The sequence below is a fragment of the Pipra filicauda genome, unplaced genomic scaffold (genome assembly GCF_003945595.2).
Source record: "Pipra filicauda isolate LSUMZ 115617 unplaced genomic scaffold, ASM394559v2 scaffold18_size4552066_pilon, whole genome shotgun sequence".
Lineage (NCBI taxonomy): Eukaryota > Metazoa > Chordata > Aves > Passeriformes > Pipridae > Pipra > Pipra filicauda.
In genome coordinates, this window is record NW_024104298.1 from 3885244 (window position 1) to 4029422 (window position 144179).

The 144179-nt window shown below is 42.4% G+C and overlaps 3 protein-coding genes and 1 long non-coding RNA gene across 11 annotated transcripts; 2 read left to right on the top strand and 2 right to left on the bottom strand.

Annotated features, from left to right (window-relative positions):
• Positions 1-14921: 14921 nt before the first annotated feature.
• Positions 14922-54119, bottom strand: PDXK (pyridoxal kinase). Of its 2 annotated transcripts, none has more exons than XM_027741961.2 (11): positions 53803-54119; positions 33115-33169; positions 26616-26720; positions 23603-23686; positions 21711-21757; positions 21017-21102; positions 20153-20198; positions 17608-17719; positions 16469-16605; positions 15821-15887; positions 14922-15063 (listed from the first exon to the last, which is right to left on the bottom strand). In XM_027741961.2, exons 1-11 carry the CDS (start codon positions 53887-53889, stop codon positions 14951-14953), a joined length of 939 nt encoding a protein of 312 aa, XP_027597762.1. In that variant the 5' UTR covers positions 53890-54119; the 3' UTR covers positions 14922-14950. The 2 variants fall into 2 exon arrangements, with proteins under 2 accessions (XP_027597762.1, XP_039236143.1); XM_039380209.1 differs by lacking the exon at positions 53803-54119 and adding an exon at positions 53623-53697.
• An 8481-nt stretch (positions 54120-62600) lies between these two features.
• On the top strand, positions 62601-76633 carry LOC113998853. 2 transcript variants are annotated; one of them, XR_003544628.2, is made up of 3 exons: positions 62601-62824; positions 70982-71052; positions 74297-76633. It is a non-coding gene; the product is annotated as an uncharacterized LOC113998853 (long non-coding RNA). The 2 variants fall into 2 exon arrangements; XR_005563132.1 differs by lacking the exon at positions 62601-62824 and adding an exon at positions 65861-70290.
• Positions 64019-88517, bottom strand: RRP1B (ribosomal RNA processing 1B). 2 transcript variants are annotated; one of them, XM_027741892.2, is made up of 16 exons: positions 88315-88517; positions 83387-83469; positions 82855-82912; positions 81723-81808; positions 80604-80665; positions 77969-78098; positions 76509-76573; positions 75837-76000; positions 75533-75624; positions 74665-74762; positions 74168-74187; positions 73641-73769; positions 72131-72873; positions 69281-69427; positions 68487-68553; positions 64019-67396 (listed from the first exon to the last, which is right to left on the bottom strand). In XM_027741892.2, exons 1-16 carry the CDS (start codon positions 88445-88447, stop codon positions 67206-67208), a joined length of 2268 nt encoding a protein of 755 aa, XP_027597693.1. In that variant the 5' UTR covers positions 88448-88517; the 3' UTR covers positions 64019-67205. The 2 variants fall into 2 exon arrangements, with proteins under 2 accessions (XP_027597693.1, XP_039236127.1); XM_039380193.1 differs by lacking the exon at positions 88315-88517 and having other exon boundaries at positions 82855-82978; positions 83387-83467.
• A 1238-nt stretch (positions 88518-89755) lies between these two features.
• On the top strand, positions 89756-119940 carry LOC113998852 (heat shock transcription factor 2 binding protein). Of its 5 annotated transcripts, none has more exons than XM_027741897.2 (9): positions 89769-89855; positions 90214-90309; positions 91878-92028; positions 96423-96526; positions 100530-100679; positions 104518-104656; positions 106272-106389; positions 110462-110565; positions 119211-119940. In XM_027741897.2, exons 3-9 carry the CDS (start codon positions 91947-91949, stop codon positions 119417-119419), a joined length of 906 nt encoding a protein of 301 aa, XP_027597698.1. In that variant the 5' UTR covers positions 89769-89855; positions 90214-90309; positions 91878-91946; the 3' UTR covers positions 119420-119940. The 5 variants fall into 5 exon arrangements, with proteins under 5 accessions (XP_027597695.1, XP_027597697.1, XP_027597698.1 ...); XM_027741898.2 differs by having other exon boundaries at positions 91881-92028; XM_039380222.1 differs by having other exon boundaries at positions 90214-90303.
• The last annotated feature ends 24239 nt before the right edge of the window (positions 119941-144179 follow it).

Consider the following 144179-nt stretch of genomic DNA (forward strand, 5'->3'; position numbering starts at 1 on the left):
ATGCCCAGTCACCAGGAGGAAGGGACAAGCAGCCCCAGCCCGAGGGCTTGTGGTGGATCTGCATGGCCCTGCCACCAAACCCAAAGAGCTGGGACCTGCTTGGCACCTCCTGTCCTACAGCAGACAGGGAGCACGTACCCATCCTGCCTACTGAGGAGCAATCACTGACTCTTCCAAGTCCCCTGAAGCAATGCTGCTGTGACTAACCCTCCAAATTACTCTGGATGTAATATAAAGGGATGGAGTAAACTCTGACCCACAGGTGCTGGATTTAAGTGTCACAAGAGCATTGAGGGATTAGAGGGGCTTTTTTCCTTCATGGACTGAAGGTAGGAGGATAATGTCCAAACAACTGTACTACGAAATCACAAACAATGAGCAAAGCCAGGATTTCCTTAAGAAAATGGATATCAGACTTGCTCTTGGGCTTCAAAATTAAGAGGGTGAAGGATGGTACCCCGAGCATGCCCCGACACCACGAATCCATCCCACTTCATGTTTGCTCACCTGCTTGGAAATCCCTCATCTCTGTGAAGTTCAAAATGTGTTGCAGAGAAGTACATTTACCCCATAGCTCTCTTTTAGGACATAGAAATATTAATCCCTGTCTAGTGGCACAAAACCAAGGACACATAGAGGTGACATTGGCTGTGTAAGATCACACAAATGTTACCCTCACGAAACCACCGGATCAGGACAGGGTGTCTCTTTTTGCTGGAGGAGCAAGAGAGGCAGGGGCTGCTGTTGCTGCAAAGCAAAACTGCAAGTCACTGAATTAGTTGTTACTGGTAAACGTCAAATAAATATCTGCCACTTATAAATAAATAAACAAACAAAATCTTTAAAAATTACATTTCCTTTATGTGGAAGCTTTCAAATCCTTGCTTCTCTCCCCAGGCTCTCCCTGGGGCACTGGGACAAAAACAGGGAATCCATTCACCTGCCAGGTGCCTTGCAGGGGCCGGTTAGCCCGGATTTTGACCCCCACCAGAGCACTTCACCATGGCAAAGGTGAAGTCAAACATTTCCTACTTAGCTAATAAATCAGCAGCTGCACTATTTCCCAGCTATTGCATAATTATTATTTCATGCCTTACTCTGTTCTGCAGGAAGCCATTTAACAGGCAATAAGAAGGTCCCTGGGGGGTAAGTCAGCTCCACCTAGGCTCTCTCACAATATTGCCCAAAGGCAGCACTGGCAGAACAAGTCACCTCCCTCCTCCAGAATCATTCCAAAATCACCATGTCCCTGGTCCCAAGGGAAAGGCAGGAACAACCCACTTCTCAACCTCATTTATCTGCCTTTATGAAGCAAGGGTCACTATCTGTCTTTACAGAAAATGCCAGAATTACTGCAGAAAGAGCCTTTATGCTGAAAGTTGACCACCAAGGCCTCCCAGCAAGCTAATGAGTTGTTAGGGGCTCAGCCAGGTGTTGAGAATAGTCTTTATCCACCTGAGTCTCAGGTGCTTTGAGGATTAGGTCCCAAGCAATTTCTTAAATATCTGTGATGGGTTTGTTTAAAGACCTCTGTAGCCATGCTGACTGTTTTGACTGCAACAAACAAACAAACCTCTCTGCACCTGGTGGGAGGGTGATTTCTGATAAATTTTTCCAACTTCAAAGCACATCCCTAGTCTGGATTCTCACATGTGCTGCTCATCTGTGGGTTGATTTCAGCCACGGTGGTGAAGGGAGCAAGGAGATGAAGGGTCTTTGCTGAGTGGAAGCCAGGAAGGGGCTCTGGCATGAGGTCAGGTAGAAGCTGCACAGCTCAGCAGCACCGCTCTGGCTGTGATATCTGGGGCACCTGGTGTGATGTGTTGGTCCCCACTAGCACCAGGATGCTGGGCAGTCCCTCCTTCTACCCCCTTACCCCTGCTCTTTAAGGACTGTGCTGCTCTTAGCATCATGGTGGGTCAGGGAACTAATCCAGCTGAAAAGCAATCCCTTTTTTTGCTAGCTGTGGTTTCCAGCAGGATCAGCTCCCTGAAACAGCTCACCATGGGCTTCTTTGCCAGCTGAAGGCAGGGCTCTGGGCTGAGGTGCAGGGGTCAGTGGGGTGTCCTGCACTGGATCCACCTCCACTGCTGCACAGTTGCACCCTCAGCTGCTTTGAACCATGTGGATTTAACTGGCAGAGGACTTGGAAAATTCACCCCACACCTGAAAACCTCATCTCTCCCTGCCCATGTCACCCATCCGAGGAATCTCTGTGGCAGCCAGTGCTGCTTAACTATCTGCTTGCTCTGAAGCTGCAAAACCTGAATTGTGCCAAGGGGATAAAAAAGCCTCAATAACTCTCAGGAATTATTCATTTCCAGGGAATAACATTGGTGACCTCTAAAAGTGGGCCTCAGGTTATTTTGGTGTGTTTGCTCTCACTGACAAGGGCACCCGTTCTTTTGTAGTGCTAATTTAGCAAACCTTCGTTTAAATATTAAACACAAAGCTCAACCTTTAGTAGCTTTAGTAAAGTTGTTTCCTTGCACTCAGGCAGATTTGCTGGATCAACAGCCCAGCCTAAAAATCCAAGCTGTAGAAGCCCAGGCTGAAGGTACCTGAATGAGTTGGTGCCATACCATTACCTGCAGCACTGGGACCCAGCTGTGAAATGCTGGGTACCAGTGGAAGGGGGATGTTATATTTCTCTCTGCCTTCCCTGCAGTTAATGTATTACTGAAAGCAGGGGATTTAATTGCCTCTGTCCTACCAGGCAGTTAATGAGTGTTATGAATAATGCCATGTCTTTCCAGCCCTCCTGAAGCCGTTCACCAGGCCTGACTCATAATTCAGCTCAAATGAAAAGGCTGCCAGTTGCTGTGTGTTACCCTTCTGTTCATTTTTCAGACTTCTTTGCTTATTATTCAGTCTAGTCTTTGGAATAAAAGGGGGGTGAGGGGAGGTAGAGGGGGTAGTAGCTTTTATTATTTCCTTAAAATTCCTCTTGGTCATGTGGCCTGCAACAATCTTCTGTTGTGTCTGCAAATAACCCTACTTAGGGAAAAAAATCCCCCATGTTTGTATGACAGGGATAACCAGCCTGCTCCGAGGAGAGGGCTCGGCTTTGGGCAGTCACGGTCCATGGCTGGAACACGAATATGAGGACTCCAGCTCCTTTGATCCAGCGCTCCCGGGGCATGAATAGGACACACAGAGCTCAAAGGCAGAACATGGCCTTTCTGTAGCAGTTAAACTCCCCGTTCAGAAGCGGGGTTACATCCAAAAATAGTCCCCGGAGTCACATCTACCTCCCCCGAATCTTTTCCTCCTTTCCCTTTGTTCCCTCTCGCTGCCTGTCACAGCTGCACCGCCTGCCCCCCCTGCAGTCCACTCAGACGGTGAGTGATGCTCTGTCTCTATTCCATGACAGCAGCATTCAAACCCACAAGGGAGGCAGCAAGAGCAGCGTTTGTCACCTGATCCTCAGCTCTCTGGGCTGCCAGCTGACTCAGGGGAAGGCTTGCCTGCCCCAGTGACCTCCTGTGCATGCACGAAATGCTCCTTTTTGCAGGGAACACTCTTTTTTTTTGGGACACGGGAGAGCCACGTGTCTCTCATCAGCCACACAGATCCCCTGGAGGATGGCATGTCCCCCCAGGACCCCCCAGATTGTATTGCTGGAGAGGGTGGCAGGTGGGACTGGAAGAGGAGAGAGATGTAGCAGAGAGACCTGCTGGAGGCTCTGCTAGATTTCCCCAGGGGGAGGTGCCACTCTTTCAAAGCCTCTCCTTATTTTGTATGTGTTCCATTCTTCCCCAAAGCAAATTGCAGAGAAGGACAAGAAAAATGTGAAAGGGCTGCTGCTCACAACAGGAGAGAGCCCCAGCTGGGACAGCACCCACCTTTGAGGACAACAAGGCTTATGGTGGTGCATCCCTCTGGGCCCTTGGGCCTCCTCTAATATCAGGAGCTCCTGACAAGCCCTGACTGTACCTGTTGGGCTTCCAACCCAAACCATTCTATGATTCTGTGAAGTGTCCCTGACCATACCAGGCGCTCTTGCATGACACATGTGGGAACAACACTGACAGTAACAGGAACATCAGCTGCTTGACTAAGGTGGGGAACAATCTCAGACAGCCTTGGAACATCCCCTATCTGAATCATAGCCCAAGTGGAACAGCACCATTGGTACTGGGGTTTTGGAAACAATTTCTGAATGTTTTGGAAACTCCGGTAATTACCGATCTGAGGATGGAAACTTGCTGGTGACTGAAATCAAATCACTTTGTGACCCCACAAACAGTGTGACACCCTTTGGTGTCACACCTCCTGGACCACAACAGCTGTGCCAGCATCTCCCACTAAGTGGGATGTCTCTTGGAGCTTGACGACACCCAAATGTGGGTACTCCAAAGACCATCACTGACGAGGCCTGGGCTGATATCCACCTCCCCCCACACTCCTCCAGGGGCAATCCAGGCCTCTTGAGAAATATTAAAGGATCCAGCCTGTGTCCCTGAACTCCAGGGGAATTTTTGAGAGGTACCTTTACACACATATAGATGTAGATAAATAGATATATAGATAGATACATAAATATAGATTATGGTATGAATGTTATTATCGTGAATCTATAATTAAGTCACTGCTATAATTGTAGCTAATCCTATTGAACCACTTCATAAATGTTATATTAGTCAATGATTAAGTGCTGCTCAACCCTTCTTTACCCTTATATTTTTGTATCCATATCCTTTGCCCTTTTGCATCTCTGATCTCTGTGTAAATCATCCTAAATTGATTCTAATCTGATTTTCTTATGTGTGCTTCATGCACGTAGTAAGTAATAGTCAACCTTGCCATTGAACTTTAATAAAGTTGCACTTTCACATATTCATATTAAAACCTGCAGTAAAATTGGCAATTAGGAGAATTTCTGGACTAATAGACCTCATCCTTGTGGAATATTTCAACTTCCCAGACATCAGCTGGGAACACCATACTGCTGAGATGAGCAGCTCTTGGAAATTCCTAAAGTTTGTAGGACATAACTTCTTAACACAGACAGTTGAGACAACTCCAAAAGCTGTCCTCCTAGACTTGCTGTTTGTGGAAAGAGGAGGACTTTGTGTGGGATGTGATGCCTTGGCCACATCAATCTGACTATAAAATTTTCAGTGTAATGAGAAAAAAGGACAGCAGAGTTGCTACCCTGGACTTCAGGAGAGAAAACTTTAAGCTATGCAGGGAGCTGTTTATAATACAGTACCCTCAGAATCTGCTTTTGAGCACTTAGGGAGTCCACAAGTGCTGGTCAGGCTTTAAGAATCACCTTTTAGAAGCACAGGAGCAGGTGATTCCACTGTGTTTTGAGTCAAGCACGTGGAGCAAGCCAGCTTGGCTAAAGAGGGAAGTCCTTGTGGAGCTCAAGAGGAAAAAGAAATTGTATGATCTCTGGAAATGAGGTCAGGCTTCTCAGGAAGAGTACAGAGCTGTGGTTTATATATGTAAGGAGGAGACACAAAAGGCCAAAGCTCAATTAGAGTTGAAACACCACCAAGGGGGAAAAACCAAACAGACCCACATTTAGGAAAGGAAATGTATTTTATTGAAAAAAAAAATTACATTTCACTTGTACACCATGAAAATACTGAGTTGTGTGTTATTTTCATAAGAAGAGGTTAAGACTTGCACAAGAAAACCACATTCTTTATTACAGCATTACTCCACGAGATGAGGCTCTGGTGGCATCTGCACTGGGCGTTTTCACTAAACAGTAGAGCAGGGCTAAATGTGCTTTGGGCAAAAACCCTAAATATTGGCCTCTTCCAGGTGCTACTGCCCATTGAAGACATGGCACTCCTTTGGTCAATACTGAGTTATTTCTGAATTAGAGACAAATCTCAAAGTTTCTCTACTCACTTAGGTCCTAGGCAAGTTCACAGCTATCCCTCCCCTCCACTTTTAAAAATCTTGATTTGTGTTTCACACTCAGCCAGCTAAAAGCACATTAAAACAGCACACAGGCTGTCATCCTCCCATCTTCCAGAAAGAAAACAACACTGAAAGGGACACATTGCACCAACAAACACTAACAGCAAATGGCAAAATCACTGGATGGTGATGAATTCTCCAGTGTTTCCTTCCATCACTGCAGCTCCAGCAACAAGCCCTACAGTTTCCTTCCCTAGCAAAGCAGGTATCCACATACAGCACCTCTTAGGCATGTGAATACCTGTGCTGTACCAAATGCAGGGACAGGATTGCCTGTCTGCAGGTGGCACCCCAATGCCATCTGTCACAGGTGTGTCACAAGAAGCCCACTGTGCTCCCAGGCAGCTGTGACAGGCTCTGTCACCCCACTTGGCAAGGCATCTTCTGAAAACCCCTTATGAACCAGAGACCTTTGGTGTGGAAAGATTTAAACATCTGCAGACAAAAATAAATGCTAATGCCATGTAAATTCACAGGTGAGTTTCCTTATTTATCTGTTGACTTACTAAAGTGATTTCTTCTTTATTTAAAGAAATTTAAAGAGCCGGACCTGGACAACTCTGACACCATGCAAGTGCTGTGACAGCAGACTTGAAACTTTCTCTACCTGGATCTTCCTATTATATTCCCTAGTTGGAGCACTGCTTTTTTCAGTGCCATTTTCTACTCTGCTAAGCACAAGCATCAGGTCATTAAGAACAGCCACGCCAAATCTTTTAGTGCTATAATGTTTTTGCCCTACAGGGATTGGGGCTGGATTGAGAACACCAACTAAATCTGCAGCTCTTCTTTCAAGTACTTAGCTCACAAAGATTTCTTTTCTTTCCCACTAGCAGTGCAGCTCTGCAATTAGGCCCTGCTTACCCAGCATCTCACTGCCAGGGAAAGAGGCAACCCCATTCTCCCCCATTTTGAGCAGCAGCATCATCCCAGTGCCTCCCCAGCAGCAGCAGAAGCACTTATCTGTTCCCAGGATGAGAAAGTTAAGGGAACTAAAGGAGATTAAAGCCTCAGGGGTTTTGACTGGATAAATTCCCCATTGGTTTTAGCTCTTTCACTTCGCTTGTTATGGGGACAGGCAAATACCAAGGCCAGGACAGGTGATGGCAGAGGAATGTTAGGGCACAGTTTCAGGGTGCAGCTGAGCTGGGTAAGTTAGATATATCACAGCAGCTGATAATTCTCTACCTTTCTCTTCTTAAAAACAAGAGCCTAGCCTGAGTAATCTGAATAATGCACTTTCAGAGTCTCTTGGTTCTCCATGGCCTATAGAAGAAGTATAAGGAGAATACACAGTGGTCAGGAAAGCAGCACACTGTACATCATAAGCTTTAGAGTGCACACAGAGTTGTGCTAAAGCACAGCTTTGGTACAGCCCTGTGAAACAACCAGCACAACAACTTCACACCGACCTCATCTCGGAATAAACTCCTCCGCATTTCCCCGGAGGGAGGATGCAGGCAAATAGTCACTCTGCCACCACCACCATGGGGATACTGCACCCCCAGACTCCCAGGGGATGAAAAGCCAGGCACAGTGAAGCACACACAACAGAGCTGTTCCCTGCCACAACCTCTCTCTACAATACATTATTCATCCCGGTGACATTTTTCCTGCTGACTCGGCAAAGCAGAAGTACCTCTCTTTTAACGCATCCAGAACTCGGGAATGCTTGAGAGAAAAACTTGTGATAAATTCTCCTCTACTTTTTGCAGTAGTGATTTATTCAGAAGGGTGGTGAGGATGCTGCCATGTTTCTTAAAAGGGACACAAGTAAGTGATGCTCAGTTTTCCCAGATCACCAACTGTTTTGGCAGGAGCGCAACGTTTAGCAGAGGGCCCTGCTCAGAAAACTCCTTTATGTTGCAGACCTTGCACTTTCTAGGGAGATCAAAAAAATAAATATATCTGGACAGTTGTGCTTTAGTGCTGGTCTGCCAGCCATGAGAAACAAAGACTCAGTTAAGTCTAGCAAGATATAAAAATCACGTTCTGGTTTTCAACCACGCGAACAGCTTTGCCTTTTGACTGAACGGGATTTTATCGGTAACTCAACTCTTCTGAAAGGTATTTATGAATTTGAATTCAGAACACCCAACTAAAATTCTTCACATTATTACAACCGGCAAACTACAAGGAAAAAATCTTTACTTTCTCCCCTTTAAGGCTACTCATCTGTCTGTGCACACGTCCAGCACGAGCTATGAGTTAGCTTAGTCAGGTCCATACAATTAGAACAATCCCGTTTTGTTCCAGACTCCTGGCTTGTACATTTATTAAATACTTTTAAGACCTCCCAGTCTTATTTAATTAACTACACGAATCCATCACCAATTGTTTAACCTATCATAGATGTATTTGAGACTTTATTCCAATGCAAAAATCTAAATTTCAGGCTTACGCCACAAAGCTCACCTGATTTTTAAAATGGATAAGGTAGCAATATTTAGGGTTTTCTTTATAAACAATGGTATCTACCATCCTATTGCCTCTCTCTACAATCAAGCGTAGAAGCCTCACTGCAAGAGGGATACAACTCACAACTGCCAACCAGAAAAGTACACAAACACTAAAAAGCCTACAATTTCAGTAGAAATTAAATCATTTGCTATATTACACAGAACTTCATTGTTTTTCTGGCATAAAAGTCACTGAATTACTACATACGCCTCGAGGACAATCATTAAGATGTGTAAACATATAACAGGTCCACCTAGTCAGTACAAAGCACCACACAAACTTTAGGTACATAGAAAGTTTGCTCATAAATATTTCTTTGTTTAACAATTCAGCACTAAAAAAATATTACTTAAAAAGGCATCTTTTATTAAGTTATTCAGTTTGTCCAGGGCTGGTGGGGTTGTACTATCCCTACTGTATTACAGCCACCTGACTTTCTTTCCAAACCATTTTACTTCTCTGGAAGAAAAGGCTATGTGTGGCTGGGACCCAAAGCTTCAGCACAGTCTATAAAAATATATCTCTTTAAGACCTTCTGCTCACATCCTGAAGGCCTACTCAGCCAGCCCCCCAAAATTCTGTTTCCCACGCCTAACCACATTGCAAATAAAGCTTCAACATACACACACACACACACACACACAGAGTACATATATTACACTCTTCTACACACAGAGTTTTTCTAAACAGCAATGCAACCACGAGGGCAATAGGTAAGTGTGATTTCAGTGGTAACATATGGCACAGCCTTCTCATATTGCTGGTTTTCTCTCTCTGAATAATGTGCTGCCTTATTCACTGCTCTGCAGATTGGGGGTTTATTACCTTTATTTGCACTGTGGAGGCACTAAGTCAGGAATGCATGCATATTTAGGAGCATCCCATTTGCCTCCAGGCCCACTGCTGCTGGAGCAGTAAAAGCACCAAACTGGTGGCACTGGTTTCCTGGTGAGGCAGACAGGAGCCTTCTTTGGCTGTTGGAATGCCACATCACGTTCCTCCCTCCTGGAAAACGGTGAGAACCAGCTTGGTCTCTCCTGAAACTGTGCAGACAAAATAGCAGCTCCCTTGCACTCTGCATTCAATGCCCTTCCTCCAGTGTCTGATTGAACCTCATGGATTCACCTGAAATCTGCTCCTGCATGCAGGTATAAACTCGCTGGTTTACTCACTTATTTAAAAGAGAAGAGTTGGGGCTGTGATTGAACATCTCAAAGCTTAGTTTCCATGGCTGATATATGTCTTTAATGGACGAGCTTTAGAAAGCTACAGAACTGTTCAGCAGGCTCTCACTTACCAGAAGTAAATGTCTTTCATGAAGAACAGCTCTCTGAATATCTTATCCTGGGATTCTAACAGGAGTGGTCATTAAGCCAGTAAGGCTGCAATGGGATATAAAAGAAGGGGTTGTGTTTCCAATTTTTTAGTACCAGAGCGACCAAAATTTGTAACATGCCTCAGCCTTTAAAAGTACTCTTTAAGTGGGCAAAGACCTTTACTCAGGAGGCGTGGTTCTTTAGTATAAGTATAAACCAAAATTCTCCAGTGGAGCTAAATGTAATGACACAGCACCCTCTCCAATGACCAGTGCTCTCACTAACCTGGATCCCTGCTCTCTCCCTCTTGCAGGGACACTGCTGGGTGCTGACAGAAGCACTTTTTCCCACATGAGGAACAACTGTTTCCCACTGTATAGTCCTGTATGCTCCAATCCACATAATGAGGTAAAAATTCAGTGAAGGGGAGTGCAGCTACATTCTGTACAAGAAACAGATCTCAAAATGAGTTATGGTTCTTACTCCAAGCCCCTCTTTTCACCTTGTTTGCAGGAATAAAGAGCACAACACAATAAGTTCCTACATATACAAGTAAGAGGAATGCAAGAGAGTCGTGCAGAATGCCAGTAGTTGTCTTCCCATGAAACTTTAAAAAAAAATAAAAAATAAGACAACAAGGATGTTACTCACTTCCATATCCATATCTTACAGTAAGATGATTACAGGGCACAAATGTGTGCTCTTCCATTAACTACCCTTCCTCTATACTAGGACATAACTAAGGAAATATTTAATTACATCCACTTTATTCAGCAAGACTATAAAACCATTCTTGTGCTGTTTGATTCTGAAATGATTAACGGATTTAAAAACAGGATCTAACAATTTGTGTGTGCACAGTATATTAAACGTAGATGCTTTTATTACAATCTTCCTTGCCACATATTTTAAAATAAAATCAATCAATACAATCACCATAACAGTCTCAGACAACAAATTAACACCATCCAATCAAGACACAGTTAAGATACTCAAAAGGCAGTATGAGTAGCTGGAAAACCTTGGTCCTCTGATTCTTTTGCTTAACACCTTAATTATAGAATTCTCCCCTCTTATGATAAAAATCAGCAAACAAACATCAACAATTCATACTGCAGATTTCTTAGATGTTTGTATCGAGTGGGAACAACACTGATTTTAGCACAATGTCTTTATGCACATCTCCCAAAGACATGGGAATTTTCCTGTAGAGACTAATCCGAGCCCAAAATAAGAGTAGATGGTTTGTAAACAACTTTTGGTCTCTCCTGCACCATGGCTCTGCAAATGAGTGAGTGCGCTTGGAGTAATCAAAACGGTTGAGCACATGCCCTGTGAACCATTCCAGAAAAAAAGGGGGACCCATCACACAATTAGTTCCAGTAAGCAGAACGAAAGGAGTTGACTGGACACAAACACAAAGCATTCACCTCTCCCATGCTCACAGGTACTGCAGCATGAGGGATGTCCTGTGCCACTGACCTCACACGGACACGTGAAGTCACCAGTCCCGAACTGCTGAGTGCTGCGCTCTGGGTTACAGACACCTTTCATGCTCTTAGGACAGTCATGGAAGATTATCCATTGGTTATAGACTTCACTCTCTGGGCTAAAGTGCTTGTTCTGTAATCAGTTAGGAGCTAGGCTAGTTTAGATTAACCATTTATCTTTAACTAAAGGTTTGCAAGTGGATCACACAACCCTGAAAAATCTCCTCCGAGCCCTCAAATAAATAGTAGGCAGCTGTCTGATACTGAGACACTTTCCAGCTGCACCAGACAGACAGCAGGAACTCAGAAAAAGATACAGGTATTATGCAGGAGGAGGGAATAAAACACAGGACTGAGCTGAGTCTGAAATTCTGTTCTGCACACAGGCTCTGTGCCACTCTGAACAAATAAAAATGCATCCAAGTATTAAGTATGTATACCTTGGCATTTAAAAATAACTGTTAGCCTGCTGTGGCTACAAAATGTTAGCTACAGATTATATTTACAGATAATTTCTGATGTTTGTTCCTGGCAAGAGATGTTAAGCCCAATTCTTCAGCGAAGACATAAACCTGACCTAATTTAGACCAGGTCAGCAGGAGTTTAAAACAGATATCACATGAGCAACCCCCAGGGACTCTTAAGCAGATGAAGCCAGCAGCCCACTGCTACAGGATCCAGCTACTGTGAAATAGGAATTTTGCAAATTGAGCATATTAGTATTAATATTCTTTTGTTGTTAACATGGATATGTCACAGATTCTAAGGAAGGTGTGAATTACTGAACTGATCCATTCTTTGAAGCAGTGGGAAAAGATCACACCTGACAGACATAACCTGCTCCAACAAACATATCACCTTCTCTTTTATGGCAAGATCACTGTTCATTATGGTTTACAATTAAAACCCTGTTTGAAAGGTAGCTTTAGGTTTTCTAAATTCCAGGCTTCTTTATTTCAGGAAAACAGCCCTTGTTTTTCTCTCAATCCTCTTGTGAAGGTCTATTTATTCTAGTGGCAAAAAAAAATCCTGCTGTCCCACACTTACTAAAAGGGCATCGACCATGGTATGTACAGGTAGGGGAAGTTCAGTATGTTGATCCCTTCCTCCCAAGAGGATAGTGGGGATTATACACTTCCACATGAAATAGTATGATTTTAAAAGATAAATAAGCTCATAGTTATGTCTGGAATATGGCACACAATACTTGGTTAATCAATGTTAGAAACAGTTAAAATCCTTTTAGTGTTCAACTGCTGAAATGCACCACTAGCTACAGTATTTAAATATCTTTGCTGAAAGCAATTATCTCAAAAAAGTTAACTGTCTTCCTGGCACAACTGCCCAAGCAAGCAGCAGCTTATCTGAGAAGGGGGCAAAATATTAATACGAGCTATTTTCTGGCCCATCTGGAAGTTTGTGTGTGGCAGAGAGAAAAAAATATTTGCATCAATTTAAAAACACAGCACTGCAAAGAAAGGCAGCTTGTTGTGCTTCACAGAATCACAGGATGGCTGAGGTTGGAAGGGACCTCTGGAGACCATCTGGTCCAAGTGCAGCAGGTTGCTCAGGGCCATGTTCAGTCAGCATTTGAGTATCTCCAAGGATGGAGACTCCACCACTTCTCTGGGCAACCTGTGCCAGTGTTTGATCACCCTCACAGTCAATTATGGTTTTTTTAACGTTTTAAGTGGATTTTCCTGAATTTCAGTTTGTGCCCGTTGCCTGTTATCCCTTTGTTGGGCACCACTGAGAAGAGTCTGGCTCCTTCTTCACTGCTTCTCATCAATATTTATACACACTCTTAAGGTAGTTCACATATTTTTACATGTTGCACATACTTTTACATGTTGCACATCAGCCAGGAGTTCACATCCCTGTTAATGACTGCTAATTTCAGCAACTGTTCACATCACCAAAATTATTATTGCTAGAAAATTATTTCATTACAGTGATTACTAAAAATGGTGGCAGTAGAGTCATATTTTGTAGATAATTTCTGATGTTTTTTTTTTCCTTAAAATTCTCAAGTCATATGATTTTTTTTCCATTTTTATGTCAAACGCATGAGAGGAAATAAAATTAATATTGGTTGTTGAGAGTGAAAGCCTGAAGTTTGGCTCTTATATTTACTGCAAAACACATTCCTCTTAAATTTCATTTGCTTCAAAGATATTAAAAATTGGAGGTTTCAGAAACTTATTATGATAACTATTCTATTAAAGAAAACCTATTCAGCTAAAAATTTACATCAAGAATAAAATAGTCTTCTACTAGGTGAAAAAAATTAACTTTTACAATGGCAGAAATTCATGACAATGATGGGATAAATGAAGACTATCAGTTAGGCAGATGTGAGGAGGAAGATGAAGGAAAGGTATCTGGGAGATACCCAAGAGTGAGTTTCCTCAGCCTACTCAGGTAATCAAGAAAAATTTTCCTCTAATGCAAGTTTTCTTCATGTTCCTGCAATCAGAAATGCAATTTTAATCCCTTTATGCAGTCTGAGACAAACAAAGCTCATCAACTGAACGTGAACAGCAGACCAGACCTCCCTCATCTTGGGACATCAAGAACATGGGTCCCATACAGATCTTGTCTGCATGTCTGTCCCAGTGGTTCGGGATGTGGCTGTGATGTACTGGACACTGATATTATTAAAAATCCCATTTTGAAGCTATATGAAGAAGAATTTTGAAATTAAGATGCATTACTAATAACAATGCATTTCTGTCATCTCTAATTGGCTGCAGAGACTTACATTATGAACAAGGTAATTTTCTATGTTTTGCTGCATTTGGTAAACACATGTAACTCACTAAAAACAAAAATAATACTTTTCTCACATTGCTTCATTGATAAGCCTGTCTACAGTGCTTACTACTGTGGAAGTGCTCTGTGTAGTTTTTAAGTACAAACCAGGGCAGCCACCTTTCAGAGTAAGAGCTGCTTTCTCTTTTGTCCTTAACAGAACGTTTGTCCTTAGTTAAAAAACAGAGAATCAAACCTGACCTTGGAGGTAGAACTACAAACTCCTAACCAGTGCTACTGAATAAAAAAGTATTATCTTATTAATGAAGGTGTTTCTGGAGCAGCTTTTGGAAGAAAATCATGTGGGCACCCACAGACCTAAGAAATAAGCAGCCAGTCCCAAACTGTGCAGCTGTTCACAGGCCAGAAGCAGGAGCAGAAATCAGCAACATGAATGACACCTCAAGGTCACTTCAGAGTACTGAACATGCCAAACATCTTCAAAGTACTCCTACACACAACCAGAACTTTGTGTGTAGCTTTAACCCTGCTTAGTCTCATAGCAGCTGAGATACTGAATACCTGAGTAGGTAACCAGGTACCTCCAGGAAAAGGGAGCATGGAGCCAGCTCCGTTGGCACTAGAGGCCATCCTGAAATACATTTTCCAGTCAGTCAAGCATTCCATTAGCAAATTCACATCTAAAGTCTTCGGCAAGGCAGGAACATTGTTCTCTCTTGCCCTGGGTTGTTACGCAGACTAAGTGAATCCGACAGCCATTTCGATACCTGGAATATGCTCAAATGCACACTAACTGTTTTGTTTTTTAAACTGAGCAAGGCCAGCACATATGTTTGAGAGTGGATATCTGCCTATGCTGGGCACTATTTCATGAAAGTCAGGTTTCTGTCACAGATCTAAGGCAAATATTACAATTTACAGGAAAGAAATGAGGACATCAATACATTGTGCGTTATTGGAGACGTACAGCCTTTATAACACGGTGGCTTTCACTATGATCTCTGGGTTTTCTATGTCCTTTTTGCTTTGGACCATTCTCAGTTCCAGCTGGGCTGAGTTTGGTTTGTTTCCTTCTCCAGCTTGTGCTAAAAAGATGACATCAGAACGTCATTAAAAACAGAAATATAAAAAGAAACAAGTTGCATTTTTCTCTTATCCCACGATTTTCTCTACCTTCCTCCCTTCCCTTCCCCAATTTCCCTTACAACCCCCTGCTAAAGGCTTCCAAGGTACAAGATCCAGGTCAGCACTGTGATTTTCTATAATCCTTGTTCAGCACCTCTCTCCAGGCAAATACGGCTCTGCTGTTAATTAGAAAGTGACACAGACACGCTCTGAGAACCCAGAGATCCCATCTGGATCTCCTTAGAATTGAAAGACATGGGAAGTCCAAGGGGACAGAAGCTGAAAAAAATCACTCCTCACATGGCCAACCAAGCAAAGAAATTATTATTTGCTGATAAATCCCTCTCAATACTAAACACACACTCAAGGGGAAAGTGAGTGAGCTACACTTAAAACAGAAGCCCTCTTGCACATCAAACTCGGCACTTCCTCATGTTCTTCTGCCTCTGTTTTGCAGAGCTGAGTCAAGCACAGTCAGCACGACTGTGGTTCCACTACAAGCTAAACAGTGACATCTTCAGTCAGCTGTTGTCAAAGATAGGCTTGGAGGACACAGTCAGGAACATGCAGACAAGACTAACAAGCTCTCATCCTGTAAATTCTCTGGCTGCCTCTGCACTGAGGGCTGCCTTTAGTCAGGAAACCCACAAAGCTCTTTGAATGTTTCTTCTGATGCAAATGCAGACAGAACACGGGAACAAGGTCTGAATGAATTACCTTTTGCACTCTTAATGGTCCTTTGCAGAACATGCTGCATGGCTGACACAGTCTTTTCACATGCCACCTGCATCAACATAACATATTCAGGTTTTAGTAAAACTTCGGCTGCCTAGTTTAATATTACTATTATTTCAAAAACACGGCTATTAAAAGGCAAACATGACTGATGACACAAGCAGGATGACAACTATGTAATGTAGAGTTTGGGGGAAAAAATTTTTGACTTAATTCTCTAACCAACTGAGCTAATTCTCCCAAAACAGGTATTAGAAACCATATACTCATATCGAGGACTTTATATCCTTAAGGGAAAGGAACAGAAAAATAGATCTGAGAAATTGTTTTCAGTGCTTATTATGACATGAGGATAAAAAAATGTAATTACAAACATGCATGCAGTCTCTCTCTCTAGAGAGAACAACATCTTATTTGGAAAAATTACAAAATCAATCCAACTGAAATGCAAATGCAACTGTTTGATGCTCCTTTTGGCAAAAGGGAAATTCTGGGTTTTTTTCCTCTGAGGTGAGGAAAAAAAGCCAAAACAGAAGACAGTCTTTAAATAATGTCATAGATTAAAAGTCATAAAAAACCCAGAAGAAACGTGGTCTAAACTTGCAGAGAGATGAGTAACTTCTCCCACACCTTCAAATTGTTTGGATGCTTGTGTGTCCATGCCAGAAGCATAGCAGCAAACAGGTCTCCTGTTCCAACAAAGACAGCATCCACTTTAGGAGACTCCATTCGAATTCTTTGTGTTATCCTGGTACCATCTGCTTTAGCTATAACACAAATAGAAAGTTAAGTAACAGACCCAGCAACTAACACAATAGCATTTACTAGAATTTAAAAAGAAATAATTTTAAAAGTGATCATCAGATTTGAATTCTTCTGTTGTTTGGAATGTAAAGCTGCTAAGGAGTATTGTAAACTTTGTACTTTAAAAGAGAGGGGTTTTAAAAGGCACAACCTTCAAAAACTTGGCCAACTTGGGGTAGCATTTACAACTTATATACTCTACATACTTCATTTGACAGGGAGGAGGTAGATAGCACCTTCATTTTTCATTCCTCAAAACTGTGCCCTTCTCAGGTGGAAACACTGTGTGACAGTCTGAAACACAGTGAATCTTGGTGATGGAATAAAGGGGGATATAAAGAAGGAACAGAAGCATATTTTATAACCTATGATGGGAGGAACAGTCTGCTAACAGTACACTGTAACTTTTCAGAAAAGTATTCAAAACATTCCAAGTTCCTGTTTTATATCACCACTACTCTCAGGGCCACTACTAGGGGCTGTAAGAGCCCTGATAAAACTCACCCAGGACATCCCCCACCCTGCACCCTCTGCCCAGGAGCTGCAGAGAAGCTCAGGTCTGGGCACAAGCACCCTTGCCTGAGCTCTGTTGTAGGTATTCCTGTGTTCAGCCCTGCTGTCCTGACTCAATGTTTGGATTTTCCAGATTAATTTCAGACCTGGCTTGTCTCACCTTCCTCTGATGACCACTGGCCTCTCAATGGGACCTGTCCTGCTCACCTTATTCAGATACAGTGGGTCTGAGTCTTGTGGATGTTCTGCCTGTGCTGTGATCACACACAGCTCCCAGCTTGTGTTCCCTCAGGGAGCAGCCCCAGTCTTACCACTCCTTGATATTACTCTAGGAAAAGCTGTTCCCTTAGGGATCTACACTCCTTCCATGCACTACAGATGGGTGTGACGAATTACTTCATCAAGAGACAAGTTAAACGAAAGCACAGTCAAGGGAGGAGTTCATGACTTACTTTTTCTGTGGCTTCCCAGAGCAATTAAGTAGTCATTTCCCAGAGGTGCCTGTAGATCTGAGCTTGTGATCACCACAGTCTCTGGTCCCATGGCATGGAGCATATCCATTACCTTTCCATGTACAAAAAGGCAGGAATCAGTGACTGCAGTTACGTGTTGGATAAACTTTGCATCATACTTAGGATTTTTGACCAGCACCTTATTTTGGCATGTTTTGTAAAGAGAAAAGCAGTTTCTGCTCAAATAATTCACTTGAATTAGGGGCATTACTTTGATATAGGGGAATCAAAACATCCACACTTAAATGTACACACTTGTTAAAATATACAAGCGTCTCTGTTTGTGTTATCTTTGGATGTTCCTCTGAAAAGAACACACTGTTTCAGCTGTGATCAGATTTTTTGCCTGCATCACGTTTTCAGAACGTATCATCAAAAGAACAGGAGAACAAATTCACCTGAGCTGGCATCTTGAAACAGTTGTTAGAAAGCCAACAAATCCAGGTCCTGAAATCTTATTTAGCTACTATTTTAAGAGTTAGCAAAATTTTTAAAAGTTAAATCAGAGGTTCAGGTGTGTCTGTCTCAATATTCCTTTCTCATTCTGTTTCAACCTCCAAATTACACTTGCAAATTATATACCTTTGCATGTGTATTTTCACTCTGTGTTCCTCACTTAAACTCATAAATACTCTACTTCTGACATCACAATTGGTTACTACAGAAAGAAGTGATTTTGATTTCACAGAAGAAAGAATGACTTCAGTAATGAGTTTAGCATAAAACACAGATAAAATATTAATTCTCCCAGCAGAGTTTAACTAAAAATCCTCTCAGGCTAGCTATGACTCATGAGCAGACGGATTTATTTCTGCTATTTTTTAATTCTCTATTGCTTTTCTTTCTTGTATAAGCCTCCAGGTTTCTTCAACTGTCAGACCTCTTTGCACAGACATCAGTTGGGTTTTAAAGAAGCAATAAATCCACCAGCATACACTGACATAATCAACTGTGAAATAGTATTAAACTAAATTTCATTTCTCAGTCACAATTCACCAAGAACCTAATCTCCACTATTTCTAGTCGTAGGAACTACATTAATATTACATCATATTTAATTTTATGTTAGATGGCTATACTGTCATCACTAGTCTGGTTGAAGAAATGAAAGCATGTCACCATGGAAGTTGATGCCAGAATTCCTACCACCTCAAAAGGGGACAAATTCCAGCATGGATTATTACTCAGAAGGACAGACTATATATGATATGCAGCTGGGGAGACAGATAGATTAAAATATAATATCCTGCAAGCAACTATTTTAAAAATCCTTCCACTCCTAAATATAATTCCACCTCTTTGGAAGAGATTTTTTTAAACCCCATCACAAATAAATGCTATCACACCAAACAGTCAGAAAACTAACTTGCACAACTGGTCAGCACATGCAACTTGTGTTTGCAGCTGAAATATGCAAATCTAAAACCAATGGCTGCCCAGCTAATTGTGTTCTCCTCAAGGCCGTGGGTCCACTGGTGAGGATGAGAACGGAAGAACTGAGTTGCAGTTAGTGGCATAAAGCACAGCTCATCACCCTCACCCAGCACAGTGGGGTAATGTAAAACTGGGGGTTGTAAAAGTGGGGGGGGGGAAGGTGAGAACTAAAACAGCTGAGATCTTTTTAGATGCTTCCTGCAGTGAATCAATGGTAAGCAACCCATGTTGTCTGATGTCGCTACAGCAAAAAAACAACAAACATTTGGGCTGACAGACCCCCAGCGACTCTCCAGGGTGCCACTGCAGCTGCTGTTTGTTTAGATTTTGTGTTCTTTTGAAGTTCAAAACCAAACTGGAAGGAATAACATCAGTCCATTATGAAAGCACTTGACTAGTCAACAAAGAGCTCAGCCCTTCTCAAGACATCAATAAAACCACATTCCTATTTTGTCCTTCACCACCAAGCCCTGCAGCTTTTTATTTTCTTCAGTTTGTATGAAAGGGTAAATCTTTACACCTCGATGCAATATATTTGCAGGCTATCTATCATCTCTGTATGGCAATGACAGCAGCTGTCAATGCTGTGGATTTGTCTGGGAGAAGGAGGAAAAGCTGTCCTCACACTCAGCCTTGCTGCTGCACGACTCACACATGGACAGCAAACAGAGAGACCTGAGCAGGTTCCTGATGCCCAGGGTCACCCAAGGTTTTCACCCCAACCAAAGCATTTCCACAGCACTGACAAGTGTCTGGGTACTTGCCACATGTGCTGCTGCCTCTCTTCTTACACTGCAGGAAAGCAACCTCACGGAGATCTACTCATTACCAAGGTAATGGCTTTATCTGTAGCTCTTTCTGGAAGTTTCTGTCGAAGTCTGACACTAAAATAGGAAATGTTTTGTGCCTGGAGTGCATGAACTTTTTTGATATACAGAAAGAAAGGGTGGAGGCTAAAGTGACTTCAAGGTTAAAGACAAACTGCAAACTGCAGCACTGCAGGCAGGAATGCAGAAAGAGATCTTACACACCCTACCCTTTCCCTACTTACCTCTAAAGCATCTTTTTCGGTGTAAATCTTCCTGCCCGTGAGTAACCTGAGAATGAAACAGAAATCTTAAAAGAGCACAAGTACTCCAGGCAGTGACTGCTTTGTTTATGCTTTGAAAGGAGGAAAGCTTGGACTGCACCAAACAAGCCTAAACCTTCTGTAGCTTCACGGTCTGCTGGACCAGACCGCTGTCTTTAAAGGTTACGTGCACAGACACACAGTGCTTCTGCAGAGGACTCACACCAGCCCTAACCTGCCTCCTCTAGAGATCCCTGTACCACAAAAATTCCCTTACAAGTGTCTTCTCTCCATCTCCCATGTAGCTGCTCCCTCCCCTCAGGGGCATAGCCTGTGATGTATCACAACAGATTATTTCCTGACCAAAGAGTCACAGTCCTATGTAGACAGGACAAGCAGCAGGCATTTAAATTCTTAGCTCCCATGAGATGTTGACATGGTGGTATTTCTGAATCTAGTTTTGGGGGGTTCAACCCAACTATCTCAGTTTTGATATTCTAACATATAATAAAAGTTTCCATAGTAATGGGTAAGGATGGGTAAGGTATTTTTTCAACCTGTCCTAGATACAGGCCTCTGGGGATAACAAGAAGTAATCATGAAAATGAGAGACTGGAGAAAACAAGAAAAATCTTTTCCTCACATAACTTCCAGATTTTTTATTGATTTCAGTATGGAACATCTGAGGTTGTCTGAAAAGCACCACTTGAAAGTAACAGCTAAAAACCAAACCCCAAAACATACCTACATAAGGCACTATAGTGAGACAAATAAAATAATGGGGTATCAGCCTTCCCTGATTTTGTCCCCAAGTTTATTTGGCTAGAAAAGGAAATAAGCACTTACTCAGCTTCAAACTGGTTAGGAGTAATTATATCTGCAACAGGTACAACTTTGTCCCTGTAGACTGGGAGGAGATCCTTGGGCACATACTAGGGAAGAAGAAACAGTGTCAAATGCTGTCAGCAGGATCTGCGATGTGGGACTGCAACCCTCCCTCACTGCCTTTTTACTGAAATTATTTGCTAGTTTTGATCAAAAATGAATGTGTGTCAGTATGCAGCCTGGTATTGGCACATGGAGCTTTTCCATCACTGATCACAGCCCAATCCTAACAGCTGTTGGATCCCACACAAAATAACTCATCTTCATTTAGGTTCCAGTGCTGTGTCAATTCACACGACGGCTGACAATGCCAGCCAGGCTACCAGCCAAAAGAGAGCTCCTGACAGAAGATGAGAGAACTCCAGTGACACAGGGAGGTAGAGTATCGGGATATTTTCCTGCAGACATGGTCTGTATTCCCTCTGTTGTCTCAGCAGAGAGCCTGAAATAATCCCAGGGCTATGCAGCTGTCATTCCTCCCACATACTAAACTCATTCAAATACAAGAAATTAAAGCACAAACTTACTTACTGGGATTCAAAGCCACACTTAGGTAAAGTAGCTTAGTTTGTGTGTTTAAAAATTAATAAATCTTTACACATCTTTATAAAACAAACATTCACTGCACAGAGAATCCAAACAGATGAATACTAACCATAGAGCCTTCTCCATTCCATTTGTCACCCATCACTGGATCACACACTGTAAGAGAATAAATTTAGGTTTAGAAATGGGGTACAGTTATAGAGACCCTGGTTGAAGGGAAAAATTCTAGGTAACAGCCCTGAGCACCTTATAGCTTATATAATTTCACAGCTCTTGCAGTACACTCAGCCTGAAATTTGTAACTGGTGGCTGCCAATCCTGAAAGAGTAGGCCATGTCTTAAAGAGTTATCAAGCTGGGATTACCCTCTCTTGCCTGTTTCCATGTTGTTATGTCTGAAGATGATGAGGATGAGAGGATCTGAGTGCTGGGAGTAAAGGGCCTTTTGTTATGGAGAACACAAAGAGCCCTCCCCTTCACTCCCCAACCCTAAACTCTGGAATGGTAGTACGGTTGGGAAGAAATGTGGGAGAAGCTAATAGCTCTGAAAAGAGTCCCATTTCTACTTCAGTGTAAAAAAATACATGCCAAATGTACACACCAAAATGTTGAGTGTATATTAAATAAAAAGCGTATTATAATGAAACAGTAAGAAAATCCATGCCAAACTACAAGAATTCATATTTGGTGTAGTAATATTAACATGTGTTTGGGATGGGTTCTGTATCATCAGCAGCATTAACAATGTATTCCAAGTGTCCTCAGTTTCAGAGCATGGAAATAGCCACAGTGTACTTCAAAAAGGAACATTGTTCACTATATTAAAAGAGCCTTTAGCAAGATAAAAAAGAAATACAAATCCAATCAGTATTTAAGGAAGTTTTTCTATGAATAAAAAGAGGGTAATTTGTTTTACATTTTAAAAGTATTTTCCTTACATTATAATCTATTTATTAAATATAAAGGGTCTTAGAAGCCTAGCTGTGATCTCGACATCTGACCTCTTCCTTTTCTATACAGTGAGAGACTCCTTTCTACTCATATTCCAACAGTCCTTAGTTTTCATACAAGGCTCTGGAGAATCTGACAATGCAACAGTGTTAATAAAGACTAAAAAGCAACAAAACCCAGTGAAGATCTCTCTGCTCCATTTTGCTAAATGAGCACTGTGCTTTGTTAATTTTAAGTCATCAGCAGTAGACACCTGCAAATCCTGCCAATCTTTCTAAATGCTTCCTGACCACACAGTTTACTGAACCTGAAGATGACAGCTAAAAACCATAATTCACAGCTTTTTATCCCACTAAATCCTCCCTGAGCTTGCCCTGTCACTCTAAACGTTTTGCTCAATTCAAGCCTACACTGGTTATGTTCAAATGTCCCAAAAGAGATTCAGGAAGGAAAGAGGAGAATTTTTTTCCCACAGGTTTAAGCCTGACATGACATGTTAATGAGGACAGTTGCTAGAGCCTGTTGCTCCCACATTTTAGCAGAAGGCACCAGAGCTAAAAAAAGACTTGGAGTTTAAGGTGAATCATGAAGCTTACAAGGCAAAGTAAGACATTTATGGGATGTTACATGAAGCCATGGCAGGGCAACACGGGAGAGTCTGTCCTGCTTTTGACTGACTGGGAAGTCTGGGAGAGGCTTCAGCCATCAGCACATGCAGCCTCTGAACTACCACCAGCAGCAGCTGGCTGGGATTTTTATCCTTTCTTGGATACAGACAGTCAGTCCTCAAGGCACATTCTCCCTTGGACAGCATAAGGCAAGAAACATACTGAAAGGCATAAAATCAGAAAGATAAAAAGCCAAGTCCCTCAACACTTAAAGCTGAAATGAAACACCACTGGAGCCTCAGAGAGCCCCCAGGTCAGCGGAGAAGATGGTTGTGAAATGCTGTGTAACATCAGAGCAGTGTTGTCATCCTAAAACAGTAAAATGAATAAAATTAATAAAAACGCAGTGATGAAACAGAAAGGATTATAATGCACTTCCTTACCATATACAAGGTTGGAATTCTGTTGCTTCAACTCCTGGACAATATCCACCACCATTGCAAGAAATGATGTGTCTCTTGTATACCCTTTGGGGAAAAAAATAAAAAGAAAGACATTTCTGAAGTCTATTTTCATGAACACTTCTTCTGTTTTTAGTTTTGGATAGGAATGCTGCATACTTCTCATTCTTTGGATAAATGCATTTTTAAAACAAAGGCATTTTAGTAGTTCATTCAGGAAAAATCGGTGGAAAACAAATTCAGACAACTACAAATATAACCTTAAAAATCCATTTACTAAATATGTTATATATGAAGGGCTCATACAATTTCAAAATGCTTGAACATATATAAACAAAGGTCAGGCTAAAAGGAAAAAACCTTTCCTTTTCATCAAAACAGCAGTCTAATAAGTATTATTTATGATGTAGTAAATATTTTAATTTCCATATACTTTTCTCATACTCTGTCTTAAAGCAATTTTTTAATTATTATTATTAATGTTTGCTCTGATAAAGTCTAGCACACTAATGCAATGGAGTTTTAATTTTGAATATTTTAGAGCAATGGCCAAAGCACCAATAAAATTCCTGTTTTTTAGGCTTAGCAGTGAAAAAAAATGGAAATAAATTTTACTATATTTTAAGGACTTAATCGCACTGCTAGCACCACAATATTCTTATTTAAAAATTAATTTCTTTATTTTATAGATGTTTCTTAATTTATATACTTATAGATTAACTTCATTTGCAGCATTTATAAATTAACAATTTTATTTTAATTTATTTTAGTTCATTCAATACTATTATTTTGAGCCAGGTAGCACCTTCAAACCTTCAGCTTGGAAATGTCCACTCTACTAAAATATTTAAAAGTGCATTTTGGTGATTTTTTTTTTTTAAAACTTGCAAAACTGATCAATTCTTAGATGTTACAGAGAAATGGAAAAAGCTTCCACGATTTTTGGCCAGAATGCTTTGCCTTACATCTATGAAATGCTGATCATCAGGAAAAAGAGCCAAGCAAAGATTTTTGTTATAGACTGGCTGAAAAAAAAAAAATACACAGCTTGGTTAACATTATTGACAGAGGTGTTTAAAACAATTACACTGAATTGGAGTTTATCTCTTACCTTGAGTCTTTTACTGTAAATGAAACAAGTATATGAAGATCTACAAATAACAACAGTCACAAAAGTTAACAGTGTTACTTTGTCTAAGTGGCCTAAAGACAATAACTTCCATCTCAGCCAAGATATCTACAGTCACCAGACATACAATTAACAATAAAATCCTGTCCGTTGAGAAATCAATTTGTTTTCAGTGTGTAAATAATCATATCCAGGTTGCTGGAGGTACAAAGTAGTTGTCCACTATAGTGAATGGCTGTTCCTGTTTGAAGAGAAAAACCTGACTTTTGGCCCTGAATTTTAAGTTCAGTTGCAGTGCAGCTGCAGAATAAAACACTGGAAGTATTATTGGATATTAAGAAATTACTGACATTTCTACCCATGCCTTCTTTTTGTCCATGTGGAAAATGTCTACAGCAAATAAGATTTTTAAAACAAACTTGAACAACACACTGATCCATCTACCCACAAATCCTTTTTTAAAAGGCATGTTAATAAAGATTCCCTTTTTCTCCGAAATTCCTTTTCTTTTGCTGAAGATTTCTGTTTCTCATTCTTCCACTTTTAATCTCTTACATCCATTTTGCCAGTACAAGACTGTGATAGAAAGGGTGTAGAGGTCTCTTCCAAGAGTTAGAAGTAAAATAAAAAAGGAACATTTCAGCTAAAAGAATACTCAAACACTATTTAGAATTTTTGCATACTAGCATCTCCTGAAAATTCCTGCAATACAGTGTGTTCTTCCTGGAAATGCCCTCTGAGAGAGTTCTTTCAAGGAAAAAAAGGGTGTTCATCTATTTCTCAATCACAGAGAACTCCTTTATGCCAAAATTAATTTCTTAACCTTAGTTCAATCTACTTTCTATTTAGTCTCCTTTATTTTGGAGATATTCCTTGAAAAAGCCCTGACAATAACTCTTCAGACATGTCATACCCTTCCAGCCAGAATGACTGCTGTGGAGTTATAATCCATACACTTAAAAGTTTCCAATTTTCCCTGTATATAAAGAACTTCCTTACATGTGGAAGCCATGAAATCAATTAAATCTGGTTATATATTTCTGCTTACCTTTAAAAAGTGACTGTTCACTGCTATAAAAAAATGATACTGTAATCTAAACCAGATGCACAACTCTTACTGAGGTGAAACCTGATCGGTAACCTACTTTTGAGAAGCAGGAATTGGATGAGAAGCAATCTTTAATAAAAACTGCACGTAGAATCTCTCATTTCTAGAAAATGTTTTACAAGAAGTTCTCTTTGCCTGTATTTATAAACACTTTGTACTTAGTGCTAGAAAAGGAAGACACTGCAGGACTGTATTCACTCAGATGACCTACATAGTAACAAGAGCAAAAAATCAAGACATGACAGAGTCAAACCCAAAATCCAACCCTGCTTATACTTTGCTCCGTGTCCAAGCACTATGCCTGAAAGATCAAGCAAAAAAATCAAGGACATACAACTGTGTATAAAATCATGCTGCAGTAGCACAGAGTGCCAGTGCTGCAGATTTAGGAGAAAGGGTTAAACTCGTGTCTTCCTAACAAATTTTAAAATAATACTCTGACATTCCTCATCCTTTTTTTCCAGTAGAGGCACTCCCAAAACATTAAGTATGCCTGCACATGACTGGCCTGTACAAGTCTGTAAATTATACAAGGGGATCAATTTACCCACCCAGTTACAACCTGCAGGCTGGAGAGCTCTGGCTGTTCCAAATTAAACAGCATGAGCAGTTGAGACTATAATATACAGGTGAAATTGCAGGAGGAACCAAAGGAGGGAAATTTTAATTGCTTGGTTTGCAATAAGGAGGGATATGGTTTATATTTCTTTAGTTCTGTTTACATCTCATGAGAACTCCGGGGAACCAGCTCATCTTACCTGTGAGTACATAATCGTAGCGGTTGACCTTGTTCAGCTTCAGTCCTTCATACAGTTCATGAAGTTCATCTGAATTCAACACCTGACCCTTCCAATGGGCATAACCTGCAAAGCAAATGCCAGATAATTTTTTTCAAGAGCTGGATTTTCTATTTCAGATCACACATTATACACATGCAGGGACCACATCAATTATCAGCATCAAAAAGCATTTCCACCTCTTCTGTAAAATGCTGTTGCCGAATGAAAGCTGCTGTCAGCAGAACAGCTGATGTGCTCAGCTTCTTCTTAGCACTTCTGTCTCCCAAAGAATGACTACGCTGCAATTTGAGACTGTCCATTTACCAGCAAATCAAGCTGAGAACACACAAGCTCCTGCAAGATTTCCCATGGAGCCTTTGCAACTACCCCTTTCCTGTGCGGAGGGTGACAAACATATGTTTTAGGCTTCACTGGAGGAGGGTGTCAGCACAACATATCTTTGTTATTTTATACTATATTAAAAAAGAGAAAATTGACAGTTAGATGACAAGCTTAACAGGCTTGTGGATCTGTCCATACCCAGATATGCAGCACTGCTGCACCCCATCAGATGTGGTGCTTGCTGGGACTTGCATGTAACGAATAGACATATAATGTCATCTGACAGATTTTCTTCCCAAAATAGCACAGCTTTAGTACTGAGAATCCTGGAGGAGGAAATGAGTAGCAGAAAGACACTATAAACAGACAAATAATATCCATACACTCTTATCCTTGAATGATCTCTAAGAATTACAAGCCAATATTCTCAGCCGAGAAGCGGATGGAATGTGAAGTTACTTGGGAGAAGCTGAAACGATTCCAGCAAACAGTGGACCAAGCTTCATGGAAGCCAATTTCAAGGAAAAGAAAAATAATTTCCCTTAGCAGAATCTAAATATTTATTGAAAAATGTAAATGCACCTTGCACCTTGTTGTCAAAGCCTGCTGCCCATCTAGGTGGCACCAATCCCTTCCCTGTATGTAAGAATGGAGCTTCCTCCAGGATTTTAGATGAAGCACCCGCAGTTTAACTCTTCCAACTTCCATAAAATCAGAGGTTGTTAAAAAGCTTATCTTTTTATTAACTGGAATTAGGAAAAGTGAAATGTTAAAATCATGTGTCTTCTTCCATACCACCCTTGTGTGATAACTTCTGCTCTTGCAGTTAGGAAATTCTGTGATAAAAACTGTTGGTTTTGATTATCACTCTAAACTGTGTTATTAGAGTAACTGCCAAAAGGTGCCTGGAGCTTAGTCTAAGCACATTTTTCAGTTTTCCTTCTTATGAATGCAAATACACCCACAGTATGGTGAGCAGATGGATCATTTTGTTCTCCTCAGCTCACAAAGGCCAAGCCTCTAAAACACGACTCGCTGCCAGCTGGCTGGGGGCCTGACTCACATCAGCCACCACCACTCTCTCCCAGGCAAACGCCTCCCACAAAGTCCCTGTGAAGAAATGGACAAAGTGGGGGATTTCCGTATGTCAGGGCTGTGGTTTCATTGCAAAAGACAGTGCTATTCAAAACTGCAACAGCCAACACCCAGGCACACCTCTAGTTCTTCAGGCACCCCGAGCGTATGAGGAACCCTTGACTACACCTAACCCCAGTAGCTGGTTAATTAACACATATGCAGATGTTTGTTCTGTCACATCTGCAATGCCAGAGAGAAATCATCTGTCCTCTCCTCTTCCTTGAATCTCTGTAGCACTGCAAAGCCCGTACAGGGACACAACAGGGTCCTTCCACTGTGGCCATGAATGAAACTGGGTGCATTTTTCACCCAGAAGCAAGATCTGCTGGCAAAAGTGCAGATTTTTGCCTCACACGTGGCCATAAATATAAATATGACTGCCCAGACAATCCAGATACTCTCAGGAGGCATCCCTACAAATTCACCATTTAACTAAGAGTTCACCTGCCTGTGTCAAGCTGTCTGTACCAAGCTGCCTTAAATACTCAATGCACGGGGTTCATGTCACACTGATCCCTCCACTGAGGGGGAGAAATAAATATGGAAACACAATATTGGGCAGCAGCCCAGCTTAGCTCAGGAATTGGTAACTCACCCACACGGGGCAGGGACATTGAACTCTGTAGCAATGACTTCCAAAGGTTCTAAAGGAGCCTTTTTACTACATGGTAAAGTGTAATACAACCTAAAGTCTAATCACACAACAGCCAGAGGAAAAACAAAACCCTAGGGAAGCTCTCAGGGAAGCCCCAGCTATTCAGACAGAAAAAAAAGGTGAAATGCCTTCACTGGATCTGCAGAGAACTGTGATTTCACTAGGAACTGAATTATGCTGGAGCAAGAAGAAACAAACAAAATCAAAACTGGCAGCAAAATGGAAATCACCCTGAGCCCTTTCCCCAGGGTAATGTCATGTAACATGATGAACAAGGTGCAAACCCTGTGACCCTGCATTTATCCTGCTCTCCTCACGGAATATACAACCAAAAATCAGCTTCTGTAGAGGGACAGAAGAAAAAGCCAGTTACTCATGTTCAAAAAGTGTTTCACTAACTGCAGAATGGATAAGTTGGGGTCTCAGGAAGAGGGACTATCTTGAAAGGGGTCTTCCCTGAGTCTTCCTTGTTTTATGTGCAAAACCACCAAATAATTCCCCTCGGTGCTGGACTGAGAGAACAGAGAACACTGCAAATCATGATCCAGCTCTCCAAAAGACCACTTGGCTCAATCTAACTGTATTAGTCTCCCAGATTTGTAAATAATTTTAAACACACAGAAGAGCATAAGCATTCAAATGACTTTATACCCCTTCTGCTTATCTGTGATATGACCTTTTATTGCAATTATCTATTTGGTTTTAGCACATAAGGGAATGAAAAACAGGTAAGATATCATGACTTATGTCACTTATCCCTCTAAAAGGACATATGTATTCATCAGTCTCCAGGGAAATATCTTGGTTCATCTGTATGAAAAAGAAAAAAAATAACAAAACCACAACCCAGACAGGTAGCTAATACTACACCCAAGATGAATTTACACACTTTTTTGTCTTGCCTTCCTCCACTAGTACTTTTTTTCTCCTTTGGAATGTATTTATAATCCTCTTAATTACTTTCAAAAACAAGGAAGAAAGAAAATAAAAGTCCCAAGCATATCAGAAGGGACAAAAAACCCCAACCAAGCAACGCAGCAAAACAAAAAATAAGCTACCATTTCGGTACAGCAAGGCGTGTAAGATTTCTTTGTTTTCCAACCCAGAACACTCTGTTCTGAGGTTTGAGTTCCTCCTGTGGTGCTCCCTGCAAAACTATTCCAAGTGGCTTCACTACCCAAGTATTTCACATGGGAAAAAGGAAGAAAGATCTAGTGTTTAAGGCACATGATGGACAGGCAGTCTGGTTTGAATTACAAAATTCACATGTAAACTCCAGCAGACAACCTGGCCTAAACACATGACTAATCTTTAGCTACCAGGAGGCCTTCAACAAATACAGAAATACAGTACCAAATTCCCCACTGGATTTTTTACAGCTGGGCAGTGTGGGAGTAAAATACTAGCAGTGTTAGGCATGAGTGGAGATCTTTTCTTTTTGCCCCTGCACACACAGGTGTGAGTGACTGCATATGGGTGGCAGACTATGAGGAATCACATCAAGACATAATTATAATTTATCACGTATTAGACCTACCAGCCAACCCAACCACCCACTACACACCCACTAAGTGGAAGTCAAAAGTGCTTAGAAATAAAAAGGAACAGAAAAAAAACCCCTGGGCTCTTTGTTCCAGAGCAGTTTCAAAGGTAGGATTTGGACAGCAAAGTAAGCACATTATATGCTTGCTGGTAACCTACCAATGAAAAACAAAAATGAAAATCCCCGAGGAATTAAAAATGCACCCCAAAATATCAACAATAGAATAATAAAAAAAAAAATCTAGATTTTAATTTTTGCACATCAGACAATGAGATGCTTCTGCAAACAGTACAGTAAAATAGAATAAAAAGCACAGTCTTTGTAGGCTGCATGACAGCTTCTTTTATTTGTACATGAAGCACGATGCCATTCAAGTGTGAGTCACTCTAATCACAAAAGATCCTCACGAAGCAACATGACAAACTGTTCTCCCAGGGGGACTGATTTAAAGCACATTTTCCAAATTTCAGGATTATCAGAGACTAAAGAAAGCTGAATTTTCTGAGCAGGAGTCAGCAGAAAGTTGCCCGTGGTAGCTTACTAATTTAAAGACAGGGCAAAAAAAGAGCAATAATGATTCACCCAAGAAAGTCTGTTAGTCATAAATTCTCTCTGCATTTTATCTTTTGCTGCCAGGACCAAGTTTAAAAACAGGGAAAGAAGGAAAGAAAGAACATCATGTCCAGAACCTCACAGACTTTTCTACCTGTGCTCCTCTGGTATGTGGCACTCTTTCAGAAACTACAGTTCACACCCAGATTTTGAAGGAGGAATTTGTCCTTCAGCTTTAATGAGGATGCCAGAAAGGGTTCCCATAAGATTTTGTTTTTATAGGAAAATCAAGTTGCCTTCACCCATTCATCCAGCACACAATGTTTGTGTATTGCAGCACAGCTCCAGACCCAAGTTCTGCTTCCCAAAGCCATGAGATTGTGTGGCAACCTTTGGGATTTTTTTTTAAACGCATTTTCTAAGACAATCAAGATTACAAGGAAAAAAAAAAAAAGAAATAATGTCACTGCTAAACACCAGGAGTAGTTCCTGGTGTTTATATTTTACAGACTTGTGACCTTTGAGACATTTTTGGGTTTGGGATGTTCATTTAGGTCTTCTTTTGGGGGAAGACCCTTCTACTATCCACTACTATCTACTACCCTTCTACTATCTTCACTGTCTGCCAAACCTTGAATGAAACACTGGTAACCTTTCTCCAGCTATTTCTTTCTTTTCTGTTTTAAGAACCTGCTCATCCTATTGGTAATGTAATTTTCCTACCTTCAGACACATTCAGTTCATGGTCAGTAAAACTTCTTCTAAGCTCTTTTAATGCCCTGTAAAGCTGATTTAATCTTGAAACTGAAAGCCAACAGACAACATGTGCTCATGCACCTTAAGAGCCAAGTTATTTAACATGAAAAAATTGCTTAATTTCTGGAAGATCACAGGAGTTTTACCCAGCTACCAAAACCAAACAACAGAAAATCCCAAACTCCAAACCTAAACACATTAAAGAAATGGAAGTTACACCTAAGTACCTCTGAAAAACATGACAGAACCTTTGTACTGTGCCAAAGGGTACGAGCAAAATAAGCAGCTTTTTGACTGAGCCAGAAAAGGCACCCACCCCCTTGTTTAATTATTACCTCTTTTGTGCCTTTCCTTAACAAGCAGAGATGGCTTTCAAGCTACTTTTGAAACATTAATTTCTTCTTCCCAGGTTGACACTACATTCCTTCCATGATAGGCATCTTATAATCTCTTGAAAGCTGCATGGAGCTCAACACAGTGAGAGAAGACAGAGGCCTCCTTGTCTGCTCTCTGTTCCAAAAATGAGCAGTTTATTAACACAGCTGTTCCTGTGAGATACTAGGAAAGTACCTAAACATTTGTGGGGTTTTTTTTTGTTTGGTTAGTTTGGTTTTGTGGTTTTGTATTTTTTTGTTTGTTTGTTTTTGTTTGGTTGGTTTTGGTTGGGTTTTTTTTTGTGTGTGTGTGTGTGTCAGAAACAAATTTTTCTCTTTTTCAAGATGTTAAAGTCTGGATTTGCTTCTTAAGACACCCGTGGAATGTCTTTATCTAGAGTAGGTCTCCCCTCAAATAATCCATCACCACCAAGACAGTAAATGTGTCTCTTTTGATCCAGAAACAGCAAGTCACTTGGAGCTCGTTTGTGGGTGAAAGGTATTGCTAAAATAAACATAAATTTCAGCTGTCTTTAAGAAGACAAAAGTTCTCTAGCACTCTGAATATTAATAAGTCTGAAAGTATTATGTGAGTGCATCATATAAATAAAATAAAATAAAAATACACCCAAATGTATTAACACCCTTCCTCCCTCCAAATTTTAGGATACTTGCTAGCCATCTGGGTAGGCACACAAAGATAAGAAACATTGAGTCTACCTCAGTATTCTCTGATGTTTGGGTTGGTAATGTGATTATGACTGTCATAGGGCCATAATGCACAGAAAACCATTCTGAAGACTCCCCCATTCACAGGCCTGGCTGTGTAAATGGCCTTATTTGTGTTGTTTCACTGTCTGAGTTAATTAGATTACTGCCTAACAAAGAGAAACTCACACTCTGAAGGGCAGATCAGGACATTACCACCTCATATCATGCCCTACTCCCAAATCCAGACTTCAGAGAGACTTTCGAAACATGAAAATTACATTTTCGTGCTATATCCTGAAAATGTGAGTGAAAACAAAAGGCCAATCTCCTCTCCACTGCCATGGGATGAGGTGAGCCACGTGTTGAGCAGAGCTGAGTGACTGTGGAGTAGTATCTGTAAAATTTTACCTGTGTGGTTTGAAAACTGGACAGAGTTCACCGTATCAACTTCAAATCCCAAAACCTGTAATAGAACACAGGGATATTTCTTTTACTAACACAGCTTCATTAATACGTTACCAGTGTCACAAAACACAAGGAAGTACTCTCAGTTTCCAGTGCATATTTAAAAATCTTGAAAGCTGAGTCAACAAACATGCAACATAAACAAACAGCAAAGTGCTTTACTACAGCAACCAACATGGAACAAAAGTGCTGCTGGCAACAGCACCAGGAAAATAGAGCTCTGGATCCTCAGGCTGGAGTTCATCTGGGGATAAGGATGGATGGGCTGGTCCAGCAGCAATCACTGAAACCCTGAAGAGAACCTTTCTTGGCAAGAAAATATCTCTCAGGTACTAAATTAACGCAAAATATGGAGGGAGGATGCTGTTGGTATTCCAGAAAGCAAATTTTTATAAAAGGAGGACAGAAGAATCTTAAAGGGAATCAATGCTACAAGCCATACTTGGATGTCACAATCAGTTTCTTAACAGCTAAAAATGAATAGAAAGAAATGCCAGAGAACTTATTTGGGGCATGATTGGGCAGAAAAGGGAGAAAGCTCTTAAAAACACAGAGTAAAAAAGGCCTAAAGCATGTTCCAAAAGCCACCTGGTACCCTGCATTACCAGCAATCCAAATATTAAAATATCCAAGAATTTGCTAATGCAATCAACAAACATTCCTGTGGCCCGAAAATATATGAATATTATAAAAATAACAGCATTGAATCAGGAGAAAACTAATGAGGATTTTTAACCTCACAATACCTGCTTAATACAGGCATTGCTGGCCAAGCCATTTTTGTCTCTCATGGAAGGAATTCTAATGCAAAAGTGACATTAACAGTCTGACGCTGAATATTTGTTTCCACATCCAGCTTTCTCTGAGTAAGAAATCTCTTCAAAAGACAAGCTGCTATGTATGGCTCAGTGAGTCATACTGGGAGATAAAAGGAATGATGCACCACTGTGTATGATCCTCTTTCAGGCAATTTGCTGGGAGGGGTGAGTGAAGAAACAAAGCTTTTTCAGTCACGTTTTTTTCACCGAGACTCACGACTCTCCCTTTTCAGCATGAAGGCAACCCCTTCACACGCATTAAAAACCTCTGGGTGCATGTGCCAGACGTCAGGCTTTCCCTGTGCATGTACTTTCTCTGTGATAAGCCCCTTATTTCAGTCCTTGTGCTGCTACAAGAAGGATGTATGTGCTGCGACAGATCACTCCTTCTCCCTGTAGGTGCTACACTTCTGTCATTTCACAGCTCAGAGTCCACACAGGTCTTCACAGAATTCTTATTTCAGTATTTAATAAAGGTTTCTGTTCATTCCACACCAGAAAGCAAATTAATCCTTTGATAATGACAGACAGAATGGAGGGTTGCCTCAAACTGTTCTAGTTCAAATTAACCCCAGCTTCTACTCCTTGCCTAGGTTTCTTGTTTTACCTTGGTGGATTTTATTTTAAAGGCCCAGGAATTAAAAGGGGTGAGAACATGACCATACTGTAATGACCTTAACCTTGATGTCTGCACATGCTCTTCAAAGAAATAAATGATAATATGACCTCTAACCGGACTGTCACCCCATATTCAATTCCCCTCCCTGCAATGAACAGACCTAAGTAGTTCTTACTTCCTTCAAATGTCTTGGCAACAATTGTGAATTAATCCATTTCAGATCACGTCTCTTCAACTATTTAATACCTGACACCACAGAACACACTTACTGTGATTTACTAACTAATCAGGTTCACACAGGGCTTTAGGGAAGGAGAGCAGGCACAGCTGCTGAAGGGAGGGCAGTTCTACAACACAGGTAAGCACTGTCCCAGAGCAGTCCTCCTCTATTCTCTCCACCAGCACTAGCTATCATTTGATTTCTCAACAAGCTTTTCTGTAGGATTAGGGACTTTTGGTTTGTTTTGGCCAGCTAAATCTGCTTCAACCAGCAGAAGGGAAAATACAAGTGAGGCCACCTCTCCTGCAGACAGCCAGGTGCCAGGTTAGCTTAGCTGTGCACTTGGTACAAGAGTAAAGAAAATGCTTTGAATAGTTGATGAAAAGCCACAGACAAGTCAAATTCTGCAAGGGAGCTGGATATTCTCACTTTTTTTCACCGGTGCAAGACAGGCTAAAAAGCCTTTAAAGGTCTCCAGGACAATCACTGGTGTTAGTTTACTCTGTCACAGTTTCTAATTTGCTCTGAAGTTTTTTTCTTGAATAAACACATACGACTAAAATCTAACACACCTCATTCAAGCCTCAAAATAAGCCACAGTTACTCCAAAGCACTGCCTTTCATAAAGATTCTTATAAAAACAGAGGATTAAAATATACAAAATGTTATTTAAAAACTATGTACCATTAAACTCCCTATTTAGTACTACCTTTGAAAGAAGACCAACAGATGTTAAGGCCTAGGCCAGTATAAAGTAGTAGAATAATCAAAAAGAATGCTGAAGACCTGAAAACAGGGTATACTGACGTGTTGAAAGCAGCTTTTGACAGCAATCACCTCTTCTGGGGCTGCAGAGAAAACTCTTTATTTTGGTTTGTGTAGTTCATTTTAACAACCAGATCATTTATAGTGGATAAGGAAATGTTTTCTCCTTCAATCAATGTTTAAAAACCAGTATTAGTAACTGTCATCCTTGCACAGCTAAAGGACTGCACACATCAGAGAGAGTTTTTGATGTCCTGAATGATGAATACTTTCCCTGCTTACAAGGGAAGCTGTGTTCAAAAGATACCTTGTTAAACCTTTTTAATACACGTAATTTAATTCCTTTTAATTCTTTGGGCAGAGCTGACTAAAAGAAGTGATTTTGAGGTTTGTATTTTTTCCAATTAATTAAGAATTTCTACTCAAACCAGAGGTTAAATAAATCTTAGTTCTAAGTTAACTACCTAATGAGAAATACATGAGGTTTCTTATGTACAGACTTAGAAAACTGAGATAGAGTAAATGTGTTGAATCAGATAAACCATACTAGAAAACTAAGACAGAGTAAATGTATTGAATCAGATAAACAATATATAAAAAAAAGTCAGCCTCTCATATTTGCACACAAAAGAACATATGTCAAAAAATATATGCCTTTGGTTGAATATCAGCATTTTTTTCTAATGTCATAAGCCAGTAAAAATCCACCTTTTCTCTGGAAAATTACTAGAAAGTAAAAATTCAAAAGAGGACTAAAGTCAATATATATTAAGTTTCTTGCTTGTGTTCCTTGTACTTCTGTGTAAATAAACTGAGAAATTCACCTCACTTGGATTTTGATTATTTTGCTTATAGCAGAAGTGCCTTCAGAGCATATTTGATCAGTGTCAGGACTGAGCTTACTAAGAAATGCACAGTAATACTTAATTTATTGCTTCTCTATACCATCTTGAAATAGTCCACACCCATGCTACTTCCCCTGCTCCCTACAGCAAGTGTCCTGTGGGGATATTCCTGCCTCTGGTTTTAGAAATGTAGGTGACATCAGACACTCTGCAAGGGATGCACATCACCTACGCTACAACCATCCCCTGATCTGGATGATCTGGTCTCCTACAGGCCCTCCAGCACAGAACAGTTCCAGGTTTCCACGCTCTCCCCCTCTGCTGTCATTCTGTGTAAGCATCATTAGCCCACAGAACTGCAAATCTTGGGCAAATCTAAAGCCATCACCAGTTTGGGTAAGGATGATAAGAGCTCTTCAAAGGAAAAAGATGACTAAGTTCATCCCAAATCTCTCAGCCTCCAGTCTAAGTACGTGTCAAACACTGTTCTTCTTAAGACACAAATTAAAATTGCCTATATCACATCATACAGTGACATTTACTGCAATTGAAATCTCAGAGGAAAACGGGCAAATTTAATGTATTTTTTAAGTATCTTCAAGCAAGGAGGCAGAACCGTTAAACTTCTAAAATTAAATCACTAACCATCAAAACTGGAGGAGTCCTGTATTTGGAAGCCATGGCTGGCAGATGTGAATGACACATTTCAGAAAAATATTTGCAAGATTAAATCAAAATACACACACCAGAGCAAAATGCATTAGAAGAAACAGCCAGCATGAAGCACACGTGCCAACATTATGTTTGAGATGAAGTTGGGCTGAGCTCTTCATCACAAATAACTGAAGGAAAGGGACAAACATCATCCAGTTCTTCCCACAGTGCAGACAGTGCTATCCCAGCCTTGTAAAGAGAAGGTGCATCACCTGGGCAGGCACCTGGTCTAGAGAATTATCTGAATGCACCTCTCCAAACTAGCAAATGTTCAAGGGAAAAATCAACACAACAGAAAGGAAGAGACTTCAGAATACGTTGACAACCTCTAAGTGTCGGCTCTTTTTTGAAAACAGGACCAACCAGTTTTATCTAAAAGGACAGAAGAATTTAAACTTAAGCCACAAATAAAAAGCCAAGAAATGGGTCCCCTTCAGGATTCAAATTTTACATGTGATACCAGTTGTTTTACTAGAAGAACAACCTAATGACCCAGACAGACAGAAAATGTCTGAAGTTGGGCAAGTTACATAAATAGCATGATCTCAGTTAGGGTTCACCTCTAATAATGCAACTCTTTGGACTCTGCCACTGTGTTACCACACTAATTAGAGCTTTGTTTAAAATTTACAGCCTCTCTTCCTTCCAGAAAACATTTCAATATACAAACACTGAAACAAACCAGTACCTAAGCAATAGAGAAATGAACAGGGAGACTTTGAAGCAAGTGCAACATCTCAAATCCAGTTTTAATGATTGCTAAGCTTTATGTTTATATTTGTGTAATCTACATTATCTACCAATGGTCTTGAGATAAATAAAAGTACTCATTTGTACCTCCTAATACTATTTGGTATCTGATTGTTAACACCACTTGAGACAGAAAACTGTTCACTTCAAAGATTAGCTCTGCCTCAGGGTAAATATCAATATAAATTCTCATTTAATAATTTTATTTACTTTGAGAAATGTGAAAAGCTATTATTGAACTGCTCCTGTTTAACATTTGTATTGCAGCTTTACTATGCTCCTGCAGGGGAAAAAAGGTAAATTTTTAAAAGTATCACACACTTTATAGTACTCAAGAAATTCTTTTTCCTTGCTTGGATGCAGTTTAGGGAGGTGTCAAAGGGGGGAAAGGTGTTTGGGGTTTTTTTAGAAAAATAACCAAATAAGTATCTTATATCTTCTAAGTGGGTGAGAAAAACTGTCACTGTGATTACATGAATTTCTGAACTGAACTTTTATTGGTTTCCTGGGTACTAAACATTAGAAACAAACAAAAATCCCAGCTGCCATTGCATTATCTGTACATATGTAGAGAAAAGAGGTTTAGAGGGGGCTGAGAGAGATGCTATGGAATTACTGTCCTTGCAGGTTTTCAAGACCCGTGAGGACAAAGCCCTGAGCAGCCTGGGCTGAACTTAGTGCTGCCCAATCTTTGAGCCAAAAGCTGGACTGGGACTTCAGGAGGTCCCTTCCAGCCTGGGTCACCCCATCATCAGTGATACCATGACATACATAAAGCTCAACTTTACCCACTGTAGATTTCCACGTGTAAAATCACACAAAATATCACCACCTGTGCCACCCTAAAGTTGTGGTTCTAAGGTTAAATCCCGGTGGTAGGGTATGTTTACACTATTAACTATGCCAGCTTTGACAGTAAAGATAATAAGTCCTTTGCTGTTAAATGACTAGTGGACCGATCTAAACGGAATGTTTTAATTTGTATTTAATTTAGGCAACCTTAGAGAACAATGACCTAGTTCTGCAAGAATGAAATTCAATTAAAAACACCTCTCTATTCTACAACATGGCCAGTACATATTGCCCTCTTTGGGCACTGGCTTTGTGCCTCCAGCAGCATTTTCATTTTAAGGTTTGAAACTAAAACCACAAAGCAGTACTGCAGCTTAGGTTAGAGGAAAAATCTGGAATAAGTAAAAGGCAGAGTTGAAAAAAAAAGGCAATGTAAGGAAACAAAAAGGTTGTATAAAACCAGACTGTGTAAACTATATACACGTTTCTTCCATAGTATTTATGCTCCTGATACATGTTCACAGGTTGCTATCTATATTTCATGGAATAAAGCCAAGACCTCCATCCAAACCCTCCAGTTCCTTCAAAGTTCTTAATTTTAGAAAATGTTAGCTTCGCCATACCAGAACACATCAAAACCAATTTTCTCAGCTGAATCCACAAAGTAGATCACAAATCCATGGAAAGTATCAGAGGCTGAAGCTGGAAATCAAGCTCAGCCAGTCTTTCATATAAATTCTTTTATTGTGAACACAAGGTACCTTCTTTCTTGTATGCATAATTAGAACTTCACATTCAGATCTGAGCTACAAATGTCCCACAGGTGAAAATCTTGCTGTATCGTTTGTTTGTCTGCATGTCTAAAAGGTAGATTTATCTCCAAGGGAAAAGCAGTTTGACAAGAAAAGGGCACTGTCTAAGAAGGAACAAGATTCTGCTAACCAGGAGAAGAAAACTTTTGAGATTCCACTTCTGGAAGGAGGATTTGACCATCATGCATCTCACTCTTCCCGAAATAAATGCAGCCTTGTATTATAACATTTTTTCATGTTTCTTCTGCTTTGTAGCAAGATACTCGCTTTGTAAGTAAAACTTTCATGGAAAAAGGATGACTCTGTTTCTAATTAATATTCAGATATGAACCATCCAAGCCAGGATGAATGTGGAACCATGAATGAACCATGTCCTGTCCTTTGTGCCAACAGATGGTAACAGACTGACGAGTTAGAGCAAAGTAGCAGTAAATATTTAAAAAACCAAGAAGCTTAACACACACTAAACAAGTGAATCAAAACCACCCAGACAGACCTTAAAAAGTCAACACAGTGAATTCTGTGCGGAATCCAAAACAAGGATTCAGGTATGTAAACTCAACTGTGCTACTGATTTGTTTTCCTTTATTGGGCAACATCAACATGCAAATATATTTTCAGAAACAACCATTAATTTCAGCTGCTTTCCTTCTCCGTTACTAAACTGTTATGCATGGGAATGGTTCGTGAAGTCAGGAAAACCCAGGCAGATTAGAAGTGATAGTCAGGCTTATCTTTATTGCAACTTGCTCAGGTGCTGACGTACACTCCACTGAAATCTCCCTCTGAACTCTAGAGTGAATCCCTCCACAGACAAATACGTCCTTCAGGAGAACATGAGCAGCAAAGAACCATGACAGATATTAGGATGTTGTTTTAAACCAGTTCTAAAAGAGTATACTACCCTCAAACCTTTCAGTGTACGCATTTCATTCTCCTGGTAAAAACAAGCAGTTATGCTACGGAAAGATTTCTCACAGAGCTGCACTCATGATCAAGATATGGAAGTTCTAAAGCACAAGGATCACAGAGTGGGTCAGACTGAAAGGGACCACAGTGGGTCATCTGGTGCCACCTCCCTGCTCATGCAGGGTCATCCCAGAGCACATGGCACAGGATTGTGTCCAGACAGTTCTGGAATATCCCCAGTGAGGGAGACTCCACACCCTCTCTGGGCAATCTGTTCAGTGTTCGGTCATTGCACAGCAAAGAAGTTCTTCCTCATGTCCAGGTGGAACTTCCTGGGCATCAGTTCCTGCCTGTTCCTCTTGTCCCATTGCTGAGAAGAGCCTGGTCCATCCTCTGCCCCCTCCCTGCAGACCCTACAGAGATGGGGGAGGTCCCCTCTCAGTGTCTCCTCTGGAGGCTGAACAGCCCCAGCTCCCTCAGCCTTTCCTCATAAGAGAGGTGCTCCAGTCCCTTAATTATCTTGTGAAGTTGTGTTTAATTTTCAAATATGGCAGCACATGACAAGCCAACAAGGCTCTCCAGAAAGAAAAAAAAGTCCTCAGTTTCGAGAGTCAGTCAAATTTTCCAAGCAGTGAGGAAGTGCTTTGATTTGTGTCACTTAAAGCACACAGCAGCATTTTAAAAAATAAATGAGTACTTAAGAGCAAACCCTGCACCTCAAATATATACACATAAAATACAAATATATCCCCTCACACCATTTTTTTATTAAGACCATGTGAGGCTTATCCCAACAAATATCCTACGACTGTCAATTTTAATTAATGAATACTTCATAATTGCTTAATCAGAGTCTTTTTCCTCTGCCTCCACAAATACAGTTAACATAAGCAAATTCAGCAACAAGGTGCACTGGCATAAGGCACTTGAATAAACACATCTGGGGAAAAAAAAGAAGTTAATAGTAGACAGCAAACTAACAGAGAGGGATTGGTGCCCCACGCAAGGGGAAAGCATCTAAAAATATCAACCAGCAGCTCACCAGGACCACGATGTCTGTACTGAAAGCAAAACAGGCTGGCTCAGGGCTGCAAAGGCACATCTGGTTAACTCCAGAGGGCGTTATCTGAGAGGTTGTGATGGCAACACAAAACCAGTCGAAGGCTTGAAGAGCCCCACTACATGATCCTGTATTTTCTTCAGAGGACCTCCCTCCTCATCCACATTTAGATCACAGCTGGCTTTATTGCTATTAACAGGACACACATATGGTAGGCCCTACATCAACTAGAAAATTACTCTTATAGCAACGTAACACTGACAGATGCCTCAGTCAGAGTACAAATTTTTATAGCACAAAGACATATATAAACCAAAGGGCTTACAGATAATAAATCAGACACAATTTATGAGGCATTTTCAAGAAATCTTGTGGTAAGACCCAAAATTGCTGATTCTGAGAAGAGCATGTATACAATTCACAAACTGAATAAGCTGGAATTCCTGTATTTGTCTAAAAAAATAACTGTACCACCTAAATCAAATTCATTCTATTCCTTCCAATTTTATATATATATATATTAAACCCAAGCTTAATTGAAAGTCATTAACAGAATTAACTTTACTGCCACTGTTAAAATTACCCTGTCAAATGAGGTAATTGAGGTTTGGGGTTTTTTTTTGCTAGGTAATAGCAGCAATACTTTCCAATAAGGAAGTCTCCATGTCAGGCCATGAAACACTCTATGTATCCATTGTATTACAAGCTGTTTGCATTAATGTACTACAATTTGGAACTTTATCTCATCACTGTAGTTCCAGTGAACACCACTGCTCCACTGTATTCCTCTGGACACGACAAAGAAACATATTTCAAAAGGCTGAATTTCTGTAATCAAACTAATTTGGAACGGGAGAAAAATTTCCCAGTTGCAGTTTGCTCTTCTCACCGTGTGCCAGCTCTTTCACTTTAATTGCAACTCCTTCCATTTGCTGCTGAACTGAAAAACATACATTGTACTGGGTGCAGAAAATTAGAACACAAATTCAATTTGAGAAAAAGGAACTTGGGAAAAAGAAAAGGCATGTCCTGACAATTAGTGAAGCAGGCATAATTGCTGGCGTGGGTTGATAAACTGAACTGAAACTGCTATTGACTAACCCAATCTCTTTTTTCTCTTTCTGAGCTTTTAATAAACCATACCAAGTAGCTAAAGAGTACTCAGTATACATAATACAGCTGTATCTTGGTGCAGCATTTGACAAGGCACTGCAAAGAAAAATCATTAAGATATTGGGGATATTGTGCCAGGATAAAAATACTGCAGCAAATAAACTAGGAACGGGGATGCTGGACATACTGTTGGTGATTCATTAATCCAGAGTCAGGTACCAAACAGACCACTTCAAATTCTGAGGTTAGAAATAGACAATTACAAAGCATACAATAAAATCATACACCAGATGACCTTGAGAAAAGGGCATCACAGTGTAAGAAGGACATTAAGCTATTAGAGAGCGTCAAAAGGAGGGCTATGAGGATGGTGAAGGGTCTGGAGGGGAAGCCTGTGAGGAGCAGCTGAGGGAACTGGGGTTGTTCAGCCTTGAGGAGACTGAGGGGAGACCTTATTGCAGTTACACCTTCCTCGGGAGGGGAAGAGGAGGGGCAGGCACTGAGCTCTGCTCTGTGAGGACCAGGGACAGGACACAAGGGAATAGCCTGAAGTTGCCTCAGGGGGGTTTAGGTTGGATATTACAGAAAGGTTCTTCACCCAGAGAGTGACTGGGCACTGGAACAGGCTCCCCAGGGAACTGGTCCCAGCCCCAGGCCTGACAGAGCTCAAGAAGAGTTTGGACAATACTCTCAGGCACATGGTGGGATTCTTGGGATGTCCTGTGCAGGGCCAGGAGTTGGACTTTGACGATGCTTCCAACTCAGGATATTCTACGATTTTACATGAGAGGAAGCCAAGTGGGGAGGAGACTGGGGTGTTTCATACATGCTGCAGCCACATTGCTTTGATGCTTCTTTGTTCCTCCAGGGCCAGTTCTCAGGTCCCAAACCAACTAGTCCCAAATCAGCAAAACCAGGACAAGATGATCACCTCAGGTAGCGTAATGCCTGTTTCTTGAGTGACATTCCCTTTTCATCTTTGATCAACCCCATACCCATTTTCAGGATTTCCAAGCTGGCTTCAGCACTAGACACCACAGAGGACATATTAAAGACTGAAGCAGAAAACAAGTGCCTCTCTCTTCTGTCAGAGCAGACTGCAATTTTTGTCAAAGTGCTCTGGCAAAATTGGGACTCACGGAGAATTTGCAGATGGGCTGATCTAGCTGTAATGTCGTGACCATCTGAACAGAAAAAACCAGAACAGCCTGAGACTGCAGTGAATATGTTCTCAAATAGTTTATTTCTTGACTTTTCTGAAAAGGCTTGCAATTTAAGTACTTATCTGAAAAATAATCAGGTCAAATTCAAGATTATCCGATAGTGCCTTAAAGATGCTCTTCCAAATAAGCTTTGGAGACACAGGAATGTTTCAGAGCCCATACCACTAGGTCACTCAGTTTTACTTTGCACCTGGGCAGACTGATTGGTATGCACTGCTAACCATTTAATGCAAACTAAGAAGATGACATAAAATATATGTGTTTATCAAAATTCCCTCTAAGCCATTTTGTCCAGCACTAAGAAATTCCTTGTTTTTCCACAGGCTACTCAAACAAACCGCCTCTTGTGCCTGCAAGACACACATGCTCGTCCACCGTTATTCCCTGCACCACAACAGTTTTGTTCAGGATAGACCCGACTGTAGAGTCAAAAGATTTGTGGTATAGCTGCTCTATTGACCTTCCTATGGGCAGGAGGCCATTCCTGCCATCTGGGGTGGGATCAAGTGATGGATCTGCAAGACACCAATTTAGAAAGACTAAGGCAAGTGAAAGACAAGGAGTAACAGCTTCTGCTTCCCCCCCTTCATTCTTCCCCCTAAAGGACAAACATAAAACCAGGAGAATGAGGTGGTGCTGTGGGAGTCTGTCTGCCTTCCACCTAGGAAATACATTTCACCCCCATCCTGAGAGCGTTTGCTGTCAGGCAAAAGTGACTTCAGACACTGATTTCAGATGGAGAAGTTGCAGTTCACAAATTCTTCTGAAGAGTTATAAAATCTGCAGGTTCGCCGCGGATTTCAGATTCGTCATCTTCATGTTTCTTCCTTCTACACTTGGATGTAATTTGACAAAAACACCATACTGTCACTGCAAACTCTGCCAGCTGGAATCCTACAGTGCTACACGAGGAAGTTTACAAACACTGATTAGAAGAGGCAGACATAGCAGCGATAGGTCCAACAGGCATGGAATTAATCTACTTTTATTTTAGTGAATGAAATGGGGGGCAGGATCCCACAACACATTCTTTTCCTCTGATTTTTATTTTACTTTTAGTCCTGCTGTTCATATTGTGGCTAGATAGGTCCCTCTAACCACCAGTTCATTAGCAAGATGTGGCAGGAACGTTTTGTACATCTCAGGTGGGGTCATCCTACAGGAGAGAGGTTTGTTTTATGCAGCACATGTGCTTTGTTTGGACTTCTTAGGTAGACTATTGAATGGATTCTACTCTGCTACCAGTGTTAAACTGTACAATAACAGATACTCGTAAAAACAGAAACAGGTCCCTGAAAGAGGTGACACATTATGTAAAGATCACACCAAGGCCACCACAGGGAAAGAATGAAGCTTCTAGAGAACACATAGATGTCTCACCAATTCCTTCAGAATAAGCAGATGTCTTAGATAACAGCACACTTTGAGGAATGATTTCTTCAGCAGGTGCCAGGTGCAGGAGCCTGAGGCTTGCTCCTGCTCTGGCACCTCAGTCATGCCAAAAGAGCTGTGTGTGGGGCTGTATTAGGGAACTGGGTGAGGAAACTAGCTCCCAAAATAAACACACATTTTCTCCTTTTCTCTCTTTGTCAAGTCCTTAATAAACCTGGAATGCTTCTCAGAGCCATTTACCACATGGCCTCACAAAATGACTTTCCTTGGAGCATGGAAGTGGACACAAAACAGTGCAGGTGGAAGGACCAGCTGTCAGTGGTAAGGACAGAGCAAGTGTTTCTCAATCTGGCATCTCCACTGAAACCAGCAGATTGTTAAACTGCACCCCAGAGCACAGGTGACAATATAAAACTTCTCAAATTTAAAAACTAAGTTTAAACAAGCATTGTTTTGGTTGTTGCATGAATGAGTAGAGGCACAATGTTACTGCCATTAACTACAGTGAGAACAGAAACAACTGCCCCCAAAATAAAGCTACAAGCGGTATTTATCTACAAAAGGAATGACCTGTGACACAGGTTGTAGCTTGTGCTGGTCCACAAACAGAAACAACAAACAACTACTCTGCTGCAGGAAATACTGTCCCTGCTGGCCTCAGTTTTAATTGTTTTTTTAAACTGTTTTTAAACAATCTTTAGCTACTCAGAATGTCTGATGGTTTCCACACGTAATGTGGTGCCCAGTCCTGTGAGACAGGGGCTGTATCCTGCCAAAAAACTGAAAATAACCACAGTGAAGAGTTAGGTGGATGGAAAAATGAGTTTTCCATCAGCCTAACCTTGCTCAGTAGTACTCATCACCCAAAGCAAATACCACAAACAGATTTATAAAAAATATGTATATTTAAATTGATTAGATTTAGGCTCAACTTTACTAAATACATGACCAGAAGCTCTGGTGTATAATTCTTCAAAAACAGTATCAAATTTTGAGAATTTAGCCAACATTTTTTTTCTGTTATAACTTCTTTTTGCTTAGAGAAGATGGGGACAGAATTACCATGTATAGCAGATATGATGAAACATGGTAGAATTCAGGAAGATATCAAGTAATTCAGTGTTAACAATAAAGCAGAGAACTATTAAGGGGAGTATGAAAGATAACACACTTGGCTTTATGGGCTGTCAATCTGGCAAGAGAAAAAATGTTGCTGTATTCCAATATTGTGGGACAGACCAGAACTTCACTTCCTTGGCAGTTTCCAGTAAGATGACCCAATGAATGCTGTTCTTGAAGACTTGTCATGGATTGCTCCCTTCAACTCATTAATGTCATTGATAGCTGTGTCATCCTTGCTTGACATTTACACACACATCCTCTTCTGGGGGGTAAAACGTGACTGGACCCCTCAGTGGAGAGAACTGGAACAGTTGTGATCAGACTGGAAAGGTTCTTCAGGTCAGGAAAACCACTTACTGCTGTTTTTGGGAACCACTGCATCCACAGATCAGAAAGCAGCTCTCTCCAGCTTTTGCTTTGCCACAGGGGAGAGACTTTCCATTTTCCAGTGTGTGCTCCAGCACCCCCTCGATCCCACACATCCAGCTGGCAAGAGGTGCTCTGCATTCCTAAGACAGCCAAGTTAAATCACCATGGAAGGATTTCTACTCGGCCCAAACTAGTCCATATGCTCAAAATTTACAAAGGATGACAGAGGGTGAAGCGAGGTTTGTTTTGTTTTTAAATGAACCACCTAAGAGGTTTTGGTATCACAGTTCTCTCACCTGTTCTGTGGATAATTGTTCCAGATGTTAAGGGAACTGGAGCTCAGAGGTGTCATGGATGAATTAGTACCAAAAAATTTGAGTTCTCAACAAAGGCTTGAAAAAATTTCAGGGAGTTCAGCCCAGTAATATTTTTTTAGCTACAGCACAACATGATGAACTAGTCTGGCTTCTGCTGGGGCTCATATTATCTATCAACACAGACCTCCTTGGCATGTTTCAACCATTATGCTCATCATTTTTTCTCCTCTGTATATATTACTATGGAGCTGCACACTCTATCACATATAGTAATTTCAGAAGAATGGACATTTTATGTTCCAGGACTAATGTCCAGCTCCTCATATTAATTTGCTTCACCAACTCCAGCCTGTTTTCCACACAACACAAGCAACTGAAGTGGAACTTTCACTTGCATCTTTTCAGCCTAAAGAGGCTAAAAATACCTGCCTGGTATGTGTTCAGTCAGCCATGGATAATGCTGTATCCCTTATCTAAAATGACTAAATATGCTTTTCAAGGAAGGGTGACCATCATTTTTTGGATATAAATAGAAAAAGTGAAAAGTAAAAAACAACACTTGACTTAAAGGGAGATTTTAGAGAACTATCAGTAGCTTTGTCTGTCCCCTATTTTTCTCAGGTGTACCTTTGCACAATCCTCATATATGTAATTAAAGACACATTTTATTATTTCAAATTATGCTTTTATTTTTAATACATTTTAGTACATTTTAATATGAAATTCACTTGAAGCTTTTTTTCCCCTCAAAATCTGATCCCTATTGTCTCTTTTATCTCTCCTTGTTTGTTAATAGACAAAAAAAATATTCTCCCAACTGGAGAATATCTCATCTGGAGCAGAAATAAGACATAATTACTTCAAGAATTAAAAAAAAAAAATAAATCTAAGACTTAAAGATAGAAAATAAGGCCATTCCTAATATGAAAATGCCTTAAGCAAGTAAACACTTGCTACTGAGTCTCTGAGTACATTATATTCTCCACACAAACAGTGCAAATCCACCTTTAGGCAAGGTTTTCCAGTCTTTTAATAAGATTTGCAATTTCTTGACAACTCATTTTTTTCCCCCAAAGACAGTGGGTGAATCAGGGTAAAGCATTTTTGCTTGCTCTGAAATCAAATATTTGCACATACCTGTAGACACCAAATGGAATACTCCTTAATCTTTTCACTTTGCTGTGTTATGGTAGACAAAAAGACTACATTTATGTCAAAAAAAAGCACCATTCTGTGTTCACTACATGTCACTACACACTCTCCAGTGTAACTATCATGTCAAGTAGCACCATATGCATCGGTACAGCTCAAATTTTCACAATGTACTATGAAAAGTTAGCAAATGATCATAATCATCAATCACTGTAAACATTTATCATCACCTTTTTAAAAAGTCCAAAATGCCAACTGGTCAACTGGCCCCATACACACACACTGCAAAGTAACTTTTAATGCATCTTAAGATGCTTTTTGCAGCTCTTCAACTGTTCTATACAATCAGCATTTCTGTATTTTCGTGACTGCATTTTTTGTATTTTCATGACAAAGGCTTATTTAACAAGTTGCCACTACTAAGTGACTTGAAGGAACAGTTATGAATCCTACAGTCACACACTCAGACTTGACCTGGGATGAGGATGGTTCAGTCAGTCTGGCTCTCTGTTTATTAGAGACTCTGCTCAGTCATTCAGAGTCCACAGCACATCTGCAGTCCCAGCTGCACGTCTTTTAGGCAGGTTGAAATTACTCTAATTTTTCAAACTGATTATTTTGCATTAGTAGCTGAAAAGATTCCATTAAAAGTTCGAAGAGAAATTTGAGGCCTCTTTTAGTTTAGAGTTCTGCACAAACATAAACTCCAACTATTACATAAAAGTGAGACCTCAGAAGCCTCAGTCTCGTCTGTCTCCAAGCAATATTAAGGGTTGAAAGCGACACACCCCCCCTTTCTTTTTTTTTTAATTGTCTTTTGAGGAATAATCTACTTTCTTGTCCTCAGTCCTATCCCACTTGCCTTGGCTTCCAGCTTCCCATGCAGGTGGAAAGTCCATCTCCTCCAATCTTCTCAGAGAAGTTCAAAGTTCTCACCTGAGCTCGTAGACAGCCAGAGCCATCCTTCCTTCATAGGTGGGTTAATCTGGACAAACTCTTCTGGAAAGTTCTGGTAAAGCCTTTCCCTAGAAATCCAGACTACCAGGTGGAGAACCACCTTGTTAGGACCTTCTGGATTACAAGTCTTTTTTGGGACTTCACCTCGAGCAAGGTATTCACTGGTATTCATTTTGTAGCTATGTGTACTGACATCTACATAATAAGTAAATGCTGTTTATACAGCTATGAACAAACCTTCCCAGAGGGGTCCTGATTTTTTTTAATGTTTTTGTTTGGGTGGGGTTTTTTTGTTTTGGTTTTTTTTTTAATTCATCCACCACTTATTTACCTTTCCTAAAAGAACAAAAACAAAGGTAAGGAAAAAACCCGTGCTTCTGCAAGCCCCATTTGAAGTTCAATTTTAGAGCAATAATTCCTGTTTCAGATATGTAATTTAGGACAATCTTTGGCTATTACAAAGAGAAAATACATTCTTTTATCTTTGTATTTACTTTTTGTTTAAGGTTAGGCTTTTTCAGCCTTTGATCTGTAACAAAAATAAGGGCTACCCAGTAGGAGCATTTCTTATTGTTACTCTGAAAAGACTTTTGATTGATTCATCCTTCTTCTGACTCATGTTATTAACACAAGAGAAGCTGGGTTTGAAAAACAGAAAAAGCAATCATTTTGTTTAAGAGATACACTTTATCTTTCTGCAAAATACTTAATCCATTTTACTACTCTGTTCAACAAAATAAATTTTAAAAAATCTTAGAACTTTTTTGCGAAGGCAGCAGATAATTAGCAAAGATCTACTGATACTGGTTTTGCTCTCAGCATATGAAAGTAAATTATAATCTCTTGGCTGGATAGTGCAGTTCAAGACTATCCGTAAATATCAAAGAAATTATAGTCCAAGCTGACCTAAGTCGTTTTCCCATGTTTTATTTTACAATTAAGAAAGAGATAAAAATGTAGACTTAAGGTTTTCTTTGGAGAAGATAATTACTGAGAACTAGCCTAAGACTGAGAATCATCTGCCCTTATTAATACCCGGACAACTATTTCCATTTAGCAGGTAAAAAAATATTCAAAATAAAATAAAATAATTTAACAGATTTCAAAAGGTCATTTTATCCTGTATTGTAGAAACTGTTTATGGTGTTCTACAGTTCAGAACAGGCAATTTCACTCTCCAGACCCAAATAGTTGAGAGTATTTGTTCATGCTTTTAGCTTCATCTTCAAGGTAATCAGATATAAAAGGAAGTCAAGATTTAAATACTCAAAACAGAGACATGGTTTTTTTCAAATTCTGAGTGTTAGGGCAGACAAAAAAAAAAAGATCAACAAAACATATTCATGTTCCATTACCATTATCAGTAAGAACAGGAAGTACAGAACTCTCCAGATCTCACTGTTACCAAGACATAAGCAGAGATCAACATTCTCTGGCTTGCAGACAGGGGTATAAACTAGTCCAGTGGCAAACAAATGTCCAGTGCCCAAGTAAAACTGTCTCAGACTTTCTCCTGCCTCTTCCTTATATTTTCAAAACTCTTTCTTGGAAGCTCATGGAGGCCCCACAAACACACAGACTGACACACTCATTCTCAAGAGCTGATATTATGATGGGTGCGGTACATGAATCTTAAATTCATCCACCTACCAAAATTTTCCTGATGGTCAGAATGAAAAGTACCTCTGCAGAACACAAATCAGCCTGTCCTTGTGTATTCTCTGTGGTTTGAGAAGGACTGTAACTCTCTGTTTTCCAGTACCGCTCCATTTTTACTTACTGCCACATTCTATCTATCTAGAAGGTGAGGCAGGAAAGGTAACCTAAAATTATATTTAAAATTAACAAATAAGAGGTGACTCTAAGGAAGAAACCACATATTATAAAAGTAATGTTGAACGGCATGGTGAAAACATACATTTTTATTTTATATCATAAAAACTAGGACAACTCTTAGTCAAGTAGAAGAAACATTTTTTGGTGTTTTAAAAGAATTTATCTGACTAACAGTGGAAACCCCCCAAGTTAATGTACACCCTACTGCTCTTCCTCTCTTAAATGCTGGATAATCCTGAACCACTTCCTGATACCAGAAGCTGCTCAGGTTATATGACTGTGAAATAACTAATGACTGGCTTAAAAATTATTCTGAACCACCTTCAGAACTTTTTTAAGAGATAGTAAAGCCATGCAAGTAAAAACTATTTAAATTCTTGACAAGGCAGAATTCAAAGCAGAGGTGAGGACAGTTCATTTTCTGGCAAGCCCAGGTGTACATTTCCTCTATGACCTATTAGTTAATCTAGATTCTCCAATTACTTAAATGTACTTCAACCTGAAATGGTGTAAAGGGTTCTAACATTTCCCATTCAGACTATTACTTTCATTATTACAGCTGCTCTAATATATAACTCTTGTTTTGCTGTGTTTGCCATATATAGAAAGTGTTTACCATAAAATCCACAGAGGAAGTCTTTCCACATACCTCCTTTTAAAATACTTTAGCTTTTAGTGTAATGGAATTCTGACAAAACCAACTGGTTAAAAAAAAAAAGACATTAAGGAATTCTCTGCTGTGCAAATTGCTGGCTATTGCTAATAAATAATAATGTCACAGATTTCCACCAAAGAACGAGCCATTTACACACGACTGATGCTTTTGCAGAAGTCTGCAAACAGCAGATGAAACCATGTCTGGTTTTCTATTTGGATGCTGCTGTCCAAATACAGATTCCTGAACTGTTGTGTCAGGATTTCACCCCATCAGGCCTCACAAGCACATAGACACACATCCTGCCTTGCAAACTCAATACTGGTGAGCTCAGAAGGAAGCCTCACTTAACTTTTATTGGTTCAGAATACCAAAATAAAAAAAAGAGAATGGGAAATAAGCATGCCACACTTGCCCCCATCCTCAAGAACAGCATCAGGTACCATTTTATCTACATATAAAAAAAAGGGAAAGACTCAGGTTTGTAATTCCTTTCCCTGTTTCAAGAAAACATAAAAAAAGGGGGAAAGTTTCACTTGATGGCACCTTGCTACATCTGATCTTCTAGCAAAACAAGGGTTTACATAACTTTCCAGCATGCACAACTTCATTAAGGGTTGCCTGCATAGGATTTTCAAGTGCAGCCTTTAGTAGTAGCTTGGTTGTGCCTCAAGTGAATTTCTTTTCCACCCACCCCAGAAACTTCTTATGCTGTACTCTGAGGAATTTTACTGCCTCCTAAACACCACCCAGCTACAACATCAAAAGGATTTTTTAAACTCTGGTAGTATTTTATACTATCACAGTCAAGGAGCTAAAGACACTTTACCGGAACCCATTTGCCAAGTCACACGCAGAGGTTCATATGTCACAGAAAGGTTGAGTTACAGAAAAGTAGAGAGAACCTTGGACAGAGAATTAAAATGGAGACAACAGTTGGAGACCGGAGATTTCTGGAACAAGTATTACTGTGTGCTCTTCTGCTACACAGAAATAGAAGGGGGAAGTACAATTTCAGGATCATTCTGTTAGGAAAGAAGGGACACTTGTCCTGTAGATCATGACAACCTTTCAAGCCTGGGGCTCCACATACACAGATTTTTCCACAATACTCAGATTACAAATATACATCACCCTTCACCATGTACTAATTTTCAAGGGACTTGGTTACACTATAACTGGGTGGTGACACCGGGGTGTGACATTGGCTTGCTGCAGGCCTGGTCTCACGTGCATCGTTTATCAGAGTACACCATGTCTCCTGTCTCCTCAAGTGAGTTACACCATCCTTTGTTAAGCACGTACCAAAATAACCAATGTCACAACACACCGCGTTCTGGCAGTGAGGTTCTTAGACAGCTTCCTAGGGACACACGCCCTCAAGGAACAAAGACCTCCGGATGGTGAAGGCCCCAAATTAGCCCTTTAGGATAGAGACCCTTCACAGGAGCCAACAGTGCGATCTGCAAAGGTTCACCCAGTGTTTTCCCACCACCAGCCAGGTCCAAGCAAGCACCTCCGAAGCCAGCACATGACAGCCATGAAGGCCGAGATCCAATTACACCCTCCAGCCCTGGGCCAGTTCCTCTGCCACAGCCAAGTCCTTACACTCCACTACAGCCTCCCAAGACCCTCAGAAACCCAGGGGTGCCGTCCCAGCCCGCCTCCAAGGAGTAACGGGGCTGAGCTCTGTGCCAGCACAAGGACACCGGTGCCCCCAGACCCCGGCGCGGGACACCGTGACCACCGTCCCTGGAAGGGCAGGAGCCCGGGCTGGATGCGCCTGCGGTCCCGCCTCTGCCCCACCGTGAGCCGAGCAAAGCCACCGGCACCACCGCCTCCCCTGCTAATCCCGCTCGCCGTGCCACGGCACGGAGCAGCAGCTGCGTTAACGGGAGCGCGGCCGCAGCGGCCGCGGGGTGCGCGGAGCCCCGGGACGGTCCCCGCCGCCCGCTCCGCCCGGCACCGCGGCGGGCGGGGAGGGCACCGCTCCGCCGTGCCCTGACCTTACCCCGACTTGGCAGGGGCCGCCCGGGCGCCGGAGCGCGGCGGGCAGCGCTGCCATCACACCGCCCGCCCGGCTCCGCGCAGGGGAACAGCGGCAGCGCCGCAGGAGGAAGAGAAGGAGGAGGAGAAGGAGGAGGAGAAGGAGGAGGAGAAGGAGGAGGGGGGCAGGCCCGCGCCCGCTCACCTGCAGGGGGAAGGTGGCCGCCTTGTTGCCCACGTAGCCGCGCACGACGTGGCTCTGGATGGAGAGCACCCGGCACTCGGGCTCCATGGCTGCGCCGCCCGCCCTCCCGCCCGCGCCGGGCCGAGCTGGCGGCGGCGGCGCCGGCAGCAGGAGCAGGAGCGGGGGGCGGAGCGCGGGCGGCGTGACGCGCTCGCCCTCCCTGCCCGCCTGTCACACACACACGCGCTCCCCCCGCGGCAGGGAGGGAGGCAGGGAGGAGGCGGGGGCACCGCACGGCTCCCCCCGCGGTGGTCGCTGCCCGGCGCTGGGTGCGGGGCGGAGGGGGCGCCCGGCGCCCACCGCAGATCCGCCCCCCGCGCTCTCGCCGCGGGTCCCGCCGCCGCCTCCCCCGCGGCGTCACCGGTCACGCGCCCCAGCGGCCGCCCCGCCCGGCGGTGGCACCGGCGACACCGGGCACCGAGCGCGGACACGGCCCCGGACCCTGCCCGGGCACGGCGGGGGCAGCGGGAAGGGCGAGCGCCTCGCCCCGGCGCTTGGGGAGTCACCGGGATGGGTCGGGTTGGAAAGGGACCACGGCGGGTCGTCTGTCCCAACCTCCCTGCTCGTGGAGGGCCATCCCAGAGCACGCGGCAGCGGGTTGTGTCCAGACGGTTCTGGAATGTCTCCAGTGAGGGAGACTCTACACCCTCTCTGGGCAATCTGTTCCACTGCACAGGGAAGAAGTTCTTCGTGTTCGGGTGGAACTTCTTGGGCATCAGTTTCTGCCCGTTGCCTCACCGAGCAGGGCCTGGTCTGTCCTCTGACACTGACCCTTTGGATATATAGACACATTAATGAAGTCCCCTCTCAGTCATCTCTTCTCCAGGCTAAACAGGCCCGGCTCCCTCAGCCTTTATTCATAAGAAAGATGCTCCAGTCCCCCAGTCATCCTCATAGCCCTCTGCTAGACCCTCTCCAGGAGCTCCGTGTCTCTGTTGTCCTGAGGAGCCCAAACTGGACATGGTAAATGAGCTTTTTCCAGCTGGAAGGAGGTTGCAGTGAGGTGGGGGTCAGTCTCTTCTGCTCATGCCCACAGTGAGAGGACCAGAGGAAATGGCCTTAAGCTGAAATAGTGGAGATTCAGATTAGATAGAAAAAAATTTTTCACTGTCAGGGTGGTCAGACATTGGAATAGGCTGTCCAAGGAGGTGGTGGAGTCACCATTCATGGAGGTGCTTAAGCCCAAGCTGTGGGTGCCCTGACAGAGCACCACCCTCACAGTCGAGTTCTTAAGTGAGTGCAATTGTGTGTTATTGACTCAAAAAAAAAAAAAAACCCTTCGGAGGGCTGCCAAAGAGTAAAAGAAGATGTATGTGTTGGCTGGCAAGTGCTACAATATATCAAGACTCTGCTGAGACAGGACTTGATGGTGTGTTTGGGAGTTTCATCTTCCTCTGGCCATTTGTCATTATTGACCGTCACAGATCACAATAAGAAATGACGCCTGATGCCTCTTGTTCTTCTTTGTGGATAGCTTTGAATCGACTCTTGAAATAGCGTGATTATTTCTCAGCAAGGTGAAAGAGTATTTTCCTCATCATAAGTAATCTTTTGGAAAATGAGGGAACATGCTGTCCTCTTTTCAGTCATCACTCCAGTTAAAAAACTTCAGGCTTATTCTACTCTGGCCTAACTACTAACAGTTGCTTCACCACCTATAAATTTATGCATTTCTTGAATTGCAGAAATCAGTGCATCTCCATGGTGTATAGGGCCAGAACAATGAGGGATCTGCATCATGTTATACTCCTGCTCCTCTAGCTTGGAGGGCAATTGCTGGAATACAGATCTTGTCCTTTTTTCCTGTGTTTCTTCCCTTCCTCACTAATAGGGCTTCATGCTCCACTTTGACCTTGTAAGCCTATGATACACACATACTGGCTTAGGTTCCTTTTGGGAATAACTCAAGATCCATCTTGTGGGTTCCATGGTGTTGTCAGGTGAGACTGGGCCTCAGTTAAGGCAGTTGTATAGTGGCATTAATGGTTTGTCTCCATAGTGCCTATACCAATTGTATTTTCCCCAGACTGCTTGTACACCTGAGCAAGGAAACTGCAGCATGGGTATCAATTACAGGATTGTTTAGGTTGGAGAAGACCTTTAAGGTCATGAAGTCCAGCTATTAAACCAGCACTGCCAAATCCACCACTAAACTATGTCTGTAAGTGCTACATCTACATGTCTTTTAAATACTTCCAGGGGTGGTGACTCCACCACTTCCCTGGGCAGCCTGTTCCAGTGCTTGACAACCCTTTTGGTGAAGAAATTTTTCCTGATATCCAATCTAAACGTCCCTTGGCACAACTTGAGGCCATTTCCTGTTATCCTATCCCTGTTCTCCTGGGATAAAGTTCTCTTGCTTGCTCCCACACCACATGCTGTTTCTCCAAGCAAGTGGAAAAATCCACTCTATGCAAGATTGCTGTTTTCTTCCTAATGTTCTGAAAGGTCCAACAAAGGCAAGTACTCCTAGAAAACTTTATGCTTTTCCCAGAGGAACATCTGAAGCCTCCCTTTGTACTCTAAGCTGTAAGAATTGAAGTATTTTTAATGAATTGAGGAGTAGAACCTGCACACACGAAAGTAATCAAGGGGGTGACTTAGCAGTATGAAGTGCCAATGTTTTTCCAATTATGGGGGAATCTGTACATTCATATACTAAAAAAGTTGCCACAAGCAAAGCAAAGGCTAGAAAATAATTCACCTTCCCTTCCAGAAAGCAGCTCATCTGAAAGTGTGCACAGTTTCTGAGCAGTGGTTTTTTTAAAGGCTTTTCCTTATTTATTCTTTAAGAAATCAGTCCTCTTCCTCATAATAAAAGACTCTGTGTACCAGGAAAATTGAAGCTTTGATTCCATAGTGATCATGCATCCTGCTATTCTATTGTTCTCAAAAAAATAACTCCCAGGTACTCCTCCAAATCAGGGGATTACAAAGACTGTTTGAGGAGCAAATAACCATTCAATGGGTGACAGAAAGCTTCACTGGGAAAAAAGAAAAAGGCAGGGCAGGGTAGATCAAGTGCAGGCAATAGAGAAACTGTCCTGGGCTTCCTACTACAGCTGCTGCAGTAGCACTGTGATGATACCTTTTGAGCTCCTGCCCTGTCAGTGGACTGTGCGTGGAGTTTTATGGTGGGGTTTTTTCAAGGTGACCTGACCACTCAAATCAGATCTCCTTGGTAAGAGCGGACTATTTGCTGGAAATGGTGAATTTTGAGTAGAAAATCATCATCATTTGATCAAGAGAGAGGATAGTTAAAAAGACCACAATTTGTCAACAACTGGCAATGTTTCTTCCACAAATATTCCTTGTTCCTCCTGTGCCCTCCTTCTATAACTCGCCGAAATCCTGCTCACATCTCCCCCACTGCTCTGCTCAGCCTGTCAGTAACCACAGAGCAAATCACCCCACGGCAGACCTGAGGCAATAATGCACATGACAGGCATCCAGCCTGCAGTTCTGGGAGATACACATCTTTCCTTGCCTTCTTTGCTTCTGGGCAGACAGGACAAACATCCTTATGGGCCATTTGTTGCACAGGCTGCTGCCTTCCTGTGTCTGTGTTGTTACCCTTTGGAATTTGAGCTCATCACGCATGAAGAAATTGTGAGATGACGGCGAATAACAAGCTTAACGTGGATCAACAATGTCACAATATTGCAATAAAGATAATCACCTTTTGGACTGCATAAACAACACTATAGTCTGCCAGACATATGAACTCGTCCTTGCAGCATACTGAGCACTGGTTGGGTCTCTGGTGAAGTACTGCCAAGTTTTTGGAATGGCATTTCATTCAAAATGAAAAAATGGCACAATAGGAGAGGCCATAAGAAGGATCTAAGGCTCGGGACACACAACATAGGAGGAAATGTTTTCTTTATATTAATGAAAACTCAACTCTTTTAGCAGCCTACAAATACATATAACACAGGGCTATGAGGGAGCAGAAGGGAATAAACCAATGTCCATGATGGAGGGCTTGCTGCCATTTTGCAGAGGATTATGAAGCACACAGGAGGAGATTGCTTGGGAAGATTGATGAGGTTTTATCTTCAGTTTGTTTGTTTTTTCATAGCAACTGGAAGAAATATTTTATAAATATTGATAGGTGTATTTAAATTTGTCTTGGAATGGGGAACAGACTTGAACTACCAAGGTCTCCTGAAGCTCAGATTTTCTATTTCAGCACAATAGAAAAGATATGGAGCTGCCAAGAATATGACACACTGAGCTTGATAAAAGATGCACAGAGAGAAGGTCTTAAATCAGATTTTGTACGTTGCATATGGATTCTTTAAATCATTGTAGACATTGACAGAAAATAAAAGGTGACAGTTATGTAAAGTAGTATCAATACCTTCTCCTCAAAAAGTCTTGAAGGCAGCAGAATTGGACCAGCAGAGAGTAATAAATAGAATCATAGAATTGCTTAGGCTGGAAAAGACCTTTAAGATCACTGAGCCCAGCTATTAACCCATCACTGCCAAGTCCACCACTAAACCACGTCCCTAAGCACCACATCACGTTTCTTAGATACCTCCAGGGATGGTGACAGCCACAAGCAGCCTGTTCCAGTGCTTGACAACCTTTTCAGTGAAGAAATTTCTCCTATGTCCCACCTGAACCTCCCCTGTCACAAATTGAGGCCGTTTCCTCTTGTCCTGTTGCTTGTTACTTGGGAGAAGAGACTGACTCCCCACCTGGCCACAGCCTCCTTTCAGGTAGTTGCAGAGGTCAGTGAGGTCTCGCCCGAGACTCTTTTTCTCCAGGCTAAACACCCCCAGCTCCCTCAGCTGCTCCTCACCAGACTTGTGCTCCAGGCCCTCCACTGAAGAGTACACCTGTTCAAGCCATGACCAGCCAGTTTTTCCAGAAGAATTCTGTAGGAAACAGTGTCAAAGGCTTTGCTAACATCTAGACAACATCCAATTGTGCATTCCTCAATCAGAAGACCATCTGTATTTTAAGACACTGATTTTTGCTTGTCAGTTCAATGTTTGCTAAGACAGATTGTAAAGCACCAATTTATGATTGTGATAGTAACCATAAGCTGTTAGCAACATTTGATGTAGGAGGGGACCGTTGTCCTTGTTTTGTGCCAAATTTTCACTTGGCCTGTATTAAAATGATTAACTTTGTCAGGAATTGTCAAAATTAAGGGATGATCAGAAGATCAAGTGGGCTATCTGTTCACTTACACCTCTGACTCGAACCTGTTCTCTTTCACTTATTTGACAAATCTCCATATATTTTGAGCATTTTTACCTCCAAATATCAGGCCCAGTCTTGCAATCCTCACATCCATTGTTGGAAGTGCTTCTGGGGTGTCATCCAAGGGGCTGGGTGTCAAGCTGAGAGACAGGCCAGTGATAACAAAGTTCTGTTTAAAATGCCATGTTGCTGTCACAAGTTGCTGCAGCTGAACAGCACTGTATAGCATGACATTCTTGATCCTCATCGCATGAAATACATCCTCAACCTAAAACACGCCTTTTTATAAAAAACATGCAAGACCACTCTGCTGTGAAATTAATTCTAAGCTAAAGCACTCCTTACGCTGGTACAATTCCCACTAACTACACACAAATATTTTGGCTGGTGCTGATGTCTGGTGCATGTTTAGGTTCCAGTGTCCATTTAACAGAATTATTAAAGCTAAAGAAAGCCAGGAAGCCTCCTTTGCTTGGCTAAGGGAGCTGAAGTGTTTCAGATCAGCTTGCAGTTTTGTCCTGAATACTCGTGTTTGCACCCCCAGGATGCATTTCTATTGCACTTAGTATCCACTATGTAATATTGGAGAAAAGCAACTCATTAGTTTAGTAGTTTAATGCCATTTAACCCTGTTTGTCCTTGAATAACCATTCACCAGCATTAAAAAGGGTATCAGAGTAAGTGCAACTATCTGTTTGCCAACCAGTTTATTTCCAGCAGCAGACCAGAGGGGATAGGAGATGCAAACAAAGGCATAGGAGATGGAGTTACAGGGCAGTACAGTACAATATGTGTCATGATAACAGCTTTAGAAAAATTAATATAAATGTTTTTGTTTTGCTTTGTTTTTAAGGCATCTTTGGGGAAAGTGTGAAGAAATTGGTGATATTTCCCTATTTTTAATAATTCAGTTTCATGGACACTTCATACCTGGTTTTTGATATTTAACCTTGAAAATTGTTTGACTTAGATTTTGGGTCAGAAACGCCACACACTGCATATTTGCTTTATAAAACATGATAACAGCTGGAAAAGAGCAAGGCCCTTCCTGGCAGTGGGAATAAACCTCTCAGCCATGAACTGCATCTCTCAGCAGTTTGTCCTGTGTGTGTCTTGCATCACATGCTGTCGTCTTGCAGTCATGAGTCACTTGCTTCAGCTCCCACTGCTCAGGGATAACGGCTTGGCAAAACTACATAGCTTATTCCCTCATTCCTTAGGGAAATGTGCACACAAAGCAGTGGGAAGCCAGGCCACTGCTGTGCTGGAAACAGAACAGATTTGCATTTGAGTTCAAGCTGCAGGGTGTACATGCTAAGACTAATACCATGTCTTTTTCTAGTCCTGTTACCTGGGTAATGGTGATTTCATTTTATTCTTTTCCTTCAGTGGCTACAAAAAGATTTTCTACTTTAAATTAAGCTTTGAATTGAAAACCTGAATGAAATACACTAAGTTCAGAAATGAGCTACTTAATTTTTCCAGTTATTCTAACTTCCCTAATAAGCAAAATAGCAGTAATAATAGAGGACAGATTTCAGGAGTCTGAGAGGGGCTAGTTCTGTCCCAGGGGGGAAATTCCTTTCTAATTTGCTCTTGCTTTTCTTTGTTATTAGAGGACAATTCTTCTCCCTCCTGTAGTTTTGACCATTGTGACCAGTAGCGAAGTCTAACCTATGTAGTTCTGAAAGTCTCCTGGATATTCCTCCTTAGTACAAAAACATAACGGTAGGATGAAGTTAGCAGACATTAGTGGGACCAAGATTTCATACCAGACTTTCAAAATTTCATCAGGAGTTTCAAAGTGATCCTGAGTTTGCTAGATTTACCATTTACTGGTACAGCATTGGTTTAGCACCCAAAAGGTCTCTAAAAAAAAATAGAGAAAAGAGAAGAGAAGCCTAAAAGCGCACACACACACAGACAGACACACACACACACACATACAGAGAACTGCAATTCACACAAATAGCCAAAGTTGCAAAAATTTGGATGAACACCAATCATGAGGTTCCATTCTTGGAATGTGAGTAATGATCAGTTCCTTTCTGGAACCCAGGTTAAGATCCTCTCAGCAAACAGCAGGAATCCAAAGGAAGTCCCCCAAAACTCTAGGAAAAGCAAGAGGGATAAAATGAGAACCCAACTACAGACCATTACCATAACGTGAGCAAAACAGTTGCGTGCGTGAAATAGAATCTGAATTTACACTTCTGGAAAGGGAGGGCCAGAAACCAGAACATTTTTTTGGACTCAATCCCCCACCTAAATTAATGCAAGATGCTTCATACAAGATTATTTCTTATGAGGACTTTTCATCTTTGTAAATTTGGTATTCTGGGATTGAAGAAGAAAGAACTTTTTACAGAAAAATTACTGGCTCAACATAGTGAAAAACACTAGAGATTCTTCTTTAGGAACAAGATTTTTCTCCAGGATAACTAACAATCTCTATAATTAAATGAAGGAAACTGATAAAAAAGATGTGAAGATTGCGTGAGATAAATGGGCAAAAATTAAAAAGTAGCCATCTGGTCCTGGCAGATACTTGAGCTGTGCAATACTATCAGCAGCAGTTGTAAGTTCCTTGGGCAGTTGACATCATTGTCCGCAGCTGGTTAGAAATAATCAGCAAAAATTTCTGTATCATGTGCAAGCCCTGAACATGCCAGTGGCCAACTGCAAATTCCTGTGTCTGGCTTTACAGTGCAACACAATGTTTTCTACTCTTGGCAAGCAACTCCGTGGAGCTCAGGCCCTCAGTGGCCAGTTTTGCAGCTTGTGAACAACAAAGAGCAATTTCTTCCTCTCTTGCCATAAAGGGCTCCTGAGTGGATTTCTAAGGAAGAAACAGTGGGCACTCTCTGCTCTCTGACAGGCTATTGGAAGGCAGTGCAGACATCTTGAATGATTCCTGTCTTTTCTTTCAAAGGGAAAGGCTTGAGCACTTTCTTTTCAGAAATAAAATTATCCCATGACAATATTCTGCAGAGGCAAGTACACATTATTGGATTATACAAGTGTTTACAGTTTCAGCCTTCATTTTATAGCAGATGTCTCCAAGATGCTTACCACAGTGGCAAAGCCTGTGAAAAGATGGGTCAAGACTGGAATAAGATCTGCTCCCTAAACTGAGACTGGAATTCACCTCCCTGAAGAGCCTAACTGTTGGCACGCCCAGGTTTTTTCACAGATCTGTCTCAACAAGGTAGGATTTAATCAGGGATTCTCTCCACATCCCCATTACTTAGTAAAGAGCAACATTTCCTCACAGAGAGCTAATTTAGTATTTAAGCAAGATCACAGGGAAGGGTCCAGGCTGGAGCCTGATCAAGCCTTCATTGAACTTAAGCATTCAACAGCAGAAGGAAATTCTAAGAAATATTATTGGATTTAGAGAAGTCTGGCTTTTTGTCATTAAGAAGATCTTGAACTCTTTTCATCAGTTCAGTTTAATTCTTTATCTTTCTGACCCCACATGCATATTTTTTGCTGAGTATTACATTCACCAGCATGCTAGCCCCAATCTCTCATCTTCCCACTGGGAAAGCTCTTGGTCCATGTAGCATTTCCACACGTCTTCCTTGTCCTAGACCAAGGCTCCTCCTAAGTCTCTGGCACTGGCAGCACTGCCCTCCACCACTGCTCCCTCCCACTGAGCCCTGAGGGCTTCCAGGTGTCAAGGCCATGGGTTGAGGGGGCAGCAGGGGCTGTGTGGGGCAGGGCCCGGGGCTCTGCCCCTGCTGCCTTCACCCGCTCCCACAAGGTAGGAGAAGCTGCTGCCCGTGCTGACTCCTGTGCCTTGGGAGTGAGAGGTGCATGATGCTCCTCTTCCAGAGACTGCCCATGGTCCTCCAGACCAGCCCCCAGACCTGCAGGCCCTGGTGTGCCCAGACCCCTGGGAGGCTTTTGACACGGTCCCACACGACATCCTGATCTCCACACTGGAGAGCCGTGGGTTTGGAGGGTGGGCTACTCGGGGGATGAGCAATTGGATGCAGGGATGCAGCCAGAGAGTTGTGGCCAGTGGCTCCTTGTCCAGGGGGAGGCCGTGGATGAGGGGTGTCCCTCAGGGCTCGGCCTTGGGACCAGGGCTCTGGAATGTCTTTACCAGTAGCACAGACTTGGCCACAGCGACTGTGCAGCCATTGGGTTTCAAATTTCTGGTGCCTTCCTTCCAAAATGGATCAGGCAGAGATGACCATGATTAGAAAATCAGCATCTTTTATTAACATGTCCATGGATGAAGCCACACCCTGTTGCTCCCTCAGGACGCTGCACAGGCTCCGGGCCAGCCTCTTTTACAGGACTGAGTTCTGAAGGAAATCTGTTCCCATTTTATCTGGGGGTTTAAGTTTTAACTTCACTACTGCCACCGGTGTGGATAGATCAGTTTTCTTTGTCTGAATAATTATTTCTGCATTTCTGAAAATTCTGTGCCTGTCAGGAGAACCTGATTAATTTTTGTAATTGATCCTGAGCAGGTGCAGGACCTGTCAGCACCTGAGGTGGGGATGCAGCTCTCTGTGGGATTCCTCTCTATACATAACTCCATGGGGCATGCTGATGGTAACAAACAGGCCAACAGCTTTCAGAGTGTCCATCTCTTACCTGCTTTGGCCCTCTGCAGTACACATCTTGCCATGTTATCACTCCAATCACCAATTTTTATCGTCAAGCAATGACAGTGTGTGATCTACTTGCTTCTCCTGAGCAATCTTTTAGGTGCTGCTCTCTATGGGGAGCAGTTCAAGGTGTATGAACAGGTATATCCTACTGCAAACCTACTCCTAATGTGTCTGAGTCTTCATCAGTTTTGGCTTTTTACACCATAAAAATAAAATAAAAAGAGAGGGAGCAGTTGCACACTGGCAAGAACAACTTTTTTTGTACTTTCAAGTGGCCCCCCAGATGCTATCCTCCCATTTCCCAAATTTACAGATTTAGCCAACATACAATGTCCACAAAAAATATGGTTTATTGGTCTAGATTAAATGATGTCAATGCTTAGACACTGTATTTGTATTAACAATGCTCTTGCAGAGGTACACAAAATGATATTTTTCTGCCTATAATTAAATCTAAGCACAGGTAATAAATGACAAAAGGCGTTTGATGCTTTCCAAGTCTCATAGCTTTCATAGGCTATAAAAGACCTTGCCTATCCAATCATTTAAATACAACTTCAACTTTTTGCCTTGCTGAATTCATTTTGTGCTTTTGAGTTCTCTTGAAGCTATAAAGAATTATCAACTATTAAGAGTTTGAGAAAGTTGATCAGATTCGTAACAAAATGCAGAGACAATCATTACAAAATACTGTCCTTTAAAAGTTATGTCACATTAGTTGTGACTCAGAGCATAGCTGGCAGCTGGAAAGATGGAATAACACTATGAAAAAAAACTCTGTGAAGCAACATCAAACAGATCGGATGAGTTTTTCCTTTCTTTTTTCCCATCAATACATCTCTCCTTACAGTACCATTGTGTCTGTGCAGTGGATATCCCAGATGTTACATTTCTTTCACATTTGTTTTTGTCTTCAGTGTTTATTGGAATTGTCACTATCCAAATATTTTGGGTTATTTGTATTCAATTTAACCCAATCAAACGGCACTGACAGTGAGTTTTGTTGGTAAAGTTGTACTGAATGAAATTCCAGACACCACTGAAGACAATACACACTATATATGTAATATTTACAAAACATTCCACCAGTTTCATGGCACAGATGGATTAAAGATGAATCCCAACAAGCAATCACATCACTAAAATTATAGATCAAAATCTGACTGCCATTTCTGGCCTCTCCATTTAACACCGTGGGCAACGAAATATTTGTACAAGCAACAGGTTCAATGGATCAACAGAAAAGGATCCAGACAACCATTTAAATACATTTCCATAATAAGTTATATGTATTAAAACCAAACCAAACCAAAACCAGACAAACCTAAACCAAACCCCAGCGTGTCCTGATCCTGGATTGTTCTGTGCACACCAGACCCACCGACTGATTGTTTGCATCTGTATCCTTGGAGGAATGTGGCATCTTCAACCTAAGGCATTAACAACCATGCACATACAAATGCTTTTATGCATATTCCACAACAGACTTTTCACCCACAGTACAAAATAACAGTACAACATATTGAACAGGCTGTCACACCCTACTTACCATCACCTTGTTAAAAAAAAACCAAATCCATTATGCTAATATACAATGAGAATTTTTTAAAACATAAATGAGCAATACTTGCTCAAACAAGTATCATTAATTTTATCAGTGTATTCTCCAGAGTTCTTTATTGATCAGTCAAACAAATATAGCCTAAAACAAAACCAAAACCAAATGAAATTCAGTCCTTCGCTGTAAATGAGAAAAGACAAGAGCAAAGTGACTTTCTGGCAGTACCACAAACCATGGACTGTTGCAAACTTAGTGCAAGAACTGGGATGGATAAGAATTGAGCAGCTGAGACCAACCAGCAATCTGCAAGTACACCAGTATTTTGAAGCAATTCTAGATAAGCTACAAAAGAACAGTTTCAATCCACTTGCTTAAGAGGAATTGTCTGGCAGAGGACAGTCAACACCAAGAACTGGTAAAAACCAGTATTGAAGTATGCAAATATGACACAAAATGTAATTCTGCTGGCTGAAATAGCTAAACATTTATCAGTTTATTTAACTGATAATCCAGTTACTATACGACAAGGTAATGAAGCAGGTCCACCCTCTCTCTTACAGAATTCCAGAACTGGGGGGAAGCTTCAGGAACATCTTTGCTCTGGCACCAGGTTGTGCTTTCAAGCTGAGCTCTAATGTAGAGATCTGCTGCAAAGCCTTTGTCTCATTTGCATTAGCAAAACTTCCAAAAAAAATTTCAAGTCTTCCAATCATATCAAAAGAGTTTTTATTTTCATTTGCTCTCCCTTTCCTCACTGTTCCCCCAAAGAGAACATTAATGGTCTCTCATGGAAAGGCACCTCATTTTTTACCAAAGAAGCAAATTAAAAAACAAAACATGCAGGGTAGTGATAAAATACCCGAATAAAAACTTAACGCCAGGAAACGCTGCAGACAGAGTTCTTCTGGTTCTACATCAAAACCAAAACTAAGCTGCCTGGGCTTTAAAGTTTCACCTGTACTGAGAAGCACCAAAGATTTCAGAGAGACGTGTGTCCTACCCAAAGATGCACTGCACGGATCTAGCTCGCTTCAGTACAACCAGAGGCTCATTCACTGAATGAGATCTGAGTTCTGGCACCATGTGGTGACACAACAGCTGCTAAAGCAGAAAAACAGGAGTCCTGTCAGACCTTCGGGAAAGGCAACAGCGGGGGTGGGGGGAAAGACCCGGAAATATCAAAGATTTCTCCCGCGCAAGAGCACGATTTCAGTTACAGTGGAGGGAAGAAGCCAGCTTACAATGTGGCAGGCACAAGCCAGCTTTGGCACTTGTGTTACTGAAAATAATGTGGTGGCTGTCCCCAACTCAGCAGGCAACCAGCTGTGAAGGTTTACTTGCAGCAGTGACCACTTGAGCAGCGAGGCATTTCTTATCCCAGGGAAAGCTTGCTTGCTACCTGTAAAGCTACTCAAGTCCAGCTGTTATGAAACAGAGACATGAGGTAATCATTATTTCCAGAAGAATTAACAGGATGCCAAGGGTGACACACGAAAAATGACAGAGTAAAATTTTAAAATAATGAACACACATAGGCTTAAAATCTACATTGCCTTTTTCCTTTTTAAGCCCTATCCAATGAAAGACAGTTTAACAGCATGAAGTGCAAGTTGTCTTACACTGGCTCAAAAAAATAAAAAATCACTGGAACAATCAAACCCTGAACATTCCTTAATTAAATGGACAAGTCTCTTGGGAATGACATGGGCAGAGACCATACTTTTTGTAGACCAAACCTGAGCAGAGACTGGATTTTGTTTCTTTTCTGCAAATAGACAAAACAAGTATTTCAAGATACAGCTGAAGTGGTTTCAAAATAGCAATGACCCAGGTCACAATCAGAATTTTGTATATACAATTTGTATTTAACTTAAAAAAATAAAGAAGTTCAAAATACCTCCAGAGAACATTCTAGCTTAGCAAAATGTCCTGTACAAAAGTAGGCCACATCTGTTGGTTTAAAAGAAGTCCACAGCAGTTGGTCTCTTCTTAGCTGACATAGTAAATGGTTTCTTCATCTGGGGTTCTCTTGCTGGGGTAACTGTGGGTGACTTCAGCACCCCATGACGAGGTTTCTGTTCAGGATTGAAAGCCACACGGGAGGGTCCTTCTGGGCTCACTAATATACTTTTGTCAGTCTTTTTAAATTCTGTTGAAAAACAAGCCAACAAGTTAGAAGAAATGCAGCTGCTGGAACAACTGGACCCGTCAAACAACTGTGGAATTGCCCAGCCCTGCAAGTCTGCCCTAGAGCCTTAATTCCACTAAGGATCAGAAGCCTAAGGCTGCAGAGGAAACAAAGAGATGGTGGTGAAGTGCATCTCTTAGCAGAGTCCCTTGGAGAACAGGGTCTGCTGCAATCCACTGAGAGGCTGTGAACCATTCCCATGGTTCCACAGACCACCAGAGACCCTGGGCCTACTCCTGAGACACAAGCGTTCCAGCTATCCTGAAGAACACTACTCCTGAGTTTATGATGGCTAAGCAATGTCTGTGCTCTGACTGCTGAACAGCACTGCTCTAGTGTCTCAAGGTCATCCCTTCTGCCAGCAGAGAGGCACTTATCTTTCATTTTGTGCAGCTGTGTTGTATTAACATAAAGACATATACTTAAATATACTGTTCTCAATTTAAACTTGATTTACTGCACACCTCAGTGAGTTAAAAATTAGCTAAATGAATACATGAAATACAATTCTTTGCTATGGAGCAAGACATTTATTAAACAGGGAAAACACTGCTTACAGAAGGGAAGTGACATTTATCTACTCGTGACCATCAATAAACCACAGGCAGCCAAGATAAAAAGGAAACTTTGCCATGTTAAAGTCTGATCTTATCAGCATATCAGCACTCTTTGTCCTGGGAAACAAGTGAGCAATGAAAGCTGTGAAACCCACGTGTTTCCCTCAGAGGTGCCCTGCAAACAGGCAGCTCAGGAAGGCGACTCCATCACTCTGCTGCAGTTTTCCTTCTATGAGGCTCCTTCTGCAGGTCAGTAATGCAGCACCCTGGAATTGTTCAAGTCTAGCTGTTGGGCTGAATGTCCTAAACTTTCCCATCTCCTCTGAAAAGGAACTTGAGGAGGGTTTGTAAACTATATACAATTATTGTAACAAAAAAGGGACCAGAATCATCCTGTTCTAGAGGTGTTCTCTAGGTGTGTGTGAGTGCATGAAGCTTCCCCCTCCCTCAGCCACAAGAGAGACTGTGGACACACACAGATGTATCAGACTCACCAGCAGTCATGTTTTTATTCAAGCCAAATGTGACTTTTTTGCAGCTGGGTGACTGCAGCTTGTTCAGCTATAAAACAAAATGGAGACATGAAATAAAATAAGATTTCTGAGGCAATGCTAGGAGTTCTTTTACCTGCATCCCACCAGTGTAAAGCAGCCTACTTCCTTCATCTGGTTTGGAACTGCCCCAATCCTCTTGCACTGATCCTGCTGAGATAGCACTGTTTTTCTAGCCAAAAGCAAACATACTCCATTTGTGGAGAAATCACATACTCTCCTTAATGTCATTACATAATTCAACAACAAACAAGAACATATTTGTGTATTAAATAGAGTGGCCCCACTGCACTCAGGCCTCAAAGTGCTGAGAGGCTTTGAAAAGATATTACATGTTAAAAAGGTTCAGAAAAGAGGGCAGTCTTTTGAAGCCCTGTGCTGTTAAAATCTCCACAAATGGGAAGAAATGGAGGCTCAAAGTCACTCTGCAAGACTGAAAGTCAGTTTATGCTTTTGCTTTCTTGTGAAATGAGCAGACTCAGAATGGTGGGTGTTCAACAAGAAGGTACTTTTAAAAGCAGAGGGGAGGGAAGAAGAGGTTTTAGAGGTGCCTTCAACTCATTTTCTGAAACTCTGGAGCCATATGTGACTCTGTCTACAGGAAAATGCAACAGCATTTCCAGTTTTATCTGCTCATGGTAAGAGTGGAAAAGACAGCACAAGTGAGGTCACACCCTTTGGTGGGGCAGGTCTCTTGGGAAGAGACTTGTGCCTGTCCCTCTGTGAGATCACCTCACCTGCAAGGATGTCCTGGTGGAAGAGATGGCGCTTCTGGCCTTCCTGAAGAACACTCCCTTTGCTAAAGTTGTTTTCTCAAATTTTACAAAATCACTTCCTGGTTTTGCTTTCTTTTTCTTTAATGGTGACAGAGCATCACTGCTTTCCTGTGAAGGAAAGGGAAAAATGCTTCAGTACAACAGTACTGCAATAAACTACACCTAGCACATTGGCTCATCATCATGGTCAACTCTTAAGACAAAATTTTGCAATTAGCACGACTGAAAGCAGAAATTTAAGGCAAGCTCTGTACAGAAATAGGAAACTATCAGTGCAAAGCACAGACGGAAGAACTAGTAACAGATTTGCCAGGCCCATCAGAGTGCAAACAAACAAGGTTTTCTCCATGTGGATGAGGCTGCCTTATGATTGATCCAGCTCTCCTGCACACAAGTGATTTTTTTTCCCTTGAGCAGAAGCAAAAACTATTCTGTGGTACCTCTGGATGCATAAGATACACAACCAATGAACAAACCCAGCTTTGGGCTAAGATGGAGACTCTGGAGAAAAAAATAAAGTGGAGTATGAAGTCTTTACACTCTCAGAAATCCAGCTATTGTGTATTGCTTCTAGTTTGCTGCCTCAAATTCATACTCTTGTGGCATTTAAAGTAATTCTTCCCTTCAGCAGAAGGCAATTCTTAGGGCCTGTACTGGCAGAGCTTTCTAACCTGCTGTCTACAGACTGTGGACCAGTCAGATACCTGTGGACTACAGTCCACAGTTATGCTTTACATCAACCAACAGATGTGAAATTCCAAAAGCAGTTCACTGACAAGCTGTGGAAAATGTCCAGGGGATATGGCCTCTTTTGATTTGAAAATCACTTGTGCTTTCAATAAAGTGAAAAATCACAAGACTTTTAGCTTCCTGAAGTCTGGATACACCTGTGAAATAATGCTGATCTTGTCTGTTTTTTCCCCTTCTCCTCCTCCTCCTCTCTCTCAGGATTTGAAGCTAATTCTTTGGAGGTGTGTGTTGCCCTTGAAATCGAGAATCAAAACATGCCCCTCATTACTGGGCACAAGGCCAGGATTACGTAACTAAAACCAGGAAATAAAACAACATGTTATTTCTCAAGCAACGAAAGCAAAATTAGCAAAGCTTTATTTCCTCCACATTTGTGCATTTTAGCTTTACCCTGCCCTCCTGTTTCTTATCCCAATACTCTCACTCTCTTCCTGACTCCCAAACATCTCTCCTACTCTCCACCTCCCCCGTTCCCACTCAACACACACAACCACCTGGACTGGGGTTGTGCTGCTGCTTTTCCCTCAATGCCAACGTTAATTTGTGCCAACAACTCATTTCCTTGAAGTTTCCAGGAACTTTTTATCTTGAATCTATTTCAGGTCTTGGAGCCTGTTGGTCAGCTGCAGTTAAGTTTTATAGAAATAGATGGGGGTGGCATAATCATATTTTCTTAGAAATCACATTTTTATAGACAAAGACAAGGTATGCAACATAGAATATTTAGACTACAGGAGACAAAGCCAATGGTTTCTGCTTTGGAAGCCCTGCAGTGAAAGAAATGCAGTTTGCACAGTGGGGATGTTTTTGGTTCTTCCTGCTCTGTACTTTACTATCAAAACCCAGAAAATGCCAAAGCTATTTTATTACTATTTAAACAATGTTTCAAGATGCATTTTTTCTCCCTTGAAGGGTTGAGGAGTTACACCAACTTCATTTACCAAGCTGCATTACTTAACTAATCCTACAGTTTTAAGTCAGAGGTGAGCTGATGGGCTAGAAACATGCACTTTTAAGTCAGAGGGAGTTGTTTTGTATTCAGAATCTCATTTATGTTTTATTAATCTTCTTTCCACTAAAGTGAGACTGCCAGCAAGACTTCCAGGAATGTAACTGAACCCCTAAAAGTGTTGGGGTGAATATGCACATGGAAAGTGAGCAGTTAAAAAGAGCTTCAGTGGCAGGGGAGGGGACAACCCCTGCACTCTCTCTTTTAGCCACACTATCAAAAATATACAGTGAAAAGTGCTTTTTGACTCTCAAATCACTGAGAAAAATCAACCTTATTCTACTTATCGCCAAGAAGAAAACAGGGGTGGGAGGTAGAGGCGGGGGAGAAAAATAGGTTGTTTCCAAACTGCAATGAATACATTTTTGAACCAGACTACAATCAGACCTTCCTAATGAAAAAACATTGTCTTTATAAGAAACTGGACTGCTCATGAATATGATCATACAGGCAGTGATGACATTAAAGGTCACAGGATCACATCCTCTGTTCCATCTTTCCCCAAATGCTTTCCCCAGACAGCCCTATCAGTTTGTTTAAGATGGGGAAGTGAGTGAGCAAAAGAAGCCACTCCTGGAATTACTGTGGGCAATTTCACAAGGAGTTTATACTAATCTAAGTGTGTGCTGCTGCTGCAAAAAGGATGCTCCATCTTCCGATTTCTCATTGTTTTGCCAAAATATGCCCTTCGTGAACATGCTGTGAGACCAATTAGAGACACAATGCAAAAGAATAATTAACCCAGGGACCAAAAAAAAAACAAACAAAAGATAAAAAAAAAAAGAAAACAACTCCATCCTGTAACATCCCAAATTTCAGCTAGATGGGTTCTTCAGGCTGAGTATCTGGCACAGGTTTTAGTGTCATTGCACAGGAGGGCATGAGACTGTAGCAGCTGTGGATTTCTAGGGAATTGAGCTCTTTTTGGTGACAATGCACGATGACATCAGCATTCAGCCCATTGAGCCCCACACTCAGAAAGCTAAAGCCAAATTTGAAATTGAGCCTGGCAGCTCACAAAGAAGGCAGAGAAAAGAATGAGATGTACGTACCCCCTTCCTGCTTTTCTTGCACGCAGTCTCCAGAATCCCGTTGGTTTCGACAGAGTTTAGCACCTCTTTCACTTTTCTCTTCTTTTTCAAGGTTGCTGCATTCTGACTGGAGACTTTCATCCCTTCCAAGCCAACGAGCTTTGTCTTTGTCTTCAATGTGACCTTCCCGGAGGGCACAGATTCAGACCCTGCATTTCTTGGCAGGGTCCCCAGCAATCCCTCCTTGTTGGGTTTCCTGTCACTTTGCTGCAGGAGGGGATCCCCATTCACCAGGACAGCCCCTGCCTTCTGTTTCTTCTTCACAGCCTTAGGAGTTAAGGGTGTGACAGATGGGCTGACACCCTCTGCTGCACTGGCATTAGCTGGTCCATTCTGACACACTGGTTTCGCAGGAACGTTCTGTACTTTTGGATTCATTTTCTTCAGCTGACTCTTTTTACTCTGTTCTCCATCGGTCGGACTGTTCTGTGCAGAGATACTGTGATTTTCTCTGGTGTCAGTTGCTACATTTGTGGTCTCATTGGCCTCATTTAGTAGCAATTTCTTTTTCTTCCTCTCCTTGATATTTTCTGGCACCTTTTCCTGGCTAGAAACATTAGATCCAGATGTTTCAGCTATTCCCTTCTCACAATTTCCATCAGCTGTTCCAGGATCAGCATTTGGGCTGTCCCTCTTCTTCCTTTTTTTCCTCTTCTTCTGGGGAACTGATGGCATCTTCACACTTGACAGCTCTTCTTTATCCTCTAAATCCATCACAAAAAGAATACCATATAACACAGATCTGAAACACAAAGATACTTACAACAAGTTAATTCTATCCTGTTTTTGCTCTTTTTCTTTTCTTTTGAAACAGGTGTACCATTTTCCTGCTATCAATCCACATAACAGTTTTACTGTTACGCCTGGTCAGGACACTGCAGTCCACTGACATCTGTCCTAATTAATATTCTGCCAATCATTCCCTGTGGCAACCCTATTTTTTATAGCAGTATTTCTAGAAAGAGTTGTTATTACCCACCTGTCCAGCCCATCAGAAGGGCAACTCAGGGGTTCAATAGTTTGGTTGGATATTTTTGGGCATGGCTGGGCATGTGTAATATCAGTACAAGCCATGATGATACAGATACTTGCACCTTGTTCTCACTAACCCTCTTCACCTTTCAAGAAACACCCCCAAATTCTTATATTCTAAGTCATCCTGTTTTAAGACTGACATGTTTCTGTTTTCCTGCATTAAATGCAACTGCTCAAAGGAGCAATGCAAACAACTCCTTCCAGTTCTGCTTTTGATAGAAATTTCTGAGGTAATGCTTGCCTCAAAATTGGTCAGAGAATTCCCACCACTTTCAAAGAGAACTTAATTTCACATTTAACCTTCATCGCAACAGGATACAAATCAGCACATTCTGGACAAGTGTTGCCTTCTTCAGAACAGCTTGTATCTGACACTTGGCCAAACTGCTCAAGACACTGCAGATTCTCTCTCTTCCAAATGTTGATCTTGCCTTACCTTTTACTTTTTCCAACTCGCTTTTCTTCCAAGGCTTGACAGCTTTTTTCTTTCGCCTTCGCCTGCTGAATTCATCATCATCGTCTTCATCTGTAGAAACATCTTCAGGAATATCTTGGGGGAAGATTCCTGTTGAGGAAGAATAAGGTATCAGAAAACTAATACTTTTATTTCTATGAACAGTTATGCTGTTCATACACAGCAGAACTCCCACAGAAAGAAAAAACAACTCCTTTTTCACCACTCAACCTGAAGGAAAATCACTCGACGGATTCCTATTTGTTTAAGTAAAAATAATCATCTTTCATTTAAGGACAAAGTATGGGGTTGCTCAAATTGTGAGGGGGATTTGACCATCTCACCAAAAACATGTAATGTATCTTAAAGAGATTTAAAAAAACACACGACCCCCTAAAATGATATTCCTAAAATACATATTAAAAAAAAAGAAAAAATATTTCCAATACACATGGTATGGGAACATTATATATCCTTTAGTGGAAAGAAACTACTGTCTCTGTCCTTACCTTCTGCTAAGTCCTGGAACCTGAAGGTGGGGAGGGAGGGAGAAAAGAAAAAACAAATCAGTATTACTGGTTTAATAATAACAGTAGCAGAACAGTATCACTGTACTTACTATGATTTTGTCAAAACAGGAACAACATATTCTGCACAGGAAGAGCCCATTCAGAAGAGACCTGCCTCAGAAATCCCCAAACTCAAACCAAACCACCGAAAGCACTGAGAAAACAGCAATTTAACACTTCTATATCTGTGCCTTGCATCACACACAACCTGATGTCACATCCTGCAGCACAAACCCACCCTGTGCAGACAAAACCTCAGCTGGCTGCAGCTGCACCAGTGAGGAACAGCAGCACAGGCTTCAGGCAGCTCAAGCACATCATCCAGGACTGTGACCTGCTCTCGTGACATTGTCACTGGGACAACTGAGAGTGGACAGAAAGCAAAGTGACAGTTGTTTAGGACAGGGTGGCACATGGTGTATTTCCACAGAACTCACTTTTTGACCAGCTTGTACAGACGCTTTCTGTTCCGGGAAGGTGTGTTTTTCTTGCTCGCCAATTCAAAGAGTTTGTCAGCAACAGCCTTGTAATCAAACTGTCAGAAGGGAAGTACAACAACAAGTTTATTCATGCAAGATAACCCAATGCAACTCATGTTACCAACACCTCAAGTATTGAGTTCAGCCACTTCTTTTAAACCCAAAATATTTTTCTCTGTTGAAGTTTACGCCCCCTTCAAACATGTATACTGACTTTTCCAGATTGTTGCTTCATTAACAGAACAGCTGAACTCAGTATCACTGTCTCAGATGTTCTTAACCTTATTTCTTGCTCAACCTACTTCAAAACTCCCATAAATATTTAGTTAAATGTCAGATTTAAAGTGTGTCATGTCCTAATTCTTGCTCGAAAGCCACAGAAGCACAAAGTGTATCTACCTGCATGTGTGTTTGATGGGTGGATCTGTCAAAAACACTACACTGCACTGGATCTAGAAAACCCAAATTGTAGCATGCTACTCTCACTCCTATGTGTCCCATCATCCATTACTTTTGCCCTTATTGTCAATGAAACTTAGAGCTGATTGCTTCACCACCCACAGTGACTTGGCATTTAAGTCTTGAAACAGGGAGAGGCAGAAAACAGAAGGCATGGGAGAGAGGAAAAGAAGAATTTAGACTTGGGTTTATTTTACTACAACTCACAGTGTACACATTACATTAACATCACCTTACATTAAATCAGAAGGGAATTAAAATTTTGTAATATTTATCCATTAATGCCCTTTATTTTTGTACCTTTTGAAAGGGATGGGGAAAAAAGAAGAGAGAGGAGTATCAATAACAGAGCAAAGAAGCCACAAACCTGAAGAACGGTCCCAATCCCGTTATCAGCCTTTTTATCAATATGCTCTGTTTTTTCAGAGCTCTGCACTGATTTTCTTGAAAAACATCTGTCTGCAATTATAGAAAAAAGATTGAGTATTAATGCTCAGTTTGTTTGAGATAGTAAATCCAAAAGTGCAAGCTTTGTTAAGCGCATTTGGAGGGAAGACAGGAAAACACAATTATCCTTACAACACCCTGAACAGAGCAGAAATGTATTTTTCAGAAGCAGATTTTTCAATCCTATCAAGTCTTACCAGGGCAACTTAGAACCTCCTCCTCACCTTTGGTTTTAGGCACCTCCTCCTTTTCCTGTTTGTCTTCTTCAGAAACATCCTCCTCGTCACTGTTGCTGCCCAGTTCTTTCATCAGGTCCTCGATGGCAAAGGGGGACTGATCCACAATCAGCTCAAAGATTCCGGTGGCTACAGCGTGCAGCAAACACCGACTGCGTGAGGAGAGAGCAGGGACAGAGCTGAAAGGCAGGAGTGTAAACACCCTCCCCTCTCACATTAAAAGAGTGGAAATTTGAGGGACACAGAGAAAGAAGTGGAAGAACATCTAGCTCTTCAGATGAGGGAACTGAACTGGTCCTTCAGTCCAAACAGGATGCTAATGTCCCTCTCTTAATTTTCACTGCTTATATGGTGCTCTATAATACATTGCAACAACAAAGAAGACAACCAGCTCAGCTGCTCTATGCATGTTAAAAAAAATAAAATAACTAGATATATTAACCAACAGAGGTTGGTTATAGTCGTTATAAATCCATGATTACCTACACCTTTGATAAACACAAGTTATCTTCAAATGACTGTGCACATGGCTGCTAAAATAACCTTCTTTCTTTACATTCTGAGGTTAAGACTCTTCTTCAATCCATTTATTACCATGTGGAGTGGTAAATTCAGATTTTCTAAATTCTTAAAAAATATTTGTCTTTTCATTAAACTTACTCCTTTGATTTGGCAGCAAGTCTGCAGAAAGGTTCAATGAACTTGAGATTCTGGTCTGCTGTGAGCTGCATGATGAGAAAGAAAAAAGTAGTGAGTACAATAAATGTTGTATGTGTACACCCAAATTCCCTGAATATTTGGTGTTTGGGGGATCTTCTTTAACAAAGTCTTTCAGTATACTAAGTCCAACTGACAGGAGTATTTAGGGACTTTTTGTTACCACTGCTACAATTAACTCCCAGATATTCCCTGGAAGTATTATAAAAACAGTGACTGTCCTGCAGATTTTATTCTGCTGAGTACAAAAATATAACAAAGCTTCTTATTTTAATTATGGAAACATAAAGCAGAGAAAGCTTGAATAATTTCATGCACTTTCACAAAGAAGGTCTGTAGCAGACAAGAATAAGATCTGGATGTCTCTTAACTGGACTCCTTGGACCAAAACCCTGTCAGCTACAGTAGTGCTAAAGATAAATATCCTTCCCTGAATTCAATTTATGAGCATCATCGGTGGTTTCAAATAGTCGAGGGGACTAACTCCTGAGGCTTAGCTACAGTTTTGTGCCTGTGGAGCTGCAGAAATGATTTGGGCTCCAAGTACAGGCACTTCCCTGTTGCAGAGATCTTTTCTCTCACGCTCCACAATCCAGAAGCACAAAAGCTGCAGGCAGGATTGCTTGCAATACTGCAAGGAACACAAATGGAAAATTGCTAACAGCGTTGCCCATTGCTAGGAGAAGTATCAGAGGCCAGAGACAAGGGAAGGTAACTGAGCAGGAGTCTGGGATGAGTGTGGGGCTGCAGGCAGAGTGCAGGGACAGGAGAAATGCTCTTTGGAAGACGTTCAGCAGCAACAGCTGCAGTAACAGGCTTCCAGTTGCTGCAAAACTGGAACATCAGCCAAAATTAAGGGCAACTGCAACAGCAACATACAGCAGAACAAGACAGACTGTCACCAGCAAACCCAGCAACTGGATGTGGAGGGTAAACTGCACAACGCACAGGCAACAGTAAGGAAATATCAGACAGCTTTGAAAGCTCACTTTCTTCCTCTATTTAGGTGTTACACAATGAGCCAAGAGCAGGCTTGATGTCGGGTTTTGCAAAAGCAAAGACTGGAAAACATGTTCACACAAGGGAGAAGACACTAAGTCCCTTCTGTTGAAACAAACAAATGAAACTGGTCTAACTTTTCTATTGCTATTTCCAACCTCAATTTGGAGCAGCATTGCAGTACTCAGGAACTTGAGAGAAACTACCATATCCTCGCTGTCAAAGACATGAATAAAAGTAAAAGCATAACTTGTAGTAAGTCACTTTCTTCATGCTTACTCAATGTGTCTAGGTTACAATTAAAACTGTTAAAAAATACATGATGCAAAAATGATGTTTCTTCTAAAATGTTGCATGCTATGGTTAACATTAACCAGGAAGAAAATGACAACATATTTTCTAACCTCCTTTGCACCAACTTTAGCCAATTCATCCAGATAGATATCAATGAAATGTAACTTTATCCCAGTGGGAGCACTGCTGTCTGGGTCCATAACTTCTTTCATTAGTAGCTGCAGCAATGGTTCAACTAGACTAAAAAAAAAAAAAAGAAAAATGAAAAGAGAAAAAAAAAGAAGATATTCCTATTCAATTGCTCATGCTTTTTTTGCCTTGAAAACAAACTCTAGTCATTCACAGCTTTACCAGCTCTTTACAGTTCTGGACAGATATCCAACATTCATGAGAAATAAATCCAGAGGTCAATTTTCACATCTTAAAGCAAACTTTGAAAAAGATCAGAACTCCTTATGATTGAGATGATTTTGCAGCATCAGACAATCCACTCAACTCAGTTTGCTACAATGAAAATCACTGTTTTAGAATTCACACCTTAATTTTGGCTGAAGGTTATTATGCCATGTTATTGATGGATAGGAGGAGGAATTCTGCCATTTGAGCAGCTGTCACATGCATCCATCCTTGATGGGCAGCACCTTGTACCCTTCCATTTGAAGATGGAACTGTGCCACTGCTAAAGCTGGGTCTGGCATTATTGTGAATAATTAAAATTGCCCTTGTTAATGATGAATAAGAGAAAGCTGTAGGTGGGAAGTTGAGGTGAACATAGATAAGGGAAGAGAAAGGGTATCAGGAAAGAAAGGGAAGAGAATGTGAAAGAACATAACTTGTTCAGATAGAAGTTGCCAATGGTGGTAAATAGAGGGAAGTGAATAAAAGAAAGAAGGAAATAACAATAAAGAGAATTCATTCACTTGGGTCTGTGAGGGGAAGGATGCTACAGTCAGTGCAGTAAAATTCAAAGTAACATGCCTCCACTTTCCTTTTTTCTAGAATCTACCTATAGAGGCACAAATGAGACCCAGTTTCTAGATACAGGTCTTCTACATAGCCAGAGATGCCAGTAATTTTCCTTTACAGTTAGACATGATGATAGGAAAGGAAGAGAAGTCCATGAGACAATCTCCATTTTGGTCAACACCCAAGGACTAAATTTAATACTGAACCTTCTCAAACTCATTTAAACTGTGCAGACTTTGCTTTTGTTAAATCATGTTATTCACTGTCCCTTAGAGCAAAACATTTACACTGAAGAACAGATTGAGAGCCAAACTAGGCATAAAAAAAGTCACCATTCCAATAGTTCAAGCCAGAACTGACTGAGATGTGTACGAGTAGCTCTGTGGCTCAGTTATTCACTTCTGGGGTACCAACAAATACTGCTGGAGTGACATTGCTCAGAGACATGCTCTCATTGCTGCAGCTGAGCAGCAATTGTGACTTTTTCCCATTTCTTTTGTTTTTTTCTTTTCTTTTCTTTTTCCCAAGGCCTATCATTGCTATCTTTCAGGAAAGCGAAGCTATTTATATTCCAAGATTTCTCCCGTGGCGTTCTTTGGCACTTCCTACAATTTTGCCCAGAACAAATGTTTCCAGTCCCAAAGAGAATTCAATGCATCCAAATCCACAAAGATTATTTCAGTTTAATACACCTTCTTTCAAAAGCATTTTAAAAGAAAAGAGAAATGAAAGACATGCCAGGCAGCTTCTAGGCTCCATTTAGGAGGGAAAGGCAGTTCTTGAGCTCCCTCACTCTGCAAAGAAAGGAATCACGAGATTCTCTTCCCACACTGCCTCCACTGGTGGTGAACAGCCTTCAGGCCATCCTTCCAGTGGTACTGGAAAAATGGAAGCCAAAGCCATAAGAAACCTTGTCAGAGATCAGTTTGGGTGATCATGTCTCTGTGTGGGGAAAAAAGGCTTTGGCTGTATCAAACTCCCTCCCACACCTTCTGCTCTTGTCAAGGAACATTTTCATCTCTTCAACCTTCTGCATTTCCTCAATGCAAAATTAAGGTGGAACAGGAGGAATGTGGGGCACTTTAGCTTTGCATTCCTTTGTTCTTCCACAAAAACATGCCTGGATGCATTCCACATTTCAGAAGGCAAGAGAGAGAAAGGATAACCTTAACAAGTGATTATCAAGCACTTTCAATTAAAAGGCTTAAATCTCTCCATCAGTTTAAAGACAGAAGGCTTAGAAGTGGCACAAGAGCTCTAGATAGGGCAAGTGACTGCAATTATTTGCCTTTTGATAGAGTATAATACAATCCAAATCACTGATGTACAGAATAAACAGGAAGATAGTTTACAGTTAAGGAGTTCTGCCTTATCAAAAGAGAAGTCACCATGATTAAACACAGTAAAATAAAAATAAAAAAAAAAGTCACAACCAATCAGAAAAAACAACATAAACAAACAAATGAACAAATTCCTTTTCCATATTTTCTGGGATGAAGGTTCCCTGTCTAATCTCTCTGCAGATGATATTGTATTGACAGTTCTTCTGGTTAAGTCGGAAAATTAAATACACTAAATACTGTATCTAACTTGAAGAAGTGTAACACCTGACTGTTTCTAAACTACGTAAGTGATCTGAAGAACAAATAAACCTTAATGTTAAGACTCTGTAACAGAGCCACCTATGGAAACAAAGGATCTATTAAATGAAAATATATTGGATAAAAGGTAAATTAGGTGACTTCTTTATGATGCAACTCCATTCAGGAATCTCCTTACCTTTCATCCCATTCATTTCTTTTCAGCACTTCAAAGGATTGTCTCAAAATCAGACGCATCAGCTGCAAAGTACAAAGTTTGTTATACATGTTGTTCATGAAAACAGGCAAAGGAGTCACTGTCAATGAAACAAGAACAGACTTCTTAGTAAACCTCTTTGTAGCAAGAAGGTGGAAGATGCCTCATGAACATTTTGAGAGGCTGGTCTATCATTTAAAGCAACAGAAGGATGCTGTGAAGCTCAAAAGTCAACAAACTATTTTCATATACTAAGCATAGAAACATCCATGACCATTTCCTCTATCAGCTTCCTCTTGCTCCATCACTCTGATTTCTCCATAAGTGCTGCCAAATCTAAGAAAACTCACAGCTTCAACTGAAGGAACAACATGGGACAGATGACAACAATAGTAATTTAATTAACTTGAAACTTGCACTAAGAGACAGTCATATGTAAAATAGCTACATTCAGCTGGCTCAAAACAACTTACTGAAATAACTGGTATCTGCTAACACTGTGAAACAAAAATCAGCAGTGAATGTGCTGCAATTAACTTTTTTCAAAGACAAAGATTAATGGGATTTTGTTCCTTACAAAAGCAGGTCTTTCAAGGTTCTTCTTTCACTGATTTTACTGCTTGTTTTAATATACTGTTTCCTATAGAATGAATTCAGACAGCTGAATGTACTACAGTGGATACTTTAATGGCAGAAAATTAAAGCTCTAGTTACAATTACTTTATACAGAGCCATAAAGAAGTCTTTAAGCAGTCTGATCTAAATAATTATGTTGGTACAGTGTCCTTTGAGATTGATTTGTATATGGAATATAAATACTATGAGAATAATCACTATGTTATAAAGGCAGACGAGAAAGCACTTGAGCACTGTATAAACTGCAATGGCTTTTAGATTTGCAGTGGTGAGTGTCAGCCTTTAAAACAAGTATCTTTTGCAATGAGTCACGAGGATGGTCCCTTGTCTTGTCTTACAAAATACATAAATGCACATTCAGGCAAAGCTGCCTTCCAGCACACCACCACCACCACCACCACATCTCTTCTAGGAGAAAAACTTATTAGGTAAAATACAGATTTATATTTTTAGATGTGCTATTACCATGTAGTACTTATCGAGGCGCAGGCTGTCTATCCCAGTCCATTCGCGGCTCATCGTCTGCCAAAAGGTCTGGAGGAACAGGTGTCCTGGGAGAGAGGGAGGGGAAAAATACCTACATGTCTGGCACAACAGGTTATCTTGCTAACCTGAAAGAATCTCAGGAAATCCCTTCCATGTGAGAAAGGGACGCAGTTCCCTAGGGAATTGCCCAGTGACAGGGACGGAGCTATGGAAAGACATGCTTGAGACTGGTATAAGAAGTCAATTAAACTTGAGAGCAGCACAAGAAAAGACACACATCTACTTATAAAGTTTAATTATGGGACTGCTTTGTATTAATTTGGTGGTTTGATTTTTTTTTAAGTAAAGTTCCACTTTCCCAATAGTTTTATTCCTTACTAGGGGCTTGTTTTGATAGAATAAAGTTCTAGCAACCAACACATTTATTTCTGTATGAAACTGTAAATCAAAAACCCTCAGCAACTATAAGAAAAATACTTCCAATACAGTTAGTCTTGAGATGTAGTAATACCTGAATTTTAACAAAAATATTTAGTAAATAATATTTTCAGTATGAACAGTATAAAAATTCTAGTCAAATTCACGCATCACAGAAGTAAAGTATTTCGTGGAAAATAAAATTTTACTGTCAGTAAGAGCTGCTCAAAAACTGGATCTTTCATGACATCAAACAAGTGAGATCAAAATATCCATTCTGCACCCTTTTCTATCCATGCAAGTTTTAGCACTGACTGAGCACTGTATTTCAAGGGCATTTTGAATTATTAGAGGCTTAACAATCGTGAAACAAGGTTGGTTTTGAGCAGGAAATACACAGAACAGTCTGTGCAGAATGGAGAAGCAAGGGAAGAAGTTTGTTTTGCTATCCATCCTGCAAAGTCTCCCCCTTATCACACTGGAGATACAACTCTTCCTCTGCAACAGCCACAAACAAACTGCATTTCATGCTTCCCTTAATGCAATCACACACACCAGCTGGACAAAAAGGAAATGAAAAAACCAAAGAGCATCCCTATCTGTCTGACTATATTCTGGCACTGTGGTAGTGGCCTAAAAATCACCAAAAATTAAAGTACCTTAATAAAGCATTAAATAATTAAATAGTACTTACGAGCTTCTGTATTTTGAAACACGTGCATAAGCTGTGAGATATTTGCTGCGAGTTCCTCCTTTAAGTAAATAAATATAGTTAGTGTAGCACAGGTCAGAGCTTGGTCTCCTCACTAAAGACACAACTAGAAAAAACAGGAAGTAAAAATTTCATGAAACATCTCTCAAAATGAAAAATATTCTCTCAACAGCTGCTTTAGTACTGCAGTTACCCTTCCACTGGGATTAGGTCAGTTGGAAGAGAAGTTTCAGGGGTATCAAGACCTGTCCATTTCACCAGATCTCTGCACAAATCATCTTTCTGACAGCAGACAAAATTAAACTAGCAGGAGGAAAATCCCGTGTATTTGAATTAACAAATGATATAAAACTTTAGGGGCACTCTTCTCAGACAGGTCTTTGTGGAGCTGTCTGTGCCATGTGTGTGAGATAAATGTTCAGAAGGACAAGTGATCTGAAAACTGATGAAGTTACTGAGAGCTGGGACTCCAAAACCAGACACACTCAAGCAAATATACAAACAGTTACTATACCTGTAGCAGAGGTTTATCCTGCATCCACATACAATAGAAGAGGCCCTTCCATATTTTCAGCAGTTCTTCCTGGCTGAAGCCACCTACAGTACAGAAGAAGTTGGAATGAAACGAAAAAAAGCCCCCCATTTTCACAAAAATATTTTCATGCAGTTCCCCTTCTTTCTTCTCTGGTTTTGTTGTATCTCTTGGGTAAATGTTGGTTGCTGCTGTAAACGCACTAATTAGAAGGCAACTTGTGATTCCACCTGGTGCCAAAGTAAAAAAGATTTCAAAGAAACCACAGGTGAGATGAATACCAAGATAATTCTGATAAATCCCTCTGGCATATTTTTAGCACCAAGTCTGAAAGACATTTTTAATGAGGGCATCATAACTATTTTTGCAAGAGAGGTGCAAATCCTCAAACATAACTGATATGGCTTTTTGGTTTGTTTTGGGTTTTTTTATGTAAATTCCCACTTTACCAATAATTTTATTCCTACTAGGGGCTTGTTCTGATAGAATAAACTTCTAGCAATCAACACATTTATTTCTGTATGAAACTGTAAATCAAAAACCCTCAGCAACTGTAATGAAAATACTTCCAATACAGTTAGTCTTGAGATGTAGTAACACTTGAATTTTAATAACAATATTTAGCAAGTAATATTTTCATTGTTGACAGTATAAAAAGTCTAGTTAAATTCCCACGTCAAAGAAGGAAAGTATTACATGGGAAATAAAATTCTACTGTCAGGAATAGCTGCTCAAAAACTGGATCTTTCATGACATCAACTATGTTCCTGAGAGGTAAAATTATAACAGTATATTGTTACAAGCCAGCTACAATGACCTACTACAGCTATTTTCAAACTATGACCTATTAAGTACTCCCAAGTAATTGCAAGAAAATCACTTTAGAAAGGTAATCATCTTCAGTAAGCTCAAATCTCTTCCAAAAAGATCATTGTCACTTTTGACAAACTTTCAGGGGTCTCCCAATCAAAAAGCCTGAGACCCAGAGCTAGATCTAAATTGTGCACCTCCTCCTTGGACCAACTCATTTGAAAGCAATTATCAGTACTGCATCACTTAGACAAAAAAAAAACTACAAACACATTAGTTGAATTGTCTGCAGTTGTGCTTAGTTAAAAAGAAAGGAAGTAGAGCTGAGTGAGGGAAATATGCAAAATGCTATGTAGGAAGCAACAAGTTCAGTAATATTAAGCATTAATTATAAATTTAACTTAGATTTGACAGTAATGGTAAGATTAAATATGAAACGATTTAGTTCATTATTTATTAAAATTAAATATCGAAATGTTAAAAATTGAAATATTAATATTTTAATATATTTCAAAATATCGAAATAATAAAATTAATAAGATTTCTTAACAGAATTATATGCTATATACATATTGGTAAGAAGCAGGCTGAACCTCACACGCAGCATTAACCCTACAGAGACATGGGACAGTCATTTGCTGCCCATAGAGATGGCTCAGGAGTTCATAGAACTGAATCATAGGATCATTTAGGTTGGAAAAGCCCTCTAAGATCATCAAGTCCAACCATTAACCCAGCACTGCCAAGGCCCCCATGTCCTCCAGTGCCACATCTACATATCTTTTAAATCCCTTCAGAGAGGGGGACTCCACCACAGCCCTGGGCAGCCTGTTCCAGGGCTGGACAAACCTTTTGGTGAAGAAAACAGACTTTCCATGAGGTTGCTTTTCATACACAAAGGGCTTTTTAAAGTGTCCTGGGCAGTTCTGTGTCCATTTGACATAGGATTTTAGCCAAAAGGTTTCAGAACAAATTTCTTATCCTACTCACTCAAAAAGTAGTTTCAAGATTGTGTTTTCTGTTTTTCAACTCTATGTGCCGTCCCCAGCCACAGCTGGAAAACAATAATCATTCAAGCAAGGTTACTTTAAATCTGAATGTACTGTTATTAGCAACCACAGTGCACAAAACTGAAGGCCTTCTTTACCTTAAAGCTACTTCGAGAAAGATTTTGGATTTAGGGCATGATTGTAACTCTGTCCCCCAGTGTGGGGGTTTGGATTAGTAATGTTACTCTCACTGATACTTTAATGCAAGCCTTGTCAGCGTTTCTGTTTGGCACTTAGGCTGCTTTGACATTGCTACCTTTAAAATTATTGCAATTTTTCCTATTCTAGGTAGTCTCCAAGGATGAGATCCACACAGTCACATTTCAGTGGAAACTATGTAAATGCCTTGTAGATCTGGGCCCAAGTAAGTGCAGCTCTATCAGACAGAAAACCACCCAGCAATCTTTCCTCTTTTACTAAGTTATTTCCCTTTACTATTCTTCCATCAATTCCTTTATAAACACACCCTCCTATTTTTAGTGGCAGAGTACAGCATGCTCTTCTCCTTCAAGGCAGCTAACAAGAAAAAGAAAAGCCAAAAAGGATCTCTTCCAAGGAATAAGGTGCTCATCCAAGCTCACCTGCACACATGATGACTTCAGTAGTTCTGTGCATCCCACAGAGTTTAATTTCTCGCTGGAAATTAAGAACTCTGGCTCTCTGGAGAAGCTTCCCCAGCACAGACCACTCTGAGCAGTCCTACCTATGAAACACCTGACTGAGGTGAACATCAGGTGAACTCCAGCACTTCCCTCAAAACTCAGCACGTTCTCAACTCCACAAGTTAGGGCATCTTACCTGGGCTGTGAGTCTCATCCTCTCAGAATGCTGGATGGATATAAGGCTGCTAAGTAGTAAATAAATTTTAAAAAATTCTCTCTCCTGAACATGCTTTCTCTCCAAGCCCAAAGAAGTAAACCTTTACTTCAATACTATGAGCTTGAATAGCACTTAACAATAAGTAAATCTAAGAGCTCTGGAAATAAGTCACTGTTGTTTCCTACTCATTTGCATGTCACGGTGTGCTGATTTTAACGTGCAAAATGTTCACATCCCAACTGAGCAGTTTCCCAGTGGTGGGTTCATAATGTCTTAAGGGAGTAGCTGCACCTGCAGCCTCTTCCCTCAGTTAGGGCATTCCTGTCCATCCTGTGGCTGCTTCCACAAACTCAAAGGAATCTGCACTTTGCAGTGGGATGCACAGAGCACTACTGAAACACAGAGAAGCCATGAAGTCTCCAGAGCTTAGGGAGTCTCCAGAGCTAAAAACAGCTAGAGGGTCAGAAAGTACTTGGGAGGTATATGATGTACACTCGCTTGTACTAGTCCCCAGTGGGATAACGGGCTGTTTGGCTCCCTGGCCTGACCCTGTAAGGTTGTTCTGTGTGCCCTTCCCTCTGTGGCTAATGGGTCAAATACTATTTGTGTAGGGAAGAAACAATATCTGTTCCTCAGTGTCTTTTCAAGGAATTGACTCAGCTGCAACCAGCATTCCAGGCGCAGTTTAGATCACAAGATCAGGTCTAGGCTAATTCCCCAAACCCAAAGAGGTGTGGATGCATAAACCTCTGTAACAGTTTCCCAAATGCTGCAGGAAGCTTTATGAGGTCAGACTCAGTGCTCTGAAAATGCTCATGACCAGATTCCCTTCCTCATTGTGTCCAGCTTACACCATATTGTGCTGGAACAGCAGTCCAGAAACACTGGAGATGCCCAGGATCCCTTGGGGATCTCTGCAATGTGCTCCTGATCACTTCAACAGGAAGGTTTACTGAGCTGGATCCATGACTTCACACAGTGCTATGACTGACCTCATAAGCTTATAAAATATATAAATATAAAATATGAAATTATAATATACATATAAAAAGATAAAATACTTATATAAATAATATAGTATGTATAATATATACCAATATATAAAACATAGACACACTATGTAGTAATATATAATTTAAATATATATATATAATTAAATAATGTATAAAATAGCTTATAAATATATTTTTTACATAGAAAATGACAATTATTTATTTATATACTATATATATTATATATACTTTTATAGATAGATAGATTATATAATATAATCTATCTATATCTAATCTATATCTATTATATAATATAACCTGCAACCATGTGGAAAGAGTGCACAGGAGGCACTTTCAGGTGCAGGCAGCTTCAGACTGGCATTGCCAGATTCAAACTGTCTCCAGGGACATCACTGAACTCTTGGATCTAAGGTGCCAGTACGCAGCTCCAAGTAGGATTTTTGGAAAAACTTGGGAAAAAAAGCTTTCGATACCATGAATGTGGAGGTAATGAGTAACCCAGACGGGTAACACAGAATCAACAGCAATTATACAAGTGCTGAAATACTCCTGAGCTTTCCTCAATTCCCTCCAATGCTCCTGAACATGACTCATGGAAGCAGGCGGCCACCACCTCACAGAAATAACTGAAAATAAAACTTTATGCTGCACATACGGGGCTGTTTCCAGCCTGGATCAGTTCAGTGCATTTACATCCTGTTCCTGCGAACGGGAGCACGTGAGCCACCCCCCTCCCATCCCGGGAATATTAATGCTGCCAGCAAGACCCTCCCGCGGTCCAAGGGGATCTTCCCCGAGCCCTCCAGCCTCTCCAGTGCCCGGAGACACTTCAGGGGGCGAGGAAACACGAGTCTTTCCGCTTCTCTAAGGGCAGCTGGGGGATGCTGGGGGAGCTTGCGGCAGCAGCGGGGGGAATACTTCTTACTGATGAGATATACGCGTAAAAGTAAAAAAAAAAAAAAAAAAAAGAAAAAAAAGAGAAATAGAAAAAAGGAAAAATAAAGAAAGAAAGAAAGAAAGAAAAAAAAGGAAGAATAACAACGAAAAGAATCCACAGGAGGCGGGGCTCGGCCCTCCGCACGCACGTGGTTCCCTCCCCATCCCGTCCGCCCGCCGGGGCCGCCGCTCCCCCCTTGCCCAGGCGGCGCCGGGGCCGGTCCCAGACCCCTGTCCCAGATCCTTATCCCTGTCCCTGTCCCGGTTTCCCCCCGAGCCGTACCGTCGGGGCGCTGGGTCCGCACTCCGATGTAGCCCCGCAGCTTTTTGAGGGCGCGGTCCCGGATGCGCTTCTCGTTGGCGGCCAAGCGCTGCGCGAACTGGACCTCGGGCGGCTGCACGGCGGCGGGAGCCATGGCCGGGCCGTGTCCCTGTCCCTGTCCAGCCTCGTCCCGGCCGGGCCCGTCCTGCCCGCGCCGCGCCGGGCTCAGCCTGATGCCGTCACGGGCACCGCGCTCTGCCGTCACCGCGGGGAAGGCGGAGCGCCGGGATGGGCGCCGGGAGCGTCGTGGGAGGGACTGCGCGGTCGGTTCGGGAGCTCAGCGGGGCGGGGACGCGGGAGGTCCTGGGGCTCCCGGGACCCCACAGGATCATTTAGGTTGGAAAAGACCTCTGAAGTTATCGAGTTCAACCTGTGACTGATCCAACACCTTGTCAACCAGACACTGAAGAGCCACGTGCAGCCGTTTCTTGAACACCTCCAAGGACGGTGACTCCAGCACCTCCCTGGGCAGCGCATTCCAATGTTTAATCACCTTTTCTGTGAAAAAAATTCTTCCTAATGTCCAACCTATGCTTTCCCTGGTCCAGCTTAAGGCTGTGTCCTTTCATCCTGTCGCTGGCTGACTGGGAGAAGAGATCGACTCCCACCTGGCTCCAGCCTCCTGTCAGGGAGTTGTAGAGAGCCATAAGGTCCCCCCTGAGCCTCCTTTTCTCCAGGTTAAACACCCCCAGCTCCCTCAGCCGCTCCTCATCAGACTTCTGCTCTCCATACCCTTCACCAGCTCCCGTTGCCCTTCTCTGGACTTGCTCCAGCACCTCAGTGTCATTCCTGAATTGAGAGGCCCAGAATTGGATAGAGCTCGAGGTGTGGCCTCACCATTGCCGAGCACAATCACTGCGCTGCTCCTGCTGGTCACACTGGCCTTTTTGGCCACCTGGGCACACGCTGGCTCATGTTCTGCTGACTGTTGACCACCATCCCCAGGCCCTTTCCCACCTGGCACTTTCCATCCCCTCTTCCCCCCAGCCTGTAGCACTGCAGGGGGTTGTTGAGACCCAAGTGCAGGACCCGGCACTTCACCTTGTTGAACCTCACACCACTGTCCACGGCCCATCGATCCAGCCTGTCCAGATCCCTCTGCAGACCCAGCAGATCAACACTCCCAACAAGCTCAACTCGGTGTCTTCAGCGAATTTACTGCAGGTACGCTCGATAATGTCACCCGCTGGAGCCGTCAACACAGCGACAACGCAGCAGGGCCGGGCTCCCGCTCCCGGCTTCCCGGTGTTATCCCGGCGTTGTCCCGGTGTCTCCCTGGGCCGCTCCGGCCGGGGCTGGGGGCGGAGCCTGACTGGAGACCACGCCCAGCCCACACCCCGACCCCGCCCACTAAGTGCGAAGGGGGTGTGGCCACGGCGCGGCGCGTCCCGCCCTCAGTCCCTGCCGGCCTCAGTCCCTCCCGCCCCCCCGCACGGCGCTCTGTCCCCGCTGTCGCCTCTATCGCGATGTGGCGCTGCGCCGGCCTCGCTGGCGACGCGCAGGTATCGCGAGCGGCCCGCCCGGAGCATGGGGCTGAGCCCGGCCCGGAGTTCGCTGTGGGGTGTCCCGATGAGGTGTTTGTGGCGTCCTGGGCCTTGTGGGGCCCTGAGGGGCCGCGGGGAGAGGGGAGCGCGGTGAGGGGCTGTGGAGCGGTGCCAGTGGCAGCCTGGGGTGGCGGGGGGTGAGTGGAGAAAGGGCTGGCAGCGATTCCATGCCGGGTATCCATCGCCAGCTGGGATCTGTTCAGATCCCACTGCCAGGTGGGGAAAGGGGATTCCCTTCCCTGGGAGCTCTGCCGTATTCAGATCCCACTGCCAGACAGGGAAGGGGAATTCCCTTCACCGGATTCACACCACGCAGGTTGTGACCTCAGATGCATAACTGGGTGACTTGACCCTCGTGGAAGAGCTCTGCGAGGACTGGAGTCAAATCTATATCCAGGCACCTGGTGTTACTGTAAGAACTGGGCACAAAACTCTCCCGTTTTCTGTGTTTGCTTTTAACACGCTCTTGTAGTGCAGGGAGATGCTGAGTAGCTGCTTAAGCAAAGAAAATAAAACTTGTCCATTGTAGCTGCAGCACTGCAAAGATGTTTGCTTACCGTGGGAACTGTAAATCAGAATATTCTCCTTGCCATATATTTCATATCTCCGTCCCAGTACTTTACAATGTATTTTGTTTGAGTTTAGCTTCTGCAAGTGAACAGAGCTACTTCTATGCTTTTAAGCACCAAATTGTGCTCCCTAATTCTGAGCAGTACTGAATTGTCTCTGTCCTTCCTGGTTGCTGACATGCAGATGGTTTTCCTCTATAAAGTCCTGTTGCCACGTGCTTATTCCATGCTTTCATGAGACATAAATGAGTTGCATTTTTCTTGGGTCACGTCACGTGGTTGTGCTTGACCGTACTCACTTTGCCACAGGCACTTCCTAAGTGCAACTTAGAGCATGTAATTCCAGCTGAAAGCAAAATCTTCCATATTTTCATTGCAGTTTTGATATCTCTGAATCAGGAAAGGTGGGACTGACCTGTTCTGAACCAAAACTGTCTGGCTTTGAAAGAGAGCTGGGAAAGAAATAGAGTAGGAAGCAAAACTGAAAGGAAAAGTTTAACCTCAGGAAGTAGGGAAGCAGAAAGACAGACTTATAGGGAATGGTTGGAAAGGATGACCTCCGTTTGTCTAATTCTCAGTCAAGTACAAAACAGTACTAAGATATGTTATAATCTTGCTTTTTGAAAGCTTATGTGATTGACGTTTTAGTCAAAACACGTTAAAACCTATCTTATGTCAGTGTATGTGGCAGTCTTTTTAAGATCCAGCGGTGTGCATGTGCGTCTACATCAGAAATTAGAATTTAGGAGTTTTTTGGTACAAAAATTGCTCTATAAGATTAACACACATTCCGTCGGAATATGGAATTAAAATTATTTTAAAGCAATAGCTTGGCAGAAGAGGAAACCGGTAAACATTTTCTGTCTTACCTCGGGTTTAAATTATTTATGTGGGATTGGGTTGCAAATAATTTTCGCTCTTCACAGAAGCTAAATTCATTTGACAAAGTGCAATTTCCTCCAGAAGAGTTTTTGTAATTTAGGACTGAGGATCTTGCAAATATTTGAATTAATTAAAAAACTGAGTTATCATATTTTGCAAGAGTCATGAAACAACAGCTTGGCACATGCCTGCTCACGTTTTAAAATGTCTATGTGTTAATTTTTGCAGCATTCTGGGGTGCATTGCACACATTTTGGGTGAAGAAACACACAGAGAGGTAATATGACTTACTTTAGGCCAGAATGGGGAAAATTAGATTACAGCAAAGGGTCCATCTCAAGGACTTTTGGGTTTAATTACTGGACTATTCTCTTTTAAAAGGTTATGAATTTCTGAAATTATGTCACACAGAGGAATATTTTTGTCATAGAAAAAATATTCAAGCAGAAAAGCACTGCAAGGCTGTAACAGCGTCTCTGTTTGGTTCTCGGTTTCTTTGTTTTTGTTTTGTTTTGATGTTTTATTTCAGAAGGCTGAGACCAAAGAGGAATTTGTTAAAGTTAGAAGAAGAGATTTGGAAAGGCTGACAACTGAGGTTATGCAACTGCGGGATTTCTTACCCAAAATAGTGAATGGAGATATCCTGGGGACACTCCAGAAACTGGATGCTATTGAATCAAGTGAGTAGTACCATGTTACAATCTCTTACAGTTTCTGCCCAAACTACTTAGAACAAACTACTGTGCCCCTACAAATAGTTGTAGAGTTTGTGGAGTTATTCCAGATTAAACTCTGCTGTCCAGTGGCTGCTTCACCAAATTAATGTGTTTGTAGTGAAGGAAATTACAGACTGCATTAGAAATAATCAGATATGTCAAATTAATCTTTAAAAATATTTTATTGTGGATAAAAACATACTTAGTTGAGGCTGTAAGGGGAGCTGTATCAGGAAAAAAATGTTTTCTGTTTGAGAGAAGGTGAAAGCATGCTAGTTTTCAAAAAGTCACTTTGCACAGAAAAATAAAAGCTTAAAATGATGGTAAATAGCAGTGGATAAAAAGTTAGAGACAACATCATTGTATTTGGCCTATCTTGTTTTTTAGTGTGCATATTTCTATTACTATAAATATTATTAATAAAAAAAAAGTTGAAGACTATAATAAAAGTGTTTTTACTGCTGTCTGCACAGGCAGTTTCTCCGTGTTATGTTTCTCTGTGCATTAATTTTTTAACAATTACGCCATTCCTAACATGCCATCAGGACCAAATTGGAGTCAGCTCCATCCCTGGCCTGTAGCTTCCATGCAGCTGTACAGTTCAGCTCTTGTCCTAGGAGTTGGTTTTGCCTGAAAAGACACAGGACAAGCAGTGAGACAGATTACATGGAGTGTTGTCTCTTCTAGAATATCAAGTGATAAATGGAAAATTAGTTTGCTACAGCTAGTTAGGAAAGAGTAAGATAGAGCCCCCAAGGCCTGTTTCTGACCGAGTAACATTGGGGCAGAGCTTCCAGCTGTCTCAATGATCCACATTTTGGAAAGATTCTTCCGTGCCATCAAATCCTAACAAAGATGGGAAGGCTGTACCACCTCTCCTACTGCTAGTTGACATGTCATCCATGTCACAAGCAGAGATGTAGGATCTGGAAATGTTCTTTTTGTGCTGTTGCAAGGCATCAAGACCTTGTTTCCAGTTGCATTAAGTGTTCAAGATCCTCAACTAAGTCAGATCCTTCTTTTAACTGCTTATTTCTCTCACTGATCCTTCTTACGCTCCTTGTGCCAAACATCAAGGAGACACTGTCAGGGTCTTCTAGCAGCAGGTTTGTGGAATCAACATGGGGATTTTAAGACTTCCTTAAATGTTCTGCTGTCTGGCCAGCATTCTCTGGGTCCTCAGGGGGAGGACCTGAGGCTGAGTCAGCCTTTGAACTCTACAGAGTATATTGTCACAGCAGAGTTTTCTCTTGCAGTTAATGAGGTCATTTAATATTTGTTCAGGCTCTGGCCATTGTTTGCCCCTGCAACTGGACAAGTCAAGTGGTGATTTCTGCTGCTCCAATCTGCTCCTACCTCTGCATCATGCCATAAGACAAAAGCAGGCTTTGGAGCATACAGATCACAAAAGGCTGGATATAAGAGGGACACAAGCAGCCTTCACTCTCAGAATGGTGCTGCTTATTACATACAGTCTCTTGGTGTGGCATGTGAAGCTTGCAGGAGTCCTGGCAGCTTCTGATGTTTTTCATGTTGTTCTTGCAGAAGCCTAATGTGTGATTTGTACATCTCTCCACAGATTTAGATCAGCTGTTGCAGTTTTCTAAGCACTGTGAACACAGAGTTCCTCCTCTTCTTGGCAAAGTCTCATGTTCCTCAAGAACTACAGATTATAGTCAGAGACTTTCAACACCTCTGGCCCATTTGGTTGTGACACAGATGGAGTCTTGAATAGCTTGAAGAAACCTTGAGATCTTTGCATGTTTTACTGGTGTGTCTGGGTCAGTAGGATACCTATTTCCTATGGGAGCTTCCCTTGAGAGGTGTCTGAGATCTGAGCTGGCAGTGCTTGGTGCAGCCAACACCTACTTTTCAGGCTGGTGTCAGGGTCTTCATTAAGGCTTTTGTCAGGGTAATTGTTCATTTAGAAAAAATAAGGTGTGTTTTGTTCTGGCTACCCTCCTCAGGGAGAGTGTTTGGCTCCAGGAAACTTAGAAAAACAGTTCCAAAAATCTTTCTGTGTTATGTTTAGTGGAACATAAGGATGGTGCCAAAGTCTTTCCAGTGGTTCCCAGCGGCAGGGTGAGGAGCAATGGCCGTAAACTAAAACACAAGAAGTTTCTACCTCAACATGAGGAAGAAGTTTTTTGGAGGGTGTCAGAGCACTGGAACAGGTTTTCCAGGGAGCTGGTGGAGTCTCCCTCTCTGGAGACGTTCCAAACGCACCTGGACATGTTCCCGTGTCACCTGCTCCAGGGTCACCCTGCCTTGGCAGGGGGTTAGACTGGATGATCTCCTGAGGAACCTTCCAACCCTGACTATTCTGTGATTCTGTGAACTCAGTCTACCGGGGAAGTGTTAAAAATAGCATTTAACCTAGATCCAGCTTTTGGATCAGAAGAATTGGAATTCCATCACTTGTCAGCATTCATCCTAATTGTACTATGTTCTCCACGTCCCAGAGCTTTGAGATTCGATCTCTGGTCCAGAAAATCTCTTGCATGGATGAGAATGAGTCTACTTCACACCTGAAATGTGGCCTCCTCTTCTTTCTTGTGCCCAGTGCCTTGTTCTACTGTTGAGTCTCTGTCTGTCTCAGGAGCAAATGCCACTTCTTCCCAGAGCCTGATTTACCACTGCAGTGGCAAAGTTACATATTTCCTCTTTGTATAAGAATTCCGTTTCTTATTTGTTTGCTCACCCAAGCTGATAGTGAAAGCTGCTTCTTTCTCTTTGGAACAAAGGTGCAGCTGGGAGGGCTGACTGGGCATAGTAGGGGAGTTTCCAGGAATGAGGCACAGACAAGTAGGGCTCTTTTCAGCAGCTTCCAGTATTATCCTTCTTTCTTCCTTCGACATAAAACATCACGATACCTTAGAGGATGTTGACACATCCTTTTTTATCTGAAGCACTTTTGAAAATAAAGGTTACATTGTGTTAACACTCAGTAGTTAATATTGTTCCCCTTCTGGCTCAGGTTTTGTTCCAGGACCTTTTAAGTCTGACAGTGAAGGATGTGGCACCTTTGTATGTCTACTGGCTGGATTCAGGTTGGATTCCATCCTCTCAAAGGCTGGAAGTGATTCTTCTCTTTCAGGAGGGCTTGTTTCATTGAAGGGACAAGAGACTTTCACTGGATGTACCTGACCAGAATAAACAGGTTCTTGGCTGCTATTGATAAACAGGTTCACTCAGGCTCAAGACATCTTTCTGTCAGCTACTTAAGACTCACACTCAAATAGTCAGAGATGAATGGGACTGACTTTTTGGATAATTTTTTAGTGATGTTGTCTTTTTATGATTTCATTTGATTTTTGGTAACTGCATTAAAAAATATTGACCACGTGTAAGGGGAAGTATGTGAAGCATTAAGCCATAGACCAAACTGTCAAGATCAAGTGTATGGTGCTCAAAATGGGCTGTAACTTGTTCTTTTTTTTTAAGCTAACCAAAATTACAGTAGGTGCTGTTTGGACATTACTTTTTGGAACTGCTTAAGCGTATTTCCTTTATTTCAGTATAAATACTAATCATCCAGGACTATGGAACATAAAGTAAAATACAATACACAACTATTGTTAAAAATATCCCTCAAAGTGATTTTTTTTTAAAACTGGCACCATGATGGTGAAATAGACTTTTAACTTGATTTCTCTTCACTAAAATAAAGTGTCTAAATTGGAATGTATTTCTGATAATGTAAAAAATTAACTTTTTTAAGGGAATCATAAATTTTGCTTATAACTGACATAAAGTTTAAATAGCTTATAAAATCACGGAACAGTTTGTGTTGGAAAGGATCTTAAAAATCATCCAGTTCCAACCCCCTACTGTGGGCAGGGACATCTTTCAGTAGAATAGGTTACTTATAATACTTTATAAACATTAATTTAAAATATTTAGAAGAGTTGCATTTCATTCTTACTGTTTATAGAAGTTTTATGTTATATATTGAAACACACACTTTTGAATGATCTTGGTATTTTTCTTAGGTTTTCAGTATACTTACTGAATTGAGTGAAATTCCACTCACTGAATTTTCATGAAAACCATCATTAAAACAAAGCAGAAAAATTAGTAAATTCTAACAAACCTTATCAGCACGCTCTATTTTACAGCTGGATGTGATTCTTTCAGTCTTTCCCATTTTTAAATCAGAAACATGTTCATTTACTTGCTCAGAAGTGTTGTGATGTGGCAAATCGTGAGATCCCAGTTTAGCCACGGGGAGGTGATCTCGCACAAGCAAACAGCCACAGCACCTCGGGAAAGCTGCACTTGGTGGATTCTCTTTTCCTTAGTGCAGCCCCTTGGTCATAATGTGTCACTTCGTTTGTCTTGATTTTATCCTGTCACAGACCTGGAGAAAAAAGAGGAGGAAGTTCAGCAGCTGAGAATGGATTGTGAACACTTCAAAGCCCGTCTGGAAACGGCCCAGGCAGATTGCATGAGAGAGAAGAAGGTAGATTTGCTGCCATAATATTGGTATCTCTGTGCTTGAGTTTTAATGATAAAAGCAGTAATGATTGCTCTTCAGACTGAGGATTTATTCTGTGACATGAACATGAAAAGCAGTCTGGGACTTCTATCCATATAGTCAGGTGGTGAGGAAATTATGAACCTGAAAGTTCATAGCTGATGGGTTTTTCCCCTTTTGGTATTTCCAAGCAAAAGAGTCAGTATTGTACCTAGGCAAAATACTGTGGGATGCAGTCCCAAAAAGTAGTCAGAGTGTACAAACAGAGGAACCACTGAGGTACAAAACTCCTGCATACCTGCATGAGTCTCTCACAGTCCATACTATGTGGGCTGTGGTTGTGTGGGGTCGAAATACAGGTTCTTGGCAGGGTTTGTTTTGGTGTATGTGACATTAAAACCCAAGCATTTGGTTTATACGAACATGCCGAAGTAAAACGTTGGGTATTTGGGAAGATTGTGGTATAGCTGGTATGAAAATGTACTTCACAGAATCAGTTCTTTTGACTTTAATGTAACTATAACGTATTTTCAAAGAGGACAATAGAAGATAATTTAAGCAATGCAATGTACAGAACGAAACCAGCCCCTCTTTGGCTTTCTGTGAGCTATGCACCCTTTTTTTTTGGTGTTAGTAGTCTTTCTCAATGCACATATTGATCCAATTGCCATGTACATCTGCGAATCAAAGAGCAATTACAGGGCTCCTTTTGCTCTGTCAATATTGTATTTAGTGATTATGAGAGAGGAGATTCAGAACAATGAAGGAATAACAAAGACAGTGACTTCTCTGATTGTGGGTCTTCTGTGAAACAGTCAGGGTTCAAATGGGTGTCTGTGAGAATCAGTGGTGATTATTTGCTGCAAAAGTTCATTTCCTTGGAGCCATCTTCAGCAGAAGCTGGTGTTGTTGGAGTTCTACAGCTGAGATTGCACAGAGATAGATGAATCTGCAGAAATTATTTCATTTTTGAAAAGGAATAAATGAAGAGTTTGGACGTATAGTTTTAGTGAACTTCTGCATGGACAAGCCATTCTGGAATGAAGTTTGGTATGATGGAATAGTTGTCTATCTGGATATTCCTTCAAAGCAGGGGTAGCTATTGCAGTTCAGCAATAGATACACAGTTTTGCTGTGCACCCACAGCCTCAACTGTGTAACCATCCAGGACAAAATCCCTGTAAGATTTACTGTTGCTGCTTTAGATATTAATGAAGTGGGTCCCACCCATTAATCTTGTTAACACTACAAAATAAATGGCAGGTGGTTTGGGTTTGTGTTTTCTTTTGGATGAGTTTTGCTTAAAGCATGGATAGAGTAGTTGTTTTGGTGTTCCTGATCAAAGCTCTTCTCTTCATGTCTTTGCTGTTGTGCAGTATAGCATTTAGACAATGGGTTCTGTTATGTGCCAGGAAGGTATGAGCAGATTGTGCTTTTGATGTGAAGTCCTTTAGCTCTTCAGGTTACAAGAAGATGGTGTGTGTATATATGTGATTTTTAGTCCTGTTAATCACTTGCCTGGTGTTTTTCATTTGGTTGCTGTTCTGCTATAGGCATCCTTCCATAAAGTTTTTGCATTATTTGCTAAATATTTATCTTCTGAAGGAAAAGGAAATGATTCACTGAAACAAACATAAAGTAAATGCATTTTCTGGTTGAGCAGTGTCCTTTTCTGAGACCATCATAAATCAACATTTTTGCATTCCAAAGTCTCTGTGCAGAGCTGGATCGCTGATCAGGGAGTTGCTGTGCTTTCTGAAACTGAGCAAAACTTGAAGTGCACATGTTATTCTTGGGTGATGTCTTCTTTGTCTGTCCTTTTGTAGTTCCATACTTGGGCACTGCTGTGTTCTTGTGCCTTGACCCTTTCCTGAAGATGGTGGTGTTGCACAGCACAGGGATTGGGTTGTTCTGTGAACTCTCAGGAGTGTTGCTTCCAGTTGGTTATTTGCTTTTGCAGGCTCCGTTTATTTTCCTGGCTCTTGAATGTACTATTTTGTTTCCCTTGCCTCATATCTTTGTTCTGTTGCTGTTTTTGATCTATTAAAAATTCTGGCATTTCTTGTGCTGGCTTTACGTCCTTGTTGGGGGATCTAGCTTTGGTATTTACTGGGTTTTATGTCTTACTATTCACTGTTAGCATCCAAATGCAAAATGCAAATAAAATGTATTAAAGATACATTTTCCTAAGGAAAGGACAGTGTGGGAAAGACAGGGAGAATATAGGGATTAGGTAGGAAGATGCCTGTGGACATTTTATTGATTCATATGGTTGCAGAAAAGCTGATAGGCCTGGCAGTGAGTCATGTAAAAGACAGAATTTGGCCAATTTACTTAAAAATGATCAGAATATTAAGAAATAAGAGACTTTTCCTGGGAGACTGTGCCTTTGAAATCACCAGCAAGTGTCAGTCTTTTGCATGTGTTAATCTGTAAGGTGAAAGAGACTCCAGAGAGTAAATATGCACAGAAATCTACTCGATAAATTTAATTTGAACTTTACAAATCCTCGCCTGCGTGTTCCATTAGCAGCACGATAAAGCAGCACAAATCAGGCTGTCAGGTGTGATCAGGGGGCTCAGCAGGTAATTGCTGACAGACAGAGAACAGGCAGCTTTGTGCTGGTTGATATCACATTACATACATTTTCAGGTGAGTTTGCTTTTCTGTTCTTTCCAAACCCTCTCACAAACCATTGAGGTGAACCCCCAAAATTACAAGACAACGATTTTAAAATCTTGATGACAATATATGGTTGAAAGTCTTGTTCTGTTTAGGTGCTTTCAAAGTCTACACAGAAAAGATTCCTTCTCATTTCTCACATCCTGATATCCAAACACGCTGGGGAGGCTGGGCTGAGGAAGGTGTTTTCTCTGGTGAATCTGAAAATCCCATGTCTGTAAAGTGGGCAGAGTAAGATCCTTCTGTTCTTTTGATGTTGTGTGATCTGCAAATCTCTCTCTCTTTCTTTCTTTCTCTCTTCTAATATGTGAATTAGCATAATTTTTCTTGACTGGCCTTTGTCTTTCCATGCAGCACTGTCTAATACCACCTTACTTGGAGACAGCAGGGAGCTCCCACCCACCCTGAGAAACCACAGACTGCAGAATCCCTGCTTGGCTCTCCCTGTCTGTGCTGGCTCTAAGCTGAGAAGTGCAGCAGCTTCACTACCCCTGTGGCAGTTGGTTGGAAGGCAGTGAGACCTGGAATCATACCCGGTCTCAGGATATTCTTCCAGCCAGCTTCTCATGTGATTGGGAAAAAGTACTGCCAAATTGAAACACTTAGGTGATGATAGAATCATAAAATCACAGAATGGTTTGGGTTGCAAGGGACCTTTAAGATCATTCAGTTCCAGTCCTCTTGCCTTGGGCAGGGACACCTTCCTCTAGACCAGTGGCTCAGAGCCCTATCCAGCCTGATGGATACACAGTGGTGCCTCAGCTTTCTTGATATGAAAGGCCCTCCAAACTTCAAACCTTAGATATGTTTTTCCAGGGACTCTGTGTTACTTTGCTGATCAGGAGTATGCCAATAGAAAAAATTTGGAGGAGACAACAGTATTTGTCCTAGATATCTAGCCATATTGGCTAAAGGAATTTTGAAAAACAGAGCAACCCTCCCTTCCTGTCAGATGTTTCCAGTATCTCTTGTAAGGTATCAGGGAAGGCTGTCCCCTGATGCTGAAATCCCCTCTCTCCTGAGGAGACATGGAGCTGTTTGCTCAGGAGGAGATGACTCTCCTATCAGGCTTGTCTGGGTGCCACTCAGTCTCAGGGGGTCACTTGGTTTGACCTCGTGGACAGGCTTCTGGTTACTGTCAGCCTCCACAGCTGCTTAGACACAGCTCAGGGGAGAAGGTACGTGTCTGCCACTGCTCTGGGTGTCCCTCCATTTCATATATGGCCATGATGTCTTGTTCTGTCCCTTAGGCTGGAAACTTGTGGCTGATAGGAAGTGCAACCAAAATTTCCTTGTGCTATTCCAGGAGAAACTGGACCTGCGGCAGCAGCTGAACGAGGCCAAGCAGCAGCTCCTGCAGCAGGCAGAGTATTGCACAGAGATGGGGGCTGCTGTTTGCACCTTGCTGTGGGGGGTGTCCAGCAACGAGGAGGCTGTGAAAACCATTCTAGGAGGAGTAAGTATGGCAGGTGAATGCTGACCCCTGCTAATGCTGTCAGGCCTTTAAAATAAGGACCTTACTGTGTGTCACACTTTCAGGATATATTTCAGAAACTCTGGACAGCAAGAATGTTTCCTGGTTTGCATGTTCATCCATTCTCATTTAAGAATTTTTGGAGTTATGAAGTGTTATGAATAAATACAGTAATTAATTCTCACATTTCCAAACAAGGGTTGTCTGTTTTCCACCACACACAGTTAAACTGGAAGCAAGGCTACAGCCAGCACAATGTAAATATCTTCACGAGCTAACAGAAGGAGAAAATAATTCCTGGGCATATGCAGGAGTTTCCATGCCTGTAGGGACCTTGGAGGAGCTATTTCCATGGAAGGAAGACAGATCCATCGATTCTCAACTTACTTTAAGTGTTTGTGCTGCCTTAATACTTGCATAACTCTTGGACATTTAAGAGAGCCTGGCTGCTAGGGGATCTGATTAAATCTTCAATGTTAAATCTGGACAGGTAGATTATTTAAAAAACCCAAAAAAACCCAACCCAAACCCCAAAACAACAACAGTTGATGACAGTGGTAATATTACAACTAACACAGTTTCACTGCCAAGTGGAGCTGATGGAATTAGGAGGGATCAGAGGAACAAGCCTGATAAAAATATGATTTTCATTCCTGACACAGCCAACATGAGAAGGAATTGCTGTATTTAATCTGAGTGAACTGAAGCCACAATTTCTTCTGGCTTGATTTTTCAGTAGCATGGTGAGCAGCTGAGTGAATAGGATTAGTTCATTATAGTAAGTCGTAAAGTAGTGTGTTTGTAAGAGGTGTTCTAGTTTGGATGCACCAAAATACAATTACAACAATATTGGACATTAGAAAGCTGTACAGTGATGCCTTTTGGTGATAACTTCTGGTGAGTCAAGATCCAAGCAGCAGCAGTTACTAAGGAAAAAAGTCTCCTAAAACACTATATAAAGCAGATAAATTTTACAACAAAAGGTAGGTTGTTGAAAGCATTCTTAGGTATTAAAATTCAGTAGAATTAGGTAAAAACAAAACTGTTACCTGAAGATTTGTATAAACATAAAAAGCATAACTGTGAAGATGCAATACTTTGGGGTTTAGGTTGGTTTGAAATGCAAAATAGTTCTCCTGGAGTCAGTTCCAGCAACTATTAGAGCTCGTTGAACTGCTGTACTTCTGGTGAAGCTCATGGCAACATTTCTGGGCTTCGTTTTCTTGTGATGGTGCACATAATGTGGTAAAAAACGTGCCTGGGTTTGCAACAAGACTACTAGGAAAACATAAATGGATTGTGTGGCATTGTGTCAGCCACAGATTATAACTGGCAATGAGTCAGGTCATTAAAAGATGATGGGAAATTTGTCATACAGAGTTTTTGATTTGGGTTATTTTGGGACAAGTTTCACAGCCTGTAGCATCTTCCCCCTCCCCTGAGAACGTGCCATGAACCACAGAAAAGGATGAGAACACCAAGAGTGCTTTAAAATGGATGCTGATGTTTAAGTGCGTGGGGAAGGTGGCATCAGTTCAGAATCATTTCATGCCTTAGGGAACAATGCCCAAGCTTTTTTTTGGTATTTGGAGCAATACAGAAGTAGGTCTTTCTTACAGTCCTGTAATGCAAATGGACTGAAATGGTGTCAGTGATCAGTACACCATTTGTGTCCATATGGGCTGGGAAAATCAAAACTCAAGCAGCAGATTTGAAATGTGGCACAACTAAGTTTTCAAGGCACTGGGGGCCGTTTCTGCCCATGTGTAATGTTCCTAGGGAGAACTTGAAGAAACATCCAGAGAAGCAGCATGAGAGAGAGTTCTCAAGGCTTCCTACCTGCATGTGCCAAAAAAGTAGTAAATTAATTCCCATGACATTGTTTTAGATGTCATTCAAAAAGCTTCAACCAGATATGATGAGGTTCTCGCAGGGAAATGCAGCCTGAAGGTTTGATTTCAGAATGACACTAAGGCTTGCTTCAGCTTGAGAGATCTGGGATTCTGCAAGGTGTTCTGCTACCTCATTTGTCTGCTGTGGTGACAAATGACTTTATGGTAGCAATTTCTCATATTAACTGATGGTTTCACGCAGCAGTTACATGGACAGCAAAGGGTTCATGCACCATCTGAGCTCAGGCACCTTCATGGCTGCTCTCAGAACCGCCCTTATCTCAATGTCTGTGGGTGAGACATTCTTCAGTCTCATGAAAATACTGTCAAGCTAATAAGACACTGTGCAGAGTATGCAATGTTTGCTATTTATAAACCTGATGGGTCTGTGCTGCAGCTCCTCGGACCTCAGCACTAGTGAAGTAATGGCTGTTTGGACAAGAGGTTCAGCAGAGACGACACCAGTGGCACCTCAGGAGATCAGCAGAGAAGGTTTTCCCTGTTTTCTGTGCAAAATAACAACTACTCAGTGTGCTTACTACTCTCTTATGTTCCTGTGTGAATATGTATTTTCATAGTAGGCTCTCTTCGTTTCCTCTCGCACCTTCTGCTTATTGAACTGTGGTCACTGCTTGTGTTAAAATTACCGTCTTTGAGGTGTGGTGTCCATATAAGTATAAAAACTACATCCAGCACGTGCAGAAATGCAGTTATTTCCATCCTCTTTGCCCATGATCCCTTCATTGCTGTTATTCTGGGACCACAGCATCACTTCAGAAGATACTGAGTGTTGGCTGAGCCTGCTTTTTGTGCCCTGTTTCTCCTGGAGTCACCCCACAGCAACTGAATGTCTTTGATGTGGTGAATGTGCAGCAGTGGAGGAATAAATACATGTTATCAGTAACTTTGCATGTATTGTGAAAGCAGTAATTTTGAAAAGGTATTAAAATTTTCACTGGCTTTAGAAAAAGGAATAAACGTTCAGGCATTTCCTGAACTGTTCCATTGGATCACTGCTGGGAATGACTAAGAGTTTCAGCTGTTTCATGAAACAAATGGAAAAATTAATAAAGACTGGGAAACCCAGCATTATAGGCTCTCTGCTACACTGTTTTGGTTATGAAAACCTTCATACTCTGTGTGAAGTAGTGTTCCAACAATGTTTTACTGGTCAGAATTACCAATAAACAGAAACAGGTCTCTTCATCCTTCTTTCTGGACTCTGTCTGCACCTCTGGCCAAGCTCTTTGACCTGCCATGAGCTTTGTACCAAGTGGCTGCTTCCTCAACTGAGACATGGAAATGGAGCAGTATTCCAGCTGAGAGGAAAAGACTAACATAACTACAGGCTGTACTCCTGTTTGTGTGCTCCTGTTTGTGATGATTATCTTTCTCACGTGACATTGGTGGCTTGAATTCAACCTGTGACCCAAGAGAGACCTCCATTTCCCTTTTTAAAGCACTTCTGCCTTTCACTTCTTATCTTTTTTTCTGGGTACTTTGTTGGTTTTCTTAGGAATTTCATGTTAAGTCTCCATCTTCAGCTGGTTTTGACAAAAGCTGCTGTAATAGCTCATGTAAATGTGAAACACCTGGTGCAGCTACTGCAAGGCCAAGAGATATATTCTCACTTTTGAAAATAAGCTTTAATTCTGCTGGTTGATATATATTATTGTGAGTTTAGGAGGTAAATATGCAGTGCTTTAGTTTTATAAGTAAATGTAGCGTTGCATTTCCTATTTTCTTCTGATGTAATTGTTTCAAATTTAGGGGATCAAACATCATTTAGTGAATACCTGGTATTTTTCGTTGTTTTTTTGAGTAACTGGATGTGTTAATAATTTGGAAGATGGTCCGATTTTACTGTAGCATCTAATAATTACAGTTGCTGTAGTGTGTGTAACCTTGTTTCTCCTCCGTGCTTGCAGAGTAAAGCAGGAAAGTTTTTCACAATCACTGCCCAGACCATGGAGAGCTTTGTGAAGTCATTAAGTGAAGACATGAAACAGCAGGATTTGGATTCTGATGAAAATCAGTTTGTATTAGCCTTGGCAGGGATTGTGACAAGTAAGTTCATGTTATCCCTCAGAACAGCAATCCACGTGTACTGGGAATCTGTATTGCCTCAAAGAAGCTGCCGTAAATAGAGCTTTTCAAAGTTAAGTATTTAGTCAGTGTTCTTTTAGAGTTCTAGCAGATTTTGTTACTGCCACTTCTGTGAGGCTCTGTGCTGTCTGTGACGTTGTTAAGGATTAGGTGGGTAAGAGCCATTGAGTTCTGAAATTACCTAATACATCTGTTTAATCGGGAGTGAAACAAGGACCATTCTGCTGGTCTTGCATGCTCACCTTTGTTTGTAAATGTCAAGCAATTTGCTTTCTGAATTGCCAGTAATGCCAACACCCTCAAGATGTATGGATTGCAGATGATGTGAGTAGATCAGCCCCAGCTTAAGGTATGGACTAAGTATTTTGAAACTGCTTAAATATTTTGGATCATACCTTTGCTGTCCTAAGAAAAGTAAAAGGTAATAAACCTGACTTTTGTGCCAAGTATTTGTTTTTAGGGCCAGAAAATAAGTAGAAAGCCACAAATCTGTCACAGTATGACGCCCCTTGGCTTGGAAGGCTGTGAGAAATAGGGTTGATGCATCATCTGCATTTTTGTGGAACTGTGTAACCATCGAAATGCCACTGATGGCATGATGCAAGATAGATGAAGCTGTGGTTATTTATACAAATAAGTGAATCTTGCATGAATAACTTTTCTGAATGTGTGATTTTTAGCTGTTGCAGTGCCATTAAAGATTGTGATAAAATCAATATGTGATGCATTATGCCGCTGTACCGAGGAGAAATCCAGTTCTCTCAAACTGCTTCATTGGGGGGGGGGAGAAATGAATAGCAAAAGTAAAGTCTGAAAAAAGAAAGTGTTTAAAGGCTGAGTGGGAGAGGTGGGGAGGGGAAATTGGGGTTCTATCTGAGGAGGAATCAGGAACAGGAACCTGTTTAATCTGCTGTACCAGGTACCTGGTTACCAGGTTCTGTCACTAGTTACTTACACTTCTGCTTCATGGTTTTGGAGGAGGTTTGGCCAATTGCACAGCGTGAAGGAGCTCGGGCTGCTGGAAGACACCTCTTGCACATAAGGATGCCCTAAAGTATGGGGCAGGTGTAAGGGAAAAATACCAATGGCAAGTCTGCTTTGGAGCAGTAGTTGGAAATAATTTTGTTTTCTGGTTTGTGCTAGAATAATGCCACAATTGCAGAGAGGTGGGAAAAGAGCTTTGGTTGTTTAATGTGCCGAGGATATTGAATCGAGCAATTGTAAAACAATCTGCAATCTCGTTTCTTTGAAGTGGAACCTGTAATGGTCAGCTTTGCTTCAGTTCCACGTTATTTGCAGGTGAATAGAGCCTTTTGTTTCATAATTCCTTGTGTTGCTATTAGGACACCGGCCATTCTGAATAAATGTTTTAATTACCAAAGTAGAATTAGGAAGGAGCTCTACCGGTGTAACTTGCTGCTTCAGTATTTGCTATACATGTGAATGTAGTTTGAAGTTTACATAAATGCCATAGTTCATTCCTCACAGCAGCATATCTTTTTAGCAGTCCTGATAATTATCATAAACCTTTGTTTGAAACGTGGTTTTTATGGTGCTGTTTTGTGCTCTCTCACAGATGTGGCCGCGCTGGCGTGTGGCCGTGAGTTCTTGGTTAGCTCAAGTCAGGAATTACTGGACACGATGATGCACCTCCTGGGAGACATGAAGCCAGGACTCTGTAACAAATTTAAAGTGTATGATGACTTCTTGTTTTTCCCTTTCAAGTGAAATGCTTTATCTTGCAGTGTAGGTCACAGTGATTACAGTAGTTTTCCCACTTTCCCATCATTCCTTTCCTGGAGAGGAAACATAATTTTTGGAAGCTCTTTTCCTGGTAGCATTCCTTGCAGCTATACTAGCGTTGGCTACAAGGCTTTATCCAGTTTTTTTGTCTCTTTGGAAGTTTCTTAAACACCGTAATATTGTAAAGATGAGCGGGGATGCCCCTTCTACCTTGGGAGGGGGTCGTGAGTTGAGTGTCAGATAAAGAAGATGTGAATTTGAAAACAGAATATGTGGGAAATGTGGACTCAGATTTGTTCCCTTCCAGTACAAAGACTGTAAAATGCCACATCTGCTTTGTGAAAAAGTGAGTTATGAATCTGCTAAGAGCAAAAATTAAATTATTTTAGGCTAGTTAGTAGCCAGACTCACCACACCTTTTAGTTTGTAAGGGTTACAAACTAAAGCTTGTTAAAAGTTAGATAATTCCTTTTAAAGGGGCCTCATGATACAGCATTAAAGGCAAGGCCGTGTTACACAGTTTGGATCCTGGAAAGTAGTTTTCAGCTGGTGAAGAGATTAAATAAATTACTTTCTTTGCCTTTTCCACAGACATGTTACAAGCTGAGGGTATATGGCCTTGACTGAACAAATTACCTTGGCTTAATGAGTGGCTCATCTGCTAAACTGTGGGCACTGGTCCTGTACACCTGGTTCATTTGGTCAGGAAGGTGGTTTAAGCCACTGTGATGTTTTTTCATAAATGAGGCACACACAAACACACGCACAAACAATTCATACCCCAGCCAGCTGTCACAGCTCTGCTGACAAACAGCAGCCACAGTAACCTGACCACGTCCTTGCACACATTTAGGCAGGTTGTGTGGGATAGGCACGGAATCAGGCTCAGTCTTCACTCTGGAGAGGTTTTATCTGGCCTAACCCCAGCTATCAGAAAGGGAGATGTCAAACATCTGCTGACTGCCTGGGCTTCTTCCCACAGTCAGTGGAAGGAGATGGTGCTGTCAGGTGATTGCTCATGTGAGGGGGGGGGCAACCTCCAAGTTGCCCTCTGGAGGTGTTTGTCTTTCCCTTTTGGGTATTGAGGGGAAAGCTGAACAGCCTGTGCTGTAGGTAGTGGCTTGATCAGTTAATTGCTGTGTTTCCCAAGAGTTGGGCTTGAAGGTCAACAGTAGGTGTTTCTTTTTTTTTAAGCCTCAATGGAAATATTTGTATGAGAACCTCCACTTAAGAAAGAAAAGGTAATTTGTGTAAAATGAAACAGAAGAAAGCAAACAATAAGCCAACCATGAAAAGAGAACCTATACTGTTTCAGAACCTGTAAATTAAAAAAAAAGGGACTTTGAGAGAAGGGAGAGGAAAGTATTCCTACACACACTCACAAACACAATCTCAATTTCAAGTGAATATGTGCATATGGGTCCAGTTAAACTATTCTTTATCATTTCAGTTTGTATTAATGTAATTGGATGATGTAATTGGATTTTGAGGTCCTTTCTTTTGAATTTATGTTTTGGGTTTATTTCAAAATCTGCCTGCCTTGCAGAAGAATTACACATGGTGATATAAACTTGGCTGCCATACAGCACTACTGGTAAAATATACATAACATAAACAATCCCGTGAGGGATTCAGCAGGGACCAGGGATTCAACACAGGCCAGATTCTTAGGCTAACAAATGGAGGGAAGCTTGGAAAAGAGGTTGCACAAGGTAGTTGATAAGTGAGAAATGTTAAGCATATGTTACAATAGCTTGAATTCAGTGCAGTGATAATGTTTTCTGATATTCCACAGAACCAACATTTTCTTTTCTTGCTCTGAACTTGTCATGTGATAAGAAAATTGCTGTATTCTGACATTAGAGCAAATGCCAGAAAGGATGTTTCTTCATGGCCTTGTCATTGAACAAGGGAGCCTAATTTGCTCAAATCTTTTGGTGCAAAATGTTTCCTCTGTGTTTGCCTTTCATGTCCATGATCAGGTTCCTTTTTTTCCATGAGCTCCCTGTGTGTCTTGTCACTATTAATTTCTAAAAACCTGTTAGTAACACTGGATTTTTTTTCTTGTCCTTTTGGGGAATTTTACAGTCTCCCAGCCCAGCAAAGAAGGGTTTGGGGAGTTGGTTGATTTGTTTTTAAATTGCTCTCTGCCTCTAAGTTTTTTTAGCTGCTTATTAACCTTAATCTACATTTTCATAAGCAGATATGTCAGTAGAACTCCCTTTTCTCCCTACCATAAGGAACATAAGGCAGGACAAAATGAAGGACAGTTGTGAGATAAGGATGTGATAATTACCAGAAATTGTAGTGCAATTTCTAAGTTATGTGAAGATGGACTCTGGAATTATCATAAATAATGTTTACACATACACTTATATACATATACACACAGACAGACAAATTTTTAAAACTACACCTCACAGCTGAAAATGTCTGTTCATTATTTTGGAAATGCAATGTATTTTTCTCAAAAACACCATGTTGTTACATGGGAGGACATCACCTTGTAATTTAATCAGTTAAAGAGAATATTTGGCTTATTATTTTAAAGGATATCGTTTGCCTTTGCTCAGTTTTGAGGTTTTGCAATTGTTTTCTAGCTTTTATTTAAAAAAAAAGTTTTTCATTGCTGTGTGACAAATCAGGGGAAACTGTGACTCTAATTCTACACACAGTAGTATCAGAGCAAGCTGATAAAGAGGAGTTCTCTTATGTAGTTCTAGCAATCCTGTGTTTTACTTGTACAAATATATAAATAAAAAAATACATGGAGAACCTATGATTTATTCCAAAACTGCTACGATATCCATTGTAGTCGTATGGAATAAATATATCCAAGGCATCAACATGAGTGCTGGGACTGGAATCTCATGGGTGTCCTTGCCTTTCTGAAATAGCAGAGATGTGAAAGACTTCAGGTTTTCTTCTCATTGGTGTAGGATTTGGTCAACATTTGTAAATGTTAGTCAGTAAACATATACGTAATTATTCATTGCTATAATTAAATAGTTAAGAACATTTAACTTTGCTTATGTAGCTGTTGAAAGTAGCCAGAAGAAATATGTACTTTGGTAGATATTAGCACGTTTTATGTACTAATCCCATGTATTAGACAGACAAGAAGGGGCTTTAGCTGTGCTTTTATAGATTTTAAAGAAAGGATTGACAGATACAGTAGTACAAGATGTTAATTAAATTTGGCTTGCCTAAATAGGAAGATTATGAAGTGCATGATTAAGGCACCCTCCATGTTAAAAAAAAAACCCAAACCAGAAAGTATTGTTTATCCCATAATTATGTGTGTCGGGTTTGCTTCAATAAGCACTTTTGCAATAATTATTGCCAAAAATACTTACTAAAATGTGCAGGTACTAGAGATGAAGGTGGTATAAAAGGCCTGGAAATGCTTCTGTGTTGTGCCCAGGAGAGTGTGTTTGACTAGATATGCTATTAGATATTAATATGCTACTGCACTGGCTTGTGAGGTGGGTTATGTCATCTCCCAACACTCCAAAACCTCAGCTCTTCCCTGGAAAACCACCACCAGTCCCTTTTGTCTGCACAAAGCAAACAAGTGACACAAAAATACAAACACAGCAGTACCTTTTTGCGTCACTTTATTTCTAACTGCAAATGTCAGACAGATTAAGGGTGAAAGACCTTCTCAAGAAATGTTAACATTGCCATTATAAGATACTGGTTTATTGAGCATTTCCAGTCTGCCTGCTTGTAGGGAGTTATGACTGTGCTCCTTTGTCAGGGCTTGTGTTCTGGAAGCCAAGAGCTGCAGGGGCTGTGTGAAAAGCATATTTTTCCATGTGTTTGGAATACATGATTTAGCAGTAGAAACAGTAGAAACAAGCACAACATTGCTTATATATGATTTGAAACTTTTCTCCTTTACCAAAATATAAATTATTAGCACGGGCTTCTGCATCAGTACGTGCCTGACACAAGTGGCAAAAAATGCTAAAACATGCAAAGAAATCAAAGGCCCTCACATCTTTTTTCTTTCAATTCCAGGCTAATGCTAATGTCACTTTACAATGTGAGCATCAACTTGAAAGGCTTGAAGTACATCAGTGAAAGTCCAGGTTTTATTCCCTTGCTTTGGTGGCTGTTGAATGGTAAGTTGCTCTAAAAACCTTTTGAATTGTGACTTTCTGGGTTTCGTAGAGTTGCAATAGGTGTTGCAAATAACAAACCAGAAATTTATGTCTTTAACCTGATTAGCTTGTGACAGATTAAAAGTAAACAAAAAGGGCAAATAGCTGGAGGGAGGTGTGCACTTCCCACAAAACTTTTGGCATTGTATGTAACATTCCATAAATATAAAATTTGTGGGTGGTAGAATTAAAAAATAGGGAATGGAGAAATTTGATGAAGTGGATTAAAAAAAAAAGCCACCTGTATCTTCACATACCAACTTTAAAATGAACCCCGAGGGGAAACAACGTATCAGTCCACTAGCATTTAACAAAGAAAAATGTACAGGTTTTGGGGAAAGAAACCAACTCTGTAATTACACTGACCCATTGCAAAAGTGACCCTTTTGGAGCTGAGGAGAGGCCCTGTGCTCTCATAGGGCTTGGGTTTGCAGGGCTTGAGTGCTATTCCCAGCTGTCTTTGGCCAGTGCAGGACTTGAAGGACATCAAGGACTCGTGTTGCCTCTGTCAGGTACGTGAGTGACATCCAGGCTCTGCTCTTTGGGAGGCTGGAAATCCCTGAGCAGGAGCCAGCAGGGACCGACGTTGCCAGTGTGTGCACAGCTCATGATGGACAGCAAGGACAGCAGTGAGGACAGAGCTGTGACACTCTCCTGCCTAGGAACAGCTGCTAGAGTTGCTCTGTCTTGACTTTCTCAGGTTTTTGTGGGAAGATTTTGGTGTGCAGTTCGTAGGACTGGGGAGGTTAATTATCTCTCTGCTGCAATGCAAAACCCTGCTAAAATCCAACTGGTAAAATACTAACAGCAGCTGGAGTGAGAGGGGTTGCTTCTGCTTTTTGAAGAAATTATTTTGATACTGAAGCTTTGGTTTGGGTTGGTAAAGTGAAAGCTACTTGTATTGCTCACAGTTCTCATAACTATTTTACAGAAAATGTAGCTACTCATGCTTTTCATCAAATAATTTCCTGCTGTGGAATGCCACAGGCTCTCTCTTCTGAGGTCTCAGGAAATTAAGTAATCCTTGTAAGGGAAAACACCAGCTCTATAGAATTTTTAAATATATTTTGAGAAAAATTATATCCTCGGAGAACATCAAGTACGTCGTCCTTTGTTCAGCTGTGCTTAGAAATTTAACATAAGTTAGTCCAGGTTTTCCTTTTGCTTCATGTTGGCTAATATATTCATAAGCTGTTCTGTCAAAAAATACCAATCCAAAACACCCTCCAGAATCCTGTCTGAGTTCCTAAAGATGCCCTTCTAAATGTTGTGATGAAACGAGATAATCATTTGATGCAGTCAGTTGTCTGAAAAGGGCTCTTAGGTCACACAAGAGGATGAAAATTGGGGCACAGTTGTAATTAATTTGCAGCTCCTAATGCAAATAAGAAATGGAAAAGCTTCTCTGCAATTTGGAAATGTTAATTGGGTATGGCTGGGTTGTAGAAAGGAAAGACAGGCATGGCTAATTCCTTCACTTTCTGATAATAAAGTTCTCCAGTTACAACAAAGGAGGGAGATTCTCAGATAAACCACTTCTGCTGGTTCAGATTCCTGACTTTGGAGGAAGTCTGTTTACTGTCAAGGGAGAGAGAGGTGATTAGTTAGTATATCAGATAAGAGGTCAGATCCAAGACCCAGCCTTGTTCCCATCGTTTTGTATGGGATCTCCGTAGCTTTCTCTAGGATTAATCTGTTTCTGAATGTTTCAACTTGCAAAATTCAGTAGCTTCCTCCCAGTCTTGTTTCCCTGGCCAGCATCTTCAGCCTCTGCTGGCCATGATTCAGCTTATAAACACCTGGAGCTGTTAGAGCATAAGATCTTGTTTTTTCCACGCAGGAGCAGAGCTCTACACTGTGCTGGCAGAGTATCCTGTACATGCTGCCTGCCTGCAGGAAGCTTCTTCAAAGAGTGTTTTGATTAAGGCTTATGAGATGACTCAGCTTTCCACAGTTTTGTACGCTTTTATCAGCATTCCCACTAAGAGAGGCCCCAGAAATCATCCTTTGCTTTATTTTTTTTTTTTTTCATTTCCAGAGAATCATCCTTTTTGCTTTTCCATCATCAGTCTACAAGTGTCTGTGACCTCAGCAGATACATCAGACCCATATTTCTCCCATGGCCTTGTACGCAGCTGATAAATCCCTCAAATTCCTTCTTGAATTCTCAGACTGCCCATCCTTGTCCCCCCAAGAAGAATGTCCTTCCCACTGAGCGAAGAGAGCAAATAATTGACTCGATATTCTTTATTTCCCCTTGTTGTGTCTGAAGCAAAGAGGGATTTGATTCAAGTTGTCTCGCAGGCTTTTTGAAGAGACAGAGACATGCCTTGACGTTGAATACATGGATTGAAGAGAAAGGAAGAAAAAATCTAATAAAGGCTTCTAGTGGAGTAAGAATGTGAACAGCAAACTGTCCTACTGTCTTTGGAAAATGTGGATGAGCTGGCTTCATGTCCACTAACAAGAACTCTTAATAGCTCTTTCTGCTAGAGGCTGTACTGATCACAGGAGAAAACCAAATGTTTTACACACTTTTTGAAGGTGATGCAGATCTCTGTAGTTTTAGCACTTTATGAAGTTGGCTATCTTTTTCTTCTGTTTTTTTCTGCCTTTAAAAAACTGTCTAAAAGATGGGCACCCTTTAATAAGCAACACTGATCACTGAAGAATATCCTCTGTGTAGGTATCAGCTATGCCTCCTTACATCTTCCCAGCCTGGTGCTAGCATAAAACACATGAATGATGCCTCAGATTTCTGTCCATGGAGCAGCTTGTGGCATCAACAGAGTTCTCTTTTCATGGAGCACCATTTGTTTGCAGAGCAGCTGCTCCCATCTTGGAGAAAACAGGCAGCTTTAGTTTCCTCCATCAGCTGCTGTCCCTGTGTTGATGTCTTGACTGAGGGTTTCACATAACTTTCAGATTTAAAGAAGCCCCGTCCTCAGCAACAGAAAAAGAAGCTTTATCATTTTGGGTAGAAATCCACCTGGGATTTGTCAGGTTTTTTTTCTGGTGCTTTCCATCTATAGATGCAATAAGACTTCCGTCCTGTAATTCCCAAAGAGGTAGACTGGGACTTTGCCAAGGATCTTTTGAAGAATAAGAAGACACAGTCAGCTCACGTATTAATAATAAAGACCAGATTTTTCAGTTTTGATCATGCAGAACATCTGCCAACAAATGAGTGCTGGAGAAAAGGAGTCTAGGCTCTTCTCTGCTTTGTTCATTTGGGTGTGGTTTTTTGTTAGTTGTATTTTTTTAATTGTTGTGCATCTTTATTTGGTTTTTTTTCCCCCACTTTCCTTTTCTTTGAATGCAGTTTAAAAAATCTTCAGATGCATGAGAAAGTGTGGAATTCAGAGTCACTATGTGGTGACATTTCTGGTCTATAGCTGGGAAATTGCTCCAGATACTTCATTAAACAGAAGACAAAAAGAGAAGTATGACTAATTTTAGATCTTGCCCTTGAGTTTCCTCCACCACATTTCCACATGGAAATCTAACCTTGTTTATCCAAATTCCTTGCAAATGATGGTCTCTATTATAAATGCTTGTATGAAGCACATTCTCATTTTGCTGCCTGCACCCTTCAATATTTGCTTTTCATGACTAACCCTGAAGGCTTCTAATGCCTTGCTCTTCTGCCTGAATTCATTATGGCTGTGAGAGTTTTTGAAAATTCGGGTTATTTTCATGGCAGCATGTTATTTAAAAGACATCTGGACAAACAGAACCCTCATATTTATAAACTGATGTCTGTATTAAAACAAATTTTCCTTCATAAATCAAAACCTCAGGTTTCCAGTCTTTCAAGTGCTCAACACTCTCATACCCTTCGGACTATGCAATGAATCTTAAGAAGGGGATTGCCTTCTTGCCCTTTAAATCACATCCCTTTTTGTAAATGTGAAGATGTCAGCTCTGACGCAGGAAGGCCCCGAGCCACAGTGAGCTGAGAGGCTGGAGGAGAGGCCAGGGGGAGTCTTGCTGAATGCTTGTCCTTTTCCATACTCAGCTACTTGCCTGGCTGGAACTCCAGCTGGGTGCAGCGTGGCTGTCCTTACAGGAGAGTGGGGAATTCTTGTTAGCTGAGCTCCACGTGAGAGCAGGCACCTGGCCAGGGAGGAGACTGAAGGAAACCCAGCTGTCACACAGGAGCTGGGGCAAATATTTTGCAGAGAGAAAGGGCATTTGTGTCTGTAGGAATCGCAGCAGCAAAGCTCAGTCTGTTATTTTTCTGCCACGTTTCAGCCTGTTATTTTTCTCCCTGCTCCTTCCCCACAGAGCATCTTTACTGCAACATTTCTTATCTGTTCAGACCTATCAGCAGTACAAAAATGCCTGGGAAACTCTCTGCTGCTGCAGGTGCTGCTTCAGCATTGGCAAAGCAAAAGGATCTCACCTGGGGGAAGCTGTGGCCCTGGCTGTTAGATATATTCTGTGAACACAGATAAGTGTGACAGGCTCATAAAAAAGAAAGGCTGAATGGCAGATCCCCCCTTCCTGCTGGAATCAGACAGTAAATGAGTTGAATGACACCTACAGCAGTGGTGGGAAGCTTTTGAAATTGTAAAATCACAGAATGGTTTGAATTGGAAGGGACCTTAACATCCAGTTCCAACCCCCCTCCCATGGGCAGGGACACCTTCCACCTAGACCAGGTTGCTCAGAGCCCCATCCAACCTGGCTTTGAGCACTTCCAGGGATGGGGCAGCCACAGCTTCTCTGGGCAAACTGTGCCAGGGCCTTACAACACACACAAAGAATTTCTTCCTAATATTAAATCTAACCCTACCCTCTTCCAGTTCAAAGCCATTGCCCCTTGTCCTATCACTACATGCCTTGTACAAGGTCCTTGTCCAGCTCTCTTGTAGCCCCTTTAGGTGCTGGAAGGGGCTCTAAGGTCTCCACAGAGCCTTCTCTTCTCCAGGTTCAACAGCTCCAGCTCAGCCTGTCTTCACAGCAGAGGTGCTCCAGCCTTCTGATCATCTTTATGTCCCTACTCTGGTCTCACTTCAACAGGTCCACGTCGTCTTTATTTTGGGGATCCCAGAGCTGGATGCAGCGCTGCAGATGGGGTCTCACGAGGAGAGAGGACGGAGCAGAGGGGCAGAATCCCCCCTTCACCTGCTGCCCACACTGCTTTGGATGCAGCCCAGGACACCATTGGTTTCTGGGCTGCCGGTGCACATGCCTGGGGCATTTCCAGTCTCTCATCCACCAGCACCCCCAAGTCCTTTTCCTCAGGGCTGCTCTCAATCCATTCATCCCCCTGCTTGCATTTGTGCCTGGAATTGCCCTGACCCGTGTGCAGAACCTTGCACTTGGCCTTGTGAACTCCTCTGCTCTTGTGCACAGATATAGCTGTAAACAGCCTGCTGGCAATAAACCTTGCATTCAGGTGGCCAGGGAGTGGTGTGGCCACGTGTAAATTGAGTTCACACAGCTCAGAGGCAACTGTGGTTAAGCTGTTCAGCACTGATGTAATGCCATTACCTAAACCCTGCTGCGGGGAATGGTTCATCTGAGAGCTTGGTGCTAATGACAGATGTGACTAAAATCTGTCCACGCCATCGGGTACTTTTGTCAGTGAGTGACAGCCAGTGACATCAAAGGGTAGAGCTGGCAGCTGGCAGGACGTCAGCAAACTCCAGCAGTTTCAACACCTTGGTAAAATTACATCAGCATCTTGTGGTGGTGGCAGGTTTGTGCTACGCTTGTGATCCCTGGCTGAGGCAAGCAGCTTGATTTCTCCCCCTCTTCCCCAGAAATAACGGCTATAGTTTTGAAATTTTAACTGGAGATGCGTGTGCTGGTTGTTGGGAGGATGTGATGCAGTGATGTGATTACAGCTAAAAGGATTTTTTTTTTTGATCTTGTACAAACAAAATGTTACTCAGCTAGTGTAGAAATGACTAAATCTGGAAGCTATTGAGATAAATATAATGCTGAATAATGAAGATTCCTTACATTTTCCTGAGTGCTCTGTAGACAGGGCTTTTAGAAAAAGTCCCTAATGATATTGGAGACAAGGGAAAGGATTCTATGATTTGCTTTTTTTTTTTTTTTTTTTTTTTAAAAAAAATCCTCTTAGGAAACATGATTATCCGTAATAAGTAGTATTCTCAAAACCACATGTAATCCTAAGGGAGTGTATTTTAAGGCATATGTATTTATTTAACTGGGAACATCTCAGAATACATTCAAAACAATGGCAATCTGAGGTTAAATGTGTATTAAGTCATCCTCTGGTGCACGATCATTTCCTTCCTTTGCTGTGTGCCCACGTGCCTGATCTGTTCTTCATTTGAGTGACTCAAGCCATTGAGCTTCCCTGGCTGCTGCTGGAGGTTCTTCCTAGAACCTCTTTGCTCTTACTGGAAAATGTCCTTGCTTGTCAAGCTGGAAATCATTTCGTGATCTCCTACAAATCCTCACTTTTGTTGGCTCCCCTGCTAACGCTTCTTCCCCGATCAATTCTTTACTTTCTACAGCCCTCAAACACTTGCAGATAACAGTAACATCGATGCCTGTAACAGTATTAATAAAAAAACTCTTTTCATGTTACATATATGAGGCTTCCCAGCAGTACTGCAAGCCATTACAAGTATTAATGGCTTTATTTTGTGGAGGAATAATGTCACAAGGAGTAAGATTGTAATGAACTACATAAATTTCACTCCCCAAAGCTTCTTTCTTCTGGGGCTATAGTTTGTGGCTGCTATTTCTGGTGAATAAACATAGAATTCTAAGTACAGAAAAAGGGGGTAGGTGATGTGTGCAGAGTTTGAACATCATATGTGGCAAAAAAATAGGCATTAAAAACTGAAAAAACTGTGACAGGTATGGAGACAAAAATGGAAGGAATGAGAGAATGAATTTGAGGCTTTTAGTCATATTTTGATTAGTTCAGAATAAGTCTGAAAGCCAAAACTTGCACCCAAGTGTTTTTTTAAAAGGATTCACTGAAGTGTTGCTGCCCAGAAAATTGGACATAAAGTGTTGCTGTCTCTGAGGCTGAGCTGCAGCATTTCTCCCTGGGTTGTGGCTGCTTATCACTCAGAAAGTCACATCATGCTGGAGATGATGATGGAAAGAGACTCCTTGGAGCCTTCAGCCTGGGTGTCAGCAATAGGAGTGGCTGTACCATGGGTGTGCCCACTTCTGTGGGGTGTGCAGCACTAATCATTGGGGTTTTATTGATGGTTTTCCAAAAGAAAGTAGAATTCCTTTCTTAGGGGGTTGATTTTTTCTGTTTATGATGGAAAATGGAGGAAGAGAGAGAGAGTGCCTGGCTTGTGGGTGTAGATCAGATGTCACAATCTTTAATATTGTACTTCAGCCACGTGCTACTGAGAATTACTTAAAAATCCCCATCTTAGCAGTCATGCTTAAAGCCATAGTCTTCTTCACTGTCCATCACATTCTGTTCTCTGCCCCCTGGGTGCTTTCAGCCCTTGTGCTTTAATGAATAATTCTCCTCAGTCCTTTTCCAGGTCACCAGTGTTAGGTATTAAATAAGCCAGGAAAGGAAAGAACTCACCTCAGCCCAACAAATGCTTCCTTCACCCTCAGTGCAGAGTGGTTTATCACTGCACTGCATTTGTGCTCCTTCAGTGAGATTTTGGCCTCTCTGGTGATTTTGTGCACAAAGGGATCTGAATTAATTTTCTCAGTGTTTCTGCACAATGCTTTATCTAAAGCGTGCTGAAGACTAGGTATGCTAATGAAAAACACATTAAAAATGCAGGGCACGTGGGGCAAATAACTACTTCAGCCATAAAAATATATTAGGCATTTTCATTTGGAATATACAGAATAGAGAAGTCTTTCTCCCACGTGCTTTTGATAAAGCTGTAAACCACTAAATGCAAATGGACTGTTGTGAATGATTAAAATATAATGCTCCTAATGTTTCAGTTAATTAAAAATGCATCCTGTGTTCTTAGCAGTGGAGTTATTGCACGTCTTCCTGGCTGAAGTCAGTCAAAGGTCTTTGCTTGCATTCCTGAGCAGCAGTGCTTAGCTCCAGTACCCATTTCAGTTTTGTGTAGACTGAATTAAACACTTGGAAGGTTGATTTATGGTTACAAAAAAGTTTTATGAAGATTAATATTTTATTGAGTTTTGAAGAAATCCGAAGGCTCGCAGAAAAAGGAATGAAAAAAAAGCCTGATGATTTACTGCAGATTTGATTCCTTGGTCTGTTTGTTTTTTAAGTTTGAATAATCATGGGATGTAGCTTGTTCTACTCTTAAATTGGATTCCATCCAACAGTACATCCTGGGTACTGATTGGATAAATCCAAGTAGATAAATTCCCTGCTTTATAGTGTTTTCAACATTTGAAAAACAAGGTAAAGGTTCCTGGTTATCTCTCCCTCCCAAACACTGCTGAGCAGAGGCTGCTGAGAGAGGATCAAGATGTTGTTTTCAGGTTGCTCTCAGAGCCAACCAACCAGCACCAAATGCCAGCTGGGAATTATGACCCTTGGGTTATTCCCTGTCCGCCTGGTGGGTCACAAGGAATGGCACTGTAGACCTTTAATGCTGCTTTTTTTGGACTCGTAACAAACCCTGGATGTTTTTGTTTCCTGCTTTTAGACCCAGACACAGAAGTTTGCCTTCATGCTCTGAGGCTCCTGCAGTCGGTGATCCTGGAGCCAGAAGTCTTGGCCAGGACAGCTCCCGAGATGAGGGATACTCTGCCATTCCAGCGCATCCTTGCCCTGTCAAAGAGCCGCAATGCAGATCTGCAAGCACTTGCGAAAGAACTACTTGAAGATCTTAAAATATTTGAGTACGAAGCGTAGAAGGGCTTTATGACACCAACTGCTAACGTCACTCCTATATTTTTGTGCTGCAAGAGTTGTTGGAGATGGGCTTGACTGAAAAAAAGACCACTGCCTATAGTTCCTCTGACAAAATCCTTTTTGGAAATTAGGTAACCCAACTGAAATAACACTTGGGAAAACATGTTGGGTTTTAGCTGCCCAAATATAATCTTAGGGGATCTGGTAGAGGTAGGACAGACTTAATTTCTTTGAGTAGGATTTTGTTGATGATAGGTTTCCAAAATGGTCTAGGTTATGTTGTCAATTTGCTGTCTGGAGGGAGTAAAATAGTCTTCTCATTCACTGATAATACATAGTTTATGGCAGTGATAAAAATCCTTTTAGTCCATCCTGAAGAATTATTGTACTGGGAGGAAAACTTTGCTGCCTTTCATACTCTTCTGTGTCAGAATGGACCCCACTTCCAATTTTATTGTTGTTATTTCTCACCTCTCTTTTGCTATTCTAATAAAAGAAAACTGAAATTCTGTAGCATGTAATGGATTCTGGTTTCAAAATTTGTATTCAGATCCACTCTTACCTGCAAGTTGCCCAGATCTGTGGCTGCCAGGCATGCTAGAAACTGAGCTGTTGTTTTTAGAAGAGTCCCGAGAAAGGAAATAAGTTGCTGTTGCCCATGGTAGTTGTGTTTTGAGAAGAGACTGAAATGAACTCCTGCTCTGTCGTGAGCAGCATCACTTCCTCTCTCAACCGTGGTGTTTGTTAGAGCCTCTGAGTAGAGCTTTCTTGCCTCAGGGGTAGATGCAAACACTTGTGTACTTGGCATTGGTGGAATTCACAATTTTTTAAGAAAAAAATAGCATCCATTTCTGTGATGACAAAAACAGGACCAGTTAGGTGAGGCTGTTCAAGGGAACAGCAAATGAGAAGTGTAATGCTGAGGTAGCACCTTTTTCCACACTAAACTTATTGCACCTCAGCTGGGAACAAATGTATTAACAAAATACAATGTGAAGTTCAAATACATAGAAAACACTTAGGATTTAAATATTGTGACTGACAGACAGCTTTGGAGGAAGACCAATGTAAAATGTGTAAGTTAAGGTATAGGGCATCTCCCATCAGACTGTTTGCAGAATGATGAGTGTTCAGAGTTAGAAATGTAACAAATCAGCTTAAAATTACTTGGCTCAAATGCTACAGATGGTAGCAGTCTGATTTGGGGCTGTAAGATGAAGATTAAGATAGAGATCTCACACACATGAGCGGGTTGCTTGGGGTTCTGCCGTGTCTGATTAAACACTGCATTGAACTTACCAAGTGCAGGTTTTTGGAAGGCTTTAAATCTTCTGTAAAGCATGATTTCTTTGGATTTGTTTTCTTATCTTGCTATCCTAGTTAATCCTCCTAGAGTTTAATCCTAAAGGGATCAAAATGATAATTGGTAATTTCCTGGAATATCAACTCATGAAAGTGTTCAATTTTAAGAAACACTGAAGGGCATCCACTTTCCATTTAATTGCTATCTGCTCACAAAGATCTTTCATCAAACTTTTGGAAGCCAGTAAATAACAGAAAAAGAAAAAAGTAATTCTGTGAACAGAAGAGCTGATGAAGCCTCGCGTCCTGTGGCCTTGAGATATTTCTTGAAAATTTCCCTGCCCTTCCCAACCTGAAACTAAGTCCACACAAGGGTCAGTGTGGATGGCCATGTTAGTAAGCTGGGGTGATGGGCCACTGGCAAATCCAGTGTTATGAGAGGGACTGGCAGTGCAATTGCACCTCGTTTCCATGTGAAATCAGGAAACAGAACCATCATGACTGTTCATTTTAATTGTGTGCCCACTGCATGGTCAGCACTTAAAGCTGTGCTGAAATAGGTGATTTCAGACACCACAGTTTTTCCCCAGCAAGCTGCTGAGGTCTGATGATGAGTCTTTCAGAGTCTCCCAGGTGAATTTATTTTCAGGTGTAGCTTGCCAGGACTTTTTCTTCAGAGTCAAACGATCCACTGACCTTGAGAAAGTCTTTTTTCTGTACCAAGTGTATCCTTATGCAAGACTGATAAATAAGAAAAAGTTCACAATTAATGTTATAGTTTTTATTCTTTATGTGGGTTTATGGAAAAGAAAAAAGACAACATTTGGGGAGGGCAACTTGTTATTACAAGGAAGCAAATTCATAATAGTTTTTGGGTTGGAGAAAAAAAGTGTCACTGGAGTCAGACTGTGCTGAAGGTGAGTGGATAGAAGTCAGGGTTAAGCCTTAATTAACCCTTTACATTTCAGAATGTTGAAATATCATCAAAGTGTCTCATATTTAAATGTTTTAGCGAAATAAGATGGATTTTACTAGTGGTAGATTGTACCATGAGCCATTATCTTGTGTGCTGATAAGCTCAAGAAATCCCTGTTCAGAGGAGAAGAGTATTTAAAGGCTTAATTTGTCTTCATGTGGTTAGTGCTAGAAATTAGGCTGTTAAATAGCTGTGGATCTCCTTTGAATCTTCCTCTCCCCTGAAAGACATATTTTTTTCTGACAGGTTATGAATAAAAGAAAGTTTCTAGATACAGAAGCTCTGAAAACTCAGAGCATGTCAAAGCTTTATGTATGAAGTTGAACAATGGGTGGCACACAGGACACAATATGACACTACAAAGGGCTGCTGCAGTTAAAGACTGGTCAACACATGCAGTGTAAATCTCAGCTTTTACTTTGCTCCAGTCTGAAACTATGGACCATTAGGAAGTTTTACGCATTTGAAATCAAGATTTCAGCCTGTGCTTTGGGAAATACCGGCTTTGGAGTGTTGCTTTTTCTAGATCCTGTTGAAAAGTTGGGATTCTTCTGTGTAGTAATTGATTAACTGCATTACTATCTCATAGGAGTGAAGGGGGTTCACACTGGCAAAGCTCTGGTTTCAGTAGCTGTGTTCAAAGTCCAGAGTTAATCTAGCATTACTGTTTCCTCTGTTGCACAATCTCAGACCTTCAGTGAAGGAGAAAACGTGAGTTTGGTGTTCCTTTGAGATTATCAGAGTTACTCCAGATTTATACCCATATAACTGAAAGTTTGACTCTCATGCTGAGCTATCTCAAAAGATGAAAAATCTGTTTTGTAAACTCTTAGAAGAAAGGGTTTACTCATAGTTTTATCTGCATGATTAAAATTGACCTTGGCTCCTTTCAGTCTATATACAGAGCACTGAAATGATGTCCATGCTGATGCTCCTGGGAGGTACTGGCTCTTCACATTTGATGCTGGCAATAAATCAGATGCAAAAGGAAAATAAATTAGGATCCCCTAAACTTTTTTCCTGTAACTTAAGAAATTTAGCTATGTAATGTTTTGCCCCACCAGTTCTTTGTGTGGTATCTCAGGTCAATGTTTGGCCGGCTGAAAAGAAACTGGAAAAGCTCAGCAGAAGAAAGTAAGGCCCAGTGTGAAGGCAGAGCTCCCCCTGTGGCTCTGTGCCCTGTGCATGAGTGGCCTGGCATCTCCAAAGAGCACTGTGAGATTTTGGATGGGAACAGCAACCAGCTGCCCAGTTATGGTTGTTGAAGAGAGGGAAGTAAGTCCCTCTTAAGGAAAAATGGGAGGAATAATGGAAAGCGGTGGCGATTTGGTCCTGTGGCCACAAGTGAACTTTTCAGATGATTCAATTTCAGCTGGTTGCAGCATTCAATTGCTCCTTTGAGTTATCATTTGCACTTGTGATATGCACTGATTAGCACAAATTGGACTTCAGAATTGATAAGATTTTACAAGTATTGCAATATTGTATGATTCATCTCCCCTACAGCCTCCAGTCCTGCAAGGATGCAGGAGAAAGGAATTTTACTGGGAACCTCTGTTTCCTCTGTTCCCCCTGCCCAAGGCTTGTACTACAAGTTAAGAGATATGCAAAGCACAGCTGCCCCTTTTCTTTCTCTTCACCGCATCTCATTTGCAGCTCCATCTGGCCATGCCTGTGTTGTTCTGTAATTTTCCTGGTTTGTGTGCAGGAACTTCGGCAACTGCAGGTTGCTTGTCGTATACGTGAGTTACAAGTTACAGCTGATAAAAAGTCATTAGAGAACTCCTGTGGTAATACAGATTTCAACTTCTCCAGTGCTTTATGATGACCTTTACAACCTATAACTTGCTCGGTCGGAAACCTTGAAAAGACTTTGACCAAACTGTAGTTACACGTGTAATTTATGGGACTATAATTTTTACTGTGGGCGCGACAGCAGTTAAAGCACTCCAAATGCCAGGTGCTGAGTTCTTCTGAATGCACATGGTTTTCACTTTCTGTGCTGTTGGGCTGCAGTCAGGAGAGGCAGCAATCCCTGAGGATAAGGCTGGTGTGAGCCTCAGCGTGGGGTGAGGTGTTGTGTGACCTGGGTGGGAGGTTCTGCCAGGTGGATGGAGCAGGTCAGGTCTGACTGAGCTGCCTAAGAAGCTTTCATGCCACCTGAGTCTTGCTTTGAACTGAGGCAGGAGAATGGGTTGGGTGTTGGGAGAGCAAGTGAGCTGCTTGAAGCTCTCTGCAGAGATAATACCTCCTTGATTCTGTGGTTATATCACCGCCAGGGTCAAATAAAGTGCAGCAGCCACCCTGTACTAGCACAGAACAGGAAATGGAGAATGTAGGAAAAAAAGCCCAGTTCTTGGATCTGGGATCTGCACCCCTTCCTCCTGAGCAAGGTCTATGGTGTCCAGAATAAATTTCATAGATTAACAGAATGGCTTGGGTTGGAAGGGACCTCAAAGATCATCTTGTTCCAACCCCCTTACTATGGGTAGGGACACTTTCCACTAGACCAGGTTTCTCAGAGCCCCATCCAGCCTGGTCTTGAACACTTCCAAGGATGGGGCAACCACAAGGGCATTTTGGCTTAGCCATGGTGCGTGTGAAAGCCGGTGAATGCAACCAGCCCCTGGCTGCTCAGCGGTGTGCTGCAGCATTACCAGAGGACTTGCTGTTGTGGTTCCTGGTGTTTTCACAGCTGTTGTAGGGCTGGTTGGGGCCTTCAGTGCAGCACAAGGTCTTCAGGAGCACTTCTTCAGGTTGTAGGTTTCTGGTACCTGCTGGCTTGGGGAAGACAGGATGGTGGGTGTCCAAAGCCCAGGGAGAGTCGGGGCATCCTGATGGGGTGAGAAGTCCTCCAAGTCCCTGTGGTGGGAGTCTGGATCTGTGTCAGTACTCCAAGGCGTGTGCCAGAACATTGGATTAGAGGAGGAAGAACTATGAGGTGATGCCATGGTGATGGCAAGGGAAGAGAGACATGGGGGCTGGGTCCCCAGGCCAGTCCAAGCAAGGAGCAGAGCTCTGGGGTGCTGAGGGCAGGCAGGACTGGGGCCCCTCGAGGCAGTGCCTTTCCTGCCCACAGGGCTGTGGAGCTCCCAGGGGGCTTCCTGGCATGAGGAGTGCAGTGAATGGGGAAGGGACTGATTTTGGGTGGGTGGAAAGGCAGCTTCTGCTGAAAGGGGAGTTTCCACAGAACTGGTGGAGGGGGAGGGAACCCCAGCAGGCTGGGCCTGGAGGGAGCTGTGGGATGACAGCAAGGAACTGTCACGTGTGGCTTCAAGGACCCACAGGACTTCACTCTGTCTTCTTCTGCCTCCTCAGCTGCTTTTAAACATGACTGGGCTGGGCAGGTGCCACAGGACTGGGCTGAGCAGGTGCCAGACAGCTTTGGCACACCAGGGGCAGCTCCTCCACGCAGCTGATGATGGCACTGGGAGGAAACATCAGGGAGGTTTTCTGGCAAAAGGGCCGTGCCGTGTGCGGGCCATCTGGAGCTTTTCAAGGCAAACATCTCTTGCTTCCACAGCATGAGTGGCCATGGAAGAGGGTTAGACAAGCCATAATCACCCAGCAGAGCCCTGGGAAGCCCACAGCCAACAGCCAGGCACTCCTGACCCCAGGCTGTGGCTGGCCCCTGCTGCCTGAGAGTGGGCTGGGAGCCAGTGGTGAGAGGGAGTGAAGTCTCTGAGGATGTGACTGGAGGGCTGGGGACAGACATGGTTGGGATTTGAGCAGTGCTCAGCCGTGGGGCAGCATGTTTCTGCTCAGCTGGGGGGCACTGGGATACGTGGACCTGAATGAGTGTCCGGAGCTGCCTTACTTTGGAGGGATGACCAAAAGCACCAGGGCCTTGCCTGTGCCAGAAAGTGGTGCTAGGATTTTGGAAAAGGCAGCGGACACTTCTTCCCATGCCTGACACAGAGACACAGAGCTCTGCATGCACTCCGAAATTGTTCAGCAGCAAGAAACCACTGACAGCAATGGCTCTTCTTCCCAAACATCCTTTCTCTTCTTTGTGTTGCAGTAACTGTTTTTTTTTTCCTTCAGGATGATTTTCATGAACATCGCCAGTACCCTGGTGCAGGAGCAGCTTAATTTCTTGGAGACAAGAGCAGCTGAGTGTGGTGACTCACCCGCGTTCCAGTAAGGAAGCCCCTTCAGGAAGCCTCTCTAGCAATGGTGTCCTGTGCAGTCCTGATTCACTGCCGAGCTTTCAGCTCTAACAAAGCTGACAGCGTGTAATACTGCCCTGGAAACCTTCAGAGATTGCTTGTCAGGCACAGCCAGCATCTCCAGTGCCCAGGCAGCTCATCTGGCAGCAGAGAGATCTCAGGGGAGGAAGCCAAGGGAAAGGAGGTGCCCTCTTGGCTGTAAATGCCGAGGGACCAAACGGCACAGACGGCAACCTGGAGCACAGTCAGGAAAAAGGGGATGGCCTCTGGGGATCCTGCAGTCAGCTGAAAAACTGGGCTGCTAAAAACAATAGTGCTGCTGTCAGTGGCGTGGGGAGAGGGGAGGTTTCAAGGGCACATTACAGGCATGAGAGCACAGCGACGCTGATGCGGGAGCTGCCGCGGAGCGACGTACTGAGCCTCTAACGGAAAGCGTTTGGTATCCCACAAGCTTTTGTCCCCGGAATGATTCACATTTTTCAGGACTGAGAAAGGGAGAAAGTGCATTTGCCATTAATTTTTAATTATAATGGAGGGTTCTGAAGTGATAGGAAGCTGCTACTGTACCGGCTGTCTGCAGCAGAGGGTGGCCCACTGGTAACCTTCTCACTGATGAAAGGTTTTTGCTGCCACAAGAAAAGCACAGAGGAAAGGGCAGGAAAATGTTTCTAAGGCACTGCTGTAATGCCACAAAAAAGCAATGATTACTACACAAACTAAGCATTTCCACTGAAGTGCTCTGCTGCTACTAAATTTTAGTTTCTTAGACCTGCCTTTCAGTTTCTGTGGGCACAGGATCATACAGCTTGTGCTCCATTGGTGGCCAGGAGATGTTGTCTCCATGGTTCCTGCTGGGGCTGGAGATGCAGCCCTGCAGGATGAGGTATAGCTGCTGGGCTTGTCTGGGACTCAGGGGATGTGGATTCAGTTCCCTGTGTAGCCACAGACTCCCTGTGTACCCCGGTAAGCCACATGAACTCAGGGGCTGAGTTTCTGTTGGAGCATTCCTGATTTCAGAGGCAGTATGCTGGAAGGTTCAGTCCTCCAAATTAGATTTTTGCTTTGGTTCTCTTTTTCTGATAACTCTCCTCCTTCCTGCCTTACTCTGACTGCTTTTATTTGGATTGCAAAAGTCTTTGTGATCAGTGACTAAAGTGTCTGGCAGATAGGAGGAGGCTCTCATCTTGCTTGGCTAGTACTGCTTTCTGAGTACTGGGTGTCAGAGGAAAGGAGAAGAAGGAGCCAGAGGTATTGAGGATCCCTAAGCTCCTGCTCCCAGCCTCCCACTGACTCTGGATTTGGTTGTGTAGCTGTGACATGGCCTGTACTGACCTGATAGTCCACCCGTGGTACTGAGGGAAAACCGTGAAAGCTTCCAAGAGGACCCATCTTTGCAAGGTTCTGCAAGTCCTTTCCAGCCCAGGAGATGTTGCTCCTGCCAGGTTACAGAGAACTCAGTGGAAAAGAAGGCCCTGGGCATGCTGTTCCTGCCCATCTGCAGCCCAGCTTGCACACAGCAGTCTGAATTTGTGTAAACTCTCTTGGGCTCATGCTATGAAAGCATTATGTGGATGCCAAAAGGAGAGTGAACCCGGGAGAGTTCACATAAATTAAATTGGATCCTAAGATCCTAAATGAGAAGGTAAAATGCTAAATGAGCATGAAGCAATCCTTTCTGGATATCTTGAGGGAAGACAAAAGGACAAAGGGCATTCTGGCACCAAGAGGAAGAGAAAAAAAGAAACTTGCTTCAAGGATTCAACCCTTAAGCACAGTGACGTAGAAAGAAGGAGATTCCATTTACAGAGGAAGAGAGAAAGGAAGTGAGGGGGGGAGGAAGCAGGAGTTCGTCAAGGAAAGCTCATCCTTTGGAGCAGGGCAAAGAGGTTGGTCTGTTCCCTGGGGAGCTCTCTCCCAGAGCAGAAGCACTGTTTGTGGCTGCACTGCCTGTGGCCCTGATGCTCTGCTGTTTGTGGGCCAGGCTTTGGGGAGGCCCTTGTCCACTTGATTGTGCCACAGCACAGGCAGACCTGACTCCCTTCCCTCCCTTGGAAGGGTCAGGCCAGGATGCTTTTGGAATATTGAATCTGTTCATTCTTGAGGAGCTCAACTTCCTTGGAAAGCAAAAGGTATGGTCAGGGAGCAGGCAACCTAAGACTTGGAGTGTGTCTTAGAAACTGGAAAATGTCCCATGTATTTTCTTCCTGCTGCTAGCAGGAGCCTGGAGAAGCTGCTGGAGTCTGCAGTATTGTTCTGCCTCTGGATCAACACATCTCCCAGGCTGCCTTCAAACACAGCACGTTTTAGTGCTGCCCCTGCAGCCCTCATCTCCCTGTCGGGTCTCAAAAAATCCCTTCCTTCCTTTCACAAGGTCTTGGAGAAGCCTCCCCATCCCTCTGAGCTGCTGGTACCTTTGGGCAGTATTTCTGATAAATTGACAGCAGGGGAACTGCAGTGATACTCCCCTCTATTGCAGGGGCTGCAAATCCTGTCTTAACCCACCAGGCTGACATTTCAGCTTCTCTACATCAGCAGTGAGTGTGGGATTGCAGCAGGGGATAGAGCAGAACTGAGAAGGGAGAACAGCAGCAGCAGTGACCCGAGTGCTGCATAAAGTTACCTGGCCTGTCTAGAGCAGCAGAGCCAGGGCACCAGGAGCTGCCCAGCTGTGGCAGGATGCCTTCTGTCTGCCCCATGTCCACAGCCTGCAGAGAGGAAGGCAGGCAGACAGATAGGTGCTGCGAGTTTCTGTTTATCCAGACCCTGTCCCAAGGGCTCGAAGTGGTTCCCTTCCTTCCTCTGCCCTGCAGGGGATGCTTTGGTTTTTTTTACCCTGAAAATCTCACTGTCCTTGAATTCAGAATAGCAGCCAAGGCCAAGTATGCAACAACAGGGATGGGGAAGAAGTTCTCATAGTTGTCTGATGATGGGAATCTTTTTCCATTTCTTGCCCTTTTCACTCCTTTCTGTGAAGACAGGCACCTCCCTCCTGTTCTGCTCTTTCCTCTCCTGACCATTAAGCACTAGAAAATGTGTTTGGGCCTTTGTATTGAAAAAAGTCTGGAAACTGCTGTGTTGGCTGGGATAGAGATGTCTCTTGTCAGCAGTGCTAGACCTGATGCTGATCTGATTTGGACTTGTGTGATGGGCATGCAGAGAGCACCCTCAGTATCATGCAGATAACACTGACAACTGCAGGGCTTCAGGTCCTGTGCCACAGTGGCAGGAGATGAGGACAACATCAGTGACAATAAAATGCTACAGAATTAGCACCTATTATGTCTTGTTTAGCAAATTTTCTGCACAAGGCCAGAACTAATTTGCAGTTGGGCAGCAGAGGAGCTGTGTGCAGGCAGCTGGCTGGGTTTCGGGGGTGACTCAGCTTGCTAAGCATGTGTGCCCTCAGGTCTGGTCTTTTCCACCTCCTGCTTGGCTTTTCTATCTTACAAAAATATTTGGACGGCTAACTGAAGGTATGTGCTCAACAGGGTGAGAGTTTCTTTGAACATCCCAGGTTTTCTCTTGAGAAAAACAATGTGGAAAGTTTGGGGCGGAAAAAAAAGTCGGATTAGGTTTTATTCTTTGTTGTCCTTTGTGGGCTAAGACTTATGATATAGAGCAAAACTAACAGCACAAAAGGACAGAAATGGGATTTTGCCAACAGAGAACTGAAGCAAAATGTAACCTCAGCATCAATGATGTAATTTTCCAGAGAAGGCATTCCCAAGCCATTACAAACACTCTGCTTCTTACCTATCACGTATGCAGAGTCAACCCCACGTGTGAGCACTGCTCAGCAAATCTCTGCCTGCATTCCTGCTCTGCCAAGGACTCTTCATTTGCCCGTGCAAGCCTGGAGGTTCCTGGAGTTGGGATGCTCTGGAGCTCTTTCCCAGGCAGTTAAAATGAAGCTTGCCTGTCCTTCCAGGAAAAGATCAGGGAAAGCAGTGGGAGATTTTGAACACTGCTTATTTTCTTTTCTCACCTTCTCTGTGCAGACCAGCACCTCAGGGGATCACCCTGGCCCTTGACCACACCATTAGCAGAAGTTCCCTGGGCCAGAGTCCTTCCATGTAGGAAAGGTAGTAGGGTAAGGATGAAGCTCATGTGTCTGCACAGAGAGAAAACCACCTTTTGGTGGCCAGTGTGATTTTCCCCAAGACCTGGCTCCTCAGTCTTTCATAGTAGGTAAAAATATATCCCTGTGCAATGAGTGTGAATGGGTTTCTTGCAACTGTAAGGTACCCTCTTCCTGCAGGTGAGAAAGAATTTCAAGGCTTCTGTAGTGCATACCAACATCTCAGTGGAAATGTGCCACTGATCCTCGCTCCAGAAGAATTAATATTTCCTTCATCTATTTTGAGATGAATAGGAAATTCTGGCAGCTGCAGAAGGGTATGGTTAAAATCCAGCATCATGTTGAGCTCCTGGGATTGCAGGGCAAGGCATCTCTCTCCTAATGATGACATTTTTAAAAACACTCTCAAGGTTTGATCTTGGTCCCATTGGGCGTTTTGCCACAGATCTTAATGGCTCTGTGGCTGATCTCTTAATCTCTAATGCACCTGTGCAAACTTGACAGTTTATTGCAGTTTCATGCTTTTTGGAAATCGTCTCACACTAGCGCCATCAGAGAGAGCAAATTTTAAGGTCATTAGCTCAGGACATAACAAATAAATACTGAGAGAAAACAATCTGTAAATGTCATATTTGTTTAACACACAAAGTAGCTCCTGAAGAGCAGTTATCCTTATGCCTAGAGACAGCATGAAAATTACATTCTGAGGCTTGAACATGTGGATCTGTTGAAACTGAGAAGAGTATAACATGGCTGCTTATCTTCCTTACTCTCTTCCCTGTCTCCTCATTGTTCCCCATGCATCAGTTGACTTGTTCAATAATATCCTTCAAATTTTTGACTACAGACCAGAGCTCGAGGCATAACTAAAGACCTTCAGGTTCTACTGCTGAGATTTTATAACAGTTGGGGTTTTTTTCTCTGGGGATAAATAATACTTTCTAACTGCTATTCCCAATAAAAGGAACTGTGGTGAGTGGGAGGTGTTATCCCTTCTTTACATCAGTACAAAAGACAGGCCCACTAGTGTAACCTGATGTAAACACACTCTGAACAGAAAAGAGCAGAAACAGGTAAAGCTTGAATCAAGTCTGTTGCATCAATAACTACACGTAAACCAGACTTCCATGTTTTGCTGGAACATCAGCATCTGCCTGGCTCTTTTTACCACGTATTTTGTGGTCACTGACACATTTTAATTCGATCTAGAAAAAGTCTTCCAGCTGCCCTGAAGAGCATCTTTGAGAGTCAGAATATTGGTGTCACCACAGCTTCAGTGCACAGCATGATTTTGCCAGTAAAATCTTTTCCTGTGGCTCATATTGGTCCATTCCAGAAAGATGGGGTGTCCCTGCTATGAAAGGGGCTGTGGGCACTGGCACAACTCTTAATGGGCTGTGAAGGTGGTTTTAAGACAAAATCTCCTCTGCTTTTCCCTGGGAGTATGAAAGCAGGGCCTAGTATTGTGTCACAACTCCCCAGATAAGAGGCTTTGTCCTCACCATCACCATCCACCCTTCTCAGCCCAGGATACACTTTCCAGCAGCACTGGAGCTTGTGAGGCAGCACAGATTTTCAGATTTAAAAGAAACCCTGACTCCTGTCTGGGTAATTTTTGCAGTATTTGTGGGAAGTCACTTACAGGGGCTTTCCCGGTGGTGAAACTGGAAGTGGGGAACCAAACCCTCAGCTCCTGAGATGGATATTTAGTAAATACTCATGCTGCCCTACTTTAGGTGTCTGAGTTGATAGATTTGTCAGCTCCACAAAGACTGACTGTAGCCCCAAGTGAGTCATTCGAAGCACCCGAGTGTTTCTTGGTTTATGCTGAGCACACAGGCACTTGGGCCTCCTAAGGCGGTGGATGGATTAAATACGCTTGGTGTCCAAGATAAATGGGGTGAAATATGCACTTCTTTATGTGCTACAGGAACACCAGGCTGTCAGCAAGCCCAGATAAGCTTCGGCAGTGGATAATTATTACAAAGCATTGTGTCACAGTTGGGTTAAGCACGACAAGAATTTCCCCAGTGTGAGAAGATGTCAATGTTTGCTGAAAGTATGTGCATTTTTTTCTTTCCTGCTTAAAATATTTGTTTGTTCATTCTGGAGTAAGTTAACACTGTAAATTTACATTTTACAGTTTAAACATTAGTCCTCTAGCTAGTTTTTCTTTTTGGCCAAGTTTCTTTAAATATTAGCAGCATGTTTAATGGTTGCTTTGTTCATTTCAGTTTCATACATTCCTCTAATTAATCTTGTAACTCAGCAGGATGGTTGAGGCTTGAAGTGGGGCTTCACTCCCGTTATGATGACGTCTGTTTGCTTTTATCAAGCCCAGTGACTCAGTTTCAACTGATTTGTACATCCAGAGTTTCAGCCATTCTAGGGTGTAGATGCAATTTCAAATAAAGAGAGACAAACTGAAGTGCATATAGAAATGCTGCTGGTTTTGTCATGCACGGGGATTTGGTCTCTTTGAAAATTCAGCTTCTGTAAAGGGCTTAAAGTTTTGTCCAGTGGAAATGTGAAATGCCAGGATTTGCTGTTCAAGTGGCAGGTGCAGGGAGTTGAAACCTTCTGGATGTTTAATGACCTGACACTCTGCCATAACTCACATCAGCAGCAATCCAGACATTCCCACCCAAAATGTGCAGTCGATCAGCACTAAAGAAACAGCAAGAATTGTGTCTTCCACAGGCAGGTTGTTTCCACTGTGGTGGGGACTGTGCAAAGACAGCAGCAGCTGTATCAGGCAAAATCACAACCCACAGGCCAGAGTCATGTCTCCAGCAGAGCAGATGCTCTCAAGAAAAGTGCTGAAAGTCTGGAGAATAGGTACTTTTCTTGTGAAGAGGAGGAGGGGGATGGAACACTTGTTCCTGAGCCCCATTGTTTGCTCTGATCTGTACTCTGGAGCATGAGCTGGCCCGTTGGCTTTTGCCAAACATTCCTTGGCCACTGCCTTGTGCTCTGGCTGGAGAAAGCACTGCAGCACCTCTCCTGTCCCATAAAACCCCCACCATCGTGCCCAGTGGGGGTACCAACCTGACCCATAGTCTGTGCCACGTTGCCCTCAGCAGGGCCTTGCTGAGTCCTCCAGGAGGAACACATTTCCTGCCTGGGCACTCCTCTGCCACACAGCTGTGTGGTTCCATCCCATGACCTGGTGATGGAGCAGCTCTCTCCCTTATGGTGGTGTTGTAGGTGCTAAGGAAGCTTGTGTGGATCCAGGAGGAGCTTAGACGAGTTTGTGGAGGAGAATCCACTGAGCGTCACCAGAAGGGTTATGGACGTGGCAGCTGGATCAGGAAATCCCTGAGGCACAGGTGGTTGTGGGCTGGAAGGGCATTCAAGAGAGGCATCATAGGCAGCTGCCCTGGTCATGGTGAGCCAGGGGAGCTTGGCCAGGCTGTGCTTTTGCCCTGCGGCATCTTTGGCAGCACAGCTCCTGCAGCAGAGGATGCCTTCAGCTCTTCACCTCTGCCTGGCAGTGGGGCTCAGCTGCCTTCTCTCGTGCTGCTCGCCTGCTTTTGGCCACTGTTCTCAAGCAGGTGAGGCACCTAAACTGGGTCAAAACCCAAGGATTCTTTGCTGTGGGTTTTTCCTAATAACTTTTCTGCTGGATCCATTTCCTAAGCCAGTTCAAAGTGTGGCGCCTCAGAATACGGTGCTGGGTAGTGTGTGGGGATAGCTCAGGGGACAAGAAGGGAGGGCAGTGTTAATTGTCTGAGCCAGCATTGCTGCTGATGGCTTTGTATTGCGAAACCATGGCCTGTCAGTCCTGGTGTCCCTGTGTCCACAGGAACCTTTTGCAGCTGAAACCTCACCTGTTGGCAACATCTCTCTGGTAAAGTTAGGAGAAGTGTGCTAATTTGCAGCAACAACCAGTGATTTTAGAGAATATCCCATAGCTCCAAATACTCCACATCAATCCTACACAGACAGGGAACAGGTTCCTATCCTGTGGCAATGAGTTCTGCAGGCTGCTGGAGCTGTTCTACATTCTTTGTACAGGTACAGATCTGCAAAAATATTTTCTCTTTCTCACAGTTCACATGAATAAAGCTAATAAAACTCTCCCCAGCTTATCCACTACTGCTGTGTTTCCAGATTTGAATCCAAACCACGTGGCTTCTTTTAATTTCTTCTTTCGCTGTTAGGAAAAAAGAAAATAGAAAATACATACCCGTGTATGTATATGCATGTGTATGTGTGTGTATACATATATAACTGCTGAGAAGAAATAAGCCCTATTCTCCTAGCAATTTTAGGCAAGAAAAGGTTCTGTGAAAAGCAAAAAAACACATCAGTCAAAGAAATGCTGGTATAAAATAATTACACAGATTCCTCTGTGTGCTCTGATTGCTGTGCAGCTTTCTGGGAATTCAGTATAGCCAGAAACCCTGCTTATGGATGGTAGTTTATGGCTCACAGCAGTGGCTCTGAGTGTGTAGTTGGACTGGTAAATTTGTCCCTATTTAAAGCAGAACTGTCCCTATTTTCAAGTGCAGAGTGCAGCCCCCACTGCTCATGGAGCCTTCCTGTGTGTCCTGTGGAGACCCCAGCAATCAATGCATGGCACACGAGAACAATCCTGCATCCACTGTGTATCTTGTCTGTTGTATATTGCACATAGTGCCTGTTGTGCTGCTGCCCTTCTGCAGCCTGACATCCCATGATTCGCTGACCCTTCGGGGCAAAGTTTCCCTTTTTGTGGAAGTGGAGCATCTCTCTGTGCCTCCAAAATCACCAGTCACTCTGGAAACCTGAGAAGCAGCTCACCGAAGAGAACGCAAATGTAGGTCTGACGTATTTTTTGCACCTGAAAACCCCAAATCAAGCAGCCACTTGCTGTAACATGATGGGCCCAGCGCAGGGGGACAGGGTGGGACTTACATCCTGGCGGTACATTCCTCGCTGAATTATGGGCCCCAGGCAGAGACCTCATTTTCTCCAGATGACTCTCAGGAAATACCCTCCCCATCAGCTATTATTGCTTAAATAATAGGGAGGGAAGTGCAACTGACTTGAGCAAAAAATATCTGAGGTACTCCATAGGGCACATCCCAAATGTGGTGCAGGGCAAGGCAGCTAAGACAACTGATTATAAAGTCACTCAGTGGGTGTATACAGTTCTCCTTCTGCCCCCGAGTTATGAGGTCATGTGGAAAAATACAGATACTTCTTTAGAAATCGGTAACTTGCTGAAAAGAAACATTACAAAATCTGTTCCAAGCCCGGGACTGTCCTGTCAACATTTGTGCATAGATTTAACCTCAATAATGGGGCCTCTAGGTAGGAAAACATGCGTACAAATGTTTGCAGGATTAGAATTTCAAATGTTAAGTTTCCAGAAAGTCCAGTCCAGGAAGGGAAAAGCCTGTCGAGAGAGAGAGGTCTGCTGGGATTTGATTTATGAACAGGACATCCTGCTTAGTTCTGAGATCTTGCAGATACGATTCTAGTGAGACTGCTGGGTTATTGTGATGGCAAAGAAAAGGAGCTCACCCTCTCCCTTGTCTGCCAGAGGCACTGAAACCTGTCTGGGCATCCTATCAGCGCTAAACATTTGGCATTCTTTATCATGTTTCATCACCAGTGTTTACGGAGGGATGTCAAAAATGCATGGCATGTGTGCAGCTCCCTGCTGAGCAGGCTGACGTGGCTGACATTAATTAGGGAGTTTGCTTGCTGTCATCTCTGCAATTAAGCTCAGGGTTGACTCCACGGCTCAGCCACAGAAGATGACTGGCCAGAAAGCTGGGGCAAGAGGCAGGGAGAGGTAAAGCTCTTTGGAGTCTGTGAGGAGAGGAGGATGTTTCCCATTTCTTCTTCTGGGTCACTGTAGCTGCATCTACATTTTCTGCTGTGACACGGGTCTAGCTCAGCTTGTGCTCTCAGGTTTCCTCTGTGTGGGAACCAGGGTGCAATGGGGATGTGAGAAAGGATGTTTCCCTCCCACACCATCCTCCAGTAGGAGATAAGAGACATCCAAGACATGCTCCAGGGGCACTGATGTTGACTATCTTTAGAAAGCTGCTTTGTTCTTGTGTGCTGGGATGCTCAAACCACTGAAGGACTGGCTGCCAGGGGCTGCCTGAAACTGTCCCCTGGTTTTGGCTGGAACTGCAGTACTTCAGCACCTCAAGCTACTTCTCTGCAACTTAATTAAATGATGTCAGGGCACATTCCCAGACATTAAGATTGAGTCATCTATACTATCCAAAGCACATCTGTGGTCCTTCAGATGTTTCCCAGGCACGGCTTGGAAGTCAGCAGGGCCTCAAGACCATTCTTGGTAGACATTTGAGATGAAGCTGCCTTGTTTTGGCAGATAAGGAAGTTCACTAGTCTGGAAGAGGAGTATCTCATGGTGGCTGGCCTTAGTGCCAGAGGACAGACCTGGACACATCTGATGCACTGTTATGGACATGGCCTGGGTGTCTCCAGCTGGCTGTCCTTAGGATAGAAGGCTCTTTTGTTTACAGAGGGGTTAGAAAGGATTGTATAGTGCTTTAAAAGTGCTGGAGCTGGCTGTTCAATACAGTGTAGCTTGGTGGGAGATGGTAAGGAAGGAGTGGGGTAAACTCGCCTGTCTGGCTGCTTCCTCATACTTGAGGGAAGGAAGTGTCTGAATTAGAAACTGTGTTTACCTGTGTTTCCTTCTGGCCACACCACTGACAAAGTTAACTTTTTACCCTGTTTTATTCCCAATATGTGATTTATTCATCTCATTCCTTTACCTGGCCCCACATCCCCTCAGACTGGTGCTGAATCGACTGGTGCTGAATCTTGTACTCTGTTGGACATTGCAGAGAATCTCAAGCCCACCCCGATGTCAGTGGACAGCCCGGGTGTGTTTCTGGGAGGCATAATTCATTCAGCTGCAGATTAATAGAAGAGTCCTCCACGCAGAGTTTCCTCCCTACCCCATTTGTTACCTTGTCACTGGCTGAATCCCTGCAGTTCATCTTTGTGCTTTGTCATTTTACTGGGAGTCATGGCACTTCACTTTTACCTCCACAGGGAAACCAAATCAGAAACCCCAGGCAAATGCCTCCTGGCTGCCTCATGGAGCCCTCTGTGCCCTCCAGCTGCTGATGTCCAGTTATAGCTGTGTCACCTCTGGAATGAAGAAGCTCAGGGTGGGTCTGGCTGCCCACAGCTTTCACTTGGGAACCCCCCGTTTCTAACCTCGTAAGTAGCCCCGAAGGCATGTGGGGCTGCTAAAATTAAAAGGGTCTGACCCCAGGGCTGGGATGGATGATACGACAGCTGCCTGGGTTGTCAATCTAAGGAAGGGTGGTTTAGCTTTGCCAGCCATGCTCACACATCACAGCTGCAGCAGAACCTGCTGGAGATGTGATCAGAGACCCACCCTCAGCACAGGGACCCCTGCTCCCACTTCTCAGGGCAGTGTCCAACATGGGCACAGCCCCAGCTGCAGGGCCATGTGCCCAGGAGGTGGCAAATCTGGGCTTGGAGCACTCTGTCCTGGGCAAAAGAGCACTGCAGCCGTGTGACACAAAGTGCTTCGGAGGGATAACATTTCTCAGCTAAATCAGAGAGGTGTGAAAAATTCAAGCTGGTGTTTGCACTGCTCTGTGCCTACAGGGCTCTCGACTCTTCCACAGGATTTTGCTCAGTCATCCTACCTCGTTCCCCTTCCCAGTTCTCCAGAGACATGGCCACAGGTGTGGCCTACCCTCTTTTAAGCAGGTTTGTGCACACCTTCTTTTCCTCAGATTCTCCCCTGACTTAGGTAATTCCTTGCTGACAACTGTCTTGTGCCAACCTCCTCCACAGCTCTCAACTCGGCCTGTTGGCACTGAGCAGAGTCCCAGCACCCCTTCTGCTCTCCTGCCACTTGGCCTCATTATACCCAAACTCTGGAAAACAGAATATAGGCACAGGTGTGCAACTCACCTTTGCTTTTTAAGCTCTGAATGGAGTTTCACACTGTGAATTGGGATGGGGCAGGTCCTACCAGGGGTGCCACGAAAAAAACCCTGTGTCCCCAAAAGCAGATGAACCAGGGAGAGGGTGGACGAGAGGACAAGCTGTGGTGTCAGCATGGGAAAAGGGCAACTGAGAGCCAGAGGGCTCAACTGTCTTCCCTAATCTCGTGCAGGGAGTCTGTAGCAAATTTAAACTGCAGCTCAGACTTCCTGTGTCTGGGGCCCAGCCACATAAGAGCAGCTTTTGGAGTGATGAATAAGGAGAAAGCCCAACACGTGTGACTTGTCAGCTGGCTCTGTCTGGGACAGAGTGGATCTGACCCCACACAGGGTGTTGTAGAGGAGTGTGTGGGAAAACTGGTGTGGGCTGGTTGGGATGCAGTGGGCACTGTCAGGGACGCATGTGACTGGTGACAAGCAGAGGAGCTGCCCCCTTTTCACTCACAGGAGATTTCAAGGTGACTTTGAAGTGGTCTGTGAGATTTTGAGCAGTTTTGACTGATTTCTGAGGGGGAACTTAGTGCCTGCCAGTGGAGACTCCACAAATGAAATAACATGCCTGATAGCAAAGCTCCTGAGACGGATCCTCTGTGGGTGTAAATCAGCACCGTCCCCTTGGTCCCATTAGAGCTGTGCTGGATAACACCCCGTGCTCCCAGCCATCCTCCTGGGCAGTCAGCAGCACTGGAATGAAATCAGGTGTAATTGCTTCTCACAGAAAAAAAAAAACTGAGGAAAGGCATCTTGCTTAGTGAGGATAAATCTAGGTCTCATTGTTTTCCTTTCCTTGAAGGAAAGCAGAGTTATGATGCAAAGGCAGCAAGAGAGGAATGCCATAAAACAAGCAAACGAGGGTGGAAAGGTTTGCCATCTCACAGCCTTTTCCCCCCCTACATCCTCCTGTCACACAGCAGCTATCCAAAGGGACTTGAAGAACACCTGAGGGAATGGTTGCATGAGCAGCCTTTAAAAGAGCCTGGGCTAGTTCTCACCATCATTATGTTGGTTTTTTTTTCACCAGTACTACTCGGTTGATTTTCACTGCAGTGACACAGCTGTGAAACAGGCTTAATGTAGTGGAGAATCAGACCTTATGTATCTAAATTTGTTTTTCAGAGCCGTGCTTTTCTTGCAGGGGCAAAATAAAAAAAGTGCCTCGAGTTTAAGGTAAGCTCCGAATCTTCATCGCACCGTGAAGATTTGTAGATATAAATCCCATTTAGATGACTTTATAAACCACTGAAGTCCTCCACAGCAGTGGGATTTAACCTTGGGATGTTCGCTTGCTGTAATGTGATTAATGAGCCTTTCCCCATGCGTAGCAGATATCTAAGCAATTTTTTGTGTATGGAAGTGGAACAATTGTCCGGCTTTACGCAAATGAGGAGCTACTTCAGTGTTTGCCCTGTGAAGAGACTTCAGTTTCAATGGGCTTCAAGATTGCACTTTTGTGTTAAGTGGAGCTGTGATCTTTTTCCAATGAGTGTTGCTATGCAGGGCCAATTTGTGACGTCCATTATTCTAAAATAAGTAACTTCTGCACAGCAGAAATATGCTCCACTTGCACTGCTAATCTCTCACACAAAGGCGTGTTTGGAAGAAAAGTTATTTATTGCAAGTAATAAATGCAGGTTCTCAAAAGCATTTATAACTTAGTTTCCAGAGCACTCCAGTTTGAAATAATTTCCTTTCAATTTTCTACATTTTCAACCTCTTTCCTGGCTGTTTTAGACCGTATATTGCATACTTAATTATTCTCCGAAGGAGAATCTCAGCCACTGAAAGTGGGATATTTAGCAAAATTCTTCATGCAAGAATTTGCTCTTCAGGTATCAACTATGACCTCTGACAAGAAAGGAAACCTGTCTCTGTTAAATATGCACGTTATGTTCAAGTCTCCTGCTTCACCTGTGCAAATGGTTATAGATCTCACCTGTGTAGTTTATGAGCTGTTCTCAGTCACTGGTATAATCGTCCTCTGAATGTCCTCTGGTGGAAAATGCAAACTGTAGTTAACGCTTACCCAGTTTTTCTGAAATTACAGAGAGCCAGGGTGCAGTGGGATTTGCAACCAGCTCGTCTGGGTTTTTATACAGTATCTCTCTCTCTAGAGAAGCTGCATCAGTGTAAAAGCAGAACGGTTTAAATCTGTCCCAGAAGGACCCAGAAACCTTAATTTCATTAGAAACCATATGAGTTACTAGCTATTGAGGACTCCACTAATTTGAGGGTTTTATATGGGATTTTTGAGGCTGTTCTCAAGAAGGTAAGATGCAAATATATCAATATTTGGAAGGTTCCTATGGTTAGTTTGACATTTCCTTGTAGCTTTGGCCATCAGGTACCATGGGACTGAGAAGTACAACTGGAAAACTCCATGGCAGCAAAATAATGAGTGGCTTACACTCCTGTTTAACTCCTGTGTGAGGCTGGCTAAGAGATCCCAACCCTTTTCCCTGCCGTAGAAGCAGCTGGCTGTGGCTGTGCAGCTGCACAGCTCTTGCAGTGGGAGAAAGGCTGACTCCATCCTTGTTGTGCAAAGGGTTTGCATACAGGATGAACTACAGCTGCATCCCTCTCTTGTTTCATAATCATGTACAAATTTATAGTCATCCAAGTAGGTATGAGAATAATTAGCAAAGTGGAAATGAGTGTTTTTAGCAAATAACATCTGCTTAAAATCCCTACTTGTCCTGTGTTTTAGCCTTACTGATGCCCCTTAGGAGTGGGAGGAATTGCAGGTGTTCCTGTCATCTCCCTGCCTTTGGAGGAAGGAAAAAGTTAGAGTTCAAAGGGGGAGTTAAACCACTTTGGTTATACTAAAGTCACACAAAATCTCTGCGGCTGTACTGGAAATATCCACATGTCCCTCTCATTGTCAAAATTCTTCCAGGATTTCATCTTTTCTGGCAGACTGTGTTCGTCAAATGAGGTTTCTCCTGTTGTCTGAAAGACCTTTTGCCTGGCTGCTCTGTCACCTGAGGAGACATGTCTTCATAACAAGTTTTCCTTGAGTTGGTTTGGTTTGATTTTCGTTTTGCCTTATAGTCACAGCAAAGCTTTTATCCCCGCGCAACCATTTTTCACCAAGTTCCTATAAAACACAGGGTGAGCTGTGTTGGCTGCTCCCTCTGGGAGTGAAAAATGAAAGACACCCAGTCCCTCAGCAAGGTTTAAAGCCTGTGTGGGCCTCTGAGTTCAGAGAGTGTGAGGAACCTGCACACGCGTCAGGCGCTGGGCTGGTGCTGGGATCTGGATGTAGAGGATTGTAGAGCACGAGTTTCCATGTGCAGCCATTTCCAAGGCATTGATCCATTGCTGTTTCAGCCCGTTCTAACTGTGTGACACGTTGGATGGCTGGCATTTGCTATCACCAAGTACAGCTGTACTCACATTGCTTATGGAGGCTGCAGGGTTCCTCTGGAAGCCAGAGATTCCTGGGGATCCTGCCCCCCTCAGCAATCAGGCTGCTCTAATCATGGTTTAAAGGGAGACTGCAAAAAGCTGTGAGCTAATCTGTAAAGTCATGTCTTTCTTCTCTTTCACTTCCCTCCTCTGGACATGTCTCCAGCATGAAGCTGATATCTATGTATGTGTAATGCCTATGCCCTAGGGAAGGCACTCCTAAGTGAGTCAGGGATTTGTTGTGTGCCTAGTTAGTACACTGCAGCCATTTCTCCTCAGTCCTGCCACCCTCAATTTCCATTTATGCCATTGGGAAGAGAGAAGAAAGCTCTTCCCCTGGTACTGTCACAACTAATATACTGGCCAGGCTGGCTGCATGCAGGAAGAGAGGGAATGCCACCCCTCCTCAGGGCCCGTGCCATCTCTTGGGCTGCTGATCAGCATCCACAACTGGGAATGACACAGAGGACAAACCTCACTGGGGTGACTGAAAAAAAATAAATCCTTTAGGCATCCTACTGTGGTCACTGATTGTTCCAGAAGTGGTTTGAACCCAGTGAGAGGAGGCTCCACACACCCCCACGAATATCTGCAGAGTCGTTGAATTCTCTCGTGCTGACAAAGTTTGAGGATAACTCACCAGAATATTTTTGGGCCTGCTCTGGAGGCTAGAAATTCAGCTACAATTCCAGAAAGCTTGAACTCTTACTTAGAGGTTGAGTTAGCAAGTATAAATGAGGGTTGAGGTTAGTTGACTGATCCATAGAAGAGGTGTTCTATTTTTCACAGCAATTTATGCGTGAGGGTGCACACAAGCACATATAAAAAAGGAAGAAATATGGGCCGTTCCCTTGTCCCCTTGGCCTCATCCCACTTTCCATGAAAAGAAGTGTTCCCCTGGAAGCTGTAGCCATTCACCTCCCGCAATCTGCCACCTGTCAAAGCAATTTGAGATTTGCAAGTGACAACTGAGTGCTGATGTCTGCCATCCTTGCCCTGCAACTAGCCGAGGCATTCCAAATCCCACAGCCCTTGGTCCTTGCGTCAACTCTCCTGCCCGAGATTAGTTCAGACCCAGCCAATCACCCAGTGGCCATTTGGAGTGATTCATTCTTAGAAGTACATATCTTCCACACTCACTAAAACTTCAGGGGGGAAAATGAGTCATTTCACATTATAGAAAGTCGTATCTTGCCCTTGGTATTTCTATGTATACACGAGTGATAATCATTTATTTTTAGATAAATTTCTCCAGTATAAATGCTGCTTCCCTTGATAAAGGTCGTTTTGAGAGCCGCTGCTAATATTCCGCTTATTGCAGAAAAGCTATAGGAGTTCATTTATTTATTCATGCGGTTGAGTGAAAGGGAGACACAGCAGTGGCTGATTGTTGGGAGTCAGCCTGCAGACAGGGTCCCTGTTGCTAGGCTTATCTGTCCAATATGTGTTCAATAATGCAGTGAAATCATCCCCTTTCTGGCATTTGCTCGCTGTTTGAATCACTCGGATCTGCCTCCTAGACTGTCTGGTGATGACGCAGGAAACCCTGGCTTTTCAGGAGGAGCCATTAGACAAGGTATTTGTCACGGTGTCCTGGAGAAGATCTTGGCACTGGATAACCAAGACCAAGCAAACGCAAGCGGATAAAGCAAAGCTTCATTAGCTCTTGTCAACATCCCAACGAACCAAACCACTCCACACGGCAGCTGTGGGTGGGTGTGGTTTTGGTCCGAGAGCACCCGTTGTGCCTGTGCCACCCACAGCACATCTGTGTGGGGACCTGTGGCTGCTTTGAGATGTGCCAGACCTGATACTGCACCCAAATACTTCAGCTGCAGCACCCTCTGGGTAACAGCCTCACTTTTTTTGTGTGTGAAACACAGCAGCACTCCTGCCTTGGGGCCACCTGGCCTCACCTCACCCCTGGCAGGTCCATCCCCTGCCAACCCTGCGTGAGGTGGGCAGCACAATTCCCTCGACAGTTCCCAAGGGGATCCAGCTCTTGAGCAAGTAAAACTTGCACTCCTTTCTCCACACATCAGCAGAGAAAGGCAGGGAATACCGTCTGGCCATGAGAAGAATTTCAGTGCTCTGCCTGAAGGGACACGAGACCACTTTGTGCTACACTGAAGAAAGTGTCTTGAGTTTTATACATATATGTGTATAAGTGTATGTTTTTACTATAGATAACGTGCAAATTGATATTTAAAAACCCAAGTGCAAAGCTGTGTGTCCCACAGGGGAAGTAAGCAATTTACTGAGATTTTCTTTGCTCCCTCCCCACCCTGAACTGAAGATGATTTGGATATAATTCTGTACTGAAGCAGTTTTCAGCCCAGTCACTAATGAACCAAAAATAACAGTGACCTTTACATCAGGGGCTCTGTGTGGCTCAGTAGCCAGATGCTGAATGCCTGGGGGTGTTCAGTGCCCCCTGTGCCCCGCTGGCCCCTCAGCAGCCTCTCTGGAAGCAGGGGTTACATGTTCTCTGAGTTTTCAAGATTGGCCCCTGGGTTTTGGGCTGTACCCTTTGCAGAAGAGATGCAGTGGCCTCGGGCACAGCAGGAGGGAGCAGGGGAGGGAGCTGAGCTGTGCAGACCCTGTGTGTCGCCTGTGGATGCATTCCTGCCTCCCTCCGGGGCAGTGCAGTGGGTCGAGCTGTCTCCTGTGCCAAGCTTGGCCTGAGCCTTCCTCATTTGAGCCTCCTGCCCTGTAGCATACATTTTTTGGGGAATTCCAAGTGCCTTTGCCCTTCTGTATGGACATATTTTTCCCTCCACACTCATCTCCTGCATCTCCCCTGGCCTCCAAGGCCAGAGTTCATCCCCGCTCTGGAGCCTCTCTCCATGTCTTGTTCCCCAGGACAGGC

Coding starts and splice junctions, on each gene's coding strand:
- PDXK (XM_027741961.2), bottom strand. CDS start 53,889: ATGGAGCCCGAGTGCCGGGTGCTCTCCATCCAGAGCCACGTCGTGCGC. Junction 23,687..26,615: donor CTACGATTATGTACTCACAG/GTAAGATGAGCT, acceptor TTTTCCCCAAAG/GGTATACAAGAGACACATCA. Junction 21,758..23,602: donor GAATTCCAACCTTGTATATG/GTAAGGAAGTGC, acceptor ATTCTCTTACAG/TGTGTGATCCAGTGATGGGT.
- RRP1B (XM_027741892.2), bottom strand. CDS start 88,447: ATGGCTCCCGCCGCCGTGCAGCCGCCCGAGGTCCAGTTCGCGCAGCGC. Junction 76,574..77,968: donor CTAAAGTTGGTGCAAAGGAG/GTTAGAAAATAT, acceptor CTCATCATGCAG/CTCACAGCAGACCAGAATCT. Junction 69,428..72,130: donor GCAAGAAAAGCAGGAAGGGG/GTACGTACATCT, acceptor TTTCCTTCACAG/GAAAGCAGTGATGCTCTGTC.
- LOC113998852 (XM_027741894.2), top strand. CDS start 89,820: ATGTGGCGCTGCGCCGGCCTCGCTGGCGACGCGCAG. Junction 89,856..91,877: donor GCCTCGCTGGCGACGCGCAG/GTATCGCGAGCG, acceptor GTTTTATTTCAG/AAGGCTGAGACCAAAGAGGA. Junction 104,657..106,271: donor CTTGGCAGGGATTGTGACAA/GTAAGTTCATGT, acceptor GCTCTCTCACAG/ATGTGGCCGCGCTGGCGTGT.